The 144,179-nt window shown below is 40.1% G+C and overlaps 4 protein-coding genes and 1 long non-coding RNA gene across 8 annotated transcripts; 2 read left to right on the top strand and 3 right to left on the bottom strand.

Moving 5' to 3' along the window:
• Nucleotides 1–3,425: 3,425 nt before the first annotated feature.
• ATP6V1E2 (ATPase H+ transporting V1 subunit E2) lies at nt 3,426–4,106 on the bottom strand. The gene is given in 1 exon segment (XM_036926065.2): nt 3,426–4,106. A coding segment is annotated over 1 exon segment (681 nt).
• Nucleotides 4,107–25,149: 21,043 nt separating this feature from the next.
• Nucleotides 25,150–61,129, top strand: RHOQ (ras homolog family member Q). The gene is made up of 5 exons (XM_036925856.2): nt 25,150–25,813; nt 26,386–26,444; nt 54,085–54,249; nt 54,561–54,656; nt 57,944–61,129. Exons 1-5 carry the CDS (start codon nt 25,672–25,674, stop codon nt 58,097–58,099), a joined length of 618 nt encoding a protein of 205 aa, XP_036781751.2. The 5' UTR covers nt 25,150–25,671; the 3' UTR covers nt 58,100–61,129.
• Nucleotides 50,269–57,934, bottom strand: LOC118932427 (uncharacterized). Its single transcript, XR_005032774.2, has 3 exons — nt 55,759–57,934; nt 55,037–55,097; nt 50,269–50,801 (listed from the first exon to the last, which is right to left on the bottom strand). It is a non-coding gene; the product is annotated as an uncharacterized LOC118932427 (long non-coding RNA).
• On the bottom strand, nt 58,300–89,636 carry PIGF (phosphatidylinositol glycan anchor biosynthesis class F). Of its 3 annotated transcripts, none has more exons than XM_036925854.2 (6): nt 89,501–89,636; nt 86,972–87,220; nt 85,704–85,795; nt 84,352–84,468; nt 70,388–70,496; nt 58,300–58,609 (listed from the first exon to the last, which is right to left on the bottom strand). In XM_036925854.2, exons 2-6 carry the CDS (start codon nt 87,197–87,199, stop codon nt 58,496–58,498), a joined length of 660 nt encoding a protein of 219 aa, XP_036781749.2. In that variant the 5' UTR covers nt 87,200–87,220; nt 89,501–89,636; the 3' UTR covers nt 58,300–58,495. The 3 variants fall into 3 exon arrangements, with proteins under 3 accessions (XP_036781749.2, XP_036781747.2, XP_057353228.1); XM_036925852.2 differs by having other exon boundaries at nt 89,437–89,568; XM_057497245.1 differs by having other exon boundaries at nt 58,524–58,609; nt 70,384–70,496; nt 89,437–89,569.
• Nucleotides 89,637–89,640: 4 nt separating this feature from the next.
• Nucleotides 89,641–122,252, top strand: CRIPT (CXXC repeat containing interactor of PDZ3 domain). Of its 2 annotated transcripts, none has more exons than XM_057497246.1 (5): nt 89,641–89,790; nt 94,260–94,325; nt 96,113–96,167; nt 99,453–99,556; nt 121,972–122,252. In XM_057497246.1, the coding sequence occupies exons 1-5, from the start codon at nt 89,775–89,777 to the stop codon at nt 121,980–121,982; spliced, it is 252 nt and encodes an 83-aa protein (XP_057353229.1). In that variant the 5' UTR covers nt 89,641–89,774; the 3' UTR covers nt 121,983–122,252. The 2 variants fall into 2 exon arrangements, with proteins under 2 accessions (XP_057353229.1, XP_036781752.1); XM_036925857.2 differs by lacking the exon at nt 121,972–122,252 and adding an exon at nt 99,864–100,771 and having other exon boundaries at nt 89,642–89,790.
• The last annotated feature ends 21,927 nt before the right edge of the window (nt 122,253–144,179 follow it).

The raw sequence follows: 144,179 nt of genomic DNA, 5'->3' as shown, positions 1-144,179 counted from the left end.
ATGTCTGTGAAGAACTGTGTCTCAAAAGATGGGTGAGTAGGAAAAGCAGCTAAGAGTAAATATAGGTGATGCATGAAAAGTCCTCAAGGAGCTATAGTCCTTTGCAGCCAGTGACTGCACAAGACCAGGGCTTGGTTAGCCACCAGGTTTTGTTTTGCTGAAGGGACACTATGAGGGAGGAAACTGGAACCTGTGAGTTGAGAGGCTGAGGAGGAGAAGGTTGGGGAGAAAGAGATAGTATCTGGCAGCTCTGGAGAGAGAAAAGTTTGGGGAAACAGGTGTTTAAACGGGACTTAGGGGAAAGTTTGCCCACAGGCACCATGTGCAGCACAACTTCCCACAAAACCTTTCACAAAATCTACCTGACTACCTTTTTGGAGATAAATTAATGCTGGGGGCCCCAGTAGTGGGCTGAGGCTGGCTCAGAAGGCCAGAGCTGGGCGAGGCCAAGGGGTTGCAGACACTGCTGGGCTCCAGCAGGAAGCAGGTCTGAGTTCCCAGCAGCAGAGGGGCCTGGGGGCTTAGTCAGCTGGGAGAGGAGTGCTTTGCTGGGCCTGGAGTGATGGCTCGGAGAGAAGAGGGAAGGCTCTGAGGGCAGGGGACTCAGGGAAAAACTGTAAGATGATGTGAAATGGAGAAGCCTCAAGTCTTGGACAAGTAAAAGGATTTACTGGGGAGAGGAAGGGGGTGGGATCAGATAGGACACAGCTCGCTGATTCTAATCTCTTCTGGACTATGTATCACTGAATTGACCTACTTCACAAAGGAATTGTGCGGATTACTTATCATCTCTCACTCAGGCTGACAAATAAACCCCAACTGAGCTCTTGCCTCCAATCTCTCCCTCTCTTTCATGTGTCTTCCACATACAGTGATGCTAGAGTCATCTTCCAAAAAAGTGGTTTCACTCTTATTTAAAGTCTTTCAATGACCCCTTCATCACTCACCCTCCAGAATTAGTCTAACTCCTGAGCAGGGCATGCAGCACCTCATAATCAGGCTACGTCCATCTTTCCAGCCTCATCCATGGTCACTTCCCCCTCCCCCTCATACACACCCAACTACACAGAGTTCCTTTAACACAACTTGCTTTTTCACACCTCAGAGCTTTGCATATGCTTCCCCCACTCTTTGCCTTAAGTGCTTTCTCCAGTTCAATTGCCAACACCCCAGAAGCCTTCTGTGACACTCTCTTTTGTTACTACTTTCCCACAGTACCTTGTATGCAGCACTAGCTGCCACTTCTACATTGTACCATTACCAGGATATCACCTGTTTATGTGTCTATGACCAGTTAAAGGACAGGAGCAGATTGTATTCTTTGTAGTCTAACACCTAGCATGGGGACTAACTCATATCTGGTATTCAAAAAATGTTCAGTAAGTGACTGAATTCACAACTCAAAAGGATCAACAAAGAAGACACCTTTTGGGGAGATGTCTAGCAGACAAAGACCCTCTTTTCTCTGAGAACTTTCCCCAGACTTCAACCATACCACAGTTGGACATCTGACCTGAGCGAGGCCACATGAATTCTCTCTCAGGAAAGGGGAATTGACTCCAAGAGAAGCAGGATTGTCTCTGGAACTACAGCAGGTAACCTTTGGAACATAAGTTTTGTGGGGCATGCATACTCCACTATTTAACTGGACAGTAGAAAGTCTCTCCTAAGAAAGAAAATGAAGTGGCCAGATAGAAGATTTCAGAGGGCTCCCTTCCCAACTCCAGCCCTCCCCTGAGACCATGGTAGATTTCTGTGGTCACCGTGTTCTGTGAGACAGCCCTGTTTACTGATAACTTGTCCCCTACTTTGTGTTTGAGCATCACGGGACTTCTGTTCTTGACCACACACACCCAACTTTGCCCTTGGCTGAGTTGCCTGCATTTGTTCTCTTCAAAAAGCTCTTATTCTAATACATAAATCACACTTGGACATAGATTAGACTTTAAATCGACATACACTTAACAGAACCGGCTACATAATTCATAGGGCCCAGTACAAAATGAAAATAAGGGATCCTTTGTTCAAAAAGTATATTTAAAGATTCTAGAATATGAAGTTTTTCCATGTTTTCTGCAGTCTCTCTTTTGACTTGTCATGATGTTTATTTGCTACTTAATGTCTAAGTAAATTAAAACAAAAATTTAAATCATTAGCATGAATTTTATTACTTAACATTATATTGTGCATTGTCTGTATGGAGGATCATTGAAATTACACAACTTGTATTTCTTTATTTCTCCCAAAAGATGCTGTAAGATGGCTGGAAGAGCTGAGCCCCAGCCCCCAAGGCACTGAGCTATCTGATTGAGGACTCCATCAGGCACCAGGGTACCTTACAGGATAAGTGCTGACCTACATAAGCTCCTGAAGTTCCCACCCTGAGATTCAGGCCCAGCAAGCTTGACACTGCTGGGTCCTCCTTCCCACCAGCCCCAGATCTATGTGTTATTCCCCCTAGCTGCGATCAAGGAAGTCCACTGAGGCATTTCCCATTCCAGTAGACTGGCTGACCCAACCCATAGCAGACAGGTGAACCCCAGAGTATTTCGATCTCCACATGGGGATGTGCTCAGTATCTAGTAGGCAAGAGCCTCATCCTCACCAAGTCACCACAGAGCTGCCAGCCCGAGGCAGATATGGCCACCATTATGCCCCTAAGCATGCACACTCCACCCTGATGCTCCCTGAATGCACACCAGGCCCTTGTCAGTGGCGGAAAGCACCAATGTTCCCTGGGTGAAGGAGGGGAAGGCTGGGTCTCAGGACACAAGGGCAGTAGGTGGCCAAGAACCTGGTCCAGGGAGATAGGTAGGCTTCAGAAGCTGGTACCATGCATGAGCCAAGGCTTCAAGGCCCTGGCACATGCTCTGAAGTTCTGCTCGGCTTCATTTATAAAACACACATTCAAAGATTAAATTAAGAATTTCAAGGCAGGCTTTAGAGCATTAACCCCTGAGTGCCAGGGTTTCTGAACACTGGTCATATGTCCAGAAGTTGGCTCTGTATACATGATGAAAATCTCTAAACCTCATTAAATAACATAAGTACAGGGAGCTGAAACAAAAGAAGGAAACCCTTCACATACATATTAAAGAAATTTACATCACTCAGACCCATAGGCCAAGAATATCATTCATATCTCACCTAGAGGATAAAGAGCAGACATCTTTACTCCTTTCAATCCAGACTACAGAACTGACCAGAAGCTGTGCTATATAGATGAACTGGAACTAAATTTCTAAGCATTAAATCAGACTTTATTCCAAAATATAATGTCTTTAGCTTTTTGAAAGGTATTTCACAAAAGGAGATGGAATAATATCAAAGCAAAAAAGAGGAGGAAACATTACTAGTTTCCTTTGCCCTAATAATTTATGCTTTTATGGCTTAACAGTTCAATATGAGCTTTGCTTCCCAGAGGCTTATATAAAAAACTTTCTGTTGGCATTGGCTCCAAACAAGGCTTTTCATATTTCTGGCATCTTTTGCTGCGCTAAGAGATCCAGTCGACTTTCTAAGGTATTAGAAACCTTTATTCTCTGATCACCACTGTAGACCTCCACACCTCCAGCTGCGTTTGTAGCCAGGTGCACCTCTTGATCAACTTGAACTTCCACACATTTTTGGGAGACTGTTACATATTCAGGGATGGCTTTTTGCACTGCAGCCTCTACCAGGAGGAGGTCCTGTGGCCTGCAGCATACAATCGCCATGGGCTCCAGCAATCAGAGCAGACCTTGGAGCACGAGTTTATCCAGCAGCCCCCAGTAGACTGTTGGGTCCACCACAGTCCTGCTGAGTCTCAGTTTTAGATCGTTCAGTAACTCTGAGATGAGGTCATCTCGGGCTCTCAGAACTTTCAGCCTTGCCTGATTCCTCATGGTAGACATATGAATTTCCTTCTGCTGCTCTATTTGTTTCTCCTTCTTCTCATAATATTCCATAATCTTTAGTTGTTGCATTTTCACAAGGCATCCTTTCTCAATGTTGAACTCTTCCTCAGCTTTGGCATCTATTTCTTCTGCCTTCTCATTGGCTTCCTGCTCAATGAAAGCCATCATGTGCTTAACCTGCTTCGGCACATCAACATCATTCAAGGCCATGGCTGCTCCTGGAACGGGAGGTGGAGAGAGAACTGGCAGACCTCTGGTTCCTTTGATTTAGGGCAGAGTTTCCAGAGTGTCTTGAGTCCCACTTCCTTAGCTGCGGAATATACATGGGAGGAAGGAAAGAGTCAGAGTCCAGAGGACAGGATCATGGAGGCCATCAACCCACTGCTCATCTAATGGATGAGGAAACTGAGACCCAGAAGGAAAGCAACCTGTTTGAAGTCATACCCTTGAAGAACAGAGATTTGAACCTGGGTTCCCGGAATTCTACCTCTACTACACTCACTACCTGTTTATCATCAAATAATAATGGGTCAATTAGGGCAGTCCTAGTCCAGAAGTTTTCTAGTCCATGATGGCTTAAGACTCAGACAGCAAGTTAGCAAAATGCAAATGCCAAATTAATACAGAAATGGAAAATGCAAACACATTTTGGGCTGGAGAGGGCTGTGGAGACCCTATGAAACTCATGGTCAGACAGTATTCAATCCAGGAAGGCTTCCTGGAGGCAGAAGGGTTTCAAGAGCCTCAAATGATACAAAGAGACAATACTGGTAGGCAGATGGTAGCATCTTGGAGAAAACTGGGAAGTGGGAGGGGTTTAAAGTAGTCTTTTCATTGGAAGTGGTTTCCAAACCTACATGTGCATCTGAATCACCTAGGGGGGTCTTTCAGAAATACAGTTTTGAAATTTTCAGAAATTTCCATTTTTGTTTGTCTCAGGATATTTCTATGTCCCTTTTGATTTGTTCTTTGACCCACTGATTTTTCAAGAGTGTGCTGTTTAATTTCCAGATATTTATGAATTTTCCAGTTTTCCTTCTGCTATTATTTCTAGTTTCATTCCATCATGGTCAGAAAAGACACTTGGTATGATTTCAATCAATTGAAACTATTTGAATTAGAATCTTCATCAGTGGGATCTGAGAATCTATATCTCAAAAAACCTTAACAAGCTTGGGAAAATGATACTGAATAAAATAAGACTTACAGCAAAGAGAAAAGGTTAAAAAGAACCAAATGGAAATTTTAGAGCTAAAGAATACAATCACTAAATTGAAAATTTCACTAAAGGGGTTCAACAGCAGATTTGATTGTGGAGAATAAATCAGCAAATTCAAAGACAGGTCATTTGAAATTATCTGGTCAGATACAACAACAATAAAAGAGTGAATAAAGCCTAAAGAACATAAAGGGCATCATTAAGTGGACTAATATACACATTATAGGAGTCTCGGAAGGTGAAGAGACAGAGAAAGGGGAAGAAAGTTTATCTGAAAAAATAGTGCCCCAAAAGTCCCCAAATATGAGGAAGGAAATAGACATCCAGATTCACACTGAAAATGAGAAAGGAATCAAATCATGTCATTAAAACAAATCAATGAAACATAAAAGAAGACAGCAAGAGAGGAAAAGGGGGCAAAAAAAAAAAAGCAAGACAGACAAAAACAATGAACAAAATGGCAATAACATGTCCTTCCCTGTCAGTAATTACCTTAAATATAAATGGATTGCCCCCTAAGCAAAAAACATAGAGTGGCTGAATGGATGAAATTTTTAAAAACCCAATATATATTATCTTCAAGAGGTACACTTTAGATTTAAGGAAACACATAGGATATAAGTGAAAGGATGAAAAAAGATATTCTGTGCAAACAGTAACCGAAAGAGAGCAGAAGTGGCCATATTTGCATACTTACACAAAATAGACTTTCGGTCAAAAACTGTCACTATCTTTATCATTTATCATATATATTATATAGTGATAAAAAATTCACCAGGAAGATATAATAATTATAAATATATATGTACCCAATAACAGAGAACCCAAATATATGAGGAAAACATTGACAGAAGTGAAGGGAGTAATAGCCAGCTACACAATAATGTGAGGAGATTTCAATATCCCATTTTCAAAACTGGATAGAATATCCAGACAGAATATGAATAAAGAAACAGAGGACTTGAATAATATAGACTAAATGGACCTAAAGGCCATATAGAACATTCTACCCAACATCAGCAGAATACACATTCTTCTCAAGCACACATAGAATATTGTTCAGCATAAATCACATTAGGTCACAAAACAAGTTATAACAAATTTGAGAAGATTGAAATCATACCAAGTGTCTTTTCTGACCATGATGGAATGAAACTAGAAATTAATAGCAGAAGGAAAACTGGAAAATTCATAAATATCTGGAAATTAAACAGCACAGTCTTGAAAAATCAGTGGGTCAAAAAAGAAATCAAAAGGGACATAGAAATATCCTGAGACAAACAAAAATGGAAATGCAACATATCAAAACTTATGGGATGCAGCAAAAGCAGTACTAAAAGGAAAGTTTATAGCAGCAAATGCCTACATTACAAAAGAAAGATTTCAAGCAAACTAACTTTACATCTCCACGATCTAGAAAAAGAAGAACAAACTAAGCCCAGAATTAGCAGAAGGAAGGAAATAATAAAGATCAAAGCAGAAACACATGAAACAGAAAAATAGGGAAAAATCAATGAAACTGAGTTGGTTTTTGAAAAGATAAAACTGACAAACTTTTAAACTAGACTAAGAAAAAAAGAGAAGACTCAAATAAATAAAATCAGAAATGAAAGAGGAGGCATTATTACTGATGCTACAGAAATAAAAAGGATTATAAGAGTCTACTACAGAAAATGATACACAATAAATAGGAAAACCTAGAAGAAATAGATAAATTCCTGAAAATACACAACCCACCAAAACTGAATCATGAATAAATAGAAAATCTGAATATATCTATAACTAGTAATGAGATTGAATCATAATCAAAATCTTCCCCCAAAACCCAAACCCAGGACCAAATGGTTTCACCAGAAAATTCTACCAACAATTTAAACATTAATACCAATCTCTCTTAAAATCTTACAAAAAATTGAAGAGGAGGGAATTTCCAAAGTCATTTTATAAGGCCAGCATTACCCTGACACCAAAGCCAGACAAAGACACTACAAGAAAAGAAAACTACAGGCCAAATTCCTTCATGGACATAGATGTAAAAATCCTCAACAAAACACTAGTAAATGAAATTCAAAGCACATAAAATGGATCACACAGCATGACCAACTGGGATTTATCCCTGGGATGTAAGTATTGCTCAACGTACAAAAATCAATCAGTGTGAAACACCACATTAACAGAGTGAAGAATAAAATCACATGATCATTTCAATCAATTCAGAAAAAGAATTTGACAAAATTCAACAACCCTTCATGGTGAAAACACTGAACAAACAAGGAATAGAAGGAAAGTAACTCTATATAATAAAGGCCATATATGAAAACGGCACAGCTAACATCATACTCAACAGTGAAAAACTGAAAGCTTTTCCTGTAAGATCAGTAACAAGGCAATGGTGCCCACTTCTCCCACTTTTATTCAACATAGTATTGGAAGTCCTGGCTATAGCAAATGGGTAAGAGAAAGAAATAGAAGTTATCCAAATTGGAAAGAGAGGAGTAATAGTATCTCTATTTCCAGATGACATGATCTTATACCTAGAAAACACTAACAATTCCATAAAAAACCTGTTAAAATGAATAAATGACTTCATCAAGATTGCAGGATACAAAATCAATATACAAAATCAGTTATTGTTCCTAAACCCTAACAGTGGAAAGTCTGAGAAAGAGATTAGGAAAACAATCCCATTTACAGTACCATCAAAATAAACAAAATACTAGGAATGAACTTAATCAAGGATGCTAAATACTTGTGCACTAAAACTAAAAAATACTGCTGAAAAAAAATTAAAGAACAAATAATGGAAAGACATTCCATGTTCATAGATTAAAACTTAATACTGTTAAGATGTTCATACTACCCCAAAAGATCTGCAAATTTAATAAAATCCCTATCAAAGTCCCAATGGCATGTTTTTGAAGATACAGAAAATTTGTATGGAACTACAAAGGACCCTGAATAGCCAAAACAATCTTGAAAGAGAACAAAGTTTGAGGACTCACACTCCTGACTGTAAAACATTTACAAACCTGCAGTAATTAAAAGAGTATGGTACTGGCATAAAGACATACAAAGAGAGCAATGGAAAAGAATAGAGAGCCTACAAATAAATCCACTCATGTACAGTAAAATGATCTTCAACTTCAAGACTACACAATGGGAAAAGGATAGTGTCTTTAATAAATGGTGTTGGGAAAACTGAATATCCACATGTAAAGGAAAGATGTTGGACTCTCATCTTACAAGAATCAACTCAAAATGTATTAAAGACTTCAACATAAGACTTAAAAATAAAAAACTCCTAGAAGAAGACATAGGGGAAAGGCTTCATGATATTGGTCTTGGCAATGATTTCCTGACATGACACCAAAGGCACAGGCAACAAAAGCAAAACAGGCAAATGGGACTACGTCAAACTCAAACTCTGCACAGCAGAGGGAACAACAATATAATGATAAGGCAACCTATGGAATGGGGCAAAATTTTTGCAAACCATATGTCTGATAAGGGGTTAATGTCTGATATTATAAGGAACTCCTACAACTCAAAAGCAAAGAAAAAAACACATTTTTTAAATGGGCAAAAGATTTGAATAGATATTTCTCCATAGAAAACACACAAATGCCCTGAAGGTTCATGACAAAATGCTCAACATCACTAATCATCAGGGAACTACAAAGAAGAACCACAGTAAGATACCATCTTGCACCCATTAAGACAGTTCATTATATGTATTTTTAAAAAGGCAAAAAATAACAAGTGTTGATGACGATGTGGAGAAAGTGGAACCCTTGTGCACTATTGGTGGGAATGTAAAATGGTGTAGCAGCTATGGAAACAGCATGGAGGTTTCTCAAAAAATTAAAAATAGAACTTCCATATGATCCAATAATCCCACTTCTTGGTATTTATGCAAGGAATTGAAATCAGGATCTTGAATTAGCACTCCCATGTTTGTTGCAGCACTATTCACAATAGCCAGGATATGGAAACAACCTGAAGGCACTTCTACCAGTGAATGGATAAAGAAAATGTGGTATATACACATAAAACAGAATATTATTCAACCTTAAAAAAGAAAAAAGCCTATGATATCTTGCAACATGAATGAACCTAAGGGTGATATAAGACAGTGATATAAGACAGTCACAGAAGGACAAATACTGCACGATTCCATTTATGTGAGAGAGCTAAAGTAGTCAGACTTTCAGAAGCAGAAAGTACAATGGTGGTTGTCAGGGGTTGGGGTGGGGATAATAGAGAATTGCTGTTTAACAGATTGGAGTTTCAGTCATGCAAGTTCTAGCGATCTGCTGTATAATAATGTGCATACATTAACAATACTGTACTGTACTACTGTATACTCAAACAGTTAAGAGAGTAGATTTCATGTTATGTTTTTTTACCACAATTAAAACAAACAGAGATAGACTGCTGTCCCAGAAAAATGCACCATTCACAACCCAGTGTTTGTGACAAAGACCCAGACTTTGGAGTCAAAGTTATTGACATGACACCAAAAGTTATTGGAAGTAAAAAAGAAAATGATTTAGCCCATTCATTCTTCATTATTTTAGGATGTAATTTTTTAAACTGCATTTTTGTAAATAGAACAAATATTTTCCACTCCTAAATAAGACAAGTCAGTTAGTTAAGCGTTTTTTTTTAAAAGGCTCCCTGGGTAACCCTGCTGGTCACTAGCTTTTATTGCCGCTGGGAATCACAACAGAGAGCATGGGAGATCCAAGAACCCCAGGTTATGTGTGTAGAGAAAAAAAAGTACCAGCTGAACCCTTACCAGACTCAGCCAAGGACTGGCCTTTGCTCTGGCGCCGGGAGTCTGCAAGCAGAATGTGGAACTTGGAATGCACCCTGGAACCTGGCACTGTTGCTTCCTTCTTTCTGCAGATGACCCTCACCTTCAAGCTGACAGGCAGCTTGAATCTAAAGAGCCAGACTGTCACTGGGGAAGGCTGGCCAAGCCTGCCAAGTGGAAGCCAAGAGGGATTTCCTTGGCACACAGGCCATTGCTGGGGGCTACCCTTTCCTGCTTGGAATATCAATTAAGTTGGCACATGATGGGCATCAGCTCTGGGGTGGGCTCTCTGTAACCAAGCCCTGAGAAACAGATATGTGTGTGAAACCAGGCAGCCAGTTTATTAATTTGCTAATGAAAAATACAGCTGTCATGTTGGCAGATCATGGCCTTCTTTCTCTGTGTGTGGGTTGCATGGACAGCCCAATCCAAAGGTGGTTTAATGAGAAGCCCGAGAGAGCAAAATTTGCCAGATGGTCTTTAAGAGTGTCACAGCCACCACAGGGCCTGGTGTGCTCTGGTCTGCGAGGGAGGACATCCTTTCCAAGCCCAGATAGGTCTAAAGAGGGCACTGCCGGCCTCCATGGTGGGGCTTTGGAGTCCAGCTGCCAGCATTCAGATCCTAGTTCTTCATTTACCATTTGTATGACTCTGGGAAAGCAGCTCACCGCTTGAAGCCTTGGTTTCTTATCTGTATAATGGAAATAATGATAGCATCCACATCCTAGGAGTACCGTGAGGATTAGATGAAAGAAGTGAGGTTTAGAATTACACTGGACAGGTAATCCATCTTCATGCTGGGTAGTTATTGCCATCATCGTTACTACTGCTACTGTTATTAGCTCTTCTCTGCTTCAGGTCTCATTCCTCATCCCAGGCACTCTGTGTGTGTACAGAGTACTTAGGACTGATCTGATATTCACTCCCTAAAGTAAGTGGGAACACCTCCAAGGCTTGCCTCCTCGCATAAACTGGAGTTTGGGGACCTCCCCACACTTTGTGACACCTTTACCCACAGCTTCAGGCAGCCAGCTACATCCTTGGTGACTGTGGGCAGAGTCCCTGAATCCCAGGGCTCTTGGGCAGGGGTGGGGCAGAGTAATCTCATAGCCTGTCACACATCACTGCCCCGGGATCTGCAGTCCTCAGGCCTCCTCCCTGCGCTGCTGCTTCTCAACAGTGCAGGGACTGGAAGGCAGCTGCAGGAATCGAGCAAGTGTCTCTGCAGGGATGTGGGTGCCTGCCTAATGTGTCTGGCAGATGTTAACTTCCAGTCTGTCTGGGATGGGAATTATGAGCCCATGTGGGCCTGTGGCTTGAGCAAAACACAAAGCAAACTGAGAGATGTGAAATGCACACATCTGCTCTTGCACGAGGACACAGAAGGCTCCGTTCCACTGAGGCAGACTTGAGCTGTGACTGGAATCCTCCTTGCCTATGTGTCAGGCTGGGGGCAGCGTCTGGGCTCTCCAAACCAGTCTTACTCCCACACACTGGTCGGCACCAGGGTCTCCTCACTGCCCTGAAACACATCAGGCTCAGTCCCCCCTAAGAACTTTTGATGATACCACTCTCTCAGCTAAAATGCCTTCCTCGGCTTCTCTCCACTTACCTAAATCCCATCTCAATCTTTAGGCCCAGTTTGAGCCCCCCCACTTCCTTGACCTCTGGACTCCTCCTCAAAATAGTGACAGCATGGCCTATTTTCCAGATATAATTCTGAGCTAGATTCAGTGTCTTGCTGTTTCATTTCCTTCGCTTCCTCCAGGAAATTCCTTGAGGACAAGAATCTTCTTCTCTAGCAGAGGCTGGAGGCAGCTAGGCACTTGTCAAACAGGGATGGATGGATTCAGGGCATTGGAGTGGGGTGGGCAGGGAGGACTCTCTTTTTTGTCTTTTTTATTGTGAAATATGACACACATTTGGAAAGGTGTATAGAACATAAGTGTATGGCTTACTGAATTATTATGAGATGAATACCCTGTGATTACCACTCAAGCCATGCAATAGAACATTGCCAGCACCCAGAAGCCACTCCTTGTGTCCCAGGGGAAGGAGACATTTCAAAACTGATGATTTTGTACTCATGGGCATAGGAGGGGTCCTTAGAGGAAGTGTGAGCTTAGAGACCGCTCCAGCCCTTGCCTATGCCAGCCTCTGTGCAATCCGTGGATGTGGGGGATCCACGGCACCATGAGTGGGAGGAGGGGGAGGCAGGAGTGCTTGGTGGGAAAAATGTGTCTGACAGCCTGGAGCCCTGCCCAGACCCAGAAGCAACTATTCTTCATTCCAAGTGGAGTTTCTAAGCAAGTCTGAGGGCAGACATGTCTGGGTGTGGGCTCACTACCCCTAGCAAAAAAGAGAAGCACCGAACTTGGGCCTCCAGAAACTTAGAGACTGCAGAGCAAGGAAGCAAAGGGGCTTTCCAGAGCTTTGAGCCTGGGCAACGTGCAGGGCCCAGGAAATGGGTGAGGAAATTTAGAAGAAGAATGATTCCTTAGGGGGATTTGAAATATTAAACATGTGAAAAGGAGGCATCCCCTTATGTCTCTCAGTAAGTATTTGTTGAAAACCTCTTACATGCCAGGCACTGTGTGGGTACCGGAGATGGAGTAGAGAACAAGGCAGGCACCAGCCCTGCCTCCCAAGCCCATAGTGGGAGTGGGGAAGGGAGCGGCACAGCAGCATATCACATTCCAGTGGGGAGTGCTGCAAATCAGCAAATTCAAGGAAGTTAAGAGAATGAAAGCATTTAATCCCTAAGCCCTGTTCCAAGTACATCATGGGCTCTTGCATAATGTATTGCCCTACAGTGGGTGAACCTGCAGTCGGAAGTTTGAGACATACCATCAGTAACGATGGATGCCTTATCTTGGAAGCAGAGCCCCTGGAAAAGGCAGAAAGTTGGTAGTGTTCCTTAAGGAGAACTTAGCCAAATAAAAAATAATTGATCAAGATTTTATGGACACCTGACTCTAAGCAATGCCTTGGGATTTCCAGAGAGTTCTGTGGTTCAGAAATGTGGAAAGGTACCAGACACCCAAAATGGGATGGAATAAGAGCCAGAAAAGGACACAGGCTGAGTGACTACAGGCTTCGTCCGACAGAGTGATCCTGTGGTCAAAGGGTGAATCAGCAGGGAGGACTAAAGATAGTCATTGGAGGAAGGACAGTTTCAATAAGCAGAAAGAGAGAGTGACACAGCCTAGGTGGGGAGAATGCTGTGGGCGAAGGCACAGTGGTAGAGTGTGTAGGAGGTCTGGGTGCAGAGAACAGATTGGCTTGGCAGCAGCAGACAGGCCTGCGGTGGGAGTGGGAGTGATCAATGTCTAGAAAGATGGTTGGAGTTTAACTGGGGAAGGTTTGAAGCGTCAGCCTGAGAACTGGGGCATTAGGCTAATGACACCCTTGAGAACTCAAAAGGCTTGGGCAGGGCTGTAACCAGAGGTGGCAGAGGCTGGAGAGTCCAGCTGTAAGCCAAATGCCAAGTTGAGGTTGCATGGATGAGGCTTTAGAGGAGAACACAAAAGAGAAGTTTGGGATGGAAGGAGATACGGTGCAAGAGGCGGCAGGTTTGATGACTCGGGGTCTGACCCTGGCCACACCTGCTGCAGCTCCACTCACCACCAAGCTGAGTAGCTCAGCTCAGGGCAAAGATGCGGGCGAGCAGGTATTTTGCACCCTAGTCCCTCCAGAGCAAACTGGGAAGAGAGAAAGCAACAGTCAGAGAGTTCATTTTATCTGGAAGTAAAAAGAGACATCCAGAAAAAAAATCGGAAGGGTCGGTAAAGTTTTATCACTGATGACTAATGGGCTACATACAATTTATTCCATGAACTCCATCCCAGTGGCAAAGCAGATTTTGGTTGGGGCTGGAGAAAACTAGTGCCAACAGAAGCCAGGCAGGTAATATAAGCGAGAGAACCAGGCAGGATAAGAAACATTTTTCCCAAAATTATTTACATTAAGGATTCACAATTTAATTTCTCCTTTTCAAATGTCTGCAGGAAGGTTCAAAGCAGTCAGGTTCTCCCCCAAAACAATTTGCTTTGAACTTGTATAGCTAAAAGGTTTTCAATGGTTGTTTCCCCAAAAGAAAAGCTCTTCAGTTCCACCCTGTCCCAGGGGCTCAGGCCTCTGTTGCCTTAGGAAATGTGGGCTTGGGGGCATAGGACCTGATATTTTAGAGAAGCTGGAAATCCTGTTTTAAAAGTAAGATCCACCTATCTTTCTTCTTTATTTTATTGTGCTAAAATACACATAACTTTTTACCATTTTTACCACTAAGTAACATTCTGTGATGTTCAGTATATTCACACTGTTGTGCAACCATCACTGCCCTCCATCTTTAGAACTTTTTCACCTTCCCCTACTGATCTCTGTACCCATCAGACTCTAACCCCCGTGCCTCACTTACGCTAGCCCCTGGCAACCACCATTCTATTTTGCATGGTCAGGAATTTGTACATCATGTAAGCGAAATGACTTCATTTTTATTCTTTGTGACTGGCTTATTTCACTTACTGCCATGTCTTTAAGGTTAGTTCATGTTGTGGCATGTGTCAGGATTCCCTTCTCTATAAGGCTGACTAGCATTCCATTGTATGTCTGTATACATTCTGTTCATCCATAGATGGACACCTGGGTTGCTTCCACCTTTGAGCTATTGTGAATAACGCTGCTATGGACATGGGTGTACAAATATCTGTTCAAGTCCTTGCTTTCAGTTCTGTATAGACCTAGAAGTGGAATTGCCAGATCACATGGTAATTCCGTTCAGTTTTTTTGAAGAATTTTGAATTCCATATTTTGCAGCAGCTGCACAATTTTACAATCCCACCAGCAACACACAGCGTTCCAATTTCTCCACATCTTCACCAGTATTTGCTATTTTCTGGGTACTTTTTTATAACAGTCATCCTAATGGGTGAGAGGTGGTCTCTCATGTGGTATTGATTTGAATTTCCCTAATGATTAGTGATGTTGAATATCTTCCATTTGCTTATTGGCCATTTGCATATATTCTATGGAGAAATGTCTTTTCGGGCCCTTTGCCTATTTTTAAAATTTAAAAATTTTCAATTTGTTTTTGTTTAGTTGTAGTTCTTTATATTCTGTGGTCCTGAGTGCTCAACTCCAGCTGCAAGTCAGGTATCTATCCAGCAAAGAGCCCTACAGTAGGGCTTTCAAAAAGTGGGCCGTGGAACTAAATGGAATGGAATATCCAGAGTTCATTATGGGTTAGGTATTATTTTGTCAAATTTTATTTGCTTTATGTATGTACATACAATAGGTATATATGTGTATATTCTGGTTCATGATTGAAATGTATTTGTTATTCTGATCTGCAGTACAAAATGTTTGAAAAATACCATCCTCAAGTTAACTAAATTGACCCTTCTGAGAAAACAGGGTTACTCCAGTGACCCTTGGAAGTTCTCCCTCAATCCATTTATTGAAGTGTTGATACCCAAAACAGGCCTCTTCTGAGGTGAGGTGGGGGTTGGTGGGAGTGGTCTGAGATTCTGGCTATATAATGTATAAACAGTTTATGCAGTTAATATTTACTGAGCATGGCTCACATCTGGGTGGTCATAGAACATCACAGATCAGTAACTACTCCAAGGCAGGACCCAGTTCTCCCCCCTCATACCAGGGACCCCTGAGGTAGGAATCAGGCTGCCCCTGAAATTGGAAGTCACTCTCTCCACAGCTTGGTGTTGCGAGAAGTGTACTGGACTTGGCACCAGAAGTCCAGGCTTTGGACCTGATTGTCACACACTAGCTAGGCAATCTGGATAAAGGCTCAAACTGCCTGAACTCCATCTGAATAAATATATAAAGCTTTATCTGTTAAAAAAAAAAAAAGAAAAGAAAGAAAAAAAAGGATATTAATAAGGAATTCTACTGCCCTTGCAATCCGAATGATGTCAGGAATGAATAAACTTTGTAAAGTGCTAGGTGAACGTCAGATGTCATGATTCACAAAACACCATGTCAGTCACCCTTCCTTTCCTAGAACCACACTCCTCAAGCTGTCTGCGGGGAGGTAGGTGCAGGCCAGTGTCAGAGCCCCAAAAAACCCTGCAGAGGGGCTGAGGGTAGATATGAGGTCAGTGAGGAGCCCAGGACACAAGCCCTTCAGAGGGAGCTGGCTGGCCAAGCCTCCAGCCTGTGCACTATGGTCAGGGACAGCCCCAAGAGAGGTCAGATGCTCTGTTAGGAATACACAGGAGCAATGTTGGCCCCCAGTCCTCAGCTCAGAGGATACAGTCAGATGCTGAATACTGCTTTAATATGGACTTAACTCTCACTGCGATAGGTCCTGACTGGTTCATCTCTGCTGATAGACATAACCCAACACCTGACACTAGGAATGTTCTGGTTTGCAATCAAGAAAATCTGCCTTTCCAATTCTGTCCCTCACCATGTGTAGGGACTTCCACAAGGACCTTGTTGGAGAAAGTACTATGTCTGACTCCCTCTGTATCCAATTTAACACTTCCCACAGAGTCCAGGACATAGCAGTAGCTTAATAATACTTACTTGTTGGACCCATAGATGAATGGATGGGTGGTAAGGAAATAGTCTTCTTCAGAGACTGTCACAACCATAGGGATTTGTAGCCCTCTTTCAGACCAAAAAGAGAGGAATGGGAAAATGGGAGAGGTGACGCAGTAGTTTTCCCCAAAGGGACCCCCTTCTTCTGTCCTGCCCATCTTCCTTACATGCTCAGTAAGAAGGTATATAAATGAATTTGCTGAAGGTCCCTTGCTGAGTCTAGTCTACTCAGAGAGGTGACTTGAAAGCCCAGGCAGGCTCCCACAATCCTAACCTATCCCTAACCAGGGATGACACTCAACATAATTAATGACTAACCAATGAGAGTAGTCCTACCTCAGTTAGAATAGGGTCTTGAAGACCCCCTGCTCTGCCAGCATCAACCCTTTAGATATTGAATCAAGAGGTTAGAGGGAACCAGGGAAAGGCCTGTGGCGACTGGGGTACCTGGAAAACAGGGGTGAGAGTGGGGAGCAGCATTCAGGGCAGGGCGCATTTACCAACAAACACTAAATTATTTCATTATTTTTACACCCTGTTTGGCCACATTGTTGCAAAGGAGCTGAAGGTTAGCCCAGCCCCTGTGGCATCTGCAGGAAATTCACACCTTTAATTGAATGTATGGTTCAGGAGTGCATGGCTTAGGACACAGGTACTGTTTCTTGTTTTGTTTTATTTCATTAGTCTTTTGTTATGCTTTAGTTTGGATAGTTTCTATTGCTATGTCTTCAATTTACAGATTTTTTTTCTACATCAACTAATCTGCTGTTCAGACTAGCCAGTGAATTTTTAAATACAGGTATTGTATTCTTCAACTCTAGCAGTTTGATTTGGCCTCCCCAGGTTCACATTTTCTTTTAAATCCATGTATATATTTATAATTCCTTCTTAAGTCCTCATCTGTGAATTCCACTATCTCTGCTATTTCTGGGTTAGTTTCTATCGATAGATTTTTCTCCTGAATACATTTCCCTATTCTTTTTGCATGTCTAGTAATTCTTGACATTCTGAATTTTATGTTGTTCAACGTCTGTGTTTTCTTGTTGTCCTTTATTGAATGATGAAATTTGTCTTGGCTGGCAGTATTGGTATTAGTGGATGAACTTGTTCTTTAAGAGGCTTGTTGATAAACTTTGTTGGGGGACATCTAGAGTTACTTTCACTCTAGGGCTAATATAGTCTTTCCTTATAACCCTCCTGGAGTTTCTGCTGAATTATCTGGACATTTAACAATTCTCTGGATATCTTCACATTGGCTGCTAGAAACTCAAAACATCTTTTGCCTTGTGTGAGCCCTGGCAACCCACCAGCTCAGACTCCCTGGCGGATGTTTGCCTAGCATTGTGGAATTTCACTCGACGCATGTGTAACTTAGCATCAGGCACAAACTCAAGAGGATGCTGGAGGAGCCTTTTTACTGCTATACTCCCTCCTCCCTGGTACTCTGCCTTAGAAAGTCTCCTCAACTACCCCCTCAGCTCTCTCTTCAGCTCAGCAAGGCCGCTGTGCTCTGCTTAGGCTCCCCCTCACTGGGCTGCAATTCAGAAAGGACTTCCAGCAGAAAGTGCAGGTGACACTAAAGCTTGCTTCACCTGTTCCTTTCTTTCAGGAATCAGTCCTGTGCTTGGTGCTGTCTAATATCTGAAAACAGTGCTTTCATGTATTTTGTGCAATTTTCGAGTTGCCCACATTAGGAAGGTGTTATAGGCTGAACGTGTCCCCCAGTATTCCTGTGTTGAAACCTAATGCCCAGTGTGATGGTCTTAGTTGTGGGGAGAAGAATGGGGGGAAGTTGGGAGGTGATTAGGGCACAAGGGAAGAGCCCTCATGAGTGGAATTAATGCCCTTATAAAAGAGGCCTGACAGAGCTCTCTCACCCCTTCCACTGTGTGAGGACACAGCAAGAAGTCTACAGCTCAGAAGAGGGCCCTCACCCAACCATGCTGGTACCCTGATCCCAGGCTTCCATTCTCCAGAACTATGAGAAATAAATTTATGTTATTTATAAGCTTCCCAGTCTATGATATTTTGTTACAACAGCCTCTACAGACTAAGACAGAGTGTGGGTCTGGTACCAGTTACTTGGATGTAGTAAAAATGAGAATCTCTACTTCCTCTGCATGAAGCACACTGTAGTGATCTGCTCCTCCAACTCCTCAGGAGGCTGGATTGCAAGCAACAGAAGCTGTCTGTGGCTGGTTGAAAAGAAGAGGAACTTCAAAGGGTCACACATAGCTCTCAGGATAGTAGAAGGGCTAGAGAACCTGACCCAAACAGTCTTTATAGGAACAATGCCCAGCACATGCTGCAGGAACTGCTCTGATAAGAAAACCACTTCTGGCACCACTGCTGCCACCAAAGACTGTAGACAGTCTGTATAGCTGCTACTTCTGCACCAGGAACTTAAATTATACCACAACCACCTACCCTTATGTGCCACTTCCTGTGTCAGGAACTTCCCTGTATACCCACTGCTAAAGCAGCAACCTCCAGAGAGAGTGTGCCCTGTATTTAACTCTAGTTGCACTTTCTCTTGAGTCTGACAAGGAAAGCAAGAGTCTTTAATTTTCAGCTTCTGTAAGGGATGATTTTTTTTCTTCCCACCAAGGCTTACAAACTAGAAGATTCCCTAATGAAAAATGTGATCAAGATGCTCAGTGGCCAAAATAGCCTCTATAGAAGAATAACCATGAGTCTTGGATGGTTCTCTGCCCCTCTTAGTACTAAAGCATGGGATAAAATCACTACCTTCATTTCTGGAAGAAGGATCTGTGAACTGGCTTCCTTTGGAGCCTATGAGAGGGGACCACTCCCAGATCATATGAGTATTCCATATCAGCAACCTCTAACAAAGTGTCTTTTTCTATAGTTCAGCAATGGGTGGCAATTCCATCAGTTATAATGACTGATCTCCTGATCAGATTGCAGCAGAAGACACAAATGAAGATGACAAAACATTAGTAAGGGTACTGGAGCCAAAATTCTCAGAGGCTGGGCCATATTTTTGAGCTTCTGGTATGTAATGAACTGGAAAAAGGCATCTAGATGCATTCTAGAAACATAACTAGAAATGACATCCAATTGAGCCAATCTTCTTAGATTTATTTATCATTCTGATCATTTGGGACCACTGACCTTTAAGAAATTGCTGCAGTGTTTAAGCCATGTACAGCTTAGCTAAAAAAAATTGTGCAATGTACATTACATCTGAGCCCTAAAAGAAAAGGGTGCAGTTGGGAGGTGTTAGTGGTAGGAAGGAAAAGAGGAATGGGTATGGCATATGGCATGATGCTATGAAGGTGCATCAGGTGGAGTCTTGGAAGCAGGCGAGCCCTGGGGAGTGAGGAGGCTGCAGTCTGAAGATACTGGGCATGTGTGGAAGAAAGAAGTATAACAGAAGAGCAGGTAGACCAGATAAAAGGATGGTAACCATTTCACCTCTTAACCAATAATTCTAAGAAAGAGATTCAGTGGGTGAGAAAAGTACTGACTACAGCCCTTGGATGAGCATGGATTCACATGTTGACAAACCAACTGACTAAAATTTGGAACAAATCATTGATTTGACCTGGATCCTTCTTACCTCCCTCTTCCCCTGAAATCTGCTTCTCCTAAAGTTCCTTATTTCTAACGTAGCTTGGTAGGCCTAGGAAGTCTGGTGAGCAATAACTCAGATGTAATGGATATTGCTAGGTGCCTCCCCAGCATACATCCCCCCATACCTGCCACCCACTGTACAGGAACCACAGAATCTGAGTGGGAGTAAAGCTCAGAGTAGTCCGGACCCCTTGTCACAGTGATGGTTTCAGAGATGAGCAGTAGACCAGGCCTAAGGCAATAACTGTCCACTGTTCTCCTGGCCACCATGACTGGTCCAAGGATGAACTAAGTTCATCTGATCAGAGGAAGCCCAAGACTTTGATGCAATGAGTGAGTCAAGAGAAACTCTCTCGCCTCTTGGGCAATGCGGTGCATGGGTGGAAATGGCTAGTTTTGGTACCATCATTTTAGCATCAGGTGAGAAGGCAAGCTAAATAGGAAGTTGATCCAAAAAGAAGAGGAAAAGCTGAGAGAAGTGCAGGAAAAATAGAGCAAGAGTTTTTATGAAGACTAAACTATGAGTTTTATTAAGGTAAGCTTTATTAAGCCCTGCCTGAAGCTCACGCTACTTCTGGATGTTTCACTTAGAGAAGTCCGTGCACTTCCTTTGCTGTTGAGGCCAGTTTGAGCTCTATTATTTGCAGCCCAAAGCATCCTAGCCAGGATGCCAAATGATTTCTTGGAATCCATTTTTTCCATTTCTGAGGTAGGTGTGAGGTGGAGCAAACAAAATGACAAAAAGTGACTAAATTTTAGAACCTTATTGTTCTTCCAGAGTTCTACTCTCAGCTAGATTACTCAGTTGGCCCATGGTTAGGAACCAGTGAGAAAGGTGTAAAAAATGAGAAGGAAGCCCCCCAAAATAGCAGGGAACGTGAAAACAGAGGAGATTAAATAATCAAAGAGAGGGAGAAGGCCAGTGGAATCATAATGGAGATGCCTCAGAGTTATCTTAGCCCTTCCCCATGCTGTGGTACCAAGCCCTGGGGATTCTGTCTCAGTATCCCTGATTCTCATGGCTTACTCTTCATTTTCACTGTTATGTTTAGTTTTGACCTTCATGACCTCTGTATTTATCACTCTCTCTGCCTTCGCTCTCATCCCTCCAAGTCCATTTTCCACACCCCTCCTGGAGTGATCTTTTCAAAAGACAGCTCTGAAGTTGTCATTTCCTCCTGAAAAACTTTTGATGCCTCCTTCATGTGGAGGATGGGAAACAGCATGAATTTTGAAGACAGATCATTTTGAAACCTAGCTCTGACACTGAGCAGCTGTGTGACTCTGAATAATTTTTAAAATTTCTCTGCATATCACCTATCTCAACTATAGCAGTAACACTGTAATAGTCAGGATTTCTCTGGTTATTAGGGACAGAAAACTAACCCATACTCACTAGGCAAAAAGGGAGGGACTTACTAACTCAAGTGACCAATTATAGAACAGTATGTTGCATGACTGTTGGGGCTTGGGGATAATTAGAAATAGGAACTCACAAATAGCCTGTGTTATCTCTGCCTTTATTCAGGGAAAAGGGCTAGAAAGAGGAGGTTTATCTCTCCATTTTTGCTTCTCTCAGCATTTAGCTTCATTTTCTTGGATTGGCTGTTTTGTGAATGGCTGAAACATCAATGACCAACAGCTTTGGCTTACCATTTACAGTTTGGTTAGTAAAAGAGGGGAGACTCCTGTTTGGAACCCCAAATTCAAACCTTTCAGGAAGGGCCCTGACTGCCCTATCTTAGATCAGGTGCCCACCCAGGGCGAATCAACAGGAGTTGGGGCAGGATGTGTAAGAAGATGGCAGCTTCTATTTAAACTATGTGATCACAGAGATTAAATTAAAAGGAACATGTAGCAGAAGCAAATGGTGCTGTTCTGGATAGACAAACCAGTATATATTCTCTATGAAGTTTATCTTGCATGGTTGTTTTGGGGAATAAGATGACCTACATAAATGGGCACCAGGTACCCAGGACAGTGTCTGAGCACAGTATACAGTGAGAGTACACAGCCAACAGACGCTCTGCAAATTCCTTCTCCATCCTCACATCCTCACTCCCAGGGCTAATGTTTGCCTAGATGGTGCCTTTGTCTTTTGGTAATTTCAAAAAGGTTCCCTTCTCTGAGTGGATGCATCTCTATGGGCACAGGTCTGACAAACCAAAGTCACATCTGTGATAAGAAAAAAGTGCCCTTAATTCCGATGAACATAACCTTGAGCCAGCTTTCTCCCTTGGCGTTTGTACAGTGCGCAGACTGCCCAGCCTGGGTGTGGCCCTGGATGCTTCCTAACGTGGCTCCCAGAGGCCCAGGGACTGGCTGCATTATACAGTTCCTGTATACAAACCTGCTCCTCCACACCACTAACCCTGCACTCTGTTCATTCTAGATGGCCCACATTCCCCAGAAACTGTGTGCACTCCTTTTTGCCCTGGTGCACAGTGTCTTTACCAGTCATACTTATCTTACTCCTACTGTCCTCGAAAAGCCCAGGCCAATGACAGCCTTCTGCAAATCCTTCCTTAGCACACCCAGAAGTAGGTACTAAGAGCCTCCTCTGTGCTTCCAGCCTGTTATTTTTCCTCTACCCCAGCACTGATCACTTTATGTAGTAATTATTCGTTTGCTCATCAGTTCCTTTCTGTCTTCCTCTCTAGTGACTATGGCTTTCCAGCTCTTTGTCACCCATCTAGAAATAAAGCCTGGCATCTGACGGACCTCAATAAATGCTTGTTAAATGAAATACTTGATGAATCAATGAAGAGTAGGAAGTAGAGGAAAAGAGAAGGCTAGATAGAGATTTCACTGTTCTCACACAGACCTGTGTTTTGACATTTGCAGCTGACAGAAAAGGAGAAAAGCAAGCACAGAGCCTAGGAGATGCTTAGAAAACAAAGTTGCTTCCTGTCCCTTCAATCCCTGAAATTTGAGAACTGTTTCTGTTTTTTTTTAACCACTTGAGGCATCTTCTTTGACTATAGGAAAGTGAGATTTCTGTTGAGATCTGTTTGGTCCTTCCAGCTAATCCATCTGTTGGCTGACCTCAAGCATCCAGGATAATTCCCCCTCCCACTCCACATACACACTGGTGGAATCAGTCCAGAGCTCTAAGATTCCTGGCAGTCAGTTTTGGCTTTTCTATGGGCCAAAGGGATGAAATCACCATCCCCAATGAAGTCACCGCTGCATGATTCACCCGACATCAGTTTCCCACTTGCAGGACTCTGACATTGCCAGAGCTTCTCCCAGAGCACCCAGAACCCGGGGACCTTGCCATTTTTCAAGGTTCTGGAGCTGATCCTCTAGTTTTCTGGATTCTTAGTAAATGTCTGTCTCTCTGAGAAGTAGTGTAAGAGTTCAGGAGGTTGGAGTCCTCAATGGTGGAAACCTCAGAGAAGGCTCCATCCGCCAGTCCTGGGGTAGACCTTGTCATCCCTCATAAAGGCCTTCCCCATGTCTCCAGCAACTGCTTCTCCCCTTTGTCCCAAAGGTTTTACCAGGATCTCTCAGGATACATTGTGAAGGGTCCTAGAGTTCTCAAGGGTGAGAACTGATCTCAGCCTTACAGATGAGCTCCTACTTATAGATAAGAAAGCTGAGGTCCAGGGAAGAGAAGCAGCATGCTCAAGGTAACACTGCCAGCTAGGGCCAAAGCTGGGACCAGAGGCACTCTCCTGGCTGTGTGCATAACCTTCTTTTGATAGACTCTCCTTTCAGAATACCAGTCCCAGCAAGTGCTTCCCGAAGAAATGTTCCTATAGGCAAAGGGGGCAAGTCCTCCTTTCTTCCCCTCTAGGAGAGACTGGCCTTGACTCAAGATCTTACTTCAAGGCACTGTCATTCAGTACATACAAAGTATCTTACAGATTCGTTGACTGATCTAAAACAGTGAGCAACACAAGTACCCACACTCAGACCCAAAAGGAAGGGTCTGGTGAGATGTTCCATGTGATTCTACAGGGAACTTCCAATAATCCAGAAAGTCATTTTAGGACAATGGAAATCAGATTTGGGGTTTGAGAGTTGAGCGTGGGAAGTGAGGACTGCGGAGCATTTCCGAAAGTGTGTTCCAGGCCCTTGAATGCTGGAATTAGCCAGAAGCCCTGGGGTAACCCCTTCACCTCTAGGTCTCAGTGTGCCCACCGGGAACCTAAGGGAGATGGTAGACCTCTGCAGTGCCTCTTGGCAAGGCACTTCCTAATCCTGAGGATGGATGAAAGGAAGTGACTTCTCTGCTGTCAGCCAGGGCTGGGGAGTTGCCAGTCAGCCCTCTCCCCCAGTGCCTACTGTTCAAATGTTTCCAAGCTGTGCCCAGGCAGGGGACAGGAGCTACCACCTGGATCACAGGCCAAGTCTTAGAGCGGGAGCGTGTTTCCCTCCTCAATGATCACAGCGTAACACCTTCGAGGGACATTCCGGACCGCAGCGGGCCTCAGAGAATGTCGCCTCCAGGGGGAGCACAGGTACACCTGCCGCATCCAGAGCCGGCTGGGTCTCCTTTTTCCGGCTGATTGTCTGATTGTGGGGGTGCTTCAGTGGCTCATGATGCTGTAACTCCCTTAGTCACCAATTTCACTGTAAATGATTCAAGCTCGTTCTATGAACGAGCTAGAAGGTGGCGGTGGTGGTGGGAGGAGGGCACCAAGCAATAAGCCGGGAGTCCCTGTTTTCCGACACAAGGACCACCACCACTCCTCCCCCACCACCCCGCGTACCGTAAAAAAATTTTTTTTATTCTCTTGGCCTTTCTTCTTTCACGATTTCTGGTTCTCTTTTGCGCGTAGAGGCCGATAGGACAGATCCTGCCTTCCGGGTGGAGTTTAAATGTATATGTATAATTTTGCAGGACTATTGCGTCATCGTGGGGGTCGTCGTGGTTCCCCCGTCTGCTCTCAGTACAGTGGCCTTTGGACGCTTCTGGGCGCTGCGGGCACTTTCGCGATGAGCCCTCGGCCCCCTCCCCCAGCCCCACCTACCTCCCGCTCCCTCCCCCTCGACTCCTCCTCCCCGCCCCTGCCCGGGCAGGGAGTCAAGCTAGGGTGCGCAGGCAGGGCCGCGAGGCGGCTGCGGGCGGGGCATCGGCGCGGGGCGCCGGGGCCGGCGGGCGGGGGCGCGCGGCGGGCGGCCGGCACCGGGGGTGGTGCCTCAGCCAGCCCTCCTCCCGGGCTCAGCCGGGAGGAGGCCTGGGCCGACGCGGGGCGGAGAGAGCCGCCTGGCCCCTCCCCTCCGTTTCCCTCCCCAAAGTTGCTGTCTCCCCCGGGGCCGGACAGTCTTATGATCCAGCGGGTCCTCCTGGGGAGTCCGGGCCGGGGAGAGGGCGCAGGCACGGAGAGGCGGGAGCAGCAGGCGGGCAAGGCGACCGGGGTCCGGGCGGGGATCCAGGCAGCGACCAAGGCGCAGGCAGCGCCCCAGGCCCGCCACCCCCTCCTCTCGGGCCGGGGGAGCCGCTGCATGGGGCCAGGGGGACGGCCGTGCTGCGCGGAGCGGCGGCGGCGGACCCCCCAGGAGGGCTGGGGTTGAGCCCGGATCCGGAGCGGGGGCTCCGGGAGGACCATGCCCGGAGGCCGGCGGGCCGCAGCATGGCTCACGGGCCCGGCGCGCTAATGCTCAAGTGCGTGGTGGTCGGCGACGGGGCGGTGGGCAAGACGTGCCTACTCATGAGCTATGCCAACGACGCCTTTCCGGAGGAGTACGTGCCCACCGTCTTCGACCACTACGCAGGTAAGACTCAGAACTGCTGACTAAGGGGCCGGTCCCCGGGCCGGGAACTTTGGAGCAACTTTGGCGGAGCCCCCTCGCTGCCTCCCCTGAGCGCTCTTCCCACCCCTCCCCCGCCGCGCCCTCGGACGGGCGACCGTCCCCACCCCCAGGTCTCGCCTCTGGCCGGCTCCTTTGCCTCCAATTCCAACCCCTCTTCCTACCCCCATCCCCGCGCCCAGTCGGGGCTCCCTGCGCTTCCCAACTGCCCTGGCACCCTGAGCCGACCTCCTTGACCTTCCCACAGCCACCTCCCCTACTGCTTCTAGCCACAGGGAGAAACATGTGAGGGAACCGGGCGAGATGTGCCTATGGCACTTGGGAAAAGAGAGCGGGGAGCTGGGGGCTACATCGCACTCTGGCCTCACGCCCTTTCACAGAGGGATGGGTACAAGGGAAAGGGGGTGGTATCTCCCGGAGAGCGCCCGCAGGCCTCCAGCTGGGTTGGGAGAGGGAGGGTCCTGGTGGGGAGCGAATTGCCCCAAAGGCTAGATAACTGTGAGCTTCTCTCCCCTTCCCCCCTTGTGCCGTTGCAGTCAGCGTCACCGTGGGGGGCAAGCAGTACCTCCTGGGACTCTACGACACGGCCGGACAGGTGAGTGTCCTGGCTCCTGGCCGACACCCCTTTCCTTTCCCCAGTTCAGGGTGGCTGCGAAGGGCCTTTGAAGCCGAGGTGTCTAGGAGGGAGGGTGTGTCTGCCGAAAGGCCCCTTGGATCAAGTCTACTTCTTTTTTCAAGTCAGCAAATTAGGAAAAGGAAACAACAAACGCAGACCAGCCCCCCTCAAGCGAACCCCTGGGCTATGAAAGTTTTCGCCTGTGTGTGCCTTCTGCATGGTGCCTGGTGTGTGGGTCCCAACTCCTGTTCCAAAGTGGCTGTGGCCAATGGTGAAGCGCCCTTATTTTTAGTTGCAGATGACCAGGTCTCCCCTCACAGCCTCTGTCTGCTCCCTCATTGGTGAGTGGTCTGCCTGCCCGAGAAGCCTGATTGGTGGGAAATGGCATCATCTAATATGATGGGAAGGCATTTGGTCCTGGTTATGTTTATTACAACATCATTGCACTCTGGGACTCGAGTCCCTGAAAACGTAATTTGTGGTGTTACCAGAGGACCACAGGGAAAAAAGAAAAGAAACAACAACCATCCAGCCACTCCCTGAGGCTGGGAGGTGGAGGAAGGGTTAAGAGTTCAGTGTGAATCTTGGAGGAAGAGCTTTCCCCGCCCACAGGAAGGCTAGGTGACTTTGTCTGGGTTTTCTTTGGGGGAGGTTACTGTGCAGAAAGAAAACGCACACTCCTCCCAGCAGTCTCTGGCATTATTTGCCAATTAGAGGTGGCTCCTAGAGGAGTAAGTTCTCTGTCTCTGCCCCTGCTCTACCCTCTTCCCAGGCCCACTTTGGCTATGGGGCTCAGATGATTGTGTGATGAAGTTCTGCAGCATCCAGCCCTGTGATTAGACCTGAAGACTCCGGCAGAAGTGTCCACATATTACGCAGCTTTGAGTCCTTAAGGGGCTTAGAGAGTGCCTTTGGGGATGTCCAGTAGTAGTTTCATTATCTAAAATGAGGTTTAAAAAATTGAGATCATTCCCCTGTACATGTATATTATATGCCTCATGCTTAGCACTGAGTCTGGCACACCTAGGTAGGTGCTCACTTTTCTCGATTTGGATTTCAGAAATGTGGTTCCAGGTTAGATTCTGGAAAGTGTCTTGTTTGGGGGTGCCTTGATGTGGCCTCTGGTTTCTAACTTGTTAAGCTAGAGGAGCATCTGAGAACGGAGAAACTGTTGGCAGTGCAAGGTGCCAGAGGCTGCACCTTTTCACCAGACTGGCCCAAGTCAGTACAAACAGTTCTTAGTTTTCCAGGGCCCTTTTTGGGTCCCTGCCTTGTAGTTGTTACTCCTTATACCTTTATCAGAATATATGGAGAGCAACAGGCAGAACTCATTCAATCAAATTCGACCAACTTTTAAGCAGTGTAGTTGATAAACAACAGGTTGAAGATACTGGTTGAAAGGAGAGAGATTTTTTTAGAATTGTCTCTAATTTTAACTTCTTTCAACTACTGCCTCTTCCCTTTTCCCCTTTATCTGTCACTATGATGATGTTTTGACCTTGAGCCTTATTCAACAGGATTTGTGTATGTCAGAGCTGTTCTATGGTATACAGTCAAATCTGACTCATATTTTCTGAGTTCCTTCTAAATATCAGCCATGGCGCAGTCATGTGCAAATATCATTTTATGGTCTCCTCAGAGCAACCCCGTAAGATACGTGATACTCCATCTTTGCAGATGAGGAAACTGGGGCTCAGAGAAGCTAGGTTGCTGGCCTACAGTCACACAGCTACCAAGGGTATTGTTGGGATTAGGACATGGGTCTGAATTTGCCCCAGTTTGAGGTGGTGATGTACACAGGGAGCCATGGGAGGTACTGAGATGCCACCTGGGTTGACTGGATTGCTTGTGTGTCTGTGGACATGATACTTGAAATCTTCACAGCCATTCTTTGATTGTCTGCGACCCCATGCAAAGGAGAGAACCCAGATCCAAAGGGTCACCCAAAGTCGGCAATCACAAATCCAGGGCTTCCCATATGTCATCATAATTGCTATTTCCAGTGAAGATGGTAAGATATATACCAACTGGGATCAACCTGTTAGTAAGGTTCAAATATTACTGTCTTTACCCGATGGTTGGACACCTACTTTGTTGGCTAAGATGTGTGTTAGGCCCCCAGTGTCTAAGGTTTTTCTTTTTGGATCAAAGTTAGTGATAATTCATCTTTCAGCATTTAAGGGTTTATTATTAATAAACAATCCTAGCAAGGTAATCATCCATGAGATTGAATGAGGAGTGTACACGGTGTACACTAGCACTGTGCCAAGCTCCTGGGGGGTACAAAATAATGAATTTAAGATAGGGGTCTGCCACACTATACTGACAGTAAAGGTGGAAGTGTCTGAATCAGATGCTTGTTCATGTGTGTTATGTAGGAGATTCCTGCGTTGTATTTGGTTACTTGAGACTTAATGCCTCTATGAATCAGTATCAGATTTATCTTAGAATAACAATAATGATAAATAATAAATGCATATGCATGCATATACATACACAGATACAGAGAGTTTTTAAGCCTTAAGGGCTGCAGAGGGAAGCCCATGGGCTGTGGAACCAAACAAGCTTGGGCTCAGAGCTTTACCTTTCTGTTTTAATCATGTGATTCTAGCTAAGTTATTTACCTTCTTTGCGATCTAGTAAAATTATGGGTGATTAGAATTAATCCTGCAGTGTTGTAGGCTGGCTTAACTTGTTTAGTGTATGTAAAGGTAACTAAAGCTGGTCTTCATTCACAGTGGGTGTGTAGTAAGTATTACAAGAAGTTGTTGTATTCCAGTGTGAGCAGTTTTGTGGGGGGAAGGGGTCGCAAGTGGAAGAAGATAGTGTATTATTCCTGGAGTTGATAGAAATTCCATTAGATGCCAGATCGTAGAGCCTTTTCTGCAGAGGTGTGGAGCCAGCTTTGCACTTCTGAATTCCTGCAGTCCTTATCACTGAACTCATGGGCATAGCTGAGTGCCCCCTGCTTACCTGTTGTGTCAGCTGTTCACCTTTCTTAATAGAGCCTGCATGCCCAGCAATGTCAGAAAAACTAAGAGTTCAGTATAGAATTTGAGAAGCAAGTGGGGTGTGCAGGTTTCTGCTGGTTCTGCTTCGGGAGGTCGGATGGGATGAGGAGGAAGCTCACAGCGTGGGAAAGCAGTTGCTTTGCTCAGGCACACCGGCTTAGTGCCCTTGAGTAACAGCAAGAGTGTCCCCCTCAGGTTGGAACTTCTAATCTATATGATTACTTTTGGTCTTTTCTTTGATCCCAGTCAATTCAAAGCCATAGATAATATTTGCCCAGTTTCTGTATTAGGGAACATATCAGGGAACTCAAGAGATGACTCTAGTCAATGACCCATTGCCTTCTGGAACAGGCTGCTTCCCTCTTGACCTCTGGTGGTATTGGTAGAGAGAGAATGAATATGACTGTGTGTTGGGCAGTGTTTGTCCCCGTCATGTGCTCTGCCTGGGCACATCCCTCAACATCCCCAACATACTCACCAGCCAAAGGGAAGTCCCCTTTCTTGGCCAAGCCCTGGGTGGCCCAGGAGCAGTCCTGACATCCTGCCAGGAATTTGGGAGTGGAAGTTGAAGACAGTGCCTTCCTCCTTCCTGGGGCCGGGTGTTGGGGTCTGGCTTCCGCCCTGGTTCTCTGGAGCTTCTCCTTTCTTGCCTGGACTTTCAGGTCCTCCGTGTAAGCGCTGCAGCAGCCCCATGATCTGTTCAGGGAAGGACTGGAGAGGAGAGATTTTCCCTCCTGCTTCTGTACTGTTTGGATCTCAGGGGAAGTGGGAAGAGCTCTTGCTCTCTGTGCAGAGGAGCCAGTGGGAGCTGCCTGGCAAGCTGCTCTTGAGCTGCGGGCTCCAGGCTGACTCCAGGCTGATCTCTTAATCCTTGGCAGGAAGGCAGAACTTGATATCCTGAAGAGGGAAGGACTGACGCCCAGTTTATCCCAGGTCCCAGAATACCCACGTCAGCAGGGTGTGTGTCAGGGGTGAGTGGGTTGCCTGGAGTTCTAGAGTTAGCCACTGCCTCCATATGTGGAACCGTATGTATGCTTTTGGGAGTGCTCTTGCTACGCTGGTAACCTAAAAGCATACAAGTTCAAGAATGTATACATGACAGCTATAAATATCCTTAACTCAGGTGTCCCTGCTGTTGGTTTTTCAGTGACAAGTGAGGTCTGTGACACTTGATGTTGCCCAGCAGCTGTGGCTGCTAAGCCCTTGGGTGCCCCGGGGGAAGTTCTTTCCCTCCATTCAGGAGTCTCCGTGAGACCACCCCAGAATGCCCCTCCTGCTGCTGTGCCCTGCCCTCTGCTTTTCATGGGGCAGCACCCAAGGCCCAGGATGACAGGAAGGGGAATGAGAAGGGTCAGGTTTTGCCACTCCTTGAGCTCCTCCCACCTTCAGGCAGGCATCCTCCCAATACCTTCCCAGGTAGACTTTTCCCAGATGAGGAAATTGAGAGTGATGGGTTTATGGAAACCAGGCAGAGATGTAATGAAGAAGGTTTTCCCTCATTTGGAGGGGGCCTGGCATGGAACATCAGTAGGGCTTAAGAAGTGTCTACTCATGTCACCCAGGCTCCAGGTCCCTGCAGCCCCACATTGCCTCCTTGAGGGGCCCAGGAAACAAGTTTATGAGGAGCCATAGCATCCCTTCCAGACATCAGCTGCAACAGGTGAGATGCTGGCACTGAGCCTCCTGGTCTCCCTTAGTAACAACCTACTGTAGATTTGTCATCTGTGCGGTTTGCTAACCTTTTTAGGAGCTATTTATATCCTCAGCCTGTACCGCATCGCACAGCACTGATTTCCTTCTCTGCGTTGGGAAGGTGGATGGCCTTTGCAGGCTGCAAAGCCTTTGCAGTGACTGAATGCCCTGTTCCCCATCTTGGCACTCTGATGTGGGTTTGGGATGTACTAGCTCAGACTGTGGTCTGGCAAGCAGAGACCTCAGGGTGGGGGGGGGCAGTCCCTACCAGCTTTGTTTGACTTCTGTGTGTACCTCAGATGGGCCCCATCCCCTTCCTCGCCCTCTGATCCAGCTGTCTTCTCCATTTCTGTCTTGGTTTTTCTTGAGGTTTACTGACATTTATACTCTGGGAATCAAAGCTTCCCCAGCAGGTGTATCAGAAACAGGGGATACAGGTGCACTCAGATACCATCCCCCTAGCTCTGGGGGATGGGCCAGGGGGAAGCCTCAAGGGGGGCTGAGCAGATGTCACTTCTGTGTGTGCCGGATATGAAGGAGGTGGGATGCATTGCTTTAAAGCTCGTGGGTCAGACACGTTATGGAGAACTGGTTTTGATGTGGAATTTGTGGTTTCAAGAGATGAGATTAAATGGTAATAAAACAAAGCAGCTCTCTACGGGGGTGTCAGTCTCTAGCAGTGACATGTATTGGCAGCAGTGGGTACTACCAAGAGGTCTTGGACACAGAATAGCACTACTGTGCTATTAGTTAGGAGGAAAGACAAGCAGTTACAAAGAAACAAAGCCAAAGACGACACGTGTCTTTAAAAACTAAAATACGTGAGCCTCAGCTGAATTTCCTTTCTCTTGGAGGGGCTTCGTTTTGCCCTAATTCGGCATGCTTGGATCAAGGAGCAGCTTTCCTTGCCCTCAGCAGTTTGCTGTTCCTCTTTTAGTTTCTGGCAGGCAGCTGCTTTGCATGAGGAAGCCAGGGGACACCCAGCCAGGGAGGCTTCGCAGGCGGCAGGGTGGCGTTGCCCAGTCGTGGGAGCTCTCCTGGGCCTCCTGGCTCCCTGAGGAGAGTTCTCCCAGACCCGCTGCCTGCCAGGGCCACCTGCTCTCTCTAAGCTCCATGAGGACAGCGACGGCGTCTATCTTTTTTTGCCCACCATATAACCTGGTGCCTGAAGCATGGAAAGCACGCAACAAATATTTCTTAGATGGAATTGATTCTTATTTGGCTATCAACTCATTTCTGCCAAAAGATTAACCAATGACTAAGGTTAGAGCTTTTAAATAGCTTCAGGCACAACCCCTTTCTTAGAAAAAGGCTGTGTTACTACAGCAGAAGTCTCCAGGGTTCAAGGAGTGACAGGCATGTAGGTATGGAGCAGGCCATCGATTTTATCCCCACCCAGAGCCTAGAGGCTTAGTGGTCACCAGGGGGCCCTTCCCACGTGCTGTCTCAGGTTTAGGTTTTGCATCTTCCCTGGTCAGAGGAGGCAGCATGGCAGCAGAAGTGTGGGGTTTGGATTTTCCAGATCATATCTGAATCCCAGCCCCTCCTCTTTGTAGCTGTGAGACCATGAGCCCGCCAGCTTCTTCTTTTCATGTGAAGTGAGGCTTGTTGTAAGAAGTAGAAGTGGTGTATGTAGTTACCCCATTCCTGTGCTCAGCTGGTGGTAACTACGAGTGACAGCCCTGGCCAGACTTGGGGACTCCACACCAGGTCAGTTCAGTTGGTGTTAATTCAGTGGCTGCACTGGGTTCCAACCTTCTGCGGAGAAAAAGAGGGAGGGGTCCGATTACAGATCAACCTGTGCAATGGGGAAAGAGCTTCATGTGAAACTGAGTGCTGTATAGTCCCAACTGAGAAGATGTGGCAGGAATGAGCTTTTTAGAAGATCTAGGCTTGCAGGAAGAGATGGGAGACAGTAGAGTATTCTGGTTACCACTATGGTCCCCCACATTTGACTGCCAGGGTCCAATTGCCATTAAGGGGCTTAGCCTCTTGAAACCTCAGCTTCCTTATCTATAAAATGGGGATCATAGTATTACCTCTTTGTTGAATCATTGGATTAAATCAGAGCTTCCCAGCTCCTAGATAGTGGATTTTCCTAGGCTCAGGGAGGCTAGGTGGGGCTGGGACAGACGGCCCTGGCTCAGGTTGTCCCTTCCTGCTTGAGCAGTCCAATCTCAGTCCTTACCCCAAGGCCCCTCCACTCTCTCCCTCGTGCATGGAACACACAGTCTCTACCTTTACCATGAAGTGAAAGTTTGTGTAGCCTTGGATTAAATGAGGTCGTGCAGGTATAGTGGCATGAGGAGCTCATATTCTGGGTGGGAGGAACAGTGTGGGGAGCGCAGGCTTACAGGGTGTCCCAAATGTGTCTTTTTATGGACCTTAGTTCCCTGCTATCAGTGTCAACATGTGGAGTTGGGTTGATAACTAAATTATGGAGTTTTTCACCCTGTAACTGACAACTTAGTAATTAGAGAGAGATTAATCTGATGCTGTGTTGCTTGTTGATTTTAATAAAAAGAACTGAAAGAGGGGGGAAAGGGCCTTTAGTGTTGTCACTGTTTCTTTTCATGTGACTGGTAGGAGTAATGAACCAGCCGCCTCTCTCCTGATCCCCAGACTTGCCATCTCTACCCAGGCTCAGGGTGGAATTTGGGGTTTAATGACTTGCTCGTCATTGAGTGGCATTTTTGCAGACTACATAGCATGTTTTATTTGGCACCTTCTTGAGGCCTCTCACCTGCTCCATGCAAAGGAAGCAAGTGTTGTTTGCCTCATTTTACAGGTTCAGCTACTGGGCTGCCTACCTAGCTCACCCCATGGAGGTGGGGCCAAGGCGGTACTGGGAGAAAAGGGAAGCAGAACTCCCTAAGCTTTGCTTGGCTCCATTGGTATGCTGTGTGGTCCAGCACTGTGCATGTCGTAGGCTCTGGAGCTATTCCTTGATGAGGCCTAAGTGCCCAGGCACTTTCTCTCCCATACATTAAGCAGTCTGGTTGGGCCTGGGCCCTGGCCTGTGCACTGTAGCTAAGGTTAGTGCACCACTCTGGGTGGTGACAGGTCTGCCCCTGAAGATGATGCCAGTTTGGTTTGTGCTAAATTAGTTCCAAAGCAACAGGTGGGCAATGATGTCCTCTTGTATTAAAACTCCCCAGGCAGGTCACTGAGTGGTTGGAGGAAGGCCTGTCACTCCAGTACCCATGCCGGCAGTAACTACTTCCTTGGCTGACCAAAGCTGTCCGTGTAAGGGTCCTTCTCGTCTGTGCTCCTGCCTTCCCCTCCACGTTTAAATTCTTCCTGCTCCCTCCCTCTCACCCTCTCTCTTTTTTTCTTTTTTTCAAAACTTGTTCCAGTGTAGAAAAACCATTCTCTTTAAAATGGCATGATGGTTGGGATTATAAATGAGTTGGCTCAAATGCTGCTTCCTCTAAGAGCTGCCACCAAGAGAGAACATTTAATTCTGATTGTCCAGTGCAATTAAGATTCCATTTACCCCTGCTTAATTTCCAAAGGGCTGTCCTCCCCAGCGAGCTGGTTCGGCACACATTTATTACCTTACGGTGTTTCTACTGGGCTGTTTGGCTCAGGAGGGATGAGAGGGGAACAGAGGAGAGAAGGCAGTGGGGTCCTTGCTTTCTTCAGACAAGAGCTTTGTCCAGCAGCAGGGTGCTTCAGGGCTTCGTCTAGCCTGCAGAACCTGAGAGGTCCTGAGGCTGAGGCAGCCCTTGACCGTCTCTGCTGTGGCTCCAGCCCTCTTGAGGTTGAGCCCCTTCTTTGAATTTCAACTGAGCACATTATCTATAGGCCACAATCTAGCATTTGGTTTTATTCATGTGTAAATCTTTACTCAGCACCCTCTAGGGGACTGCATGTGGCACATAGAATTTAGCACAAGGTTTGGGGGTTGCAGTAGCAGCTTAGGTGTATGTTGGATTGAAGGGAATCCGTCGGAAAGATTATTATGGAAAACCTTTCCCATAACTTTACAATACCTCCATTGGCTTTCTTATGAGCTCCTCTTAATGGGGATTCTGATCTCTCTGGACACTATTAAAGGTTTTTCAAATCAGGTTATAGGTGGTGGCCATTTTAATGCATTGCCTGCTTAAGCACACTAGAACTCATTCCTTAACTTGCGGAGCCCACTAGCAGAAAGGCTGCCAGGTCCCTTTGGATAAAATATTGACCAGGATGTACACTGTTCTTCAGCAAGTCTGGAGCTGTAGGAATCCTTCAGTGTGTTTTATGTCAAGTGTCCCTCCAGAGTGTTCTGTGGCCCTCTGTTAAAGCTGGGGGCAGGGAGAGGACAATGAATGGGCTGATTTGCTCGGCTCTGCCTTGATAGGAAGGGAGACCCAAATGCTGCCGTCTGACCTACCAGAGCAATGTGGAAACATCAGCGTCTAGGCAAGCTGGTGTTACGCAGTCATTACTCAGAAATTCCTGGTGAACCAAATTGCTTGATGTGTAAGTTTACTCCTATCCTTTTTAAAAGTTGAGATAAAATTCTCATAAGATAGCCTTTGTATACTCACAGAGTTGTGTAATCATCACCATTATTTAATTCCAGAGCATTCTTATCATCCCAGAAAGAAATCCTGACCCATTAGCAGTCACTTTCCATTCTCCCCCTTCCCCCAGCTCCTAGCAACCACTAATCTACTTCCTGTCTCTATGGGTTTGCCTAGTCTGAACACTTCATATAAATGAAATCATGCAACATGTGGCCCTTTGTGTCTGGCTTCTTTCACGTTGCATACGGTTTTCAAGGTTCATCTCTGTTCGAGAATGTATCAGTGTTTCATTCCTTTTTTTGACTGGCTATTACTTGTCTTTCCTTTTTATTCCTTTTTGTCAATCTTATTACGTGGACATTCTGCCTCAGGTTCTGGGAACCAGTTTTTGGGTGCCAGACAGAAGGTGACTCTGTGCTTGATCATGCACCCCTGGTACTGTCTGCCCCTGCCTCAGATAGCAGAGGTCCTGCTGTACCCTTCCAGGATTCTGGATCTCTCTGTGCCTGTGTTCATTGTCACTAGTATACCTTTATTCAGCAAGAGTAAGAGTATCTGTTAAACACAAGCAAGGTGAGGTATAAAGGTCCATCAGGTAGGGTTCTTCCCCCGTAAGAGGCAGAGTCCAGTGGGAGGAGTGGGAGTATACAGAGGACCAAAATGCAAGTAGAAAATGGGGTGTGCTGTGAGGATAAAAGTGGCAAAGTGCAAGGTGTGTCCAAAGGTGCCCAGTTGTCTGGCTATTTGCTCAGAGCCCCACAGCTAGGTAAAGCCTCAGTGGGGCCATTGAGATTCAGAAACCTGAATGAGACCCTCTATGATCATCAAGTCCATGGGTCTTCTTTGTGTTAACTCATAGGAGATCCAGACATAAGTGATGTTGCCAAAGGATTACTTTACTCTGTGGCCTCGGTGGCAAAATGAACACAAGAGAAACCAGTAGCTCACAAAAGAAGAAAAGCAAATAGCCAATGAACACCCAACATGCAGAGATACACAAATAAAAATTGGTAAGCAATGATAGGCAAATTTTTCTCCCCACTTATCAAATTGGGCAAGATGGGAAAAATTGATACTCAGGAATCAGAGAAATGGATGCTCCATTATTGGGAATGGAAACTGACACAAACCATTTGGAAGTTAATTTGGCAACCCTTAAATTTTCAGTGATCCATTTCTATGAATTTATGGCAAGGAAACATTCAGGATAAACAAAGATTTACATAAAACTATATTCTTCACAGCAATGTTTGTAATAGTGATAAATAATAAACACATTAATGCATGGTAAAAAGGAATTTGTTAAATGCATGATGTGTGTTGGAATAATCACAGCCTTTAAAACTGCTTTCAACAAATATTTAAAGATACGTGAAAAGGCTAATGATGTGTTAAGTGTGAAAAAAGCAGTAAACCAAAACTATATATAGTATGATTACAACTTTGAAAAATATGCGTATGTATAACGTGCAAGGAAAAAATTGGAACAAAACTGTCAAGATGTTAAAGTGGTTGGCTCTAGGTGGTGATATTGAATATTTTTAGAAATTTCTTTATGCTTCATTTTCTTTTCCTCCAATTTTTAAAAAGCCATTTTATTTTTATGAAAGTTACATACACAGATAGTTTGAAGAGTCAGTAATTCTTGGTAAGGTCCTATTAAGGGGAAACAAAAGATCCCTTTCTACTTCCCCTGTAAAAAAGCCATTTCCCACTTACCCACCCAGTTTAAACTGTTAGGTGTTTATTTTCTTGACTTTATGCCATGTATGATGAGGCTTCAGCTCTCTTTCAGCCACACCTTCCACTGCCCATCCACCCTTTCCCAGTAGCTATGTTGTGGTTTCCATTTGATCCCTGATCAGTGTTTACATTTTCATTATGGTGGTGCACAGCTCGGTCACGTAGTGCTCTGTCATTGCTTTTCCTTTCTTGTACCATGTTTTGTTTCCCTGGAATTACTAATTATCTTGTTTCTTCCCATGCTTAGTTTTCACTGTTTCTTCCCAACCTTACCTTTCAGTATAACATGTCGGGTATTCAGTCAGCTGCTGCTGCTTGGAGGCAGCTCCCTCACCAGCCCTCTGACCTGCGCCCGTCTGGGCTGGTTGCCTCTGGCCTGCTGCACAGCTCTTCTCTTGGGATTTCCCATCATAATTGGGACTCCTTTTGGCCCCATCTCTTGTATCATATTCTTATTTTTATTTTGCCTGTCTTGGCTTATTCACTCATTGTGGTAAAATAAATTTTATTTTATTTTAATATAGCTTATTACTTTCCTCAGAAAAGGTGCATTGGCAAAACTCTTCACATCTGGTATGTTTGAAAATGTTTTTATTTCCTTCATCCCTGATGGACAGTTTGAGAATGGATTGGAAATCATTATTTTTTCTTCAGAACTTGGAAGGCACTGCCCCACTGGTCTTCTTGCTTCAGTTCACACTGTGAGAAAGTCCGATGCCCATTTGATCCTTGATTCACTGTCAGGAACCTGGTTTTCCTCACTGGAAGCTTTGGCTCCACCATTTCCCCCTCTTGAAATTTCGCATCCATGGGCTGCAGAGCAGGGGCCAGCGGGCCATCGCGGGCCCTTTCAACCTCAGACTCAGGTCCTTTGGTTCTGAGAAATTTTCCTGGTGTAGTTCTTTGATTTCTTCACTTCCAGTTAACCTCTCCTGTTACACTAGAACTCCCAGGATTTAGATGTGGGAGTTCTTGGGCTGGTCCTGTGATTTTCTTTTTTATGTTTGCCCCCCTGTGTCTTTTGTCTCTATTTTTGCGGAGACTCCTCAATATTATCACCCAACCCTTCTTTGTTTTCTAAAATGTGATTCTATTTTTAATTTTCAAGAGCCTTTCTCTGTCCTCTGGATATTCCTTTTTTTCCTTTGCATCAGCTGAGTGTGGTTTAGCTTGCTTTTTGACTGAATGTCCTCTCTAATTCTTCTGAGGCTAGGAAGGATAGTTTTTTGAAGCTTTTGTCTCCCTGCGCAGTCTCTGATTTTGATCTCTGTCCTTCGTGGTGGTTCCTCATATACCTACTCATATTTATGAGAGCGACACTGGGGCATGTGGGAAGCTCTGTGTTCATGAGTGGTGCTGGCTGACTCTGATCTTTACTAAAGGTCAGGGTTTCCCAACCTCAGCACTATCAATATTTTGGGCTGGAAAATTCTCTGTTATGGGGGCTATCCTGGGCGATTTTAATATAGCTTATTACTTTCCTCAGAAAAGGTGCATTGTAGGGTGTTTAGCAGCATTTTTTCCCCACCAGATGTCTGTAGCCCTTCTACCCCAGTCATGACAATCAAAAATGCTTCCAGACATTGCTAGATGTTCCCTGGGGCAACATCGCCCCTAAGTACTGCCCCCCTCACTGCCCCCCAAACTCTTGGTTAGGAACCACTGCTGAGTCTCTCTGGGCCTGTTCACTGGGGAACCTGTAATGTCAGATTTTGGTCTTTCCTCTTGGGCTGAACATTATTTCCTAGAACAGAATCTCCTGCCCTCCCGCCTGAGGGGTTTCTGCAGGGTTGCCACTACTCTGGGAGGTGGGTGGAAGAGGCAGAATAGGGATCAGTTTTCAGCATGTACCCTGGTGTGGTGTGGCCAGTATGTTCACACCTGGGCCTTGTGTCCTCCCATCCAGGGAATGCTCTGTTCTATTTATTTATACGATAAATATCCTCTGCCTTTTGTCAGAGTTGAGGAGAGTGTTTGCCAGGAAAGAGAATGGGATCTGAGATTTAACTGCTTCATAAGCAGATTCAACCCACCTTCTGGTTTGTGGCTCCACCTTCAATCCGCTTGCGGAAGAACACACTGCTCCAGTTCCCATACCTTCAGGGGTTCCATTGTGCAGGACAAGGTGCTTCTGAACTCATCCCTCGTTGCTGGCCCAGGATTTGGCTCCCTGGGTCTGCTTAATTAATTTCTCCTTGTTTGTTGCCTTCTAGCTTTTAACATTGTGTTGCTTGGGCTCCTTTCCTGTTTGCTTTGTCTTTGTGACCTTATGCCTTTTTTTTTTTAATTACTGTACATGCTAGAGGGTTTTGGTGTGTTCCATGGCTGGGACTTAACTCAAGTCATCCCTATTTTTTTTTTTTATGACTAGAAAACATAAATATGTTTTCTGGAACAAAGTTACAGTGCCTGGAACAAAGATAATGTCTCAGTGCCTGCTGTCCAGTGAGCCTTTCCTTAGCATCAAGGTACCTGGGAAAATGAATTCATAAGAAGTTTGCTTGGGATTGAGGCTTTGGAGAAAAAGGAGTTAGAGGTCTTAGAGGAGATTTATATTTCATCTGGCACCTGGAAGCACATGATGAATTTTTCCCTCCACATGAGTGCATGGCTCTCTAGTGACTAAAATCTGTGTGTCCACCAGGCCCAGCATCTTCCCATTGGGCAGAGCTGGATGGACGTTAATATTCTAATTATGCCATTTCTTCTTTGCCAGACTCTGTGTAGCATCTGCATAGACCATGAGTTTTCAGTTAACGTATTTTTCAGACAGGCTAAAACATGCTCCATTAGTTGCATTTTAGTCACCTTGATTAGAGTTGGGTGTTTTCTAGAATCTCAGGCATCTCTTACTGTGACCTATGCTGCAGATGACTAATAGTCATGAGTTTAATTCTCGGAATAAGCTGTATGTCAGATTGTTAGGGTGTCCTACTATAGTTCCCCTCTATTTATTAACCATGCCAACAGGTATTAATGACACTGGGAGGTGGGAAGGAGCACGTCAGCTCTAGAGTTGGTTGGTGATGTGGGGGGTCTGGAGAGTTTTCCTAGGCGAGGAGGTGGCATGTGTGTGTGGATTTGGGGTGGGGAGGGCCACAGGTTGCACGAGGTATTGCAGGCTGACAGAAGGGCACAGAGGGAAGCACACAGGTGCACTGGGATGGACAGGAGGAAGGGCTGTGGGAGCAGGCTGCCTCCATCTTGCCTACAGAACAGGTGGTCCCCAGGGAAGCCATTAAAGCTAGTCTAGAAAAGGAGCTTGGTGCCAGCTGTGGCTAGCCTTGAACATCAGGCTAATGAATTTGGACTTTCTAAAGGGTGCAGTGGGGAGCCAGTGAAATCTTCTGGAGATGTGTGTCATGTGTCATGATGGGGAGATTAATAGACATTAGGTAATGTCGGTTTTCCTGTGTAGCTTTATCTAGTCCTCAAGAGCAGACTTGCAGAAGAACACACTGCTCCAGTTCCCACACCATCTTCTCTCTGAATTCTTGTGGCTCTTAGCATATGTGTCGCTTGTCCCTAACCTGGTGTCTACATTTGAGTGCTTCTTTGGACTTGTTTATTCCATTTAATCAAAACAATGACCTTACATGGTAGGTGATACTATCTACCCTTCTCTCGTCTTCTCTTTTAGTGAATGAGAGAACAGACTCAGAGACAGTGAAATGACTTGTACAGGTTATACACATGGCACCTGAGAGGCAGCTCTGGATCTCAGACCAGACCCTCCGGCTCCAGATCTGTAATTCATTATTCTGGTAACACTCCCCTGCTGCTAGGGTCTTACTAGAATGCTTAGCTCAGCTAGTGGCGCTCTGAAGGGGCATGTATGCTGTTTGATTTTCCAGGCATCTCAGAACACACTCAGTAAAGAAGCTGACGTGATGGACGGCAGACTCCGAGGGCAGGACTCACCTTAGTGGGAAACACAAGGCAGGGCTAAGAGCTGGGAGCTCACGGGTTCCTATGCAACTTGAAGGGGCCATAGGCCCACACCTCTGAGTTGGAAAACCTCTCCCTCCTCCTGCTGACTGGCCTGACTGCTTCAGCCATAGTTCTACCACCACTTTACCACGTGCTTTGGGCTCAGCTGGTGCCCCCACCGGCCTGGAGGGCAATGACAGCACCTGAGCTGTGCTGCTACCCAGGGCTTGCTGGGGGTGCACCAAAGAGAACAGCCTCCTGGAGTGACCACTTCTGGGTGCTGCCCTTATAGTTAGGTTGTTGACGTTTTCCTTGTCTGCCTGTGGTGTTGCTTCTCTTTGATTTTTCTTTCACTGGTTCTCAGTTTGCTTTGGTAAATATCATATCTCCCTGAACCAATTCTTTACAGTGGGAAGTCCTGCTCCTGGATTGGCTGAGCTTCTCAGAACACAAAGGATGCTGGTGCAGACGAGTGTTAACCAACATTGTCCAGCCAGCCACTGCACACTGCCTGCACCTGGAGGGCTCTGTGGTCACATCAAAGGCCATGTGCACCTTGACTTTTTTACTTTTCAGGTGTCATAGCCATTATTTTAGAAAAACATATTTGAGGTGTATTGGTTTAGCTGTTTTGGGCTATTTGAATGAAATACTCAACTTCAGTCCTTTGCCTGTCATGTAAACATACACATTTATTAAACCAGCAAAGCTTTTCAATGTGTTTTTCACAATGTTGGTTTTACCTTCAATCCTCATATTCCACCTATTACTCCTCTGCCTCAAATTGGCTGAAACTGAATGGAGAAGAAGCATTGCTGGGCATGGGTGTGAGTGAGCAGCCACCAGGTATGCGAAGTACCTTTCATACCCTAGCTCATTTAATCTTCCCAACAGTATACTCTGTTTCATAGATAAAGGAAACGAAAAGTTAGTAACTTGCCCAAGGCCACACAGCTAATAAGCCTGTGAGTCAAAGATTCAAAAGATCTGCATCCAGAACCCATGGTCCACTACCTGGTTAAACCAAAAGGGCGTGGAGGGTCCTAAACTAGTTGTTAGGAGAACTACATTCCTACCCCATTGCTGCCTGTCAATCCCATGACTTTGGACAAGTGCTGAGCTTCTTGGCGCTTCTGTGTTCTCTTCAGTAAAGTGGGAGTGGCCCTCTCTCCTAGGCTAATGGTGAAGGTTCAGTGCAATTGTTGGGGTCAGTGCGAGAGGAGGAACGAAGTGCTTGCTTGGGGCTGCAGGGTGAAACGCACTAATGTGATGTGGTGTTGTGTAATTGTCCTGAGAGAGCTCTGCTGGGAATGTCCAGTAGTATAGGAAGGCCACAGCTGGAGGGGAGAAGATAAAGGAAGACACACAGAAGAGACAGATCTCTTGGGGGTATAAAACATGCACAAAGGAGGAGAAACTGAGCTTAACGACATGGAAGTGTGGAGTGAGCTTAACGACGTGGAAGTGTGGAGTGGTGTTTGACGCAGGTCCCGAGGAGTTGATGTGTGGAGTATTTCTGCCTGGCGCTTCCTGAAGGGTCTTTCTGCCATGTGTAGCAAAGAAGTCCCTGTGAGTGTGCATATACATGCATGAGACCACAAGGTCCCAGCTTTGCACACTGTGGGCCTTCATATTTTTCTTAAATTAAGGTGAAATTCACACAACATAAAATTAATCATTTTAAAGTGTATAATTAAGTGGCATTTAGTATCTTTACAATGTTATACAACCACCATGTTCATCTAGTGCTGAAACATCTTCGTCTTTCCCTGCAGAAATGGTGTGTATTTGACTGTCCAGGAAAGTGTATTTGTGAGCTGTGTTAGGTTGTCCTGATTCAGCCTATGTGCCCAGGTATGAGGACCTGTGTCAGTGGGAGCCTTCCTGGGCCTCAGATGACAGACTGCAGTGTGTGTCCAAGGAGCATGGGTCAAGTACCCAGATTGCAAATGGGTTTGTTTGTCATGGTTTAACTCTTACACATATTTTGGCTGCCTCTTCTGGGCACGGAGAAAACTGGCATTTCTGGTTTCATTAGTATGTAGTTCCCGGGTCGTCTCTCGCTGCTTGGCTGCTTGTCTTCCGAATACCTTAAAAGGCCAGCTGTGAGGTTATATGTCTGTGAGACACTTCAGTCTTCCTAAGCCTCCTTCCTGACCTTAAAGGCAGAGAGGGGCAGGTGTTAGTCCGCAGCTGAGGAAGATGGTATTTCCTCTGGATTTGGCGTATCCAGGCCTCCCAGGACTGTGTTGGCTGCACCCCACCCCGGCCCCCACCACAGGAAGCCTGGGTGGCCCGCATCCACAGGGCCCAAAGGTCCTCTGTAGCTCAAGTGTTGAAAGGGTGAGAGGGCTGCTCCATGGAACTGTCTGGCTTGGTACTTACACATGCTTCCCTGTAAATAGCTAGTCCTGGGGTAGCAACTGTTGCAGTGTGACACAGCGACCACAGCACTGGCCAGTGGAGAGGGGGCTCCTGAGCAGCCTCCGTGAGCGACAGAGGTGGGGCCAATGAGTGGCAGATACCTACTTGCGGAGGGGGTCGGGGCAGACAGAGAAGAGCCAGAGCAGCTTTAGGAGAAGGAGGGGAAAGGAGGAGTCTTTTGGCTAATCCAAGGACTGCATCATTCTGATTGGACCACTTAGGTCATGTGCCTGCCCGGGAACCAATGGCTTTGGCCAGAGCCTGGGGAATGAAACTCCATGACTGGCTTAATCCAAGCAAGAATCCTTTTAGTTTGATGTTTATAGGGTCAGGGTCCCCAGGGGCATGTGGAAGAGAGATAGGTCCTAAATTACAGCAATTTTGGAAAGGAGGAAGTAGAAGGACTCTGGATAGACAGTCAACAATACCCTCCATGCCTGGGTAAAATAAACATCAAAACAATGAAAAAACAGCAGTGCTGAAAAACATTAGCAGGACGCAAAATGCTGGAAGTATGGCCCAGTCTGGGGCTCTCCTTTTCAGAGCTCAGGTTGTTCAGGCAGGTGGGTTGGACCCATTGGTGCAACACAGAAAAATAGTCTTGATCATGGAGGCAGCCTGATCCTTGGCTGAAAGTGGTGACAGCAACTTGACAGCTACCTGAGAAATTAGCCTTGTCCTGGAGAATTCAGACATTTGATCTAACTTCTCCAGCTTTGTAGCTGGTGAAGGAGGTACAAGCCAGCACAGGGCCAGCCACCCACGATCTCGCCACCTTTCTGACGTCACCTTCCCGCACATACCTCCATTCAGTTGGCAAGAATTTCTTAAGCAGCTACTGTAAGGCAAGTGTTAAAGACTTGTCCCCTGCGTTTAGGGAGTCCTATGGAGTATATAGAGAAGAAAAGAGGCAATCTTATTACAGTGTAAGAGGTGAGATAACAGGAGAGGCCCAGGTGCTGTGAAGAATTTACTTAATCTGAATTGTGGGTGGAGGCAAGATTTGTTAGATGAGATTTGTAGACCAAAGACTGGAAGATGAGTACAAGCACCCACAGTAAGTGTGAGAGGGAGAGGGAGAGGACAGTGGGATGGCTGGGAAGTGACTGATTTGCTGTGCATTGGGGCTGATAATGAGGACTTGAAGGGGACTGGCTTGGGCCTGACTGGGTGGCGTTATCTGCCGCTGAGGTGGTGGACACGGTTTGAGGGGAAGGAAATGAGTTTAGTTCAGAAGTGTCAAATTTGAGATAATTCTGATTAGCCAAAAGGAGATGTCCAGAGCTGGATGTGGAACTCAAAGGCAGAGAGCTCCTCCAGATATACTCTTCTGGCCGTGTACTTGGCATCTCAAGCTTAACATGTCCAAAATAGGCCTCTTGAGTTTTCTCCACATGCTTCCCCACCTTCAGTCTTTCTCATTCCTGTAAAACATTATCTGTCCAGCTGCACAAGCTGAACCCTGGATTATTCCAGTTATCTCTCTGACCTTTAGGCCCCCATCCAGCCCACCACCCAAGCCTGAGTCTACTTCCAGAATATAGCTAGAAGCCACCATTTCTCTAGCTGTCAGCTGCTGCCACTTCATCCAAGCCAACAATCTCCTCTCACCTGAATTACTGCCATGATCTTTCTCCTGTACTCCTGCATGCCTTTAATTCATTCTTCACAAAGCTGCCTGAATTGTTTTTAATAAAACAAATTATGTGACTTCCTTCTCTCAGCCCTTTGATGACTTCCCATTGCAGTAGACTCTGATGATCCTGGATGGCTACCTTTCCAGCCCCACCTTGTCCCTCTGGCCTTCTGCCAGGGCCTTCAGTGTCAGTCCTGGCTTTTCTGCCTTGGGGCTTTTGAGCGCACCATCCTGGATTTGGCTCCATCGGTCGTCCCTGAGATCTCAGGTCAGATGTTCTCCCTCCCAAAGGTCTTCCCTGACCCCCTACACTGAAGGTGGCCATCCTGGTTATTCTCTCCCAGTACCAGGCTCTTTCCCTTCATTGCACCTATGCCAGTTTGCATTTATAGTCATTTTTGTCCAAATTTGTTAAATGTCTGACTCAGTGACTCAAGTATATCAGACCCATCCCCCTTTTAATAATGAATATTTCTCTTTTACTTTTCCTCAAATGAAACCTAGAGGTAATATAACCTCTCTATATGCATAATTTTAAATCAGTAGTAATATTTATAGCAGTAATATGAAGGAGAAATAAAAATAAAGTAACTTATAATAAAAATATTTATGTCAGTATTAAATTCCTAACTTACAAGTCATAAAGAAATAGTCCAGTGCCTACACCTGTGGGTGGAATTACTGTGAAGGCAACAGTGGCAAATGTTGGCTGGTACAGTTGTGTTTTATTGGCAGTTCAGATTCTAGTTCTAGAGGCAGTGTTGCCAGTGGTGTACGATTTTCTACAACAGGAGCAACTCCTGTAATGTTTTGAATAAAATAAAATGCAGTCTACCTTTTCCCTTCAGTTTGTGCTGAAATTACCTTTCTAGAAAATTCATTAAAGCTGTGCAAAAAAGGCACTTTGTGCCTTTATAGTAACAGAGTCAGGTCCTAGGTTCAGGTAACTATAAAAGGGTTTTTCATATTTATCAACACCTAGCAGTACACCCACAAATCAGGAGGGACCTGCCTGGGACTGTTTTGCATTACACAGTTTACATAGTACCCTGGCTCCCACCCCTAAAGGTCAGTAGAGTTCCCCATTCATGTTCACAATCAGAACTACCCCCAACATTTCCAAAATGTCCCTCTACATGTAGAGTAGTACTTCCCTTGTTGACAGGCGCTTGCCTGTCCTCTTTCATGCTGCGCACTCCCCGAGAGCACGGTCTGTACACAGTTCTTGGCACCTAGCTGGCAGGTTTTATTGGAATAAATGAATGAGTGAATATTCCATCAACATGAGATTTGTGCCAAAAAAGTCAGAAAAGGAGTATCTTGCACGGCAGTGTGACCTGACATTTATCTTCGTCTGCATGCCTTAGGACAGCTGACCTGTTTTAGTGAAAGAGACTTGTAATTATAGCTCCAGACAACGTAGAATTGCAGCTCTGAATTCTTCACAATGAAAGAAGTCATCTCACTGTGCAAAAAAGAAAGTGCACTGGCTCTGAAGTTGTGGTTTGTCTGTTTTTGGAAAGTCAGGCTTGTCTGTTGAAGAGCTCAAAACACTTGACCAGCTCTCTCATTTATCTTAACATGTGTATGCTATATTTATTCTCCCTTCACAGATGGAGAAATGCAGCTAGCCGAAAGGCCATATTTAGCTAAGTCTTGATCCTCTGTCTTGTGGGGTCAGCTTAAATAAAACAGAATCCTAAAACTTGATTTTTATCCAGTAGTTTGAACCTCCTCCCACATTAAATCTGTTACTAGGGCTGCTCACAAGGGTAAAAAGTGTTAGCTGGTGCATTTTTAACCATGTGACGTGGTGATCTAGTTCAGTCCTCCTTTTAGAGATGAGGAAGTGCTGGTTCACAATAGCACGGTTAGATCACGGCAGAATGAGTTCTCTAGCTGGTTGTCGTTCTGCTGCACCACATTTAAATGTTCTCTCCTTTTTCTCCAGCCAGTCTAAACATGACTTTGATCAGTGAGGTAGTCAAAAGTAAGATAGTGATGGAAAAGAAGCCAAAGATCTGGTCCACTAGCTCTCAAATAATTGTAAATTGGGGGACTGACTGACTATATGAAGATGACAGTTGCTGAAAATTTGAAGCTAAACCTTCAATTTCAAGAATTATTTTTAATAAGACCTAATAAAGCCAGTGGTTTATAAATAACCATTTCACAACCAAAAATTTTTTTAAAAGGAGAAGAAAAGGGGAATAAAAGCCAAGTATTTGAAGTTTTAGAGAAGCAATTACCTCTTAATGTCAGTAAAAAAAAAAAAAACAGCAAGTGTCAGTTTAAAAAAATCTTTCTCCTCAATTTTCTTTAACATTAATAGGAGGTGTTAGACAAATTCAGTAAACTCATCTCTGGCACACTTTGAACCAAGCTTACCAAAATGCTCCCCAAAGGGACCCAATCCAGCCTCCTTGAAAAACAGAGTTATTTTTAAGGCAGTGAAATATGATTTTCACTTCACAGAGTTAAATACAAAATGAATTCAAAAGTGACAAAAAAGACAACACAAAGACAATGAAGCTTCATAGACTATTACCAAGAATTACTGTAGAAATGTTTCTAATATATAAGTTTGATTTATGACAGAACACCTTCATCGTCTGAAGCGAGCTGCAGCCATGTGGCCTCTTGGCTTCTGCATAGCACCCTGTGGGGGCCAGAGTGTTTCAAGAGCCATGCCCAATACTTATTTGGGGTTTCTTACTAGAAGCAGATGTTTCAGATGGATATCCCCACTGTGTGCTCTGCAGGTGACAGACTTGCTCCTTCATGTGCCACAAGCCACCAGTTGTCAGGGGCATTCTCACTTAGTTGTCTTATGTTTTATATTCTCTTACAGTGGTCAGAAGCTGTTTCAGATTTGGAAGTCTGGGGCTTGTCTGTAAAAGAATTACTGTATTATTTCTCCTCCTGTGTTGTTTCAGAGGAAAACATGTAGGTTTTGCTAAATAACTATTTCCTAAGTCAAAGTAACATCTTGGATTATTTGGCAGTATAATACCTTCCTATAGCTCTTCAAAGCAACTGCTACTGACATTCTCCAGTTAGCTTATAGGGAAACTAAGCCTTTAAGAAATAAGTGACTTGACCAAGGCCCATTGCAAGTAGGTCATCTCTGTGCGGATCCTTCCTCTGTAAGGCACAATGCCAGTGCTGCCTCCTCTAAGGCTTTTCTTAGCGTCCCCTAATTACCGTAATTCTCGGTATTTGCCATATTCTGACTCATAATACAGTGTTCACATGTATTTGTCTTTACTGTGAGCTCCCTAAGAGCTGAGACTGTTACAGATGTTTGTGTCTTTCCCTGCCTATCAGATGCTCCCCCTTGGGGCTAACCTTGTGTGTGTGCCCACATCAGACTGAAGGCTCTTCTCTAGCCTCTGGCTTTGAGGTCTGTGAGGCACTGGTTAGGTGCACAGGCCCTTTGTGGCAGCCACTGATCATTTGAACTCGTTGCCTTATTTTTGACATAAAGACATCTTATAGGAGAGCTTTGCAAATGTTTGTAAGTGGTTTTATAAGCCAAATATCATCTGAACCTTGTCCTACCTTCACATCCCTGATGGTTGCACTTGGCACCATTCTGGGCACACAGGAGGTGCTTATTAATATTTCTTGGATTGAGCATTAATATATTCATCCACTCTAGTTTAATCTTTTCTTTCTCCCATATACATGACTCTCTTTTTTTAAAAAATTTTTTATTAAGGTATGATTGATATACACTCTTATGAAGGTTTCACATGAAAAAACAATGTGGTTACTACATTCACCCACATTATCAAGTCCCTACCTATACCCCAATGCAGTCACTGTCCATCAGTGCAGCAAGTTGCCAGAGATCTGCTGTGTCCCTTCTCTATGATACACTGTTCTCCCCGTGATCCCCCACACCATGTGTGCTAAACATAATACCCCTCAGTCCCCTTCTCTCTCCCTCCCCACCCACCTTCCCACACCCCTCCCCTTTGGTAACCACGAGTTCATTCTTGGAGTCTCTGAGTCTGCTGCCATTTTGTTCCTTCAGTTTTGCTTCATTGTTATACTCCATGAATGAGGGAAATCATTTGGCATTTGTCTTTCCCCACCTGGCTTATTTCACTGAACATAATGTCCTCTAGCTCCATCCATGTTGTTGCAAATGGTAGGATTTGTTTCTTTCTTATGGCTGAATAGTATTCCATTGTATATATGTACCACATCTTCTTTATCCATTCATCTACAGATGGACACTTAGGTTGCTTCCATATCTTGGCTATTGTAAGAAGTGCTGCGATGAACATAGGGGTGCATATGTCTTTTTGAATCTGAGAAGTTGTATTCTTTGGGTATATTCCAAGAAGTGGGATTCCAGGGTCAAATGGTATTTCTATTTTTAGTTTTTTGAGGAACCTCCGTATTGCCTTCCACAATGGTTGAACAAGCTTACATTCCAACCAGCAGTGTAGGAGGGTTCCCCTTTCTCCACATCCTCGCCAACATTTGTTCTTCTTAGTCTTTTCGATGCTGGCCATCCTTACTGGTGTAAGGTGATATCTCATTGTGGTTTTAATTTGCATTTCCCTGATGATTCGTGATGTGGAGCATCTTTTCATGTGTCTGTTGGCTATCTGAATTTCTTCTTTGGAGAACCGTCTCTTCATATCCTCTGCCCATTTGTTAATCGGGTTATTTGCTTTTTGGGTGTTGAGGTGTGTAAGTTCTTTATATATTTTGGATGTTAACCCCTTGTCGGATATGTCATTTACAAATATATTCTCCCATACTGTAGGATGCCTTTTTGTTTTGTTGATGATGTATATGACTATCTTTTTATAAATGTATGCCTTGAATTCCCAACTAAAGTAAACTCCATAGGGAACAGTTATTTCTTTTCTTTGTGTGTATATATCCGTAATACATACAGCACTATCTTCCATGCAACCTGATGTCAGTAGATCTTTCCTTATTGACTTAAATGACCAGCGCCGGATAGCATTCCAGGTAACAAAGTATGGCAAGGCCTACACCATCCTGAGTGGTTTTGCTTAAAGTATATGTTTGAAAAACATATTTTAACTAGGCATATACATCCTAAAAACATGCATTTTGAATAGAATTCACAAATGCAGGAGGGAGCCCAGGTCTACACAAAGGAGACAGGGTAGTGCAGATATAGGGGTGCTCAGGGGCACCGCTGGCTGAGCTGTACGTAAAAAAAGCAATCTCCCGACTGACTGGCACTGGCTACAGCTCTCTGCTGCACGCGCAGGCCTTTAGTTTCCTCACAGAGCACATTTCTTTGTTCTCTTATCATCTGCGGATTCTTGACAAGTTGTAAGTGCTGTGTTTTTCAGGGGTTAAGGTTGTCATCATCACAGATCAAGGACTCCTGACAAGAATGGAGAGTTAATCACTAAGCAACCAGAACACACTTTAAAAAACTTTATATTTTATATCTCTGGTTCTTAGCCAGTCAGTAAGAAGCTAACATTTTACTAAGCAGTCCAACCATTCCATTGACCGAACTCACCATTGTTTTTCATGGTTTTGAGGTAAGGCATGTTTCTCTGTTCCTGAGAGCGTTCCAGTTACCATGCTGAAATATTTAAATATCTACTCTTTTTTTAAACTAAAATATAATTGACTTGCTAATTAAGAGGACACAAGAGAATTGGCTTTAAAAAGTTCTGATTTCGGTGAGTGGCTATTTAAAAGTAAGGGCAGTTGCTCCACATTTTGTCATCAAATTGAAAATACACAGCTGGAGATGAAAGTGTCAGCATGCTTGGCTTATTTATCCTCAAATCCAAATCTTCCTTTCACATTGAGTTCATTCAAGATACTTCACAGGGGTTATAAACAATTTCATATGACACAGGGTACAGTATGCACAGGGGATAATTTTTTCTTTTAATTTGCTGTCTGTTATTAGGCTTCTAATTACTCAGGCTGGATGAAAGCAGAAAGGTCTCATATTAACTGCAGTTATTTAGCTGGAGACTATAGGCAGGAGGAGTTCATTTTAGATAGTTCAGACTTAGAAACACTTCTTTCCAAGGAGTTCTAAACACACTTGTCTTTGTTTTGATAATTTATGACCCAAGTCCATCACATTTTAATTATTCCAACAAAATCTATAATTTAACAAATGTCTAGAAATGATTAATTTCCTTCCTTTGTGCCCACATATCTCTCACTGAGGAAGTCAATATTCACTTTGGTTATGAAAGGAATCCATACAACAAACTTATGTTCTGTAGAATATTTGGATTTAATATTATTAAGCACTTCTAGAGAACTTTGCATTCACTTACTTTTTATTTCTTGTAATACCTTTCTAGAGCAAAAGTACACATTCTGTTTTCCTGATGAGACAAATTTGCTTGAGAAGTAAAATTTTCATTAAAAAATATAACTTGATTTTTTTCTGGGGGGGTGTTACATTTTACATAATCTTTAGGGTCTTGAGTTCCAGAATGACTAATTGGTATAATAATAATAATATAGCATATTCTCTTTTATTACCCTGAAAATTATACTGTCCTCAAGAGATGCCAGTTTGATTTGTAAGTTTTAATGCCAGTGTAGAAATTTTTTTTTCTCACTAAAGGAGTTTCTTCTCTGTGGTTGGAGAAAGATGCAAAGTTAGGACAGATGTAGGACTGATGGGAAGCCTGCTTGGATTTGCAGAGGATTAGGAGAATCTTTCCTGTGGGATGAGGAATTTATGTGAAAGCAGTGGAAGAGTTCTTTTATGTGCCTGGCAATATGCCGAGAGCTTTAGTTGCATTATTTCATGAATTCCTCATAAACCTATGAGATAGTATCCTCAAGTCTAATTCTGTGAAAATTGGATGTCTACATATGGATGAGGAGGTATTTTTAAGAAGAGCATCCCATTCTCTGACCATGCTAAGGTGTAAGTTTGCTCAGGAAATTTGAGTTGCTAGTAGAATGCCGAGACTAAATGCTGTCCCTTTATTTCCCCTTATGGACATGCAGTTTTTGAAACAGGTAGTAGAGTACAGAAAGTGTATTGAAGGCACCCAGTCATACTAGTAAACATTCAAACTCATTTTTTAAAACATTATATTTTTTATAGTAATTGTCTTATTAGAGTCACTGGCTGGGATGCAACCTTTTTCATTTTCACCCTATGTGATTTCTTCATTAATACTTTCTTAGCACCAGAGCAATGCTTTATTCAAAATCAATTAGAGGCCTCCTCTTTTAAAAATAAAGGGTAAAGAGGGTTGAGGGTTGCATTTCCCCCTCTTCCTGTAACAGCCAGCACCTGAGAATTCTTTCAGTTCCCCCAGCTCCAGACTGTAGGTGAGCCTTTTGAAAGCATCACAGAAAAAGAGAAGAGTTAATTCCAAAGTCATGAATTTGAAACATTTTTTTAATAGGCTTGAATTGAATGTTACATTAAGAAAAATGTCAGAAGACATGAAAGGAATTCACGTTCCATGAGGGACAACTCTACTGTTGAAACTGAGTGGAGGACGTTTTAATACTCCTTTAGTTCCACATTCAGGTAGTTCTGGCAGTGACATGGGTCATTTAAGAGGAGTGGTGGCCTAGGCCATAAAGAAAGTTTCCTTGAAATCAGATGAGAATCTAGCCACAACAAAAATGAAATTCTGACTCTGTTCACTCACTAGAATATAAATAAACAGAATTTTGTGTCATAGGAAATAGTCTAAGCCAAACAGGATTTTCACTGCCTTGTGTGATAAATACTGAAACAGCCATCAATAAATGGAACTCAAAGTAGCAGTTTAAGATTATATGGCAATCTAATGTATCCTGGTCTGGAAAGATCTCCAGGACATACTGAAGGGTGCAGATAACATAGATTACCCAATCTCCACTATGTACAGATGTTTGAATATGTACAGTTATAGGCAATACATACATAGAAAAAGGACTGGAAGATACAAATGAAAACATCTACATTTTAGGAAGGGAATAAAAATTGGGGAAGAAAGGGATTTTTGAGGATTTACTCTATATGTTTTTAGCTTTATATTTTCACACATACATATAATTAAGAAAACTATATAAACAGGGAAAGCAAAGATTCAAGGTCTCAGTGAAGATATACAGTGGTTAAGGCATAAGTTCGGGAATAAAACTGTCAGGGTTTGAATCCCACCTCCTTTACTTACTGGCTATACATCCTTATACAAGTTATTTTAATTTCTGGGCCTCACTTTACTCAAATGCAAAACAGTGATAATGGTATTTAGTTGTTACAAGGATTAAATAAGTAATACATGGGAGAGAATAATGGATTAGTACCTGACACAGAGTAAACATTCAGAATATGTTATTACAAATTATAATACTTAGACAGCATCCAACTATAATTAATTCTTTGCTTAAACTTTTCAGTTAAAAATGTTTCTGGTGATAGCTTTAGTAATCACAATGTATTTCCTGAAGTTTTATCATAGTTGTTAGTGATATTGTCATTTTTTACCCCACTAGTAACTTTAAAAGGAAGAATAACAAAGAACAGTGAAATTACCTTGTTTTATGTAGAGTACCATACACATTCCATTTGTGGACTATGGGCTGACTTTGCATCTTTGGCCATGTAATCTAATGTACATATTATTACTAAAGAACTGTAAATGGAAATAACGAGAATTTTCTTTCTTCCTTAGGAAGACTATGATCGTCTGAGGCCTTTATCTTATCCAATGACTGATGTCTTCCTTATATGCTTCTCTGTGGTAAATCCAGCCTCATTTCAAAATGTGAAAGAGGAGTGGGTACCAGAACTTAAGGAATATGCACCAAATGTACCCTTTTTATTAATAGGAACTCAGGTATGGCTGCTTTGATTTTATCCATTTAAGAATCATCTTTCTGGCTTATCTTGTGGTGTTGGGCTAAGACAAACGGTACTGAAGTTTAACAAATGATGTATGTGTTTAATCTTGGTTACAAGTTACAATCAGTTCTATTACATTTTTGGAAAAAGTAGTGCCAAAAATAAGCAGTTATATTTGTTGGTTTTTAAAATTAAGTTCTTTGGTTTAATCTTTTTTTTGGTATTTGGGATTAAATGGGACTATATGCTTTGATTTATCTTTAAAGACGTAATATCATGGGACATTACTGACCTTCTTTTGATTAGATTGATCTCCGAGATGACCCCAAAACTTTAGCAAGACTGAATGATATGAAAGAAAAACCTGTATGTGTGGAACAAGGACAGAAACTAGCAAAAGAGGTAATGGAACTGATACAGAATTTAAAAATAAGTGTGAAAGAAGCATTTATTTGTGTGTATTTACTGTACACCAGGCCCTGTGTTGAGTGCTTCCCATGCAGTATTGCATTGAATCCTTACACTGACTCAGAGGCCGGGCTGACTAGTTCCTTATTTTACGGAAGAGAAACAGAGGCTTGGTGATGTCAGGTAACTTGTGCGATCCCTCAGGTAATAAAATGGCAGAGCTGGGTTTTGGTCAGGGCCTGGCTGCAGAGCCCAGGCTCTTAAGTGCTGTGCTGGCGGCAGTATCTTCCTAATTAGTCACAGGTAGAATGAGGCATTAGAAAAAGGTGCTGATCTTTAAGCCCTTTTTAATCATGTAAAGATTTTTACTGTACCAAATCAGGCTGTCTTTGGTTACGAGTAGGTCGGGATGTGGCCAAAGAGGACAGTTTAAATCTGCAGTGAAAAACAAAAAATTACGGCATGGTATGAAAAGGATTGAATTTTCTTCCAGTCTTTTTATTAAAAGATGGAAAATATTAGCATTCTAAAAAGTGTGTAAGTAGGATGTGCATAATACCTGTTAACTGGTAACTCTTCCTTGCCCCAAAGCTAGGCTTCCCTTTTTCTCCATTTGGCCCTAACATTATTGGATTCTATTTTTCAGATGTTGTGACTTTAATAGGGCTTTTGTGGGCACAGAATCTAATAAGGTCTTTTAAAATGTGCCATCAGGAAGTAGAAGAAAGCAAGAAGACTTTTTGGAGGACAGTTTTTCCTAAAGCAAAAGATAAACTAGCTTCACTAATAAATTGCTCTAGAAATTCTCTGTATTCAATTTTGTAATCTTGGGAGAGAGAAGGAATTTTTAAGTGTCATAAAGGTAAAAGTAATAAATGAAAATACTGATGACTAACTGCATAAAAATTTAATAAATTAAATACCAGAAATAGAATTAAAAGTCATATAACAAAGTTGACATGTATGGCAGGAAAACGGTTTCATATCCTTAGGATATAGGAACCCCTTGCATATGAATTAGTAGGAAAAATATATACCCCAGTAGAAAAATGGACTAAGAACATCAATGGAAAATTCACCAAAAAATGCAGATTACCATTTAAGATAAGAATATGTTCAAACTTAGTAGTCAAATATAAGTTCAGTTTCCACCTATAAAATTGGCAAAAAAAAAAATTAGTTACATAGCCACTATTTCAGCAAAGAAGTGGGCACTCTATTGTACTGTTGGTTGCTGAGTAAAAGCAATTTGGTAACATACAAAAGCCCTAAAGTCATGCATACTTTTGATCAAGCAATTCCATGGGTAGGAATTAATCCTAAGAAAATTGTTAGGGATGTGCTTAAAGAGATGGCTACACGGTTGCTGCGCTGCTTATAATGGCAAATAAAAACCCAACCATGTATCTATTAAAATTTTATACTAATATATCTATTAAGATGTTCATATTTATATGTAGCATAAGAAAAAAAGTGGCTACAAAACAATACAATCCCATTTCTAGGCACGTCAGCAATACTGGGCACAGTTGGTTCCTTCTTGACACACTCTTTTGGCTTCCTGAAACACCCTGTCTTGGTTTTTCTCCCCTCATTGGCCTCTCCCCCACTTCATCTCCCTGCCTCTGAATGCTGGAGGGCCCACGGACCAGCATCCAGCTTCTTGGACATCTTTTCTATCCACACTCAGAGCTCTCTAGGTGAGCTTGTCAGTTTGTGGTTTGAACGATCTATTACTGGATTCCCAAATTTCTATCTCCAGGCCGGCCTCTTCCCTAAATTCTTAACTTGGTTATTCAGCCAGTCACTCAACAAGTCCATCTGTGTTGGGCTAAGCATCTCAAAATTAACACTCCAAAACAGGATTCCTAATTTTACCCTCCAAGCCTGTCCTCCCAGTTACTCAGGCCAAAAGTCACACTTGACCTTGCTCTTTCTCTACAGCCCACCGTACACCAAAACACTTTTACCTTCAGAATACACCCAGAATCCAAACACTCCTTACCCTCCATCCTCTGTCAGTTGGGTTCAGGCCTCCTCTGTCTCTGGCCTGGATGACTAGAACAGCTTCTAACTCACCTTTCTGCTTCTGTGCCCCATGTCAGTCTGTTCTCAACACAGCAGCCTGAGTCTTTTAAAATATAAGCTTGATCAGGTCACTGCTCTGTTCAGAATCTTCCAGTGGTTCCCCAGCTCACTCAGAATACCGGCCAGAGTCCTTACCATGGCTGTAGAGGCCCCTGCTGCCTCTGCAACTCATTGTACTCCAGGCACATTGGCCTCCTTGCCATTCCTCCAGATTTTTCTACCTCTGGACCAGTGTACTCTGGTCCAGTGCCTGGACTCTTCTTCCCTGTGGAACATTATTCATTTTTTCACTCCTTTCAGGTCCCTGCTCAAATATCACTTTCTCAATGAGACCTGAACTTGTCCCCACTATGTCCCTCCCCTAATTTTCTCCAGACCACATACTACCATCTGACCTTCTGCCTTTGCATTTGCTAGTTCATGGTCTTTTCCCTCTAAAATGCAAGCTTCATAAGAGTACAGATTTGTGTTCCTTGGTGCATTCTCTCATTTGCTAAATGAGAATGCTCAGTAAATTTTCAATGAATGAATAGGTCCTCTCAGAGCAGAAGCCAAAGTCCTTATAGTGTGGCCTCAAGGCTACCTCACTGACTCATCTCTTGCCACTCCTTCCTGCTTTCTGGTCACTTGGGCTTCTTTACCATTCCCTGAACACTCCAGGCCTGCCAGGGCTTTGCCCCTGTGGCTCCGTCTGCCTGGAAACTCCCCCTAGGTTTCCCTCACTGCTCACACACACTTCACCTGGTTGAGTTTTCCACCACCACTGCCCCCTGCACTCTCCATCTCCCTCCTTCTGCCTGCTTTTTCTCCAGAGCCTGTACCACCATCAGCTTTATTATTATTCCTTCTTTTGTGTGCCTCTCCCAGTAGAACTTAAGCAAATGAGAGCGGCACGCAGCAGTGACTTTGCTCTTCTGTTCATTTCATTGACATCCGCCAGCACCAAAAACAGTGCTTGGCCTATAGTAGGTACCTAGTAAATATTTCAGGGATGAAATTTCTCAAAGAAAAAGTCTGGAAGGATATATACTAGTATTTTAACAGTTAGCTATCTCTGGGTATTATAAATGTGGATGATGATTTCATGCTTTTTGCAGTTGTATTTTATAATTTTCCTTATAATGGTATTTTGTGTTATACCAATTGTATAAAAAAAAGATTTTATATATTTGTAATTTTTTTCTCCCTCTCAGATAGGAGCATGCTGCTATGTGGAATGTTCAGCTTTAACCCAGAAGGGATTGAAGACTGTTTTTGATGAGGCTATCATAGCCATTTTAACTCCAAAGAAACACACAGTAAAAAAAAGAATAGGATCAAGATGTATAAACTGTTGTTTGATTACGTGAAACATCTTCCATGGCCAAGGAACTGTCCATTTCTCTCAGAAAGCATATGAAATGCCACAGCTACACCCAGACCTCTGAGAATGAAGCAGTTTAAAATTTGAAAGAAAAAAATTCCACGACCCTGTCCTCAGAATTCTGTCAAGTTCACTAAGAATGTTTCTTAAAGGTACAAGAGCAGCAAACAGCATCTGAAGCCACAATCTATTATAAATACTTTATTTCAACTAGAAGGTACAATCTCTCAGGGGTTTCATAGTTTAAAAAGCTACAATCACATCATGTTGTAACTACATAAAAAACAGTGCTGTGAATGGAATTGCCTGGCTTAGACCGTATGCATTTCTGCACAGTCTTTATGGAATCTGCACAAAGAAATATCTTCTCCCTTTGCTTCAATTAATTGTTCTTGTATGTAAGTTGCTTTCTATTCCAGTATATCCAGAGTGGCGAAATAATAAGGCCAGCCATGTAGCCAAAGGTCGCTCCAAGTGTACAGGAGATGGGCCATACCTGAGGAGAGAATGTATGAGATCAGAAAGAACAGATGTTTTATTACCACCTGAGCACAAGTTAAGTGTAACCTAAACATTTCTATATTAAAGCTTAATGTGCTTTCTTAAAGAATGCCAAAAGTGTAATAAGGTCTTAACTGCATTTATCATGAACACTAAAAATGTACACATTTTAGTTAATGTGCATTTAACTGTAACAACGCTTCTGGCGATTGTAGATTTAGTTTGATGCTCCCCAAACTGCATGAGATACATGCTAAAATTACAAATTAAAATTTTGGGTCAGACTTTGCCACAATCCTGGACTCAATTTAGCTCTCTGAACTAGTTGGTAATTTTGTTTCTTCATTTCCACATTGGCTTGTATATCAAATGAAATGATAAATGTGTATGCTGACCAAATCACAAGAAACTAAATCGTGTTAAAGAGACAGACCTAGAATTCAAGTGTTTTACATGGAATTTATAACAAAGCAACTGCTTCCATAATAAAACTGATGTTACCTTTCAGATGTAGATTTTGGAACCACTGAAGTTATAGAACTACAACTTATATATATATACCAGGAGTGTAAGTTAAATGAAATACTGGCTTCTAAAAACCTATTTTCTCCAGCCATGTTACATTTCACAATATTATATCAAGCCAGAAGTAATGTTGATTTATTTCATCCACAAGCAGTGCACATTGGTCCCTAGGTAAAAGGCTCTGCTTTAAAAACTGTTTTGTTCATCTGTGAAGTTTATTTGGTGTACTGGAGCCATTTCTAATCTTTCTCTGGGGAAACAGGCCATAGAACTGTGTTAGAGGTGAACCATTTTAATTTCTAGTTCTGTTACCTAATGAAGCTTCTTTGTTTGGTCTGCTGTGTATCTGCCTTATTCCAAATGCCGTGCAACAGACAATAGTGTTGGAAAAGTTTCAGTGTGAACAAACTAATGCAATTCAAAGAAGCATAATCTAACCCATAATTCTTTTTCCCAGACTTTCCTGTATTTAAACTTGCTGTTGCCTAAATTATGATTTCTTTATGTCCTTGGTAAATTTCTGTTAATTTCCTTGGCCTGAGCTTACCACTATCTTATTGCACAGATTGGGAAATGGAACACTAAACTTTTATACTTGAAAATGACCGCCTTAATTGCTCATATCAGTCACAAATCTAGGATGTACTGTCTTGTGTGTGAGCTTTGTAGAGATTTTTAAAAATACAAGCATCATCTTCCCCATTAAAGAGTGGAGAGTCTACTGGATAACTAGTCAGGAACTTTCTCTCTGAACTGGATAGCGGATGTCTTCCTTCTCCCAAGAAGTGATGGTTCACATTAAGTACCATGGCCTTATGTATGCTCAAATGGAATCTTATGTAACTTTCTCATTTAACTTTTGGTCTACTTTTAGATAGACTTGAAAGGAATTGTATAAATCAATTAATATATTAGCTAAATTGTTCAACACATGATACAAAGGAATTAAGACAGTAAAGTGTATACATTTCCACCTTGCCTTTGGGGAGTTTTCCCTCAAATTCACATCTCTGAAATTCTTCACACTTGGTTTACTAGTCGATGAAAGTTAAAATCTAGAATTTGTCCTAAAAGAAATGGACTAAGAATCTGGAAACAAACTCTGGTGTCACATACCTCTGTTTCTTGACAGGGCCTCAGTTTCCTTATCTATAAATATGGGAAGTAGAACAGATGATCTCCAACATCTCTCCCATTTATTAACTTATGATTCTCTTCTTTCTTACTCATAGTAATCATTGTTGAACATTACCTTTTCAGCTTCGCATTCTTCAGATAGTAAAAATCCTGTATATATATTATTATGAACTCTAAGCAAAGATGATTGTATTGCCTGAACCTGAGGTGCCTTAGGTACTCTATTGACCTTGATGGGGTTTGGAGTTTCCCATTGCTTAGTAAGAGCCTTTTCAGTGCTTTGATTATTTAGTATTTCTTTTTGCACTCAATCCTTCCTGCCACTTTAAAAACCAAAGATTTCTTATTCATAAGCAGACTGTAGAAAACTGCCTTATTTGTAGCGTGTCTTCATTAAAGACCTAAGTTTCAAGAGAAATTCAGACTAATCACTGGAACAACTAGTTCAAAGTAGTAAAATATCTGGGAAATAAAGTACTTCAAAAACATCAACATGAATTTTCATAGTGAATGCAAATACATTGCTTCAAATAAAGTCATGAATGAATGAACCTAAAAGAAAACTTACAGCTAGTATTTTTTGCATATAGAAGTTCTTAAAAATAATTTTAGGGGCTCCCTGAAAGCTTATTTAATACTTTGCTAACTCACACTGTCTCTAAAGGCACATTTTAGGTTAGCCCTTGTTGAATTATCTTAGTTACTTTAGGCATTGCTTCCATTTGATTTTTAATTATTAAGTACCAAATCAAGTACTGGTTTGCTGGCTATTGTTTTTTAAGTCATTGTTACTCTAACAGCATTCCATCTTAACACATGGGGTTACAAATAAAATAATATGCATAGTTTACTATTTATGTAAAGCACTGAACTTCTTACCTTAGTAGTTTTTATTTAAAACCCAGTGTAAACATTTGGGATAATACTCATTCCTCTGTTTGTAATACTGTGAGTCTATCCATCACTGGCCAAGTGCGAGTGCCTGCACTTCATTCAAGTGTGCATTGTCAAAGTGTAAGGAGAAAAATAATCCCAGACAAATTCCAATTTGGTTACTAAATTTTTCTCAGATCACTTTGTAATTTCAGTATGACTCTTTGTTTCCAAATACATACATACATATACATCACACACATTCTTTAACCAGCTACCATACTTCACCTCCAATGGAATGCCAAAAATGAAATAAATATTGGCAAATGTTTTGTCTAATGAGGGGTTAAGGCTTGGAACACTTGCTGTTATTCAATGTCTCGAGAAATCCATGCTATCAGCAAATTAAAATGTTGAACTGGCTTTGAAGACTGTTTGCTAGTGATGGGTCAGACTTTCCAGCTTGGTCTTCCTGAAATAAGTAGTCCTTAATCATGACAGTCATTTTTGAAAAAGAGGGTTTCTTCATATGAGGGCAACTCTCCCGATCTCTGTAGACCAAGATGGGGATGGCAAAAGCAGCAGCTGAAAGGAGCTGAGGGAGGTTGCCCACTAATAACCTTTCCTCCAGCAGTTTCCTACTAACCTTCTTATAATTCCATGAACAAATTAAAACTACACCATGGCAACAGAATTTATAACGACTTGTCAAATAGTCCTGGCTTAATCACGTATTTTCATAATTAGATCTTGAAGTTTTCCACTTAAAATGATTTCCTTGTCTCACATAGAGATGCCCCTATTAACATTCTTCATGCCACAAGCAGCATTAAAAACAACATGGTGTCATCTATTGAACAGACAACTCACTGCATTGCTGCAAACACTTCTCCAAATTATTGTAATCTGAGACAGCTGTATATAATTATCTTGTTTTTAAGGAAAATAGAAAATTCAAAACAAATACATTCCTGTAAAGAAAGTCATCCACAAACATTTGCCACCAAAGTGACCATCTTCTTTTTATCCAGTTTTTTATGAATTAAAAAAACATTTTTAAAGCACTAAATAAAAGTGAAAAACCCTGTTGGGTAATGAAAGATAGTAAAATCCAACTGGGTAAAATTATTAAGATTACTGTTACAAAGAAAAACCTATTTTAAAAAATGAGTAGCTATACCATGTGAACAAAGTATCTTGCTTAGAGTACTACTATTATCCTTTCTCTAAATCAAATGACTCCTTATTATAATGTATTTCTCATTATTTAAAAAAGGTCAATGTTCTCTTAAAATAATCAGCATTAAGCAAGGCTTAGAATTATAGGGCCTGGGTACACAGTACCAGCAATTAAGTTATTTTTCCTTCAGAAATAAAACAATTGCACCCTAATAAGCTAAAAAACAACTTCTTAATAAGAAATAATACAGATATAACTTTATATGTTTTCTGTTAAAGAAATCAATGTAATTGCTGGTTGAAAGACATTTCAATATTATACAAACTAATTTCTACCTGAAGACTACCTGCTCTCTTCTGACCAGGCATTACTATAGTCTGCTTACGTTTTAGGTAAGAAAATGTTCTGGTACAGTTATGTAGTGTTTGAGTATTTTTCAAAGTATGTTGAAAGTATTACAGAATAGTGATTAACAACACTGATTTTTGTATTAGATTGGACTTGAGTCTTGACTGCCATTACTTAAATTTGTGAGCTTGGGCAAGTCACCTAACTTTTTGTGTCTTGGCTTCTCATCTGCAAAATGATTATAAAACTCACCTCACAGGGTTGCTGCAATGATTAAATGAGGTAAGGCACTATGCAGTATGTGTAACTATACCTATAACAGTATCTGACACATAGTACAAGTGACCAAAGCATGCCGGCTATAATTGATACTAATCTTTTAGTCCATATTCCAAATGGATACATATGGAATAAGTTGTTGTAATCTAGAACACCCATCATTCCCCAAATACACCATCTCTAATGCTGATTCTATTTAAAAAAAAATTCTGCCAGAATTTTAAGTACTTACAAAATATTTTTTAAAACCTACATCTAACAGAATTCATGGTTCCTTCTTGTCAAACATGACCCATATATTTTATATGTGTAAAAAATATATATATATGTGTGATATATCTATAATCTAATTGCCAGGCATTCACAAACCTCAAGCCCATCTATGGACTTCTGATTAAGAATCCCCATTCTTCATTACTCTAGCCTAACAAATATATTAACTGTTCTAGTTGGCCAAACAAATATGGTGACCCTTTATATATTTTGGCTTCAGAATCTTAAGGACCAATTTTAATGATGGCATTTATCTGTAGTTATGTGACTTGAGAGTAAACAACTTAAATATATTTGCTTAATTATAATATGCACAATATTTGTTTCTTTAATACATATTAAGTACAAATAGATTTTTAACATTGATGTGTCACTAAAATGATACCCACAAGTTTTTGATACTCCATATAATGGCTAGTTTGGTATGTCACTGACTATGGCAGTTTATAATCTCCTGCAGGTTTCCTAAAATGATCAGGTATTTGAAATTAGATGATTTTTAAGAAAAAATTAGTTTAAAATATCAGCAAAATGTTTTAAAATTATACAAAAACATTAGACTGCCTTTTAAAGTACTTCATATATTGCTTGGGAGCTTTATTTTGCTTTTCTGGGAAGCAGCCTGGACAGTGGAGTGAGAATTATCTGAATTGCAGGACCAGGTCAGCCACTTACTGGCCAGGTCTTTTAACATCTGAGCTTCAGTTTACCAATGTGCAAAATTTAATATTATCTCTTGTCTAAAAACATGGGCCTATTATTGTATTTTAAAATTTGTCATGAAAGCTGTAAAGTACCATGCATCAGTATCATTTTCTCTATTGTGTGTTTTAACTTGAAAAAATTATATGGCCACTAATATAAGTATTTCTTAGGTAGGTGACACTGCTAGGTAATAATTAGAACCAGCAGTTTAGAACAAATAAAATAGTTAATGAGCAATGTTATACTGTTCTGAAGGAACTATTCCCTTGCACTTGTAATATAATCATCTTTCATACAAGCTGTTCTTCACATGAAATGTCTGGAAAGTATAAAGCTTACAAGAAAACTCCCAAGAGCCATCTAACACACTGCATTATATTAACCATACGTAGCCTCAATTTAGAAACAGAAGAGTGATTCCTGCTCCTAGCTGTTGTGTTTCATAAATTTTGAGAAGCATTAAGTACAGTGGTTTTAGACATCTGTGTCATTTTTAAGAGTCTCATATGAATGATTCCACTGATTCAAAACTATTTATTGAGCCCCTAATATAAAACAAGCAATAATGTGCAAACTAAGATTATTTAATTTTGGATAAATTTTAATAACAAATTCTTAGAAATATGTGTTGCAATGTAATTATAATTTTTGGAAAGGTATGTGCCATCACAGATACCTTGAGGCAACTGACCTGTCTGCCAATCAGAACATGTAGAAACACTTAGAACAACTCACAACCATTAGGATTACTGGCTTTCAGATCAAAAAGGAAGATTAAAAAAACCCAGGCAATTAGTTCTAGATTTCTCACAAGCTACTTTTTAATATGTTCGTTTTGTTTATTATGCTTATCACAAATTTGCATTCGCATGACAAACTGAACTCATCTTTCAAAGCCTGCTGACACTTTACTAGTTTTAAATGATAATTTATATTTATCTTTGAATTTGGTTGCAAGAGATATGATTTCCAGATATTCTTAAAGCAAATGCTATTGTCTGATATAGGAATACATGTACAGATGAATCTACTCATCTGGAAACATTTATCTAGTTGTAAATCTGCACTAATTGTGTATACTCTATCACTTTCCTATGACTAAGAGTACACATTTAGGAAGAGCTATCTATTTGTGGTGTGTAATCTCCTGTCTGGAACTTCTTGTCAAAGTGACACTAAATGTTCCTTGCCAAGATCATTTGCATTTAACCTGGCCAGCACTGTTCTCTCTCACATGAAAGTTCCACTAGCAGAGCATTGTCACCTGACTACCCTACAATAAACCCACCTTTTACATCCAAAATAATTTTCTGTCAGTTAAGTATTGTGGAGTTTTTTTTCCATACTCGAAACATATAAATCATTTATATAAATTGGTATTTTACTGTGGACTGTCTAAAACACTGTAATACCTTTGGTAAAAAATACCAATTAACCTAAAAACATGCAACTTTTCTAGTAAATCCATAACCTTAGTTTTATCCCTCATTCTAGCATTATTTGCAGTAATTCATTTGGTTATAATCCCTATGATCTCCAGCTTCAATGAATGAATTATCTGTGGCATCTGTGACTTTAGAAAATGAATATATGTTCACAGACAATGAATTTTTTAACCTGCTAAAACCAGAGGAAAAAAAAAAGGATTTTAAAATATAACAATGTCTCATTTTTTCTGGTATCTGATGGAAAAAGGTACAAATATTTTTAAGCAACTTTAAATTGTTTTAAAGACAATTTGAATCAACTTTGGGTTTTAACTTTATAAGAAACATGCTCAGAAGAGATTTTATTATTTAGTTTAATTCCATTTTTGGAAACAGTAACATTGAAGTCCAGAATTCAAAGGCATTTGTGGGCTTTCTAGGCACAAAAGTCTTGGAATTAGCTTCATATACTCTCGTACAAATATATTAAATTTCATGGTCTAAAGTATGTACAAGCAGCAGAGTGGCCAGGGCATTTAAATGAAATTCTTATGTGGGAAAAGAAATGCAATATAGTATCTACTCAAGCTTTTCCAAAGAGATCTAAATAATGGCCATTAAAAAAAAACAGCTGTTTCAGAGTCTCTAGCAATGAACAAAATAAAGTTCAGATCCTGTCTTCCTCTTATAAGCCAAGTAATGTTCAGCAAGATGTGTACTCCTCTCCCCACACTTGGATTTTCTTATGTGTAAAAAACACTGACCTGGCACTTCGATTGTCAGGATAAAGGTACTTGTGTGACAGTGGCACGCCCCATGCCTGGTACACACAAAGATCTACAAATGTTACATTTTCTTTCTACTGCTATCTCAAATGTCAGACAGGACTGGAAGTTATGTGAAATTCAAATTCCCTACATACCTAAATACCAGAGAAAAATGAATAAACAGTTCATTCTACCAGATGACAGGCTGCGGGCAGAATGAATAAAATAACAAACTGAGACACTTAACACTCCGTAACACTTTGAGAACTCATAATGGAATTTGCATTTTTTGGGAATGCTAAACTGCTTTTGTAAGTCATAAAGGCCTGTAACATTAAGCAGTAACTATGTGTCAGGTTCTGAACTAAATATTTTATGAGGATTATATTATTTTATCCTCACTAGCAAGTGGCAGAGCCAAGATTTGAACCCAGTAATCTGATCTAGAACGTTTAATTATGTTACCTGTTACCTACTAATAAAACGTGGGTTTAAAAACTTCACAGCAAATATCCTTTGCTCAGAATAACCAACATTTTTTTAACTTCCCATTAATTTCTTTTATAACATGAAATACTAGCTCATTTTTTAAAAAGATTAAAACATTTTCCAGATGAAAGCTCTTGATTATCTATTCTACAAAATATTTACATTCTATTAAATCTGAATCTATATCTAAATTATTGTTATAAATTCCAGTCCTATGTAGTATTTAAGTATACTTACATAAAATATGTGCTTTGTACACACTAAGAACTCAACAAATATGTACTGAATAGTTACTTAATGACACAGATAAAGCATCAAATTATAATATATAAAAGTTTTCCACAAAGTATTTTGTCAGTAACTATAACTATAAACTTTCTCTGGGAGTGAAGAAGACTGTCTACGTTCTGGGTAATTTAAATGTTTACTTCCTTGCTATATTGAAAGGCAAATAATTAAGGCAGGGGAGAGAGGCAAAATCACTTTAAAAAATATTTTTTTAAAAAAACAAAGATGACCAACAATGTAGTGGATGGCAACCTTACCATATTCTTTTAAATCGAATCCTCTTGTTGCCTCTTACAAAGGGGAAGCTTCCTCCAACTATAAAGATGCCTAGTATCTTCTGTCACTTGTCATTACTTCAAACTATTTAAAATTCACATCAGTATGTAAAAAAGCTTTTTCACTGAGTACATATTTTCAATGGGTCTTTCTGGTCATTTGGTGATGAAAGTTTTTAAAAAATATAAATGTGCTTGAAATTGCTCAATACAGACCCCACATTATTATAATCTTATGTTTGGCCTCTGAAACTGTATACAAAAAACTATATACAAAGTTAGATTAGAGTTCAAAGTAAAGAAAATCGAACTAAAACATGTAAAAGTTTTTGTGGGGTTGTGTGTATGGTTTTAAAGAAGGTATACTTGCTTAACCAGACATTCTTCTTTCTCTGACTAGGAAATAAATAAAACCAGATAACAATCCAGAAAAGCTTGCTTTACCACAAATGTATCAAATCTATATTGGGCTACATGGAGCAAAGAAGTAAAATCTCCTAATACATGTTATATTTTAGATAATAAAGTGTATACAAAATTTCTCACGAAATTCTGCTCAGGAAAAATCTCCATTTTTGAGGTAATGCCATATTCCTTTTTCTAGCTTATTATTTCTCGGGCAGATTCTGTCAGCACCAAGAGCCACACTGGGTACTTATTTTGTGTGGTTATAGACTTAAGAATAACAAAATAAAACACTTTGCTGAAAATAAAAAAGTAAAAAAAAAGAAAAGAAACTCATAATTTCTCTAGTTTATCAGTCAATAACTGCTAGAAGGGAGAGGAGCAGGCGATTATTACATGAACATAAGATAATTATACCTCAATTCTATCATTCCACTAACATATACGTATCATAATTTTAAAAGATTATAGTGAATAAGTGGGTCATTAACTTGCAACACTCTAAAACAATCCAACAGTAAAGGTAAGTAAACAACCAGTAATATTTCAGTTGAATGAAACATTCTTAATGAAGCCAACAATGGTTACAGATTCAAATTAGCTAGCTAGAAAATCTTTTTTAAAAGTCATTAATTCAAATAGAAACTTTATATTAATTTTAAAAGCCTGATACCATGCATTTGGATCCAGCTTACCTCTTATAAAACAACCACTGAGGTACAAAAATGAGAGTCAGTAGCCCAAAGGCTGAACAATCCAAAATGGATAACTGGACTGTGAATAACATACATATTTTCTATGCAAACCTACATCAAGATTTTACAAAAACATCATCTACTACTCATAATTCAGTTTCTATTTATGCATAGTCTTACGAACAGAAGATTTAAATGTGCAAGATACCAAATTTTCACATCCTTCAGTATTCCATCTACATGCAAACTGACATGCTACTTGCACATTACCATGCCAACTCATTAATGCTGATGGCCCATGGTGCTTTATATATTCTATATATTCTATATTATTATATGTCATATACATCAATACTTTGTATTTAGATTTAATTGTATGAATCTAAAAGTAATTATTCTACTACAGATTAAAACAATTTTCTATTTATACTTTTTAATGATTTTGATTGCCCTTCTCCAATTTAGAAATCACTGACACTTGAATGAAATTAAGTTCCATAATAAGATTGTAACTTGAGTGCAAATGAGTCCCCATTTCCCAGTGATCACTGAAATGGTCAAGGAAGTATAAAGAAAACCTTTATTAATGAAGTACTAAAACCTTGGAAAAGATATCAGTGACACTACACACCCCAAACCTCCAGGGATTTCTATAACACAAAGAACCAATATAGGGAAGGCCAAACCCACCAGATTTACTGAATATCTAAGAACAACTTGTCTGGGAGAGAATATAGAAAGCATAAAGAATGGATTTATGTAGGCAGTTAAGTGTAAGACATATAATCCAGACCCCTCAAGGGCCTTTGGAAAGTGAAATACAAGCTAAGCTTTAATCTGTCATTCAATACCTAGGAATTACAACTAAAGGAAAAAATGAATGAATATGCAAAAGTATGTTTTAGTATAGTAATACCATAGTAATAACAATAAATAATTGTGAAACTGTAAACAATCTCAATGTCCATTCATAAAAACTGATATATGCTTTTACCCAACTAATGGAATATTACATATATGTAAGTTTTCACTGAATGAGCACAATATATGGCTAAAGGGAGGAAATAAGCAGATTAAAATTAACATATATAAATAGTTACACACATGGACAGAGAGCTGCAAAAATTATCACCAAAATACAAATAGGGGTTGCCTCTGGTGGTTGGAGATTTGGTAATTTTTACTTTTTTCTTTATAATTATTAATATTGTTTGAATTTTCTAAAATGTATACTGTCTTTGCAATCAGAAAAAAAAACTATCTTCATGTGGGAAAATAGTGTATTTTTTTAATACCACAATTCTATTTGGGAGAAATTAAGGAAATAATAGGAAAAATCCATGGAGATAAAGATTCAAAGAAATTTATCATAGTACTATTTATAATAGTAAAATATTGGTAATAACCTAAATGATCAATAGTAAATTTGTTAAATTTTGGATAATTATATAATGGCATACTACAAAGCCATTAAAAATTAAGGCAAAGATATATCCATTGGTAGCTCAGTGACCCTGGAAATATTAAATGTCCTCTAGGTATCAGTTTATCTGTAAAAAGGGGATAAAAACCCTTACCTCTTAGTGCTCTACCTAGCTTATTAGCTGTATCCTATTGTGTAAGGAAACAAAACCCTGGTACTGATGAGCTTCCTCCATTATCACGTATCTCTGTTTCAAAACTTAATTTGGTATATGCTTTTAAAAAATACTTCAAGATCAACATTCAACTTGGCCATAAATCAAGTTAAGAAAATATGAACCTAAGACCACAAAGGCAATGAATATCAAAGTTGAAAATAAGGAATTCTTGCAACTTCTAGCCTATCTTTAAAAAAATTCCTATACAGATTCACAATTAAGCCTGTTCATTCACCTATACATGTAAAAAAAAGAGTTCTGGAAGGTAGAACCAGGCTGATCTGGGTGCCTGTGGCACTGAGACAGGCCTCAATAAGAAGCTGCCTAGATTACAGTGATAGAGAAAATTGGCATCCTTACTTAACTGATGCTAGGCTAGTATTTACATATACACACTAGTTAGCTTCATTGGTTTTACTATCATTGTACAAATATTTATTTTGCTGCTTTAAGTAGCAGAAACCAACCTGCCATGGTCTTTCCCAATCAAGTGGAATAGGGAAGGCTCCAAGCCATGATCCTACAAAACTAGAAATTGTAGTGATCTGGAGACTGTTCTCCCAAACAGATGTGACTCTGTAAAACACAAATATGTAAGTCATTGGTAGTATATATATCTTAGCTGCTGGAGATTCAAAATTAGCTGGGATAGCACAAATTAACAGTACACATATATTCTATTCACTTAAAAAAAGCATCTCAAATTGACATAAATATTTACTACGAACTATTAACAATTGGTAGGAAGATACGTTTTTTAGCTGGAAAGGTATAAGTGCATGTTAAAGTCAAACAATATGAAAGAGCATCTGCAATGAAATCTAAGTCTTCCTCCCACCCTTATCATCAACTCTGTCTCCTTTCTCCAGAAGCAACTGCTATTACCAAATTATTACATATCCTTCTAGGATATTTTATGCATGCACAAACACACACAATTTTTTAGAATGTGTATTTGTATAGATGCACATGCATACACATACCTTTAGAAAAAAACTCAAATGCATCATTATAGACCCAGTTCTGTTTTGTTTTCCCTTGTAAACAGCTATACCAGTATTCAACTGAATGTATGGTTTCCAGTGTTAACAGCTATAGTAGTATTCTATTGTGCTATTCCATAGTATTCCATTGCATGAAAGGAATGTCATTTATTCGACTAGTCTTTTTTATGGCACATTTCATTTAAACAAACTAGCTCTATTTACTTGGTAAGGAAGGAATAGAGAAAGAGAACAAAATATTTCAAATAAGCTAATGATTTTGCCTACCATTCTTATTTATTAAGTGCATATTTTAAAATTTAATGGTGGGAAGACATAATTCTGCCATTCTCTTAGTAGGTCTTGGTTTCAGCTTCCCCTCATAGTGTGACCACTTAGCTGCGTGGGATGTGAGTCTGATTACATTAGACACATGCATTAATTAACTTATCACAATGCATTAAGTGGGGTACAAATACTCAATTGTTTAAAATGCAGGGCTGAGTTATTATCGAGTTTATGAAAAGCAGTTTCCTTTAGCTGGTGTGGAAAAAAGGGAAAACATTTGTTTTGTTAGGTGATTTCTTTCATTAAAACAGACCAATTATTACACTCAAATTAAAATAGTCCTCAATGACAAGTCAGTTCGTAAACCAATCCCTCTATCACCTGTCCATCTCATTAAGTCCCTACCCCACCTATACAAGATAAGAACTTTAGCTTGTTTCTACTGAAAATTGGTGATGGAAGAAGGTGGGAGGCAATCACAGTATAGCCAAATTTGTGACTTGCTAGGTTTTACTGTTCTTTTTTATTTTATATAACACCTAAAAAGCAAGTCAATTTCTTCAAATAGCATTCAACAGAACAGAGATCTGTTCCAATCTTGGAGGGGGAAAAAAACTGATGAATTGAGCATAAATAGAGAACTGTACTGTTCAGGGAATTTAAAGGATTAGTTTTTGACTGCATTTGGTTGAAAAATGTTGACTAGCTTTCACTTAACATGCAACTCATCAATGTTGCAATACATAAAGTGATGAGCCTAGAGACATAAAGTTTGGTAGAGGTTGAGAATAGAGTTTACTTTCTGCTGGTAAGAGTTTACTTCTTCCATTTTTAGGAGAGGAGAAGGTTCATTCAGTAGGATTTGCTAGGATGCATAGCATTTGTTCTTGAAGAACAGGAAAAAGAGCTGCACTGCAGGTGCAAAGAACATACGTAAAACTGGTTGAGACTGAGTTGGAAGGATGGAAAATGAGGCTAGAAAAGTAGGTTAGAGTTACAGGATTTAAAAAATAGCAGCTTATTGAGTACTTTAGAAAACCCTTTTCTAGCCATACAATTCATTCATTTACAGTGTACAATTCAATGTTTTTTAGTATATTTACAGAGTTGTGCAACCATCACCCCAAAATGAAGCCCTTTATCCATTAGCAGCGACTCCCTATGACATGACCCCTTCCCTCTTGCCCTGGGCAACCACTAATCCACTTTCTGTCTCTGTGAATTTGCCTATTCTGAATATTTCATATAAATAGAATCATACAATGCATGATCTTTTGCAACTAGTTTCTTTCACTTAGCACAGTGTTTTCAAGATTCATCTATTTTTTAGCATGTAAAAATACTTCATTCTTTTTATTTCAAAATATTTTGTTGTAATGGATATACCCCATTTTATTTTTCCCATAAACCCACAGTGGATGGATATTTTGAGTTGTCTCAAATTTTTGGCTACTGTGCACAGTGCTACTCTAAACATTCATGTACAAGCTTTCTGAGGATGTATATTCTCATTTTTTCTTGGGAATATGCTAAGAAATAGAATGGCTGGTATGGCAACTATGTTTAACCTTTTAAGGAACTGCCAGACTGTTTTCCAAAGCAGCTGAGCCATTTTATTTTCCCACCAACAGTATATGAGGGTTCCAATTTTTCCACATCCTTGCTAACACTTGTTATTTTGATTATAGTTATCTTAGGTAGGTGACAAGTGTAGTAGATGTAGGGTTGGAATTTTAGAAAAGCCTAAAAGTCAAACTAAAGAAGGCACTGAAGATTTGAAATCAAGGCAGCAGTATGATCACAGCTATAGTTTCAGTAAAATTTAGTACATGTCTGATCTAACTTATAAGTACCATGTTACTCAGGCTAAGGGGCAAGACCCATGTCTTCACATTTTTCATTCTTACAACACTGTGGCCATCTTGTATTTGTCAAAATAAAAAGTGCAAACATCCAAGAGGTCGTCCCCTATTTTGTTTCATGTATTCAAGAGTGTTTATGATCATGTATATAATAAATGTAAAAGAACAGAATCAAGACCTAGATTTAAAAAATGGAAAAATTGTTGCTCATCTTTTTAAAATTAAAATATATTTATCAAAATAATGTATAAAAACCTTTCAAGTCAAAGATCACAATTACACTAATAATGATAAAAATAATAATCCCTCCCTGCATCCCCTCCTCCCCACTTCTGATTTCTGCTCTTGAGGCAGACACTTTGAACTCTTCACTGTCTATTCTATACACCTCAAATTTTAAAGAACACGTACTATGTATAGATTTTTCAAGATTTAGTTACTGTCTGCTTTCTATGAGTTAGCACTTTTACCCATAAGCCTCCCATCCTCATACACATTTCTCTCCCATACACATTTCTCTTATCCCCGCTCAGCTCGATCAATAGCAAACACAGTATCTAAATGATGATCATGAAAGTATTTATCACAGCTGAACCACATGTAAACCACTATTACATTTCCTTTCTTATAGTAAATTTTTAATTTTCTTTTGGAAGAACTGCCTCTTTTTTACTCTCCATTTGCCTATGTGCCTATCACTAAATCATTCTCAAATATTCCAAAGAAACTAAACATCGCCTCTAAATGCTTGTTTGTGCTCTGTTCTCCCTTTTACTGAGACACCTCACCTGCTCCAAACTGCATGAGGTGCTCCCGAGGCCCGAGTGCAGCTGCTGTCCTGAGTCCCCTACAGCAGCAGCCTGGGAATCTCTTTTGCTTCTCTCCATACCTCTGGATCTTCTGTTTCCTAGATTCCAAGACTTCCTCCTTTTATTTTCCCTTTTTCTTTTTTTTAAAACACCTCCTTCAATAGATTTTCCTGATAAAAGCGTATGTGGAACATCGACTTTAGAGATGTTTAAAGTCTGAAAATTATTATAATTGTTGGAAATCATTTTGCTTCAGAATTTTGAAGGCACTGCTCCATTGTTTTCTGTTTCCCACCTGAGAAGTTCAGAGTCATTCTTGCTCCCAGTTTTCTGGGAGGACTGGTAACATGTTCCTGCCCACCAATGCTCTCTCTAGGAGATACTGCCCTCTCTGGGAGCCTTTAGAATCGTCTCTTTATTCCTGGTTATCTAAAATTTCAAAATGATGTGTTTGGGAGTGGGTGTCTTTCCATCCACTAGGCTGGAATTACACGGGCCTTCCTAACCTGGAATCTCTCAGGTCTTCTGGTTCTTGAAATTTTCTTTTATTCAAAAATTTGCTTTTTCTGCCCAGATCACTTAAATATTTTCTATTTTTCTTCTTACTGTTTTGCCAAGAATACTATTGTTTTGAATTAGTGCTGATTTCCTTACCTTTGAACTCATTTCCCATTTCTTTGCCTTTCTGCTTGACTAAGGGATCTTTTCAACTTTGTCTCTACTTCTGCTGAATTTTTTCCCATCATATTTTTAATTCCCAAGAGCCTTCTTATTCCCTGAATATTCCTTTTGATTGCCTCCTGTTCGTGTTTTATGGATGTAAAAAATATACATTTTTAAAAGTTATCTTCTGGGCTTTATGTTGCTTGTTTCCACTACTTCTTTTTTGTTGTTTTCATTTCCGCATTTCATTTTACAGGTTTTCCTCAAGTGTCTAGTGATGGTTCACTTCTCATTTTACTTAAAGTAAAACACTATATATGAAATGTCCAGAATAGGCAAATCTATGGAGACAGAAAAGTATTTTACTGGTTGCCTGGGATGGGGGGTGGGGATGTGGTGTGAGGTGGTAGGTGGGAAAGAAGGGTGAGAATCGAGGATGACTGCTAATAGCATAGTTTCATTTTGGGGTGATGACATTTCCTAAATTAGATTGTGGTGACGGTTACAAAGCTGTGTCTATATGAAATACCACTGAATTTTACACTTTAAATGGGTGAGTTTTATGGTATGAAGTTCTATCTCAATAAAGTTATGTTTTTTAAAAAAACAAAAAGCAAAATACAAACCAGTTGATTGTAAAAAATACAAACACAAATCATGTTCACTGTGCATGACTAGCAAGATTCAACTGGTGGGCTTCACTGTTGCCAAGGGTCGAGTTGGAACCCTGCCTTCCAGAAAACCCCTAAATGTCAGTATTTGTAGGTTGTTCTTTTGTACTATTATTCCCAGAAACTAATATTTCACTCTTCTGCTTAGATGGTATAAGCCTAGCTGCCAGTATTCTGGACCAAGCAGGTGAAAAGGACTAGGCATAGGTGAGGACTCACTCACTGTTTAATATTTTGAAGAATTTCATTTAGTCCTTATTCTTTAAGAGGTTGTACCAAATAGGCTCAGGATCTGGGGATAGCCACAGTAGTTGGGGGTACAGTTATATTTTCCCCATCTTCCCTTCCCCCACTTCTATTGTATAAGTTGTATTGCTTATATTATTTTTGTGGCATTTATATTGTTTTGTAACCCTAATTCATTCATTCAGTTATTTTCTTGCTATAAGGGAACCCCCTGAATATGCAAACTGAATCATTCCTTCATTTGGGAAGACTGTTTTCTATCTTACCTTTGGATTATTTTTTGATTTGTATTTTAGGGGCTAGTCTTAAAATGATTTCCTTTGTCTATTCTCTATCATTCTTCTCTGATTGCTTTATTCTTCCCAACTCCTTCCCTACCCATCATTCGATTAGCTCAAACCTTTCTTCCACAGTAGAACTTGATTTTCTAATTTGTCTATGTTTCTAATTTATGATCTGTAATGGTGTGGTTTAGATTTTCAATATATTTTGTTAATTCTGCAATCTTATCCACTGCATTTGGTTTCATTATCTCACCTTTGAGTTCTTATTTTATTGAATTCATATCCTTAATAACATTTTCTATGCTAAATTGTGTGGAGTTTTTTGTTTGCTTTTGGTCCTTGGGCAATATTTTCTTCCACACTGGATTGTCTTCTGTGTGCCTTTTTCTTCTTCTTCTGTAGTGTGCTTTTAGGACTGCCACGCCATTTCTTTTCATCTTGCTCTCATTTCACATGGGCGAATTGTCCAGATTACCTATTTGCTTAGATACAGTAAGTGAATTCTCTTTTAAGCCGTCTTCCCATCTTAACTGGCACCAGTTTTTTTTTTCCTGCCTTGAAGATGCATTTTCAGGACTAGATGCTATTTTATATCCAGTTTTCCATAACATGAGGCAGAAAAAGAGAATGGAGGCAGGGAGGCAGGGAGGCAGGGTAAGGGAAAGGCTATCCCTGAAATATTCAGCTGAAATTGGCAGAGCCCAGTAGGCAGCAGCCCTGGTAGAGCAATAAAAAGTAAACAGCCCTGACAGAGAATCAGGGAAACAAGCACTCTGTTCTGTTCATAGGTGTGTGTGTGTGTGTATGCATATATATATGTGTGTGTAATACATACATACTCTTCAAATTAGAACTTTAGTTTGGCATTGTCTAGCAACTTCTTTTGATCTAGTAATTCTACTCCAGAAATCTACTCTATTGAAACCCTTGCACAAGTACACAAAATTATATGGTACAAAGGTGTTCATAACAACATTATTTATAACCATGAAATAGGAAATTAGTTAAATAAATCATGATACATGGAATACTTGCAATGATGATTAACTGCCCAACATTCATCTTATCCCTGATGATTAGCCTAATTAAATCACAGTGATCCCCTGCTCTTTCCCAGTGATTAGGAAGACTCAAGGAAGGGATGCTGCTGCCCATCTCACTACTAGCCATAGGACAAGAACCAGGAAAGTCACTGAGAAGTATAGCCACACTTCGACAACCTCTCCTATGGAGATAATCAGTTATCTTATTGTTCAAACTAATGTAAACTGATATTTTCCATTACTTTAGATGAAGATACACTATCTAAGGAAACTATGCAAGAAGAGGTAGATTATACACACATACTGTTCAAGACATTTCTAATAAGTGGAGAAAAAAAGCAAGTTACAGAACAGTGACTAGGATAACTATTTTTGTTTTTAAATTATATATGTTACATGCACAGATAAAATTAGAATATATAAAATCTGTTAGTAATGGCTGCTTCTTTGATAGCATTACTAGGATCTTTAACTTCCCATGTTTTTATTTATTTGAATTTTTACTATATATGTACACAAATATATATTTGTAATAAACAAGATAAAAAGAATGTAAATTCCTTTTTATTAACTAATTTATAGCAGTGCTGACACTGGTTTATAAGTTTCCATAATAAAGTCATCAGAATTGTATGGTAATTGGCTAAGTTTTATAGTTAAGAGATGTATACACAGTCAGTAGGGCGGAGACTAGAATAAATGGCTCACTGTGAACAAACTTCAAAAGTTACTAAAGCAATATTACAGATCAGTCTTCATGACAGTAAGCTCCAAGTATCTGTCCACATTATTTGACCCCAGTGAAATTGAATACATCAAATATTAAGTGAAATAAATAGACCATTTTGAATGCCTCCTCTGTGCCAGATACTGTATCAGGTACCTGAGGTAGTTAACAGCAAACACTATGGCTTAGATAAACTGTCATCGAAACAGTGCTTGTTGGGATGGAGTTGACCTTTTCAACTGTTGCTCTCTTCATCTAAACAAGAGATACCACACAACTCCTCCTGGTTATAAAAGATGTTTAACAGAATTCTTAAATAAACTTCCCCCTTCCCCAGTGAATGAATACTAAAACCAACGCCTCTTTGCCCCTAACTTCTGTTTCTACATTAAGTCTAAATTACCCATTTTTTGTATGTATAAATTTTTGGTCCTACACTATCTTTTCACTCTTAATGTGCACAGTGTTTTTTCTATAAAACATCATTTCAATACAAAGAGGTCTCTTGTGTTTGTCTACACAAATAGGTCTTACTGACTGTCTTTACCTTGGCAAGATAATTACAAATTCAAGGACCTATTTAGAAACTCAAATTTTTCAATTCACCAAAAATGATCAGATTGTGACTTTCTTTTAAAGGGAACATTCCACCCTAGATCTGTATTTTTTATTGAGGTTTGCCTTTTTGATTTTTATGTTCTTTTATACTGTTGTTTGAATGTTTAAGTAACAATCTGATCATTTTTGGTGAATTAAGAAAAAAAATCCCACAATTATAATACCAAAGCAACAAACTGAATTAAACTAGTACAAATTGCATATGTTCAGCAAGCAATAAAGTATACCAAAAGAAACCGGCAGAATTTTTTAAGGAACCAAATATTTTCAGGTTTCTTTAAAATAGTATCCTTTTGTTTTTTACTTTAATCTGTAGTCATTTTTTATTTACTTTAAGGAATAATCTTGTTAAAATAATGTGACTTAATTATGTATTAAATCCCAATAGTGTTAGAACTGGTCCTTTATTCTTGGGATGTAATTCCTATATGGTTCTCACAACCAAAGCTTTTGTCTTTCTTAGTCTTCATCTAATTGTCATTTACTCAATATTAAATATGCAAATGAATACAGAAAAATTAGGATGTAATACTTATTCCACTTAAAAATAGTATAACATGTTATATTGATTCAATACTGAGTAAGATATCAGCCCAATTCAAAACTGGCCTATTCACACTGAACATGTGAATTAGCCATATTTCAATTACTACTAAAAGGACAATCTTTAAATAAACAAAACAAAACACTCCACTGTTTTATACACTGAAAAGCAGGATGGATGATAAAAATATTTAAAGCTCTAAAATCTTCTATCAATACTCTAAGGTATTTTAAATACTTTTAATGAAATACTGCAGCAATAAGAACTTCAAATACAAGTAAGAACTTCAAATCAGAACTTTAATTTCTATTGCAAATAGCTGTTGGGTAGGAAGAAAATGCATTATTCAAAGGTTTTATATAACCTCCTTATAACAGAATTCTTTGAAATTAAAGTTGTGACTCAATATAAATAATGCTAGTATTGGGACATTTTCAAAATAACACAAGTACTTGTTTTTTGTGGGCATTTCATATTATCATTGCAGAACCAACAGATCTTTGAATTTTTAAAATATTTTTGTATAAGAGTGAACATTTAAGAAGGTCAAATCTACCATTAAACAAGTTAATCTATCAAATCAATTATTTCTTAACTTATTTAAAATTTGACATACTTTTGTATACTAAATTCTTGAAGGGAAGAAATTGAACCAACACATGTATGGTGGAGACATGAAGACTTAAGTTCCCTTCTCATGATAAAGTTCCAATAAATTTTAGATTAAATGAACTGAGAAACCTGTTCCTCCTTCTCTGTGGTTGTCTATGTCCTGCACTCCTTAGTCTGTTACCTACACCAGGAAGAGGTACAAGACAAATAGCAGTCAGGATCAGGAGTATGAAACCCAAAAATGCTCCCTGACATTTGCTAATCCACCTGGCAAACATTTCTTGAGCACTTACTATTTGACTTTACTCAACATCTCACTCAGTTCTAACAATAACCCTGCAGAGTACATAGTAGTCTTATTCTAACAATGTTAGCTCTGAGGATCTGTGAAGTTAAATAGCTCATCTAAGATCACTTGGCCACTAAGTAGAAGGCAGAGCAGGAACTTGTTTTCTGCCCCTCAATTAGTGGAGTCTTCTAAAAGTTTCTCTATCATCAGATGATCTGGATCCAAGTCCCAGCTCTACCTCTTACTGGCTTGGGCAATAATGTAACCTGTCAGCTTTTCAGTATCTTCATCTACAAAATGGTGACAATAGGAGTATCTAACCAGATTGCTCTGAGAATTAAATGTTGTAACAGTATGAAAATGCTTTAAAAGCTGAAAAGTGCTTTTTTGCCTGTTACTATTTCATGCTATGCTTAGTATGATATTAAATAAATGTTTTATATTACAAATTGATTATTTTTAGCCATAATCCTCTAGCAACTGAGCTGTTACTTGGCTGCATGTTACAAATTCTAGGATATTTCTGTAGTCTACTGAAGTTTAGGTGGTATCAGAGAAATCTAACAGCTTCTTGATATAGGCCTAACTTTCAATAACCAGAAAATAAGTTAAGTACTGGCAAAATCTAACTCATTTTATAATTTTCATTTTGACTAGGTAGTACATTAATATGGTTCAAATTTAAAAAGATAACAAAGGGTAGTCAGTGGAAAATCTCCTTACCTTATCTTCTAGCTTCTCAGGTTCCCTCCCCAAAGACAACATTTTATCAGTTCCTTATGAATGAATCCTCCCAAAGATATACAGGTATATCTCCTTTCCTACCAACTTCTTACATAAATAGTAGCATCCTACACACATTTCTTCACCCTGCTTTTTTCTACATAACAGCATATCAGTAAATAGAGAGTTGGTTGTTTTTTAACAGCTGCATAATATTTCACAGTGTGGCCTCAATTTAACCTAATCCATCCCTTATTAAAGGACACTTAGGCTATTTTCAAAGCTGCAATGAGAAATCTTATATATTCAACATTTGTGTGCAAATGTATCTACTGGATGAAATACTAGAACTGCTGGGTCAACAATGTAATTTTTACAGTTATTTCCAAACTGCCCTTCACAGAGTTTGAACCAATTTATATTCCCACTGGTGCTTACTTTCCCAAACCCTTAACACTATGTATTATCAAACATATGGATTGTTGTCAGTCTGCTAGCTAGAAAATGGTATTCCCCTTCCCATAATTTTTCATTTTACTTTTGTTATTGATCCTTCTGAGAAAGGATAAAGTGCTGATAGGTATGAAAACAAGATGACTACACATGTTTCCCATAAATCTGAGAAGATTCACAAGGTAAATTTTATAATAAATGAAAAAACCTTTTCTTAACCCAGTGGAAAATAATAGGCATTACTGCAAGATACGATTCAGGCTAAAAGGAATAGAGTCAAGAGAAGCTCAGAAAATGTATACATGTTAAATTCACGGTGAGTTACTAAGAGAAACCAAGAATAGTTTTATAGATATTAGAGATACAATCAGTTCCACTATAATGCTTCTTCTGAACATTCAAATTTGCTCCAATTTGGCTGATATATTAAGGAACAATATGAGTGATTTCATCTGTGAGAAACACTAAGAAAAAACACACACACAAATAATATGCACCCTTGTGTGTCAACTACCCTTCAATAAAAAATAATTATTAAAAAAAATAATAATAATAATAATATGCACCCAACTGCACCTCCCTCAGACATCCACCAGCTGGTCAAGACAGTGTGGTACTGGCACGAGGACAGACATACATACAGGTCAATGGAAAAAGAACTGAGAGTACAGAAATAAACTCTTGTGTTTATCATCAGTTGATTTTTGACAAGAGGGTCAAGATCACTCCAAGGGGGAAAATGGTCTTTTCAACAAACGGTGTTGGGACAACTGGAGAGCCACATACAGAAGAATGCAGTTGGACCTTACCCCATAACATATAAAAGAACTAACACAAAATAGATCAAAGACCCAAATGTAAAAGCTAAAATTATAAAATTCTTAGAAGAAAACATAGGAGTAAATCTTCCAGCAACAGATTTGACAATGGATTCTTAGATATGACCCTAAAGAACAAGCAACAAAAACAAAAACAGATAAATTAGATTTCATCAAAATTAAAGCCCTTTATGCTTCACAGGACACCATTAAGAAGGTAAAAAGACAACCTACAGAAAGGGAGAAAATATTTACAAATCATTTATCTGATAAGGGACTTGAATCTAGAATATATAATTCCTACAACTTAATAATAAAGAGACAACCCAATTAAAAAATGAGCAAAGGATCTGAAAAGCTATTTCTTCAAGGAACATATACAATGGCCAAAAGGCACATGAAAAGATGCCTGACATCTTTAGTCAGTAGGGAAATGCAAATAAAAAACACAAGGAAGTAACACTTCATACCCACTAGGATGGTGATAATCAAAAAGCCAAATAATAACAAGTCTTGGCAAGGATGTAGAACAGGAGCCCTCATACACTCTGCTATGCGAACATAAAACGGTGCAACCACTTTGGAGAACAGTCTGGCCATTCCTCAAATGATTAAACATGGAGTTACCATATGACCCAGAAATTCCACTAAGCATACACTCAAGAGAAATAATAACATACATCCCCACAAATATCTGTACACAAACATTTATAGCAACTTAGTCATAACAGCACAAAGTGGAAGCAATCATCCCATCCATCAGTTGATGAAAGGATAAATAAACAAAATATGGTATATATCCATATAACAGAATGTTATTCAGCCATAAAAAGGAATGAAATACTGAAATATGCTACAGCATGGACGAGCCTTGAAAACATGTTATGTAAAAGAAGCCAATCACCAAAGATCACATTTTATATGATAACAGTTTATGAAATGTCCAGAATAGGCAAATCCGTAGAAACAGTAAGTACACTAGTGGTTGCTCAGAGCTAGGGGAGAGGGAATAAGGAGTGACAGCTACAGGGAATGGGTATCTATGTTCTAAAATTGACTGGCGATGGTTGTACATACCTGTGGAAATACTAAAAACCATTGAATTGTACACTTTAAATAGGTGAAGTGGATGATATCTGCATTACATTTCAATACTGTTTTAAAAACCCATCTCCAAGCTACCTCAGTTCCCCTAGTGTATATGAACCATATTCTCCATATCTGGGCTTACTTCCCATCAGAATTTCAACAACTCCCTTCCCCACTTCGTAATAACTTACAAGATAACCCTACCCACACCCACTTCCAAAAGCAAATCTGTAGTTTTTTTCCAAGGAAAAGTGCCATACTTATTATAATATTTCTTTTATTTCTTAACCATTTAACTGTATAGAACTGTCCTACCCTTAAGTTCCTCTTTTTTATGTGTTACTGGTGAAGTTTTTGAGTGTTATGCCCCAACCTTGTCCTTCCCATAAGCTGTGTTTTTTATTGCCCAATTTTGCATAGTTCAGGGATTTTTAGGAATGCATATGCCATATTATAGCAGCACTAACTGTAGAATCAGATGACAATGCCTCCCTCAAATACATCATTATCAGAAAACAGAATTCAAAGCTAAAATGCTAAAAGAAAGTAATGTTATTTGGGATACTGTGGTAACAATAGTGTTCCTAAATGGACACGAGATGGTTCAGAAGAGGAACCAAAAGTACTCATTTCAAAAGGAAGAAGTCAGTAGTTTATGCAGCCTAGCTACCCAGCATGCATCCTTTGTGCTACCTGGGCTGCTCCCTTCCAAAGCACACAAAAATACCATGTTCCATTTCAGTTTCTATGGTTTCACTCATTCCCCTGGCATGGTGTGTCCTTCCTTTTCCCCTTGGTCTCACCAAATCTCATGCTACTGATCCAAGTCCTTCATAGACCATCCCCCTTCCAGCTCATTCTTCAGTGTCTTTCACCCCTCTGAGTTCCTACAGCACTTCCTGTCTGATTTACAATCTTAGTCTCATATTGTTTGCTCACTTCACTCTTGCAACTCAAACATACAAGCTCCTCAGGGAGAGGATCATGACTAATATTTCAGAATCCACAGAGAGTGCAACACAGAGCACAGAGTAAGAAACTCAAGAGGTTCTTGCTGCTGGGTGATAAACAGGACAAAATCATGGGCACCGAATAAACTTCCAGTTTCTTCAGTTACAACTCAACCATTTCTGATACAAATCACTTCAATGCCTTTCAAGAAGCTAAAATTTTAACTTAGCTATGCTGAAAATATATATGGCTGCTAAGGAAATAAAATCCTTTAGAACTTACACTCAGACATCTTATCACAAGAGGCTAAGTAAGATATTATAGTTGTTACACTAAACATCTTTAGATTGTGGGCCCCAATTTTATGTTATAAGATGGATGGAAGCAATTTTATCTGTAGCAATTTTATCACAGTGACAAATTATCCCTAAGGAGTAGTTATTAAAGCTTTCTCTTGGTAGCTGAAACCTTTTTTCAATAAAAAGTTAAGTGGAATTCTACTATACAGAAAAAAAAGCACAGCTGACTTTGCTAAAATGGAGGGAAGGGGACTGTAGCTCTGCCTGCTTGGGGTCACTCTCAAGCACATTCCACCCCTTCCCTGTCCCCAGTCTGCAACAGGTCCTTAAGGCATCTAGGAGAACTACTCAATGCTGAGAAACCCTCAGGGAACAAGCAGCAAACTGGCATGGATAGAAAAATACTACATTAATTTTTCTAAATTTCAAACATCACTAAAATATAAAATTAAAACTTACCCATGCCTACTGAAAACTCTTAGCCATGCTTTGATGTTTGGTCCTAACAAACACAAACAAGGTACAGTAGTAAAAGTGGACAAAATAACTGCAAACAAAAATGTTTCCAACACCAACCTAGAAAAAAACAGTTTAATTTTTTAGAAGTGTTAAAGGTGCACATACATATACACATAATCTTCCTTACCTTAATAGATTTAATATGAAAATATTTTCTTATACTTTACTTTGAAAGGTAACCTGAGTCCTACCAAAATGGTAACTATAAAAAATTTTACTACCAAAATGCAAGTTATAAAAAACAATCTAGCAAATATCTGGCTTTAAAGATAAAGTTCAGAAGTGTTAAATACCCTATGATCCATACTGACACTGTCCATTTCAAGAAACCCCATTTCTATAAAATTAACTTTCTTCCTCAATAGTCTCTAGAACTTTCTCTGCAATCAGTGGTTCAACTTTAAGTTGTATCAGAACTACCTGGAAAGCTAGATAAACTAAAGATTGGGAGGCCCACCTCTAGTTTCTGACTAAGGCCTGAGAACTTGCATTTTTATTAAATGATGATACTGCTGGTTTTAGAACCACACTTTGAGAATCACTGCTCCAGACATTCATTCTGCTCTGAAATGGATGAGACAGAAACTACCATTTCCCATTACAAACATCTAGTCTTCCCCTCTCTAGAAAAGAATTACCTGATAATTAAGTGCATATATAACTACATACAAATATATACAAGACTACATACATAGCTATACATGTGTCACAACACTCATTTCACCACGACCATTAATCACTGCTAAACTCAAGTTTCACAGTCTAAGGTACATTGCATAAGAAACATTCATGAGTTTAGTTTTCACTAATTTAAAACTGGTCAGTTTTGGAAAAGTGCTGAGTTAAATTTTACTTCTAAATCATAAATATTTGTTTATTAAGTAATTAAATACAGGAATCTAATGGTTCTTTTTTAAGAAAAACTCTCTTCAAGCACTTCAGAATCATGTTTACTAAGAACTGATAGGCTAATTATAACTTACACGTATCATTATAAGTCAGAGGTTTTGAGGGCCACACATTTATTCATACAGTGTAGTTCTCGTCTACCTCCCCACCACATGCAACTGGTTAATAACAGGCTAGGTAATAGAAGCATTTAATGAATTAAGTTACTCCACTGTTTTTCTAAAATATTACACTGCTAAGGAAGGGCAATGATGTCAGTATCCTCTGATCCAATAATTAAATACACCATGTTTTTTTCTCTAATCATCAAAAGAATTAGCACTTTGTTTAGTAAATGAGTGTTTTAAAATATAATTGCCTTAAGGTAAAAATTTCAGACTTACTCTATTAGTGGTGCTCCATATAGAACAAAAATTATATGAAAGAAGAAACAAGACATAAGAAAGTAGATACAGCATTTCAAAAATCTGGTTACCTAAAAAAGAAACGAATAATTTAAAGACTCAGGAGAATGCCTAAAGGACAGTGAATGCTTCCATTTTATCTGTGAATACCATGTATTCCCATGTGGGAGAGCTGAACATTCTTTGCGTTTGGCCATGCTGAAGTCATACCACATGCCCTGTGCACAGTCAGGTGCTCGGGCCTCAACACAGTCCTGACAAAAAGCCTGCAAGGCAAGTATCACCCCCTTACCCACCCACCCAACCACCACTGGAGTTTCTATAGCATATATTCAGCTATGTTATTAATCAGTATTTACAAAATATTTACCAGTAATGCTAGGATACCAAAAAAAAAAGCTAGATTACAGTTATTATGTCATGATACATGAAATACTTACAGAAAGTAATGACAATAATTTTATTTCATTTAAACACATAATTTCTAGGAAAACTGCACCAAATAAGCACAATACTAAATAGTGCCTAAGATCATATTCATGTTACTGTATGATTCAAATAAAAAAAGACTTGCATGTCTGTTTATCAGAGTGTGAGACCTACTGGGTTTGATGCTTACGAAGATCTCATAAAACACACATTCAGCTTTTTAAATCATAGGGCAGTAAATGTATTTTAAACTACCTAACAGAGAGCTTACATATAATATTGAATAATGTTAAGTGAGGACTTTGTAATAGTTAAGGGTTATACTACAGCAAATATTTCAGAAAATAGATTCTGATATCTGAAAATTTTAACATTATTTTGTTAAGGAAGGCCATATTTGAAACAAGAGCTACCACAGAGGCTTATTTTGTAATTTCTGAAAAACCACTAAGTGTCTTTCAGAAATGCAAAGAAGAAATGAAAATAAACTGAAATGTCTTACATAATATGGTTTAAAGATACAACTATTATATATATCTACCTTCAATGGTGACATAAAACATGACTAATAGGTTCACAATGCTGTAACACCCTCTAAAAATGTCTTATTTCCACAATAAATACATAGCAAGAAGCTATCCAATATTGTAGTCGGCCTTCCAGAAAGTAAAAAGCTACTGGTTTGAAAAAAAAAAAAGATAAGGTTCTCCTTACTCACTGTAAATAGCCCAACCCAATGAGTACTTAATACTTTATTCTTCCCTTAAAAGAAACACCAGCTTCAATCTAAAAATCAGCTATCAAGAAATAAGCCTTACCTTGTATGTTAATGAACTTCTTTTAGAGGATGCACTTCGTTTCACTACTAAATATACTACTAGATTGATGGTAGTTACAAAAACAGAACAGATGCACAACCATGTCAAGTGTGTTTCCAATACTGAGAAGTTCTCCAAGAAGAATGATGGAATGAAGATGCTTAGGATAATTGAAAATATGCATAAAAGATGGGTATACAGTAGTCTCTTGATATCAGTATCTTTCATGGTGTTTCCTTGAGTGGCTCTCTAATAAAAAACAAATTAAGAAAAGAGCATATGCAATAATGACTTTTCCATTGTCCTAAATGCTCCAATGTCTTAAAGTAAGCCACGAACCAGTCAGTTATCTATGGACAGTAACATACAGCTGACCCTTAATCAACACAGGTTTGAACTGCACAGGCCCACTTACATGTGGATTTTTTTCAGTACATACATTGGAAAGATTTTTGGAGATTGGTAACAAGTTTTAAAAAACATCTTTGTTTCTCTGGATTACTTTATTGTACTAACACATATTCTATACAAAATATGTGTTAACTGAGTGTTGTTACTGGTAAGAATTCCAGTCAACAGTAGGCTACTAGAAGGTAAGTTTTGGGAGTCAAAAGTTATACATGGGTTTTCAACTGAGGCCCTAACCCCTGAATTGTTCAAGAGTCAACTGTTTAAGTTTCAGAATATAGGAAGATGAGTACGTGCAAATGCACATGTAGACTAGTGTGGTACAAACAGCTCTCAGAATCTAAAAAGGACAAATTTACTAATTTCTTAAATATTTGTGACTAGTTTCTGCAAAAGGGTTATATACTAGGATGAATTTAGCAATTCACTTTCCTTATTTTGCCAAAATCACAGAGATGAAAACTGCATGAATTAACTATCTGCCCTTATAGTTATATAACTATAACTGGAAATATAACCTACACATTCTAGAAACCTCATGAATACACCATGGCTAAATTGTTGGCATTTTTACCAATGCAGACCATTCTCTTACATCATAGTAGTTCAAATCTTCTGGCAAATGCCAAGTGACACCAAGTGCACACTCAAATACTCAAACAGTGGCCAATGTAACCAAGAAAATTCAAAGAACACTGTGCATTGTGCTTAACCAAAGTTCCCCAGTGCTTCAGAAATACCAAAATGACAATGTCTGTTACTAAGTGCTAGATTCCAATCCAAAGTAGAACATAATAGGAGGAAAAAAACTTTTATATATATATAAAGCATAAGTTTTATATATATATTTATAAATTACCTAATAGAGAACTTATACATAGTATTGACTGTTCAGGATCCAAAAGAAGGCAGGTCCATTAGGGCAGCCCCTGGGCCATGCTGGAATGGCACTTGAGCAGGCTGGCCAGGGGCACGGAGGCTCGCAGTCATTTAGACAGTTAGCAGGGAATGCTCATTACATAAATGTAAAGTAATGGTCCACGTTACATTGTGAATATTCAAGGGAAAAAAGTATACAGTATATATATTTTATACACACACCCAGAGGGCGCCCACTAATGCAAAAGGGCGAGTCCAGGCCTTACCCTAACAGCTCTTTTTAATTCACACTGTATATTTCAAAGGCAAATATTTTACTGATAAGGAAACAGGCTAAGACAGGTTAGGAGTCACGTGGAAGGTCCCAAGCTCCCAAGTGCTAAAGCCATTTCAAAGTCTAGCTTTTATACCTTTAATATAAAAATAAACACTAGGGGTCGAGAGGAGAATGAATACCAAGAAGGGAGAAAGGACACGTGTTTCACAGGTGTCATCCTCAACTGACTGTGGGGCGGGGAGGGAGTTCGGAATACATTGTCTCAACAGATACCTAGTCGTACATTTTTCTGGACCACTCTCAGAATCCCAACCGATACACGCAGATTCGGATCTAATCCAACGAGCAGCACCCAAATTCAAATGCTTGCATAAAGAATAACGAACGAACGAAAGTGGGCCAGGTGTTTGCCTTTCCTGTGAAACCAGCCTTGTGTTAGGCCCTAGCGAGCACATAAGGACACCCAGCAGGTGTTCCGCTGGGCGGCCACTGGCCGGGTCCGCAAGCACTGCGGATGCGGAGGCCATTCAGAACGGATCCCAGAGGAGCCTTAGCTGGAACTGCAGGACCTTTTTGCAGACCCACCCTAAACTGGGTCCCTCGAGACTCTGCCCAAGCATCAGCCAACGTGAATGTGGGCAGAAGGGGACGAGCTAAGAGGCATAATCAAAGAGCACAGGGTGGAGACCAGGAGAAACCAAGAAAGACACAAGACAGTCGGATCCGAAAGAGGGTGGGACCTTAAGGGCAGCCCCTGGGTCACGCCGGAATGGAGACGCTGGAGAGACCCGAGGGCACGAGCTGGCCAGGGGCACACAGGCTGATGGCCATTTGGGCGATTGGCTGGGGTTGCCTGCACCCGCGGGAGGCTCGCATACCGGAAGCGTTCAGCTGGGCTTACCTAACTCTCCCGCCCGCGGAGGAGAACGCGCGACTACTCCCTCCCACCATCAGGTGCTACTCGCCGCCCCAACTCTCACGCAGGCGCAGGCCTGTGGGGGCGGAAACCCAAAGTCTCACAGCCAATCACAGAGGTGGAAGGGCGGGCTATGGAAGCAGCCCCGCCTTCCCGCCTGCGTTTATTTCTCCCGTGGCTTTCCAGGTGTAGGATCAGCGCGGCAGAGGACGGAGGGGCCGGAAGTGGATAGTCGTAAGCCGGAAGGGGAGTCCTCCGCTGACTGTGGTGTTGATGTTTTCGGGTTACTGCTACGTCTCTGATTAAGGGAACCCCCGGGAAGGATGGTGTGCGAAAAATGTGAGTTAAGGGACAGCTTCTGCGGGAGGAGACTAAGAGAACCTAACTGGAGTTCTCCGGGAACTTTGCCCTTTCTTTGTTTTTTCTTCGGCCATAGGTCTCTGATTCCAGCCTCTGCTATCGTGCCCTTTGAAGGCTCCTGTGCCTCCCCGATGACTATATAGTCGTTAAGCTTTCAGGGTGGTGTCTGTTCTCTACACTCTTTGTCTATTTCCATTGCCTACCCCCGACCCCGGATCTCATCCCCTACAGCTTCTTGACTGGCTTCACCTCGCAGACCTTCGTGGTTAGAAGTCATTTCTGCAGCATTTAGAGTTACCAGGCTTAGCAGATAAATATACCTGATGCTCAGTTAAATTTGAATTTCAAGTGAACGAAGAATAATTTTTTAGTATAATCATATACCATGCAATATTTGAGGCTTTCCTCTGCCTTCTGCTCCTTCCTACTGTAAGTATTTTGCACTTTTAGGATATATTTTACTAAAAAATTATTCAGTGTTTATCTAAAACTTAAATTTAACTGGGGATCCTGTAGTTTATCTAGCAACCTTAAGTTAACATGCTTTCCGATGGCTTAACTGCTGTTTGCAAGAATACCTACAGAACTGAGGGGGGCGGGCAGAGACTTTCACCACTTTCAAAGCAGGCTGTGTAGATTTCACTGGCTTCTACAAAAGTCTTTCCCCCTATAGATGCTATCCAGTGATTCTAATGCTAACCTTTGAGGTTTTTAGAAAATATTTTATCATGTTTTTACCTGTGTTTAAAAATGGCCGTCATCATTTCTAAGTCTCTTTTTCTTAAGGCTAGACATTTCCGGCTCTTCTGTGACAAAATTTCAAGTCCTCTTATCCTGATCACTGCCTAATTAACATGACCTATTTTGTTTATATCCCCCCAGCAGATAAAACTTTGAACACAGATTCCTGTGAGTTTGAATTGCAGTTGTTTGTTGTATTAGGTAAAAGAATGATCATGGACAAGTTAGTTACCTAGTATTTCTTGGCCTCGGTTTTCTCATCTGAAAAGTGAGAGTAATACATAATTCAAGGAGTTCGTGAGAATTAAATGAGATGATGTGGGTAAAGCCTTTTATAGTAGTGCCCTAGTATATACTAAAAAGCTGGTCATTTCTATCATAACCACCTAATATGTGGCACTTAGAATTAAATTCTGCTCTATTTTGTGGGAGGGCACAAGTGAAACTAATACTTCCCTTTATGTGTACTTGATACCACTGTTGTCTCACAGTATGCTTTAAAAAATAATATTGAGATGTAATTGACTCATATAGTTCACCCATGTAAAATCTACAATTCAGTTGTTTTCAGTATATTCAGAGTTGTGCAACCAACACCACAATTTTAGAACATCATTACTCCAAAAAGAACATAAGGCTTTTTTTAACATTAACATCCTTTAATTCTCCTCCATCCTGTACTTAAGCTGTTTTTTGGTCTTGCTTATTTGAGTGAATATGACTTAAATATTTTAGATTATGCACCTGCCCTGATGTCTTTTCTCTTAAGTAGCGTAGTCCTTAAATGTGTAAATCTGACCTTCTATGTAATTTGTGTTAATTCTGTACATTTATTTTCTGAGGATGGGAATTCTGCCTGGTTTCACTTGTTTTGTGTGATGTTTTTCACACTGTAAGTGCTTTGTCCCTGGGAAATTGAGGATACTGGGAAAATTGTGACAGTTAATTTCCCAAGGTACATAAAAATTTAGAGAACCCAATATCTAAGGTGGTATTAAAGTAAATACACATACTTGATTCTGGACCACCGTGTGTCAAGAAAGGTCATTTACTTCTTACTTCTCTGCTCTTCTGAAAGTCTGTATTATTTTTTTGGTCTAATACCTTTCTACCTTTTGTAGTGTCATATTCCACAAAAAAATATATATTCTATTACATGTCTCATTTCTCTCTATCTATCAAGTCATTCCACTCACCCAGGAAATAAGCTCAGACCTCTCCTATATGTAAAGCTGCTCTCTTAAATAACTATTTTAGCACTCTTTCTGCCTTTTCATAAATTTTTTGAAAGACTTTTGTTTATTACCTTCAGATTTTCAGTTACTTCTTAGTGTTTTATAAACTGACTGTTACATTGCCACACTACTGAAAGAACTTTAAGAAGTTCACCAGTGATCTCCTAATCACCAAATTCAAAGACCTTTCGTTCAGTCTTATTCTGTTCCTCTGTAGCTTTAGTACTTTTTCTAGGTTCTCTTTGAATTTACTTCTTCCCATGCTTCCTTACCATTATAATATTCAAGTTTTCTTATTTCTCCTTTTTTCCTTTAAATGTTTCCCATTGATATGTCTTTGACTTTCTTTGACTCTGAGTTTTTGAAAAAACTTTTGACTCTTGCTTTTGGAAATACATGGCTTCGAGTAGCCCATCAAGCCAATGAATGTCTAATCCATATCTCCAAACCTGACTTCTCTCTTACCTAAGCACCAATTGAAAGTTTTTTTCCTAAACAATCCTGGGAACCTCCACTTGGTTGTTATCTAGTAGTTTAAATACTTCCAAGACTGAATTCATCATCATACTCCACAAATCTGTACATTTTTTCCCATGATTTAATGGCATAACAGTCTTCCCAGTTACCTATTTACAAAGCCTCAATCATCTCTCATTCATTCCCTTATCCTCTGTAAACCTACATCCCAACAGTTGCCTGTCCTGCTTATCTTACTTCCATAGGATAGTTCAGATTTTCCCTAGCCTCTCATTTACCCCTCAGCTACCCTAGTTGAGATCCCCATCACTCTGAGTTAGATTAATGGTCCCCTATCAGCCCCCTTCCCCTTAAACTTCTCTCCCTGCTTTTGGCTCTCCTCAGTAAACCATCCTACATGCATGTGAAGGCCACCAGGGAAAATTGCCCAAATGAATGGATTGTTAACACTAAAATTTGCAGTTCCTAATCTCTAGATCTCTAATACTATTTATCAGTCTTTTTTATTTATCTTTAGTCAGGTCTCTTGCCCTTTGTCATTAGAGACTGTACCAAGCCCTCTGATTACTTAAACTTCCTCCTACCCTCATCTATCTCATCTAATGCTGACAAATAGCTTCTTACATGTATAAGAAAAGCAAGGTACTCAAATGGGAACATTCTCAACTTCTCACTTTTACTATACCCATAAACATATCTACATCCATACCCACTTTACCTCTTTCTGTGAAAATGCTGCTCATGTGTCTTTGTTGCCATCCCTTCTTACCTCTTCTAGGTCCTTCGCCCCTATATCCTCTGGAATCTTTAATCAGCTCCCCTTCCATATCAACAGGCTCCGTTAAACCCTGACCCCACCTTCCTTCTTGCATTTTCTTATCTTTCCTTTTCATTCATGAAACAAGTAACCCATTCATACCAAGTGTTAGACAGTAGGACCAAAGGGTGAGGACCTTGTCTTACTATTCTTCATCATTATGCTGGGACATTGTTCAGAGTAGTCATAGGCAGATACCTGAATAGAACCTAAATATTAGTGCACTCTATCATATCTCTAATTTAAAACCTTGAATGAATTCTCAGTGTGAGGAAAATAATTTGGGGTTTCTGTATTTGGAGCCTGGCATTCAGGATGACCATCCACAATAGTGTTCCAGTTTATCTTTCCAACTTCATTTTCACTTACTCCTACTTTCCTCACTCTTTAGTCAAACCAAAGTACTTTACATGCCCATGTGTACCCTGAGCTTTCTGTGCCTTTCTTGAGGATATGTCCTTTGTCTAGTTTGCATTTATCCTCCTTCCTCCTCGTTCTTCACAGTTTAATTACCAATACCCAAACCTCTTTTGCCTTCTCCACACAGTTTTCCTGAATTTTCCTAGCCACGGTTATTTCTTTCTCCATGGAATTTCTCCTAGTAATTTAACTCTCAATTATTATAATTTTTATTTTCTAGTTTATGTTTTGATTGAATTGTTCTTAATATTTTGGGGGGTCTTTGATTCCTTTGAGAATCTGATGGAAGTTGTAGACTCTTACAAGAAAAAAAGTGGATATACAAAAGGTTTATAAAATTTCATCTTGTCACATGTGGAACCTAGAGAAAATAGTGTATTGTAAGCTCCTTAAAACCTAGAGCTTTATCTAATTAATCATTTTATTTTTCTTTGAACTTTGTAAAGTGGTTTATACATCATAAGTGCTTAGTATTTATGGAATGAAGAGATTTATGAGTTTTTTAAGATTTATCAGACATTTGTAAAGTATGCAAGCACAGTGAAAGCCTATTTTAAGCCATCTTATTGTGCAAGTATTACTGAGAGTCAGTTATCCATAACCCATAGTTAAAGTCTCAGTTCACTGACCCCATACCTCAGCTTTAACAGGCTCCTACTATAATATGACTGTTGATACCATTGTGAACTTTAAGTACAATGTACTGTATTTGATAGTAAATTCTAATTCCCTTTACTTTTACTGTTTTGTTATAACAGGTGAAAAGAAACTTGGTACTGTTATCACTCCAGATACATGGAAAGATGGTGCAAGGAATACCACAGGTATTTTTCCTTTTAGATAATGGAAGTTGAATCAAATTCTTCCTGTGACCAATGTTTTACTTTCTACATTATTTGTAAAATAAAATGTTGTTTTATATACTCTGTATATTAATTAATACGAGATTCCCTAATGATTTGTGTCTTCTACTTAGTTCTCTCATTTTCAGGTAGGAGTTCCTAATCTAGTAGGCAGGAAGTAGCAAAATAATTAGATGATTTTCACTCAATGAGCATATCTAATAATTGATTTGATTCAGCTTATTAAATTAAACACAGTATCTGTGTTTAATTCCCCCTCACTGACTTTTATATTCTTGAACAAGTCATTTAAAGTGTTATAGCCTTTGTACTCATCAAATACAGTTAAGATTTCTAAAAAGGGAAGGAAAAGAAACACTGTATTCAAGGTCTATAGTACCAAAGTAGTGGCTTCTAGATTTTATTAGTAAATAAATGATAGACCCTGTCCTAATGTCTTACTTTGAGCCTGAAAAATGATTACATTTTATCCAAATGTTTATTGTTTTCCTAATAAATATTTCTTTTTAAGCAGTATCTTAAGAATCTGGCTATTAAATACAGATTTTTGAAAATTTTGATATAGGCTAGCCTATTGGTAGGTCATAGAATGAACTTTTTAACTAATTGTAAAATGTTAAGTATATATGTAAAAATGAAGAAGTGGGACATCAAACTAAAAGCTTCTGTACAGCAAAGGAAGCCATCAACAAAACAAAAATGCAGCCTATAGTATAGGAGAATATATTTGTAAATGGTCTATCCGACAAGGGGTTAACATCCAAAAATATATAAAAACTCATATAACTTAACACCAAAAAAATAGCCCAATTAAAAAATGGGCAGAGGACATGAATAGATATTTTTCCAAAGAAGACATACAGATGGTCAACAGGCCCATGAAAAGATGTTCCGTGTTGCTTATCATCAGGGAAATGCAGATCAAAACCACAAGGAGATATCGCCTCACACCAGTCAGAATGGGCTGCTATCCAAAAGGCAAGAATTAACAAGTATTGGCAAAGATGTGGACAAAAGGGAACCCTCCTACACTGTTGGTAGGAATGCAAGTTGGTGTAGCCACTTTGGAAAGCAGTATGGAGGTTCCTCAAAAAACTAGAAATAGACATACCATATGACCCAGTAATTCCATTTCCAGGAATTTACCCAAAGAAAACAAAATCACTAAATCAAAAAGGTATATGCACCTCTATTGCTACATTATTTACAATAGCCAAGATAATAGAAGCAACCAAAGTGTCCATCAGTAGGTGAATGGATGAAGAACATGTAGCACATAAATACCCTAGAATATTATTCAGCTATAAAAAAAGAAAGAAGTCGCCATTTGTAACAACTTGGATGGACCTAGAGGGTTTTATGCTAAGTGAGATAAACCAGGCAGAGAAAGACAAATACCATATGATTTCACTTACATGTGGAATCCTAAAACAAAACAAAACAAAGTGAACAAAATAGCAATAGACTTATAGACTCTGAGAAGTGACTGGTGGTTTCCATGGGGGAGGGTGTGGTGGATGAGTGAAATAGGTGAAGGTGATAAAGAGGCACCAAATTTAACAAAAGAAAACTTCACATTAATGTGACTATTGCAATAAAGATAATTGAGCTTCATCAAAAATTTTTTAATACAAAATAAATGATACTGATATTGACTTATGGTACCAAATAAATAAACAAATCCAGTATATGTTATATGTGAAATGTGTAGAAATAACCCACTAATATATATGTATATTTTGCTATAGAAAGTGGTGGAAGAAAGCTGAATGAAAATAAAGCTTTGACTTCAAAAAAAGCAAGGTAGGTATGGAAACAGTCACAAATTTCCACTCTTATTCTTTAGCATACTGGAGTGAACCTGGTATGCATCATTCTATTGTGATAAAATAGCTTGGTAGTTTCTAGCAGGCAAAACCAAGCTATCTGTTAAAACCTGCTGGTTTCACCTTGTTCCTCTTCACTGTATCAATATATGAAGATATTAGTACTACTTAGTTTTTAATTATAGCAGAAAACATGACTTGTATTTTATCTAATTCTTTTTTATCCCACAAATTAGAGGCAACAGAGAAATGTGACATCATAAATTCTGGAGTCAGTCCTAAATTTGAATGTATGTCTGTCACTGTCCAGCTCTCTGACCTTAAGCAAATTAAGCCAGTTTCTTAACTTTTGAACTTTGCTTTTTAATATGAGAATGGGGATAAAAGTGTCTCCCACTTTAAAAATAGTTTTTTGACACCATGCTTTTACTATTTCTAGTCTTAAAAAGTCCATGAACCATTCCAGCTGCCACTCTGTTTCCTCACTTCCCTTTATAGCAAAAGTTTTCAAAAGCCTTATCTAGATACCTTCTCAGTGTCCTTAAGTTCCATTCTGTCCTTCAGCCTCTCCAGTCAGACCTTCATCCCTACCACACCCTTGAAACTGCCCTTGTCAAGATTCTTGTCTTGCCCATGACCTCTTAAAATGATGACCACTTCTCTATTCTTACCTTATTTAACCTTTTAACAACTGTTATTTTTGCAACCCTATATTCTCTTGGCTTTGGGATAACACACTCTCCTTTCCTTCCAACTCAGTGGCTGTTCCTTCTTAAGTGCCTCTGGACTCAATCCTAGACCTTTCTTTTTCTTTTTTTTTTTCTTTTCCCTATTTATAAATTTATAATCTCTCAAGTGACTTTAGTCCAATGGCTTTAAATTCGAACTATATGTTAATAACTCCCAGATTTATCTCTAGTCCTGACTTCTCTGAGCTCAAACATGTGTCTAACTGCCTGCTTGACTTAGCCAATTTGATATCTAACAAGCAACCTCTTTTTCCTTTAGTCTTCCAATCTTAGTCTTCTCATCACTGCACCACTGTCCAGCCCAGCTGTGTAAGCCTAGAAGCCAGAATCTCTCACTGATTTCCTCCTTTTCCCTCACGTCCCGTATCCATCAGTAAGTTGTTTGACTCTGCCACCAAAATACAGCCTGAATCCATCTATTTCTGCCCATCTCACTGCTATCACCCTGTTCGTAATCACTGTTATTTCTTACTTGGATGCTGTCGTAACTTTCTGTCTCTCTGCTTCCTCTCTAATTCCCTGTAGTTCAGTCTCATAGTAACCAGAGTGGTCCTTTAAAGGGCATATAACTCGCTGCTCAAAAGTGTACAGTGGTTTTCTTTTTCACATTGAATATAATCCAAACCCCTTACCATGTTCGTACAAGGTTCTCCACGATCAGGCCCCTCCCATCTCTCTAACTTGCTGTTGTATCAGCTCCTGCATCAGAAATCCCAAGTCCACTCACATTAGAAGAGGTTTATGCTTGCTGCTCCCTTCTTGAACTGATCCCTCAGAGCTTAGATAGTTGGCTTCTTTTTACTTGGGTCTCAGCTGGAATGTCACCTCAGAGAGGGTCTAACAGCATCTAAACTAATGTCTTCCTTTCTTCCCTTCATGTCTGCCACAGTATCCTATTTGAATTTGCTCTGCAACATTGTCAGTATTGGAAAAGCATGTTTGTTTCCTTAATATGTTTCTCCTCTCACTAGAATATCAGCTTCGTAAGGTCAATGTTCATTGTTGGTATATAAAACAGTAATAGGCACATAATAGGCACTCAATATTTATTTGCGAAATGAATAAATACTTGTTTCATGGCATTGTCCCAAGGATGAGAAATAATAATAAAGCTTGTACAACATACAGTGCTAGGCATGTAAAGATGCTTATTAAATAATGGGTATAAAACACGATACTATAATTTTCAGTGCAGCATCACACTATGTATTGTTGACTGATTTATTGCTGTCTTCTAAGACCACTCAGTTCTTATTGACCACGTTGTTGTTTTAGAAACTTCTGGTTCTTTTATGTTCCCAAACTTACTCTGATATCATTAATAAGTAGCTATTACTTTGGATACTTTATCTCATTTTGGAAAGTATACTACTGTACTGCATGGAATCTTGAGATAACAATATTTATAAGATGCATTGTCTCTTAAAAAAGGGAAGAGCTCTGCCAATTATAAGATTTCAGAGATAATAAAATGTGCATCTTAGAATAAAGTAAGGTTTTCAGAAAAACTAATCTCTAGACACACTGGTACAAACAAATTTAGCTTATTAAAAGGAAGAATAGTGTCTACTCTGTCTTCTCTTGTTAAGAGTAAAGTGGCATTCTTCTGGGTTTGGAAAAATTAACCTTTGAAAATGAGCCATTATGTTGTATCCTAAGAGAAGAAACCAGGTCTAGAACAGTGTTGGTGTTTGGTATATGAGTAGCATTATAAAAAGTTACTGATAATTTAGGGGGAAGAATTTCCTCTAAAATTATTTTGTACTCCAGTCAGTCTAAGGTGGCATTTTATGTAATAGAAACCTTTTTATCTAAAGGGATTGGATTGGTTAATTGAAAACATCAGTTAAAGCCAGCAATCATTAAAAGATATACATACTTTTAAGTTACAACACATAACTATATATGCATTCACCAGTCATTTGGGATGGAGACAAGGTCTTTTGAATATGAGTCAATGGTGATAAGACTTCTATATCATTTTCCTCACATCAATCATGACCAGAGTATATATAAATATATCCAGTATCTTTAAAGTGGAGCAAGAACTGACACTTGCAAAGTTCCAAGACCTTCCACTTATGATTTTTCCACAATTTTTAAGTTGTCTTACTCATGCTTAACTCAGTAGCAATTTTAATGATTCTTACTTATCTAGTCATCCTGAAGCATTCTCTAAGTTTTTAATAGAATCAATCACACTTTTTGCATTTAATAAGTTTCCATAATATTTAATTATATCACACAAATAGATTGACAGATGTAACTGATATAAACAGGTTTGGGATTAAGTACAACTTACTCTTTATAAGCATACAACTTGCCTGGAAGGGGCAGAGGTGTGCAGGCATGTTAGGAGAGAGGCCAGCTAGAAGAGTGCTGTGCCTGTCAATTGTAGAGTTTAGTAGAGGGAATAGAGAGCATGGATTTAATCTCATTTGTTGCTTACATAAAGCTATTTAAGAGTATTTCTATTGTGTTACATATTTTTCTTCTTTTAAAAACATCTCTAGATTTGATCCATATGGAAAGAATAAGTTCTCCACTTGCAGAATTTGTAAAAGTTCCGTGCACCAACCAGGTTCTCATTACTGCCAGGGCTGTGCATACAAAAAGGGTAAGTTTATTTTAATATTGTATTTCACTTCATATCAAACCTACTTCATTTGGTACTGATCAGATAAGTATGGAAAAGTATTAGCCTTTCAGAAGTCCTGTTAGTCCTGTTAGTCAGGTGTTCTTTTTTCTAAGCAAAATAAAGTTTAGAACTTGTTCACAGTTAAAGGTATATATTTTCTTTTTCTCTAAATTATTTTTTAAGCTTCAGGAGTGACTTAAGTAAACCAGACCAGTACTATTTGATATTTGATTGTTATTATTAGTTGATATTATGATTTGATTGCCTACATATTTTTTTGTTTTAGGCATCTGTGCGATGTGTGGAAAAAAGGTTTTGGATATCAAAAACTACAAGCAAACATCTGTCTAAATGTATTGGTGAAGTTTCTGGCTTTCTATTTGATTTTACTTTCTGCTTTGAATTTGCAAGGCATAACATAGATGTTCAAGTTACAAAATAACATGTCTTATTATGACATGAATTTTAAACCAGGCAAGTTCATTGGTACTCATTCTTTTGCTCTCAAGAAGTGCTGAATAGCAACACTGTAACTAGTTTTCTGCCTTGTTATTTTCATGACAAGCATCTTACTGAACTAGAATAAGTGGCAAATTTAACAAAAAGTACTTTCCCAGTTCTGTATGCACTTTTTATTTATAATTATTCATGTAATTCTTATTATCCTCTCCCTTTACCTTATTATAGATATTGAAAAAGTGAGATCATTGGTATTTTTTTCTGAACTTGGCATCCAGATTTATTCTTCCCTCATTCCCTTGTTGGCTGCATAGTTCATAGAATCAGCAGTCCTTTCATTCATTGCAGTTTCACAGGGCATTTAAATATCAGACCATTGGTGCTGAAGAGTTCCTTAGTAATTAGCTCAGACTCAAATCGAACACAAGTTGTGTTTATGATATTTTTTATTTGTCCTTGAAGCCAAAGTGCCAATACCTTTCATGTGAAACTGGGAATGCAAGAGACACTCTGTATGTATCCAAACGAATACACTGGGTTTCAGAAAAACACATAACACATATTACTTTGAATTCAAACTGTCAGGAAGGCCAGGAGAACAATGTTCAACCATGATGATGTGTAATGTTTTAATTGCCACTCTTTGGAAACTCTCTTTGAAGCAGAAACCAAACTTTTTTTAACCTCCTTCTCTGCCTCCCATCCCTGTACGCCCAATAAATAGAACAAAATAAGCATTTTGACTCTTTATATGTACATATAAATATGTATATGTAATAGACTGCTGAAAGACTACTTTGAGGTTTCACAAACATTTTTCTTATGCTGCCTCCAGAGGTTCAGGACTTCTGCTTTTGAAACCTGCAGCCTACTATGGGAGACCAAGAAAATATTCCATTGCCAAGGGCACTATGTATAAATACATGTCACTGTAAGATATGTAGAATAGATAACGTAACATATGGGGTATAGATAATTACATTTTTATTTGTTTAAACATTATTATAGAAAGTATTTAAAATTTTAACTTTCATTTATCTATAAGGTTTTTTAAACTTTTTCTAGAATACATTGTTATTCTTATCCAGAAAGATCACAAGGATGGTGCAAAAATACAATTTGCCACAGTAGCTCTGAAGGCAGGAAGTATCTTCTCATGCTGTAATCAATTTGGAATTTTTAATTAAAGTCAACACAAGGGATCCATAATAGTACCCCGGTAGAGAGTGGCAAAGGTTCATGAAAAGTTGGGTTGGTCAACTTTGGGAAGAATACATCTCTCAGGTATCGACTGGGATCTCGACTTCCACAACTCACATTTCATATTCATGCCTTGTGTACCCTGCTTCCATAAATGATCCAATGGCCTAGCTTAGGTTCTATGAGGATTTTTGCTAGTATTACACCTCAGAACAGAATACAAATATTGTAAATCTCCTTGTGATGAGAACTCTTAGGGTTTACCATCTTAACAACGTTCTTATATACCACACAGCAGTGTTAGCTGTAGTCATACTGTACATTACATCCCTAGTACTTATTTATCTTATAACCAGAGGTTTGTACCTTTTGATTACCTTCCTCCACTCTCCCTCCCCCCAACCCTCTGGCTCTAGTAACCTGATCTCTTTGTCTGTGAATTTGGGTTTTTTTTTGTCTTTTTTAATTTTTTAGATTCCACTTGTAAGATCATATAGTATTTGGTTTTTTCTGTCTGATTTATTTCACTTAGCATAATGCCTTCAAAGTCCACCCATGTTGTTGCAAATGGTAGGATTTCCTCATTTATTTATGGCTGAGTATATTTCATTGATTGTGTATGTGTGTGTGACACACACATGCACACACACACATCAACACTTGTTTATCCATTCATCCATCAATGGGAACTTAGGTTTTTCCATGTCTTGACTATTATAAATAATGCTGCTGTGAACATGGAGATGCAGGTATCTTTTTGAGTTAGTTTTCATTATCTTTAAATATATTTCTAGAAATAGAATTGCTGGATCATATGGTAGTTCTTTTTTAATTTGTTGAGGGTCCTCTTTACTGTTTTCCATACTGGCTACACCAGTTTACAATCCCACCAGCAGTGCACAGGGTTCCCTTTTCCCCACATCCTTGTTATCCATTTGTTATCTCTTGTCTTTTTGATGTTGGCCATTCTAAAGATCTGAGGTGATTTATCACTGTGGTTTTAATTCACATTTTCCTAACAACTAGTGATGTTGAGCATCTTTTCATATACTTGTTGGTATTTGTGTGTCTTTGGAGAAAAGTTTATTCAGATCCTTTTAATTGCCCATTTTTTAACTTGATTCTTTGGCTTTTTGTTATTGAGTTGTATGAGTTCTTTATATGTTTTGGACATTAAACCCCTTACCAGCTATATGGTTTGAAATATTTTTTCCCACTCCATAGGTTGTCTTTTCACTTGGTTGATCATTTCTGTTGGTTGTGATCCTTTACCCTTTAATACCATGAATATACTTAATAAGAACAAACATCAAAGTACAGTTATCAAATTCATGAATTTAGCATGGATACAATACTTTAATCTACAGTCCCTATTCCAATTTCATTTGTGATTGCATTGGTAATTCTTTTTCAGATACAGGATCTGGTCCAGGCTCAGATGTTAGATCATCATGATTCTGCTGGGACAGTTCAGCCTTCTTTGTCTTTTGTAGTATTGATATATTTGTAGAATGCAGGACAGTTAACACGTAGAATATCCTTTAGCTTGGGTTTTTTTGGTGTTTCCTTATGGTTAGATTTGGTTATACAGTGTGGGCTGACATACTATGACTGATGTGTCCTCCAAATGTCACATCTAGACTCACATAATGTCCCTTTGCCCCCTATTGATAATGTTCATTTTGTTCTCTTGGATAAGAAGTTGTCCAGTTTGTCCATTGAATAGTTACTATTTTTTTCCTTTTGTAGTTAGTAGGTAATTTGTGATGTTGATATTCTATCATGTTGATATTCTAATCCTTCGTCAAACCTGCTCCTTCTAGATTTAGCATCCTTTGATGACTCTTACCTGAAAAATTTTTACTGTGATGTTTACAAAATTGTGATTTTCTCATTACGTCATCCTTTCTGTATTAATTAAGAAAAGGTTTCTACTCTAAGGAAAAGGTTTCCCTTAACCAGGGTGGAAAGCAGTACAGAATAAATGTTTTTTTTCTGACCATTTGAGTGTTAGTTACAGATGTGATGCCTCTTTACTTCAAATACTTACGTATATATTTTCTAAGAACAAGAATATTTTCTTATATAACCATAGCACAATTATCAAAACCAGGAAAGTAACTTTAATATAATACTGTTATCTAATCTTTTCCATATTTCACTATTTCCAGTAATGGCCTTTGTTTAAAACACTGATCCGGGATCCAATCCAGGATAACACATCACATTTAGTTGTCATGTCTTTCATCTCCTTTAATCTAGAACCATTCTAAAATCTGTCTCACAAAAGTATCAAGGTGGTAAAACACATAGATCAGTTATTTTATAGAATGTCACTTAATCTAAGTTTTTCTGCTGTTTCTTTACAATTAAATGGAACATACACATTTTGGCAGGAATATCAGAAGTGATGCCGTCTCCTTTTCAGTGCATCATACCATGGTATCAGTTGTCCCATTACAAGGTATTAACTTTGATCACTTGTTTTAGGTGATACCTGCTAGATTTCTCCACTGTAGAGTTTCTATTTTTTTTCTATTAAGTTAATAAGCATTTGGTAGGGAGATACTTTGAAACTGTAAATATTCTGTTTCTAAGCAAACTTTCACGCACTAACTTTAACATCCAGTGATGTTTCTTGGCTGGATTAATTGTTACTCTGGGGTTGCCAAATTGTTTTCTAATTCTGTCATTCCTTTTACATTTATTAGTTGGCATTCTGCATTTGCTGTAAGGAAAAGCTTTCTCTTTTTCCAACTTAATATTAACTCACAGATTCCTGTTTTATTCAGTCTGTTATTCTCATTTGTTTTGATGTCCCAGTAAGAGACCTTTCAATCTGTCTCCTAGGACTGTCTGACATATTCTTATCATTCTTTAAGTATTTCCTTACTTTCTAGCACAAGATGTTTCAAGTTTATCTTTTTTTCCCCCTACCCAGCCCTGGAAGCCATTTCTCCAAAGATCCCTAGTTTATTTTAGTGGAGAATAGTGTTCAGATACTAAGATCTAGGTCTGATGGGTTATAGTGCCTTTAGGCCCCTTCAACAGTGTGAGCTAGGATACATATATATTAGAATTCACAAGTTTTACTGATATCTCCGATTCCAACCCAAGCTCTCAGGATTTTTTCTTGCCTTTCCCTATTTCATATTTGTATCCTCTGCCACAGTGAGAACCCTAGCTCCCAGCATCATCAATGTACTTATTCACTTGCAGAACTGTGATTTTTATATCAGTGATGTATTTTTTTATTAAAAATAATTTTTAAGTTTTTAAAAAAATCTAGGTAAGCCACAGGAGAATTACATATGTGAATGTCATTCATCATTCTGTTATTACACAAAGAAAGAGGTTTGGAAACTTCTGTGTCTCCCAGATAAATTTGGCAAATGAGCAAATGGTACTAAATATTTTTTTTCAATACAGTTAATATTTATTGAACCTCTTCTTTGTTCTCATCCGTAGTCAGATTGCTGTTGTTGGTTTCAAAGTGTTTGTTCATAAGCAAGAACTTGATGAGCAACCCATCAGATTAATGTAAAGTTGTAAAAGTAAGGTATGACAATAGGGACAAGGAAAATATTGACAGAACAGTAACTAAAGGGAGAGGCTGATTCAAAAGCAACAATTCTAGCAAAAAAAAAAAAAAAAAACTAGGGAATAGACTAAGGTAGTGCTAGGAGAATGGAAATGAAGTATAAATTTGAAAGACCTGGTAAAAGAAGATTTGACAGGACTTACTGATTAAATGTTGGGGCAATAAGGAGTTGAATCCCAGTTGGTCTCATTTAGATGTCATAATAGTAGATTTCTCCACCAGATGGCAATAGTGTTCTTTCTTAGTGTATAATTTTTCATCAGGCTAGAAGATTTGCAGTTTTAGCAACTTAAAGATAAATAGATTGACTTAAGCTTCCAGCAACTTGTATGCAAGATAGAGAAACCATCCAATAAAAGTCCTAGAAAATATTTATTTTTTATGTATATACAGATATGTGCATATCAATATACAAAATTTATATATGGGTTTAACTTTAATATATGAATATGATTAAACTGACAAGAAAGTAGTGGCCCTCAATGACCAGAAACAAAGGGAAAGTATAAAGTCAAAGGGTAAACTAACACCAAAGCCATTGCTTGCCTTAAGGAGTATTCCTTAAAGTCTAATCCCTGAGGGTCTAAAGTCTATGTCTTTAAGGCTATCAAATGCATGGAAGACAGAGCCCCAAACTTGAGCAAAGTGGGGAGGTTAAATCAGAAATGTGTGCATAAAGCAGAGAGCTCTGCAAGGTAACAATTTCTGTTGGTTTTCTGATATATGCACACAAATATACAGAGAAGGGCTGGGGCAATACTTTGCTATTTGGGCCTTTGCCCTGGGAAGACCACAGAAAAAAAAATAAAATCTCTCCAGAGATTTCAGCACAAAGATCCGGGGTAAAAAATATGAAATAGAAATTGAGACATGAAAGGCAGAGGAAAAAAGTCTGATATACACCCAGTTTCAGAAGAGATATATTCATTTTTTTTTTCATATAGTTTTAAAAAAATGAAATAGATATTTTCAGGCAGTGAATGAGTTTACAACCAACAGATCATAACTAGAGGACATACCAAAAGACATACGTATACTTCAGGAAGAAGGAAATGAGCTCAAAAGGATGATACAAAGTACAAGAAAGAATGGTGAATTTCAGGAAATGATAAATATGTAGGTAAGTATAGGCAAACATTGATTATGTAAGATGATGATATATAATTTGTGGAGTTAATAAGAACTAAAATACTAGAAAATAGAACATAGTTTAGTTGATCAGATCAAGCATTAAAGAAGGAAAAGAGATTGACTAATTTTCAACATGGCCAAGTTAAAAGTACATGTTACAATTTCTTAACAACTAAACAATTAAAATAGAGTATGTAACTTCCAAACCAGAGGCATGTAGAAAGAGGGAAAAAATATCAGCCCAAAACAAGTCAAGAAGGGGGCAGAGGAGAAAAGAGGTATAAAGAAAAGAAGGAACAAAGTAAGACAGAGGAAATAAATCCAAATATATACCTAATCATAATCAATGTGAAGATACTAACTTTTCCAGTTAAGGAGATGAATACTGTCATGTTGATTTTTTTTTTTTTATGTTCTAGTAGTACGTTAAATGTGAGTTTATACGAAAAGGATGGAAAACTATCAGGCAAATAGTAACTAAAAGTTGGTGTGGCTATGTTGATATAGAGAAAGTAGTCTTAAGGTAAAAAGCATTACTAGAGGGGAAAAAAGATCATCACATACTGATAAAAGTTTCAAGTTTCCAAAATAAATAAAAACTGTTAATTTATATGCTTTTAATAATACATCTTCAAAATACATAAAGCAAAAATTGACAAAGCTATTATAGTGGAAAATTTTATATACTTCTTTCAGTAATTGATAAAATAAGCAGCCAAAAGATAAAAATTCAGTAAGATTTAAACAGTAAATTAACAAGCTTGCTCTAATGGACATGGACATATATAAAATATCACCGCAATAATTGAATAATATACATTCTTCTTAAGCATACAAGGAACATTTACAAAAAGTAATCATGTACTAACCCATAAGACAGGTCTCAACAATTTCAGAAGTTTGATATCAGAAAAACCAACCTCTAATCACAACACAGTAAGTTTAGAAATCAGAAAGATAATTTTTAAAAACTATATATTTTGAAATTTAAAACACTCATTTAAATAACCAATGAGTCAAAAAAATCATAGTGGAATGAGAAAATACTTAAGATAAAATAAAAATGAAAATATTTTATCAAACCTTGTGGAATATGGTGAATGTAGAATTTTAAGGAAAATGCATAGCTTTAAATGCTTACATAGGAAAAAAATGAGCTATGAATTGAACTTAAGTTAGAAAAACAAATCCAAAGAGTGTAAGAAGAAGAAATTAATAAAAATAAGATCATAAGTGAATCACATTTAAAACAAAATAGAAGAAACAGAGCTCAACAGAGCAAAAGTCAGTTCTTTGTAAAAAGTAATAAAATTCTAAAACTTCTAGTAAGACTTCTAGTAAGTCAAGAACAGTCCACTTTTAGGAATAAACAATGGAACATAATTGTACATACAATAGGTTAAGAATTATGAACAATCATGCCAAAATATTTGAAAAATATTAGATGAAATGGATAGTTTCCTATAAAAATAATGATTAATCAAAGCTGACTCAAAAATAAATAAAAAATCTGAAAGGACCTATAATCATTAGAGAAATTTATCAGGAGTTAAACACCAGAATAAGATGGTTTCATAGGCAAGTTATGGCAGAATTCTAGTAACAAGTGATTCCAAACTTACAAACAATAGACAAAAATTGGAATACTCCTCAACTCACTTACAAAGTTAGTATAACCTTGTTACCCAAACCAGGCATGTACTCTAGAGAAAGGAAAATTACAAGGCATTATCAAACATGAGCAAAGATGAAAAATATTAGAAAACTAATCCAGTAATGCATAACAATATTTTTATCCCAAGAATGCAAGATTGGCCAACATTAGAAAAATCTATTAATTTAATACCCACATTAATAAATTAATGAAAAAAAAAACTATGACTATTTTTGATAAAATTCACCCAATCATAGTGAAATCTCAGTAAACTGAAATAGAAATTCCTTAACCTAGTAAAGAATAGCATTAAAAGCCCACAGCAAATATCATATCAAGTTTTAGATACATTGTTTGCCTTTAAAGTCAGTAACAAGACAAGAATGTCTACTTTTAGAACTTCTGTTCAGTATTGTTCTGGAGATTTTAGCAAGTACAGTAAAACAAGACAGGGGGAAAGGTGTAGAGATCAGAAGAAAAAAATCAAAACTATCATTATTTGCAGTATTCCAGTATTTTGTGGATTCTAAAATAATCCACAGTAAATTATTAGGATTAATAAACAGTTTATCCAGTTTACTGTGAAGGAGATCAATATACAAAAATAAAGTGCATTGAGTATACCAGCAAAAACAAAATGTAATTTTAAAATATATATAATAGCAACTAGAAACATAACAGGTATCCAAGTCCTGTATGTAGAAAATGATATAATTTTATTGAACAAGATGGAACTCAACAAGCTGGTTGTAAAATTTATGGGAGGACAAAGAGCCAAAAGGCATTTTTAAAGAAAAACAAGTTGGAGGGATTAGCTGTACCAAGGATCAAAGTTGATTATAAAGCTGAAATATTAAGACAGTACGCTACCAGCACAAAGACAGAAACAGATTGGCAGGAGCAGATGAATACGTATATGGAAAGGTGGTGTATGACCCAGTTGGCATCATAAGTCAGTGAGGGAATTCTTCAGTAAATGCACACCTGGATCCCTATATGCAAAAGTCAAATCCATGACTTCGATGTGAAAGGAAGTCCTGAGCTGCCTGTTGTCAAGTATCAGGGAATTCTCTAAATTTTGTCCAGTTTTCTAGTTGTTTAGGCTTTTCTAGTTGTTTAGAGCAAGAAGGTAAATCTGGTCCCTGGGAGTCCATCATGTGGAAAGGAAGTGTAGGTTTTTAGAGTTTTTCTCTTCCTACAGAGTCTGTTTCCTCCAAGTTGCTTTTATCTGTTTATCTGTCTCTATCTTCCTTGTTAGATATGTTCCTCAAGTGTCTGGTCTGTTTTTGTTTTCTGCTCACTCTTAATAAGAGTGGGAGACTATTGGAAACTGTTGGTGGCCAAGTTGACCATGAATTTCATGTAAAGCAAGAGCTCATCAACAGTGACAATAGAATTTGGACTGGATAATTCTCTGTAGTGGGAGGCTTTTATTGTACATTATAGGATATTTAGCAACATCCCTGGCCTCTACCCACTAGGTGACAGTAGCAGCCCCCTCTCCCCAAGTTTCTGACAAAAATGTCTCCAGACATTGCCATATGCCTCTAGTTGAGAATCACAAGTGTAGGATGATCTCTCTGGGCTGTTTGTGAGGTCTCTTAAAGTCAGTATACTTAGATACTTCCTCCTGAGATGCTTATATCCTCCATTTTCTTTTGCCTGCAGGATAAAATGGAGACTTAAAATTCACTATGTATGCATTCACTTACTCTTCCTGTTTTAAGTTCTTTATACCCACCCTCAACTCTGCCTCGTGTTTCCCATGTCTGGAACCTAAGCCTTTAGACTTTGGCCAGAGTGTGGGAGGGGTAGTCAGCCAGTGGTGCAGAGTGACGGAGGGGAGAAATCCAAGAATCCAAACAGAGGTGCTATCAATCCTTGAATCTTTTGATGATTCTGGAGTGCATATTAAATTTGCTTTTATCTTTACTTAATATCAGTTCAGTCTGATCTTTCAAGTCTACCAAGTTTATTACTATTTGTCTTTCAGCTTTCTATCCTCCAAATTCTAGTTCCTTTGATATCTTCTTCACTCTCTTTATCCTTAGGATTTACACCAACCCTAAAAATACCTTTAATTGTAGTTCTGTGTGGGAGGTTGAGAAGGATAAAAATTAGATGTGTATTTTTTTCTGCTGTCCTTATCCAGAAGCTTCAATTACATGTACTTCTGTTAGATTTGTTGTTTCTAATGGTCACCAGACACTGACTATTACTTTGGATTATGGGCTGTCAGGTGGAAAGGGACAGATACAGCCTTCATTTTCTTCCCATCCTTTCTCTTTTTTATAGATAATACTAGATTTCTATTTCTTATAAATAATATAATTAGATTCTAATACAGGGAGGAGATATTCTGATTAATAAGGAAAGTGGTGGGAACAAAAACATGCAAAGATATGGAAGTGGGAATGAAGAGTGAAATGTTAACAGAGAATATGGGGATTCACCTGGTTAAAATTGAAGTTCTTGTTGAAATGTCATGTGAGATATGCATGCTTTAAATAGACACGGTAGGACCAGATGATGAAGCCTAAAATACTCAGATCATATTGGATCCAAGAGGCAATAGAAAAGCATTATGGGCTTTTTGTCTGAGAAATGATTTAATGAAAGTAGATTTTATAAAAATTAATCTAACAGCTCTGACAATAGACAGACAAGAATAGGGAAGAGTAGTAGAGGCAAAGGGGCTTTCTAGAAGACTGGCTGAAATCCAGATAGGAGTGATAAAATACAAGGCCGTAGTGGGAGGGGTAGGAATGGAAAGGACAGATTGAAAAGTCATTGACAAGGAAAATTTGATTGTATTTGTTACCTCCAGCAGGTATAAAAGTTAAATAAATCACAGTTGAAGCTATGGAATCTTATATTCCTGGATGGCAGCTCTAAAACACATTAAGTAAAATGTTGGTTATGGCAAGAAATGTGCCTAGTAGAGCACCACGAAATGTAGTTACTGAGAAAAGACCCAATCAAGACAACTCAAGAAAACGGAAAGGGAGGCTATTAGAGATCCACAGAGCAGTCTCACTGGAATATAAAGAAATAACCAGCCTCCTTGGATCATGGAACTGGAAAGAAACTGAAACGCTTTCTCTGTTTTGCTTATGCTTTGTCCAAGAACACATCCTGTACAAGGCCCAAGAGGGCCTATTCCAACCACTAAGGCCTCATGACCTTTCTGGCTACATCTCTGCCATCATCTGTATCTTCCCTCTGGTCTTTCAGTTCAAATTTTCTGAAAGAGGATTAGGATGCAGTTCCATCTTTCGATTCACGGTACAAGTTACACATACCTGAGTGGCCATCTGTGGCAGAGGTTGGGTGGGGAGGGAGTAGTTACACAGCACTATTCATTCAGTAGTAACCATGGATATGGCAGGAAAACTGACCTGCCCAAACAAAACAATTGTTTTAATGGATCTGAATTAGAAAGGAAGCTGGAACTTTTTGGTGTACAACTTACCTTTTGAAGTTGGTGTAAGATTCAGAATTCCCATGCTACCTCACAGGGCCACGGTGAGAAGTAAAAGTGGGAAGACTATGGGACTGGATTAGTGTGCTCATTCCATCAACATACGGAGTTTGTACCTCAAACTCATAACTCTTCTGAAACCAGGCACCAGGTCTGCTGTCTGTGAGTCATCTGGCCTTTGGCAACACCAGACAGTCCTGGTCCAGGCCTCCTTTTGTAATGTTTATAGATCAAGTGTACAGTTTGCTAGCCAGTGAACCATTATACCCTCAGCACACAGCCCCACAGAAATTGGTCTGCTCTGGAGCTCCAAGGAGCTCATAATTTTTCCAAAAGAACATACAGTTTTTCTACATCTATGCAATTAAGATAAAAGGTCAGCAAACTATGGCCCACCGACCAGTTACTTATTTTTGTATATGAAGTTTTATTGGAACATAGCCATAGCCATTCATTAACAGATTGTCTGTGGTTGCAAAGCCTTAAGTATTTACTACCTGGCCTTTAAGAAAAAGTTTGCTGATGCCTGTTCTAGATAGCTCTAGAAATTATCATTTTTGGGAAAACCTTGGTTTGATATAAAAGATTAGTGGCTGCACAGTAGTTGTACATTGTTTTGCCAGGCCGGCCTTATTGTTTCCTAATTCCTTAATCACTTTATGGACTCAATTTTGGGCCAGAAGTCACACAGACATCTCTAAAGACTGCCTTGTTGGCGTAAGCTAAAACACATATTATTCTACATTCATGGACTAAACTATTAAGTAATTTTTATCTAGATGACTGTTTATAGTTTAACGCACGTCTTTAGTCTGTTCTGGTTATTTACTCAAGGATTATATTTTCCTGCTACATTCGCTCAAGAATAATAGTATGTAATTACTTCCTGTGTGATCTGGAATGTTGGGGCCTTTCTCCAAATACAGTCCTTTGATTTGTTTCCATGACATGGAGTTGGCCTTTAGGTGACGTGATTGAGGTTCCCCAAACAGGATATTAATTTTCACTCTTCACAGCTGGAGAAACATAATCCTATTTCATGATTTAGTGGACCAGTGAGCCCCCTGCCTTCTCACACTATTCTTTTTTTATAAAATAAATGTTAACTTGGTATCTTTGTGGATCATAGACAACAAACCTGTATTTTCAAATTGTTCACCCCATACTCAGTTGAGCATGCTCAGCTAAGGCAATCCATTTGGAACAAACGAGCTTTAGTCAAGTGTTCAACAATGAAAGTACGTTGCTGCAAAAACTAATTTCTCATGCTGGTGCCTCCTACATAGTTTGCCAACAAATTCTTCTTTGCCTAAAATAGAGAATTCTTAAAGTCAGCTGCCGCTGTCTCTCCAACAGAGGAGGAAAGAGTTTGTCCTTTTGCATTGTGAAGGACCCTCCATCCCCATGTTCCTCCTCTAGACTCCCGATTCAAAAATTACAAGTTGGGAAACAGGGAAATAGAACCTTCTTCCCAGTCATGTAGCACTTAGCTATTTGAATGAGAAAAATGTGTGTTCATAATTGCTGGATTTGAAATGTATAGCTATCACTGCTTCTGGAACTTTGGGGCTGTTTTAGTGCAGTTGCCCACATAAGCAGCATCTAGCCTGTGGCCTGGCCTGTCGGAGCTTGCTGTGTCCCTAAAGCTGTGGTGCTCCTTCTCTCAAGTTCTACTTCTTCCTTCTTGTCTGACCCAAGAAGCCTTCTTTGACACCTCAGTGCTTGGCCAGTTGTCCTGCTGCTGTTTGCCTCTGCCACCTGCATTTTCTCCATTGTAACGCTGAGATCACTCCCTCACCTGTTTTTTCCTTAGGTTCCTCCCTTCCCCAACTAACACTAAGATCCTTAAATCCAGAACTTGTCTTTTTTGTTCAACAAGACTCTTAGGTAAGTTCACCAAGACCAAAATAGGATTACTTTTTCCTCTGTATATAGCCCAGCATAGGAATTCAATAGTTCTGAATGAATGAAGGGACTTCAGATCTTCCTGGGGTAGAAAGAGAAGGCAGCTAGCTGCCTTTCCAGCAGCCCCAGGGGCAAGGAAGTTCCAGAGAGGGCCTGAGGGAGAGGAGAGCCTCAGGGTGGTGCTGCGCTGTATGCAGCTGCCTCACCTTCCGATCTCATCCTTCCTCTCCCAAAACCCCAGTCTGACTTGCTGAAGAGTTTCTATATTCCATTGATGAAGCTTTCCTTGTTCACTCTGTCCTTACAAAACATCCCTTTATTTCAGTGTTGTTTCTGAAAGCCCCTTAGCTCAAAATGCCACAATACAGAAAATGGGAAGAGCCTGTAGAGACATTGCATCAGTTTTAATTGTTCTATAAAAGTTTATTTTTTGCTCAGTGTCTGATTTCATTTGGAGTTGACTTCTCTTGCAGGCCGTGGACCCATGGAATATATGTTCATTTATATATGTAGCCGAGTAACATCAGCAGATCGCTTCCTGCTACCTTTCCCCCTCATTCAGGCAGTTAGCCTAGTTTGTGCTTCTTATCTCAGAGGAGGGATGTGATAGCAAGAGGCAGGGAAATAAGACTGTCTTCTGGCTTTTAGTTTCAGAAATTGCCTTTAGGGAAAAGGTGGAGAAGAAGAAGGGGAAAAAAAGCTGGCAGCATAGACAAAATACTTGGATGAAAGGATAATGAGGTTAGAAAAGAGTTCCCTATTCCTGGGGGAATGAAGTAAATTCACAGGAGAATCCCAAAGGCAGAGATGGTGTTAATTCTTGTGCACTGCTCCATGGGCTCACCCTGGAAGGTGGCACAATCCCAAATACTTCTGTGGGTCTGGCAGTAGGAAAGACATGATCCTTGTATCCTCAGCAGAGCCCCAGGAAGGTTGCAAGACCTCAGAAAAAATGAATATGTGGTGGGTTGCCACCACAAGTGCCTTAGCAGGCATGCAAAGTTTTCTCTGCCCCAGTGAGACATGGAAACATGTTTCCTTATGCCCAAGAGAGCACTGGAGAAATGGAGAGGACTCCTGGAGTCTTGCAAACAGGATGGAGGATGGTTCAGTAGACATCAGTGTGGATCATATTCCTCACTCCCTCCCCTCCCCCACCCCTACTGCATACCTTGGCACATCATAAACCACCCCCAGAAACTTGACACAATCCCAGGAAAAGGGGAGGTTGAAATCTACACATTTACTGAGATTGTTTCTGATAATGCAAAGAAATGAAAGCTTCAAATAAAAATTTATATTTCTTATATAAATTTGTGGACTAAAAAATGTTTCCACTGCTTATAGCTTGAATTCTGGATGACATTTCTCGTAGGGGAGCTGTGCTCACATTAAGGGTCTTTCTAACAGGTTTTAAGGTTCTAGTATTTTTAAGTATATTATTTAACATATGTCATGAAAAGTGAAGCCAGTGACTGGGAGAAGGGGTCTCTCCTAATGGCAAGGTACCCATACTCTCTGATGTAAGCATCAAGTCAAATGGTCTGACAAGAGTGAAAGCTGCATTTCAACATAAAAAAAAAAAAGTTTTTTCTTAAACTCAAGCATGTTATTAACTCTACTTTTAGTATCAATTGATTAAGAAAACACATAACAAAAAGCTAAGCTACATTCAGTAACATTGTAAGGTGTCACTCTTTACATTCATCACAACATTTATGCATATTTGAGAAGTAATCCATATGGATGAGCATATTTTTCATTCAGTCTACAGAAGGAATATACACATGGGTTTATAAATCCCTTAAGGTAGGTAATTTTACAGCTCCCAGGGATCTGAAGCCCACATGTTGGGACCTACTGGGCCAATTAATTTGAAATTGGTCTTATTTTGAAAATCCAATATGTATGGTGGCAATGTCTTGCAGAAATATCTTTTTTGGTATTCCAGTCTGTGGGCTCTGGCAGAAATAATAGTTTGCTGCAAAACAGATCACTCTTTTTTGTTTGCAAAGTCTACATACCAGCTGAATCACAGCTTGCCTTTCACTTCTCGTAACACCTTGCAACATCACAAAATATTTGCTAGAGTTTGTGAAGGGCGACTGCAGAATTAGTAAACTGAAAGGAGGCCTGCCTTCACTCCCACCCCTGTCAGCACCTTCTGTTCTAGCAGACCGAAAGGCAGCTTGAGAATTCTGATCACTTCTCCAGATTAGGACAGCTCTTGGCACCATAGCCTCCAGTAAGAATGGAAGCAAAAGAAGGATTGAGGAACTTTGCAGGTTTTCAGTATAAAAGATTGTCACTTTACAGAACTGAATTTATAAATGACTCCATGAAGGTGAGTTGCTGTGGTAACCAGCCTAATCAACTTTTATATCTGTAAGTAAGGACAATGTGGCCATTTCTATTTGGGAGTGTATAATCTGGGTTATGAGTAACTATCCATGCTCTTAACTCCTAGTTAATCAGACTCATATAATGCTAAATCAGGAAGGGACCTTAGCAATTACCGACTTCTACCTCCCAGGTTTATAGATGGGGAATTGGGAGTAGAGACGTGGCACTACAGAGCTAACATGTCAGACCTGAGCCCATGTTTCATCACTTAGTTTTCTAGTGCTCTTTATCTACGCAGCTTCTTCAAGAGGATAAGTGAAATGGGACCACAATAAAACTTAGGGCCACAATCACTTCTTATTGACATGTTCAGTCAAGTATTATTGATATGCTGGTGTCTAAATGTGTAACTTTCTCCATCACAGTTATCACAGATTCCACATTCCAACAGCTTTCATTTACCCAGAATGACAAATGGAAGGACAGTGTGGGGAGGTAGGGAGTGACCTGGGAAGATGTGGTCCAGTTTTATGATTCCATCATATACCATACATAGGTTAACAATTTGTAAAGAATTAGAATATACTGAAATTATATTGAATATAAGGTAAACTTCCTTCTAAATCCAAAAAATATTTTAAGATTTTTCAAGGCCTAGTTTCTTAAACAACAAATCTCATTGCATAAATACATGCAAAGGTGCTGTGAATAAGAGCTTTCTTCCCAGTTAATAAATCAACAGGCCACAGAACATTTAGCTATTAGGAATCTGCATAGGTTCTTGTAGAGCAGACTGGCAGAAGTTTCAAGACTTAGTGCCATTCTTTTAAAAGCAAATTAAAATCCAAAATTAAAAGTACACAGTGAAATCAAGAGTGTTTTAGTTAAAGTATTAGAGACATATGAATACAGATACTTAATCCCCAAGTCTTAAACGTGTAGGAATTATCTGGAGATCTTTGTTACAGTGCAGCTGTTGGTTCAGGAGACTGGAGAGTCTGCATTTCTAAAAAGTTCTCAGGTGGTGTCAAAGGTGCTGGTCCACACCTTTAGTGGAAAGGGACTAGTTTACCTACGACCCATCTCTCTAAATGTATTTTCTGTGAAGGTCAACACTAACCTTCAGACCCATGACTGCCCCAGCCACAGGAATCGTTCTGGCCTTCAGAGGTGCATTCAGGTCTGCATTCCTGCTCCAAATGGTCCTCCAGTCCAATTTTGCAAAACACTAACACACTTTTTTTCCCTAGTGCTCTTATCATATATATATCATCCACTAGGCACTTAGATACTGCAGTGTATTATGTCCCGTATGTGAATGTCTTAGATACCCAATCAGATTGTAAACTTAAGCCTGTGTGCAAACACAGATACTGAATGAAGAACTATTCATGACTGATAAATTGAAGATTTCCTCCTCCCTTAGAGTGCTACACCTAGCTCATAGATGAGCTCAAGAATTAAATCAAATGTCTGGTCTAAGAGACATTGAATCTATTCTGCCTCTCATTTCCCCTCTCTGTAAGTTGACTTTTTAAAAACCAGTGGCTGTGTGGAGAGTTCTGATTGGGTATATGATGAAACAACAACCAGCTTTGAGGGAAAAAAAATTGTGGCAGGAAGGCCTTGTCACAGAAGGAAGCATGTTCATTGGCTGCATCAGACACTAAAGTGGAAGCCTTGGATATATAAGAAAGAACACAGGTTTGGAGGCCAACAGACCTGGTATTCAGAGTCTTATTCTGTCACCTACAAATTATGTATCTTTAGAAAAGTTACTTAAAATTACTGGGAATTTATTCATTGGTAAAATGGGATGCTTTCTCTTGTGGTGGTTATGAGAACTATAGAAAATCATTGTAAATTGCCTACCATGGTGCTTAGTAAAAGATAGATGTTAAAATCTCTGCAGAATTGTTTCCAATGGAAAGTGGACATTGAGTCTGTCACCTGTACTCTGGCTTGAAAGCCTACTAAGTAGTTTACATGCAGTGTATTAGCTCCATCTAGTGGCTTACTACTGCCTGAGCTCCCTTACAGAATCAAGTCATCCCCTTAGTACCTTTGATGGTCATTTGATCAATTCATTTCATTCAACAAGCATTTGTAGAATGCCTACAATTTGCTAAGAATGATTATGCTGCTGAATCTACAACAGTGAACACGGTCTCTGCCTTTAGAGAGTTTGTCATTAGGTAGGGAAGACAATTTCCCAAGTACATTTTGAATTCAAATTGTGAAAAGCACTTAGGAGTACAGGATCCTGTGAGTTTGTAATCAGAATGTCCAAGGGAAATGACACTGAATGTGAGATGAGACTGGGTCAGAGATCACATCAGCCATGTATCAGCCTCCAGCAGCATCTCTTCAGATAACTCCAGGTAGGGTCAGGATCCTGCCCCTCCACGGGAGGGCCAGTCTGGAACTGTGGCCACCTTTATCAGTCATTTAGCACCTGTCATCACATGCTATATTTTATATATATATGTGTGTGTGTGTGTGTGTATTGCATTGAGACATTTTATCCAGATTATTATCTTCAGACATTGAATGTTCAGAGAGGTTAAATAGCTTGCACAAAGGCATAAAAGGACATGTCAAGAGACAAGATTCACACCCAGGTCTTTCTGCCTTCAAAGTCCATGTTCTTTCTTCCTCTCACACTGTACCTAATGCCAAGCCCTGATTTCTTTATCTTGCTGCCTGCCTTTGGCTGAAAGGAAACAGGAGAAGTGTTTGGGGAGAATAGAAATGTGAACAGAAAATAAAATAATAGCTTGGTGGGTCATGTGTGAAAAGCAGAGAGTAAAGTGTTGGCCTGACTTTATATTCCATCAGTGTCTTTTAGAAAAGCAAACGTGAGAGGTCTCCAGCAGGAAAGAAAGTCTCCCTAATAATGTTCCTTACTCTCTTTTGATTGAAAATGTGATGCAGCTGTTGCTGAATTAAAATGATTTGAGATACCATTTGGAGAGGAGGGTTATTCTCTGGAGGTCTATAGGAAGGTGCAAGGACTACCAAGCACCAACAGAAAACTTCCTCGAGTCACAGAATGGCTGCAGGCTTGTGCAGTGCGGAGGGTGACCGCCCATTCTGGTTTGCCCAGGACAGAGGTTTCCTGTAACATGGACTTTCGGCTTTAAGACTGGCAATTCCTGACCAGGATGGTTGGTCACCCTAGAACAGGCCAGACTTGGGGTGGGGGGGTCTGATATACCCATGGAAATTAGGCTGGGGCAGTTGCTGAAATGTGGATTCCAGTTGAAGGCTTGGTCATAGATCAAGGCAGAGAAGAGGTGCTGGTCCCTCAGATACCTTCATGCTGAGTCCCTAGATTACTGGCCCAGAGCTCCTGGTTTAGGACCTGAGGGCAGAACTGGCTGGCCTCAGACCTGAGGAAGGGCTTAGGTAGAAGACAGTATGATAGGAGGGCCCATCTGATCTGTGCCTTAGTTTCCTCATCTGTGAAATGGATGGATAATAGTACCTAACTCCTAAGGCTGTATGTGAACTCTGAGAGTTGGTATGTATGAAGTGTGCAGAGCAGTGTCTGGCCCATGAGAACACATGAACTGTAACCAGGGAATTCTCAGAAGAGAAGCTTATGTGGCCCCGGACTCATACTTCTATAAGCTCAGTTTCCCTATCTTTGTAAACTGGAAACCAAAGAGTTTTCTGAAGAAACAGCAGGCAACAATCGACAGGAGAGCGGTTAAGAATGTGTGCTCTGAAACAACAAATTTGACTGGATCTATACTGTTGGAACTCAACCAAGAATTTGGAGAAGTGCAAATTGTAGTGCTCCAAACTCTTACAACTACAGACTATTTACTGTTAAAAGAACATATGGCATGTGAACAGTCCCCAGGAATGGGTTGTTTTAATTTGTCTGATTTCTCTCAGACTGTTCAAGTTCAGTTGGACAATATCCACCATATCATAGATAAGTTTTCACAAATGCCTAAGGTGCCTTAATGGTTTTCTTGGTTTCACTGGAGATGGCTGGTAATTACAGATATGCTTTGGTTATGTAACTATACTCCTATTATGTTAATGTGTGTGCGCAATTTAAGTAGTAGCTTAAAACCTATATATGCTGAAGTTACTCTACAAGAAGATATGTCAAAGAAATAATCAATCTTCCCATGTTTTCTTCCGCCTGCTACTTCTATAGCTTTTCTTCTTCCTTCCTAATTACAACCCTTAAATAGAATTCATGCCTCATATCAAATTTACTGAGTATCATAACTCCTCCAAGTGGTAAAGATACCTCAAGACAAATGCTGGGCATAGAAGCCACAGGGCATAAATATGCAAAGAAGTAAAAAGCTAACCTTTTCAAACAATAAGGCTTCTCTCTCACTTACCAACTCTACATTTCCCTGTATGGCCCCGGAAGATGACTGGTTAGCCAGAGACGGGTAAGATTCCTCAAGGGAGGAACAACCTAAGACAGGCACAGTCGCAGGGGGGCCATCAGGTGAGAAATTGGGGATCAACAGAGGTGAGGCTTAGAACCTCACCCCCCCTGTTCTGAGAGAAATCTTCTGCATACGTGGATGTTTTATTGCCCTGGTCTAGCTTGGATTAACACATAGTCTACAGGCACACACCTGATCATCTACATTTGCTCTCTTACAACACTAAACTATGTTTTCTACCTTTATCTTGTATCTACCTACCACTTCAGCATTTTATTAAAAATAATAATAATAAAGAGAGAAATGTGGTATCCACATATAAATCAAGTATAAAAACCAAATGAGTATTCATATTTGAACTGACTGTTTATAGTTCATAATGCATGAGCAAAACCAAAAGTTTCTGTGATGACTGCCCTTGTACTGTTCACCATGTAACTTATTCATTATGTAAGAATTTGTTCTACATGTAAGAACTTGTTTGTTATGCCTCAGAAGATTGGAGACTGACGAAAATTAGGCTTGGGGTGGATTAATGATTGTGCATTGAGCATTGACTCCCCTATACAGAATTTTATTGTCGTTAACAACCATTTGATCAATAAATATGAGAGATGCCCTCACAAAAAAAAAAAAAAAAAAAAAAAAAAAAAGAATGTGTGCTCTGGAATCAAACCACCTGGGTTACAAATAGCTCTGCCATTTCTATGTTCATTTGTTATTTAATAAACATGTTTGGGCCAGGCACTGTTTTGAGCACTTTATACACATCAGCTCATTTAATTCTTATAAATGAATTATCATGTAGGTACTATTATTTATCCCATTTTACAAATGAGGAGACTGAGGCACAGAGAGGCTATGACTTGCTGCAGTCACACAGGAGCCAGAACATGGGCAAATTTATTGACATCTGTGTTCCCTTAGTTCCAACAGAAAAGTGGGGATGATAATTTATGGTATCTACCTCATAGGGTTATGCAGATTAGACAAGATTATCTGTATAAAACACTTAGCAAAGGGTCTAGAACATAGCAAGCGCCTGATACTTAAAAATAAAGCACCTTACTGCTTAATTGGAGTAACAATACATACATGCTCTACTTATCAAAAATATAACTGGCAGTTTAAGAAAATGGCCAAGTGGGTACAGTAGTAAAAGTTGGGTGGGGTAGGGCACATAAAATACCCTGAATTTAGGAACAGGAGGTCAGGCCTAAAGATCTAGTTTGTATGAGAGACCTTGTAGGCCATTAGGGAGAAATAGCAAAGAAGACTTTGAGAAGTGACAGTTAGTCCCAAAACTCCAAGCCTTACATTCCTGAAGTAAGAGGGACAATAAACAAGCCTTCACCTCTGGGAAGAAGTCGCTGAAAGCCCCATGTAGGAGAACTAAGGAACCTGGTGAGGCCCCGACCTAGTCCTTGGCCTGGGATGGCTTGGGAGGCCTATAAATGCAGCCTTTTCTTGCCTCGTATTGTAGAACGCCTGGGAAGGTCATGGCTCCATCCCATGTTGCAGATTTCTGCCATGACTGCCATCCTCGCCAACTTGAAACACTTGTCCTAGAATTATCTCCCTGGCTTCATCCATTTAGACTTTAATCTTCAGCTCACAGCCAGGGATGGGTGAAAGGAACATCTCTAGTAAGAGATGTGGCAATTCAGAAATAGCTTTAACTCCTGGCAAAGTCCTAGGAACTCACCCAAGTTCTTCATCAGAGGGAGTGTTAAACTTCATTTTGCAAACCTGCTAAGAGTTGTAATTAGCAACAGCGAGAGAACAGGAACCTTTCTCCAGGGTGAGTGACAAAGGCAATGAGCACTTGAATGGACACTGGTTGCCTAGCCAAGCCACCATCCCTTTCTTATCCCACCTCTCAGAAGTGGCAGGAGCTGTGCTCCCAGGCTCGGGGAATTCTTCCCAGCAGTGAAGCTTCATCACCAAATTGATTATCTTTCCTAAGCCTTTTCAGTAAAATGGCTAGATTGGATGGTACCTAGTTTGCATTTCCATTTCTCCCCTGGATGTTGCCCTCTTCAAATCATTGGCATCCAGGACGGGCAACTTCTTTTTCTCCCCTTTGTATGGATCCTACACGCTGCTACAGCTCGATGCCTCAGGACCCCTTGTCTGTGTGAAGGATTTGGATGATGGCTGTGGGGCTTGGCAGTTCAACCCTGGTTTCTGATGTTTTAGGTTTTGGGTAGGAGGCTGCACAGTGGAGCCACCAGGTGGCCGAGTGGAGCACAACAAAGGGGAGATTCCCCTACAGTGATTTCTGTGGTGGGAAATGAGCACCTGGAAACCCCGGAAGTCAAAGGTGATTGCACTGTTTTCCACAAACTGACATTGCCTGAGGAGATTCAGCTAAGTCATCATGTGTCTCTAGCATTCTGCCAGGAAAGCTTCCAAGAAGACACTGGACTTCACTTGGCCTTGAAGTTATTTTATCCACACTGTGCATTCAACTTTGCATTTCTGCTCCAAGTGATCCCCAAGTCCAATTTTGCATAACAGCAACACTTTTTTTCCATGAATGTTCTGCTTAGCTATAGATCCTACAGGAGATAGCATGATAATGAGATCTTTGTGCTTCCCGTAGCTGCTACAAAAAGACCAGATTAAATTTTTATGACACTTTTTGTTTTTCATGTATGCTATATGTGAAAATATCTATTACACAAATCAAGTCGTCTGCTTTCCATTACTAAGCATCTCTGACAGAGGAGCTGTAAGAGGCAGCACAGTGAGCATAAAACAGTCTTTAGAATCATTAATTTGGTGGCTGGTATATGAAGCTGGCAAACCCCTCTGTGCCCATGCCTCACCAAAGATGAACTGAATTAAGCAGGTCCTTCCTTAACTCATGATGCTGCAGAGGAGGGAGGTGTCTCTCCTTGGACTTCATCCCTAAACAGCCCCCACCTTTCTGATGTTCCCATTCCTACCCTGGGGGACTGATATTGAGTGTCCTGCTCGCTACCCTCCTGGGGTCCATGGGCTGCTCATCACTGGCCTCCACGCTTATCTGACCCCACAGATGGCATTCTGAGTACTCACAGGAGAGAGCATTGTTACTCTTCTCTTGCAGTCACTGTCACCTCCCTTCCCTCACTGAAGAGAAAGGCCGTTCCTCCTTTAGCACATTTCTCTAACTGGAAACAGTCTTTTCTGGCCTTCCATCTGAAGGCCTTTTTCTCTTAAATAAATCCACTCTCCCCTCCGCCTTTCCCCTCAGCCCTTGCTCCCAGTGTCCTTCCCGCAATACCTGTCACAATGCCATTGACTTATCTGGGACATTTCTATTTACATTTCATTACCATATAGATTTGAGGTAAGCCTGTCTATGAAATAAGTTGTGAACTTATTTTTGTTTATTGTGATTTTCACGGAGGAAAGGAATACTGAGGGAGGGAAAAAAGAACTGGCATTTATTGCTCCTTAGAGTGCTTGAGATAGATGCCTCACACACATTGACAGTGATCATGGGAGGTATTATTTATTCCATTTTACCGAGGAGGAAATGGAAGCTACATAACTTGCACAAAGTACCAAAGCTAATAAACAGAGAAGCCAGTTGCTAATTTGTTCTTTATTTAGTGTAAAAATTGATGAAATTTTTCTGAATGGTTCAGTCCTAAAAAGAAGCTTCATGAAGCATGCCATCAAGCCGTATGATCTGGGGCAACTCAGCAAACCCCTCTGGGCTATAGTTTGAAATCTATAAAATCAGGAGTCTATTCTAGAGGGATTTGCCATCTAAGAGCTTCTGACCTCTGTTCTCAAAGAAGAATCTCCTCCTACCCAGCCCAAATCCCTCAAGAACCTCAATCACACTAACAGGAAATGAATTATTAATACTCATGGAGTATTCATCGAGAGTACTTCAGGAATTTCTATCCTATTTCCTGCTTAGCAGCAGTTGCTTAGCCATGCTCCAGCTCTCCTAAACCAGGATCTGTGAGTGGGCAGGAGGAGGAGAAAATAGGGCTAAAGAATTTCATATCGCCACTCCCCCCACCTTCTGCCTCAGCCACTGTCGCCGCCGTGTGCCTTGGCCCTGCTGTCGTTCTCTGTGCATCCCATGCGCTCCCCAACAGCTGGCTGCCAGCACTGCAGTTGGGGCCAATGCCTGCCATTCTTTATCCCTGAGCAGGTCACCACCAGGACAAACAGACTGGACTTGCATGGCCTCCCTGCACCCTGGGGGAGCAGTGCCCATGTGAGAGAAGTAAGGTAATATTTATAAGAAACAAAATCGAGAGCAACATGTGCACCTTGAAATTCTAGGAGCCATGAACTGGAATGGGCACTTCCTGACTCCTTGTACTCGCCCGGCCTAGGTGGGGTGAAGGACTACCCACACACACTCACACACACATGTACGTGTACATAGACACGCACACACATATGCGTGTATGTATACTGCCTCCTTGGGATTTGCTGTGCTTCTCACAAGAAGCATCAACAGCCCTAGGAAACTACTCATGAGCTCTAATTCTGCTGGAGCTTGCCAGTATTCTAAGATCCAATCAAGACTTCCTATAGCTGTGGACTAGATTCTGACCTTGAAGCACAGACAGGACAAAGGGCCCAGAGATGCCAGAGAAGCTGAGCTTCAGAGGGAAGCTGAAGCCTGCCCCTCTCATCAGCCATGTGCTCCTCCCCTCCCCAGCCTCCCAAACCCACCCGCAACACACACACTATATACAAAAGCATTAAGTCCCAGGAAGAGCAACTGGCTATAAAACAGACAGACATTGATTGAAGCTTCATGTGTGTATAGCTGTGCCTAGTACTTGATCTGGGGATGACCACCAGGGGCAGTGTTATAATGTAAGTCAAGTTTTCTTTGGCACATGCCTGCATCTCACAGCTTATCCTCTTTGTTCCCATCCCAACCCTCCTTGGGCACCCATCCAAGCAGCTCTCTGCAGTTCAACTAAATTTATAGGACACTCCTCCACTCGGCACTGTACTGAGGAATACAAAGTCATTCTGGTACCAGGTCTGTTGCAAGCTTGGGTTTCTCAACTGACTGTGTTCTTGTTCCACCTTAGAGAAACTGAAACGATGCAAGAAAGATGATGAGGAACTCGTGCCAAATGAAAAGCCTTTTCATCAGAAGACTGGCAAATATACCCATATCTCTGTGTTTTAAGTTAAAATAAGATACTATAGGCCTGGTGTGTTTCATTGTCCTATCAGCTCTTGTCATTTTTTTTCAAGTAACTGATCAACAACAGTCCCAACTGAATTTGACAAGAGCTTCTGTGCTAAGATCTTGATACCTATTTTTATTAATGTTTATAATGTGTAAGGGACTAGGGAGACACTGTGCTGGAGCCAAAGGGAGGCAACCTTGGAGGGAAGGGGCTTCAGCCAGGCAGATTGACAAGAGGAAGGACCAGTCTGGAGAAGGACTCATGCATGGACCCATGTCTGGGTGCAGGGCCAGGGGCAGGGGTCAGGGAGGGACCTGGGTTGGTTGGAGCACAGGGATTTGTAAGGGAGTAAACAAGAAGACATAGAATTGGATTGGGAAGAGGAAAAATATTTATTATGCATCTGTTAGTACATGACTTCACATACTTTATATAATTTTATTTAATCCTAAAATCCCCAGGAGTAAGTGAGGTTAGGGACTGTGGTTCTTCAGCCTCTAACAGGATTCATCAAAAAAGCTAAGTTACTTGCTTAATTTCAAACAGCTAGTTAGTGGTAAGGCCTGGGTTCTCATCCTTTTCTCTCTGCAGGTCTAATGAGTGCTTCTTTTCATTTTACCCCACCTACCTAGTTACTACTACCATGGTAACTTTCTAAAAATATTATCTGAAATGGACTATTTATGCAAATTATATAGATAGAGATACAGAGAGTATCTAGGGTATATACCTGGGTGTATAATTGTTGGGTTATAGGGTGGGCCTATCTTGACCCTTACCAGGAAATGCCACGTTGTTTTCCTACACCTGTGCCAGTTTATACTCACACTGATAAGGTCTGAGAGTTCTGGCTGCTCCACATTCTCTCCAGCATTTGTTATTTTTAGACTTTTAAACATCTCTCTATCTGGTGGGTATGAAATAAGTATCTCATTGTAGATTTGCATTTTGCAAATCAAAGGTTGAGCATCTTTTCACTTTTCATTGGCCATATGTGTTTGCTTTTCTGTGAATGCCTGTTAATGTTTTTTGTCCCTTTTTCTATTGGGATGTTTCTCTTTCTTCTTGATTCATTTGTGTTCTTCATGTATTCTGGACACTAATCTTTTGCCAGTTACATATGTTAAAAATATTTTTTCTCAGACTGTGGCTCATCTTTTTACTCTTTTTAAAGTGAATTCTGGTGAATGAAAGTTTGAAGTTTTAATGTAAAAAAATACATTAATAATTCTCTTTATGGCTTCTGCCTTTTGTGACTTGAGATGCTCTTTCCTATCCTAAATTCATAGTTATCCTGTAGTTTCTTTGCAAATATTTTTAATTGTACCTTTAAAGTTTTTATTCTATCAGAAATTCATTTTTGTATATAGTATGGATCCATTTTCTTTTTTTCTTTATTAATGGAAACCGATTTTTCAGTACTACTTATTGACTAGGCCACCAACCATCTCCTTTGCCTATCCTTGGTGCCTTCTCTGTTACACATTTATATGTATGGGGGTCTGTTTCTGGATTCGTTTCTCTATTCCTTTGCTCTACTAACGTATCCATGCACCAATAATAAAATTCTAATTTCTGTAGCTTAATAATAAGTTGTGATACCTGGTAGAACAAGTCTCTTTTCTTTTTTAAAAGTGTCTTGTCTATTCTTTGCCCTTGGCTCTTCCCTATAAACATTTTTAATTGATTTGTCAAGTTCCAAAAAGAACCTACCAAGCAGAGCAACTGGTAAACAGCAGGATCAGGGAGGAGCACCTATGTGCAGAGCAGTAAGGGCCTCTTGGGGCAGAGTAGGGTCCACACCATGAAAGGTTGTGCCAGTGACCAGAGCATATCTGAAATCTAGTGGCCAAAGCCTTTGGCAGCCCAATCAAGACTACCCAGTATGGGGAAGCTCAGCCAATATAAAAAAGTGATATCAGGTTGTCTGTGTTGTTTTCATTACTGTGGCCCAGGGATATCATAACAGGTACTAAACCTCTCTCAAAAGTCTCCTTTGGAGAGGTTTATTAAGGAACTAGAATTACTTATCCTGAAAAAAAGAAAAACTAGGACTGACTTAATTGTTCAGTACTGTTCTAGGGTAAGGAGGTAAGTGAAAATGGGAAGAGAGGCCAGAGTTGGGGATTAAGACTCACAGGCATCCAAGTATCACAAGGAAGCAAACCTAGCTGAACCCATGGGGCAGCACGTTTTCTCCCAAAGAGGATGTTCATGGTTCCAGTACAAATCTGTGTGCATTACTGGGTTTGTTTGGTTTTTAAGTAACACTGAGCATTTACTATAGGCCTGACTCTCTTCTAGGCACTTAGCATGTACTAAATGATTTAAATCCCATTCCCCCCTTGCCAATCCAGTCAACTCAGAATATGTATCCAGCTGATTGATCAGTTGGCATGTTCCCATGAGGACTAGATTGCTGAGGGAAGCCGGATAATTCCCGTTTATTGATAGACCTTTGACAACCACTCTCAAACAGGTCTTTTTGAATATTTCCTAGTGAATCTTGTTTATTTGATCTGAATGGGAAAATACTATAAGGGAAAAAACCTGTAAGGTCAGGAGTCAGGTTATGCAGTTTAAAAACAAAAAGAAACAGGATCATGATGATCACATTTTCTCTGTGGAGGCAGGCAGAAGGAAGGGGATGAGCAGGAAGAAGGGTATTCTAGAACAACTACCCAGAGTTGCCATTATCCCCTCCACAGGTGCTGCATGAACAAAACTTATCCCCTTGTTCTGGGCCAGGAAGTCCATGGTATTAGATTTGAAGTATTGGCATCAAGTGTTTTCCAACAAGAAGGCAGTGCCTTAAATCCTTTGTGGAGCAAGACTGGTTATAAATAGATCTATAATTTTTTTTTAAACTAGAAGGCAACAGGCTTAGCACAGCTATTCCTCCCTTTTGGTTCTCCTCCCTGCACTGCTTTACCTATTAAATCCCTGCTACCAGGCAGATCTACCTGCCTCTCAGCAAATCCACTGCAGCAGCCTCAGGAGAGGCAGGATAGAAACTGGCTTCTATTATGACTTCAGGTTGCGACCTAGCTCATGGAAAAGAGTAAATCTTCCTATCTTATCTCTGGCTAATTGGGCAGGAGGCAGAGGAGACAAAAATTTATTGTACAATTTGCCACCCGCCAACTAGAACACTAATGCTCAGAGGCAGGCTCTGATTTTAGTGACAGGCAGAGGAGAAAGAGGATGTGGGCTGGGTTTCTGGGGCATGTAGTGAAGACTTGCTTATGGAGCTTTTAACTACAAAATCAGAAGACTGGTATTTTACTGGCTGAATTGTATGTAGCCGTGTGTGTGTGTGTGTGTGTGTGTGTGTGTGTGTGTGTGTGTGTGTGTGTGTGTGTGTGTGTGTGTGTGTGTGTGAGATAGAGAAACAGAGAAATTATTTCATCTCTCCTAACAGATCCAAAAGCATTTGAGCGCACAGGGACTAAGAAATTATTTAGCACAGTATGTCTCAAACTTTGCTGTACATCAGATTACCTGGAGGCTTATGAAAGCACAGATTGCTAGGCCTCACTCCCAGGGTTTCTGATTCAGTGGTTATAGGGTGAGACCTAAGAACTTGCATTTTTATAACCTCCCAGGTAACACTGATACGGCCAGCCTGAGGACCACACTTTGAGAACACTGACTTAGCCCAAATTCCTGATGTCACAGATGAGGAAACTGAAGCCTAACAGTTAATGAAAGTATGTGTCCAAGGGCCCACCCACCACTGGTAATTGCTTAAAGCCAGACTAGACAAGAGACTCCTAACTGCTAATCTGGTGCTTTCCCCACCACTTCAGGCTGGTGCATGGCCAGAGTGCCAGGCAGTGTTAGTCTAATAATAAACATGCTATCCTTAATGGCTGAAGATTACCAGTCTCCACATTGTTTCCTCTTCCTCTCTCTTCCCCACTCCAACCTCACTGGCCCTCCTGGCTGAGAACATCAATAGCTCAGCTTGGCCACTGACCCTGTCATCCAGTGAGACTTACAATCAAGTCCCGTTCCCACATCCAGGTGCCTAGTGCCTACGTTATTCCCCTTGTATCCTTGCTGGTAAATGAGCCAGAGATCTGAGGCTTCTCTGGTGACCACCAGTCATGCATATTGGCCCTGAATTAAATTCTACATCTGCCATGTTCACCAGAGCTTTGACCTTAGTGTCTGATATTTAATTCCTTTATCCTGCCTAGCACCTAAGGCCCCTTCTGAAACTGAAGCTTCACTCTAAATGACCATCCAATGGTGGGAGATTCTGTTGGCCCCATTTCTTGGCTGGAGTGTTGGCCTACACCCAAATCTGGTGCCTAGGTCCTGCAGCACATGAGCAAACCTCCTACATGATATCTGTCTACTGAGAGGTCTTCTGAGCACTGATGGCCTCTTGAATTCCCTGGGGCTGCACTCTGCCTGCCAGATTGGAACCCAGAGGGGTCCCAAGGTAGACCCCTAGAGAGCTCAGGGCAACTGTTCCAGGCTCACCTAATATGAAATCAAAGCTGAAATTTTGGCCTTGGGATGCTTGTCTACCTATCGTATCACTGGCACTTCCAGTACCAGCTTCTGCCTTGGCAGTTAGTTCCCCAAGCCCCTTTCACCCTAGCCACATTCCTTCAATTGCTCAGTGAGATCCAGCACAAAAATGTCCTGAAGAGAGCAAGGGCTCCAAATGGTTTGTCCCCAGCATGGGTATGAGATACAGTGACCCATCCACAATGGTACTTTAGAGGCCTTTTCTTTTTTTTTGGAAGTGATGTTCCAAAGGCATGGTCTGAAAGAAGACAAAGAGTTGGCTAAATTATTCTACACAAAGAATTGGTAGATAGAAGGTGAAGGAGAGAATACAAGAGAGGATCCCGGAGAAAGCTGGAGTAATTTGAGTGACATAGCAGGAAGCTAGAACTTAGGAGGAAAGTAGCCAATGAGAGATTTCCTATGTGGCATGACCAGAGGATGGATGTTGTTGAATTTTAATTTGTCTGCTGTGGGACAGTATGACCTCTTCCTTGTTTCCAGTCTTGATACACCTGTACAGCTTTTGTGGTGGTGCCATGAGGAGGGAGGAAACAGGACAACACACAGAAGTGTGGCCTGCTTCACTCCTTCCCCCCCACTGAGAATCATAGGTAGCTAGTGGTCCTGTATCTCAGTTGTAGGCTGTAATCTGCTAGTTACTGGTGGGCAACACCAAAGGGGTGAGCAGAGGCTAAAAGTGGGAGTGGGCAAAGCAGAAGGAATCCTTGACACAGAAACAACTGCCAGCTGGACAACTCATGCAGGGACATGAAACATCCCTCCAGGTACCAAACATCGTGGAGGCAACTCTTAGGTGATGGTGTTGGGTTATTCTGGGATTCATTGTCATTACACTCTAACCATTTGAGAGAACTAGCCTGATAGGAGGCCCACTAGATTCACTTAAATTTGGATCCAAGATAACTTGGAATCTGTGCTCTGGTAGTCAGGGATTTGGGTGAAATTATCCTTTTCTTATTTATGAAGAAACACATCAGAAGTAGGAACAACTGGTAGGAATGATGTTTAGCTTTTGTAAAGGCAACTTAGTAATTCTTGCATTCTAATAGAATTTTTATTGTCCTAGGAAAAAAAAACTTGCAATAAATTCATTTATAGCTTATGGGGGGTTATGGTTTTAGAGAATTTTTTTAAAACCCTCAATCCTTATTTTACAGTTTGGTTTGAGGATAGTTCCAAACCTCTTCCTAACCACTCCCTCCCCTGTAGAGTTTATCCTTTAATTTCTCCCAAGCAGACTTTGTATGGTGAGGAGGTGTTGTGAAAGACCAGGTTGCCATTCTTAAAGGCTCCCCAAAGTGTCCTGGAATGGGACACATTTTCTTTCTTCTCTCCAAATAAGTGTCAATCATCAGGGCTGGAGTGGATGATCAGGATATGGCAGTGGGAATAGAAAAAGAGGAGAAAAAAATGTTTTTGCTGAAACCATTCCCTTTCCTTTATTTGTTCCTAGTCCAAGAGCTGCTGGAAAGTGTCTCTCAGAGCACACCTTAGTTCTTTTCCTTAGTAAGCCAAATTTGGAAGCAACTAGCAGGTCTAATTGTGCCTCTGTGGAATCCAAATTCTGGAAGGAAAGACAAAGGTCTGACTAGAGAGCCTGATGGATTAAATCCAAGCCTCCAGCAGTCCCAAAAAGCTGTCAGGGTGCTTGGGCAATGTGGAGCCGATCTGGACAATGCATTCCAGATGGTTTGCCTTCCTTCCTTGGGTTTGAGGCCAGTTGGAGCTCCTGGGCGGTCTCCCAAGGTAGACACCTAGAGAGCTCAGGGCAACCGTCCAGATGGGAGGGCCTAGGCTCAGGATGACTGTGGCAGGCCCAGAATTACAGGGAAGGGCCCTCTCCTTTGTGTGAAGCATCTGGATATCATTTTTCAGGCTATTAAAAACACTAACTCTACTCTGCTAAATGCAGCCAATTCATTAAAAAAATAAAAATAAAAAAAACACTCAGGGGACAAGTCCAGGCCAAGCAGTTGCCCCAAAAGGGATCCAAATAATTTGGGGCTATACGATATGGTGAAGCTCAGAGAAGGGGTTCCAAAGCCCTTTAGCAGGCGTCCAGCTGCCACCACATCCCCACCTCCCAACTTCACCAGCTCATGAGCAATGATCCAGCCAGCTGCAAAGACTCAAGGGCAATGCCAGGACTTTGTCGTATATTTTATTTTTTGTTTTTGTTTTATTTTAGCTTAGGCAAAATGTACAGGCAGATGTAGAAGATTTTCTTCCACCAAACTAGGTTACAGAAAATAAGCTTAAGCTTGAAACAGAGAGGAGGGAAGGGTCACGGAGAGCACCTAAGGGGATGGAGAGAAGTAGACTCAACAAGCTACCTGAAAATTCCCAGTGGACTACATGGTCTGTGAAACAGCTCTGGCCACGATTGGGTTTTTTACTATGAAGAGGAGGCCTATTTGCCTGTGTTCCTGTTCAAACCATGTGGTTCAATGGCAACCTGAAGTCAGTCGGCTAAAAGCAGCCCCCTTCCCAAGGGGCCTAGGGAGGAGACAGGAGGAGAAGAGCATGCTTCTGTCCCATCAGTGTCCAAGGCTGGCTGGGAGAGAACCAACCCCTGCTCTGGGAAGTCCAGGCTAATGAGGCAGCAGGTCCCAGAGCTTGGGAGTTTCTGGCTCTCTAGAAAAGAATTCTCACAGAGCAGCATGCACTACACAATTCCAAGGGAAAAGAGTCCATAAATATTGAGAGGACACAGTGAAGGAATGAGCAGAACAAGTTGGGGTTGTTCAGAAGGAGAAGAATTGCTAAAAGAGAAAATCCTTTCCAACCCAACAGTCATACACAGAGGACAGATGCAGCTCCTGCCCAACCATTCCAGGGCCTGTCCTGGTGCTTTTGGAACTGTGCTTTAGTGAAGCTGTTGTGGACACATTTTCAGAAGGTAGGTATCAGAGAATTAAAATATTACACATCAAATGAATCCCCCAAAGTTGCCTTCTTTAAGGAGTGGAAACATCTATATATATCCCCAACTACTTATGATGGTAAAAATAGGTTTCCTAAAATGTTCAGCCTAGTCCCATTGGCAGCAAACAATGACATTCAGGGCATAAATGTCTACTGTAAATACATATCAGTGTATAAAAATAAGCTATGAATGATCAAACATATAAATCTATATGCTACAGAATTGTGTTGCCATACTGCTACACAGCACATCCACACGCTCCTAACTGCTCACCCTCATGATGTCCTCAGGAGTCAGGTGACAGTTATCCCTGTTACACGGAGACCTTACCTGACCCTGGTTCTCCTGGGTGCCTCAGCACGAAATCTACAAACTTGAGGCTCAGACCCTTGCCTGTCTTGATGGGACTTTTCTGAGCTACCAAACAGTGCTCTGCTGTATATCAGTGTGTTATGCATTAATGTTGATCTTTCTCATGGCAGCTCTGCTGTGAAATGCCAGCCCTGTTAGTAGCTCACCATTGGGCTCTGTGCTTGTCTTCTTTTATGATGTGACGCATTTGCCTTCCTGGACCAAATGAAGAGGAGAATGAGAGAGTGATGCCATGTTATTGTCTTTGAATCATCCATGCACTATTTCCATGAGCATTGACTAAGTATGCTCTGTCTGCCCACACTGGGCCAGATGATGGAGATACAGAAATAACACAAATTACTACCCTCATGGAATGCCAATCTAGAGACCATCTATGGTTACTGACAATTTTCTGAAACTCATCCACCTTGTGGTAGCTGAAACATGTCACAAGCACCAGCCAGTCTTTCTGAAATATTGATATAAATGATAGACACACAAGGGAAGGACAGGTATTTTTACCTCTAGATTTAAATGGGAATGTTTTGGTATTGTTTCCCAGGCCAGGAGACTTACATGGTGGAGAACTTCTCCGGCACAAATGTTTCTTGCTCACTTGAATGTTAAGAAAAACTCTCTCACTGGGTCCACACAAGTGTTTCTTTAATTCTTTACATGGGAAAATGTTAGTTGTTCTCATCTTGTCCACATCTGGTGGCATTTCTTCTTCTGCACTATTAGGTTCTTTCCCACCATATTTGAATCACCCCCTCTGTGACTCCTGCTTCTCTGTGATGTGGCCCAGGTAGAATGAGGGAGCCCAAGAATTTCCCAATCAGAGACACCTCATATACTGGTCCCAGATCAGCTTGCCTAGGGAACAGAAGCAATGGATGCAAGCATCTTCCCATTTCATGGCCACCCAGTCCTCATTTCTTTTCCTCAAACTGCCCATGAGCTCTACTGGAGATGGAGGCTCAGGGTTTGCTGGGGAAGAAGATGCCTGGGGAGCTACTCCATGATAAAAACTGGAGTCCCAGAGGCTCTGCTCCACAGGGGTTTGGTCTAGGTTTCCTAGGATACCTCACTGCACTGGGGAAAATGAGCTCATCTGGTCACTGACCTACAGATGGCAATGACTCTGGTTAGGAGTGCCAAGGAAAACTCCCCAGAAGATTGCTGTTCCTCTGCGGCTTTGGTGGCAGTGACACATGGATGAGTCTGTCGGCCAGGAGCCTTCTCATACCCACAGAGGGTAAACACAGAAAGAAGCCACATTCCCTGGGATCTGCATAGGGGATGTCTCCATGGGCATCTGACCTGATTTGAGTCAGCAGGGGAGAATCTGTCAAAACCAAATCTCATTTAGAAAATGTGTGGCTGTTCTCAGACTCTGACCTGGTAGAGTCCATCCTGGAACCTAAAAGCTGAGGAATGTTAGCTGAAAACAACAAAACTCATCCAAGAAGCTGTGATGGAGGCACACCCATCCTGCTCTGGTGGCTGGCTACCAAAGCAGACTGGCTCCAGGTAAGTCACTGGCAAAGAAGACTTCCTCCTGCTCTACATCATCAACCTGTGCACAGGTCATGCTCCACTGGAGCAAGGGCTTGGGGTAGAACTGGACACTGGGAGGCTTTGGCAATCTGATGGTATTTCTGCAGCCCAATGAATTCTTCCATCCGATCTCCTACCTCTAGGAGGCTTTTTCACCTGGCTTCTCTCCAGGTGGGCCTTTCTTTTGATATTGAGCAGCTATTCCCACACTGTCTTTGTTCATGCCTCCATCTAAAAGACTCTGTAGCATTTTTAGCTAATCCAGGTTATACATTCTAGGCTCCCTATGCCCCAATTTCTTTCACTTGTAACTGAAATGAGATGACCTGCAATAAGTATTCTAGGAAGAAGGTACATATATTTTTTTATTGTTGTCACCAGGAGCATTTAAATGTACTGTAATCCATAGCAATCCATGTTATGCTAAAAAGGCCCAGCAGTCTTCCTTTTCCAAGAGTTTTCCTTCTGATTGCTCATTTTGCCCTTGTAACTCCTAGGCCAAGTAGGGACCAGACCAATTGTCTCCATTTCACAAGCTGAAGGCAATGCAGCCGCATAATGACTTGTTAGACGGAGTCCAGAGGATTGTTGACAAGTTCCTACTACATACCATGGAAGAAACAGGTTTCTGCTCTTACCTCCTACAGCCTCCCACACAAACCATCTGTCCAGCCACACCGGAATAGCATAGTGTTTTCAGCCTCTGAACCTTTGCTCCTGCCATACCACTTGTTCGAACTGCCCTCCCCCAATTCTCTGTTTAACGAAACTTGATCATCCTTTAAGCTCAAATTCAACTTTCCTCTCCTGATTATTACAGCCGGAAGTAATACTGCTTGCTGGGATGCAGTTAATTTAAAAAAGGTGACTTTGATGCCATCATATATTGCTTTGGATAATTTTTTGCAGGTGAATTTTATCTTCCTAAGTAAAGTGTGAGCCCAAAGGAAGCAGAAAACATGTCTTACACACCTTAGTGTTCCCCATAGAGTCTTGTATATAATACTTAATTGAATGAGTAAATGAAACACAGGGAGAGTAAGTGGCTTCTCCAAAGTTTCACAGTACTGGGACTTGAATTCAGAACTCCAGAATCTGATCTCCATGTCTTCTCCAACAAGTCATGCTGGAAACAATGCAGCTTCCACTATGATTAGCCTTTTTGTAGCTCAAAAATGGTCGAAAATAGGCTATTTTATATGGCTCAGTCTAACATAATGAGTATTGAGCTGTTTAGGAAGAAGAGAATAGTTTAAATAGTTGGCCTTGAAAACCTGAATTTCCTGTGCTGTTGGCCAGCATGAAATGAGTAGCCTTCGGATGCCTCCTCCTCTTCATAAACTTGAGTTGATTCTCATTGTGAGTCAATGTAAGAATAAAGTCTGGTTGTCATTAAAGTGCCTTCCTGGACCAAATGAAGAGGAGAATGAGAGAGTGATGCTGTGTTACTGTCTTTGAATCATCCATGCACTATTTCCATGAGCATTCACTAAGTATGCTCTGTCTGCCCACAGTGGGCCAGATGATGGAGATACAGAAATAACACAAATTACTACCCTCATGGAATGCCAATCTAGAGACCATCTATGGTTACTGTAAATAATTTAAGTAAAAATCTTAAATGTACTAGATAATCTTTCTCACCCTTTCTTTTGCTTTATCTGAAGACTTGAATTAAGGATGGAATTCCAGGCATTATTCTGTAAATGAAATATAAACTCAGTCTGTACAGTGAATTGATCTCTATATTGAAATGCAATAAAATAGAGATAATTATACTTACTTGAAGCCTCTCAGGAAGCTGCTTGGAGTGGGAGGTTCTCAAAGGGCAGCTTAGACTCCCAAGGAGGCTGCTCAAGAAACAACAGTTCACTCACCTGCCATCAAAGAGGAGAGGGTGGGGCAAACAGCAGAGCTCTTCTGCTGCTGAGCAGAGAGTCAAGTTTGGGTCAGAACTAAGTTCGAGCCAATAGAGAAGAGCCTGATCCTATCCTTTTTCCCTTGTGGTTGTCAGGCTGTCTCCAAATCAATATTAAGCACATAGTTCAATAAAATGGGGTTGAAGCAATACCAAATTGGCCTATTAAGGCAGCTGTCTGCCTTGGTCTAGCCTCGTTTATCTGTGTCATTTTACTTATCAAGGGAGAATGGACCACTCCTGGGGAAGTAGGAGAAGCCACAATGGAACTCAGGAGTCTTAACCCAGCCTTATATCCTGTGTATTAACATCCCATTGTTAATAACAATTCATTCCATTTGTTTATTAATAATAATTATCTGTAAGTAACTTTCTCATCCAAATTAAATATTAGAATATTAGGTCAACATCAGTTTTCTGAAGACCGTACCTCTCTGAATCAAGCCAAGACCGATGACCCACTTCCCGCCACGTACTGTGCTAAGTATTGGTTGTCATAGCAGGAAGACCGAGTCTGGTTCATTTGGAAGACTACTCTGATAGACAAACCAAGAAGTTTTTTTGTGAAAAGATAAAAATAGTCTTCAGTACATGATATTTACAAAATTACAGATGTGACATAAACAGCACTAGCTCCCTTCAACAACTCATTATGAGTTCTTACCCACGCAGTTACCTAAATTCCTATAGCATTTGTTTTGTTTGTGTCTATGGTGCTTCTTGGTATGTTGAGTTTATAACTCAGACAGTAAACTAGAATTTATTCTTTCATGTTCTAAAGTTATGTATTTCAAAGTTCAAGGGCTCTGTCTGCAGATGTGTGGTGAAAGTTCAGTTTGCTCTATGAGTGTTTTTGATGGATGAAAGGAAATCATGCAGTGGGCTAATGAGGAATGGATGGTATATATGAGTTTTATGTTTTTAGGAGGTAGTATTTCCTTCTTAATAGACTGTAGGCTGTTATTCTGTAGAATCAATACAAATATGACAGCAACATACATTTAAATAAGTTAATTCGTTCTAGAAAGTGATGCTTTTAAATGTTTCACTAGTGTACCTTCAAAAAAGGCAGCATTGTACCCATTCACTCAGGAAAAGCTTTAAAAAAAAAAGGCAAATGAAAATTGGTAGTGTAGATACTCCAGGGTGTCTTCAGTCTTTCACTGAACTGTCCACTATGAGTACTCTTCATCTAGTCCAGAGAGTCATCGTTGGCCTCCAAACCCCCAGAGAAAGCTTCTACTGAGTTTTCATCCTGAGTTTTCCAGTGACAGGTTCAATGCTAGAAGGGCTGCATGAAGACATATGTGGAATCTTCACCTTTACATAATCAGACTACTGAGCAGGTGGAATCCTATTTCACTGAATGGGGAGTAAACACAAAATTCACAGGGACAAATGTTGATCCGAGCATAAGGAAGAAGATTTCTGAGTCTAATATTCTAAAATACATAATTAGTCAATGACCAGGAAACCCATCCACACATCAGTCTGGGAAAGTAAGTCGAATACAGAATGTTTTCTTTTTCTACCTTAAATGTCTGCACTAGTTAAGCAGACAATACTATGTTAGCTGCTACTTTTAGAGACCTTGCACTTGTTTTTACAGGTTAGACATAAACTAAATATGTGGTCTAAAAAAGCTAGGGTGTTTTTTTTTTGAGAATATAACTTAAATTCTCTGTCAGAAGCTGTCTGTTGTTAATGAGAAGCCTATTGAAATAGAAGAATATAATAAAAACCAACTGTCCTTCCCAACGATTTAATTTTTGAAGAGAACTGAAAAAACATAGACATGTGACTGGTGGTTTGAAAGATGACCAAATAAACTCCTCCAACATATTTATATTCAAACTTGACCCTGCAGAGATCTTCAGCTGCTGCTTCAAAGATGCTGTGGCTTATTGAGAAGTTCATATGTACCCTCCTCCTGATTGGGCTCTGAAAGGCAGTGTGCACCCCTGTCCTCCAGCTGTGTTAATCATCCCAGAGCAGCCCTAAACAATTCTGTAAATATTCTACAGAATGCAAGATCCTACAAGCTCTTACTTACAGAACTCTTTGATACCTATTCACAGACTTTTGGTTCAGAATGAAAATCCATAGGACACGTAGCCTTTCCTTGGAAGGTCCACTATTTTCCTTTTGTGTACATTTTGTTTTTGTATTTGTTTAAAGCTTAGTTTAATTTTTTTTTAATTTGTGGTCCTTTACACTCATCTCAAATAATGAATGATAGATCACAGAAAGTAAGACTTATTAAAGGAGAAAAGGCCACCTTCCCTTTATGAGAAAATGGAGTTACCCCTTCTTTTATTAGAAACTCTGAATTTTTAACAAAGTTAGTAACTGGGATTGCCTTTGGAACCTCCAAGTGCTAAAGTTCTCTTCTGTCCACAACTGGATACAAATGCAAGTATTTCTGATGCTCAGTTTCTAAAGGAATGTAGTCAAGTATTTGGCACATGATATCATAACAGATACACAATAAGTATAGTTGAAGCCATTGATTTAACAACTATTTATTGAATATCTACTATATGTTAACCTCTGTGATAGGTACTAAGGATACAACAGAGAACAAGACAGATAAAGTCCCTGCCCTCATAGAGCTTACATCCCAATGAAACATGTGAATGAATATTTCCTTCATTGATTTAAATAGTTGTCCTGGCTAGGATGATCTGGGCTATTCAGTGGCATATGAATGATAAAAGTAAATATATTTGCTACTGAATGAAAGAGACATGGAACATAACAGATTTCTGGAGCATTTTTCTCCAAAGAAAGTACTTTTGATCTTGAAGAAAGCAGTTTAACTACTTCTATGCTATAAAATTAAATGAAGAATAAAATAAGTTGGTATTGTAGGCAACCCTGAAGATGACTCCCAATGAACTGCTTCCTGGTATTCATACCCTTATGTAATTCCCCTCCTCAAGTGTGATCTGGTCTTAGTGATTGGATTTTAGTAAATAAAACACTGCAAATGTCAATTCTGTGATTAGGTTACAAAAGATGACTTCCATCTTCCTTGCACACTCTGTTGGTGTTCTCCACATTGGGAGATGTGGAAAAGTCCCCATGGCACACGGAATCGAACTGAGACATCTCTGGTCAACAACCAGTGAAGAACTGAGGTCCTCAGTCCAAAAGCCTGTAAGGGATTGAATCCTAACAGCAGAGTGAGCTGGGAGGTGGATCCTAGCACTCTGGCTGATACATTGATTGCAGTTTTGTAAGACCCTCCAGGAGCTAAGTCGCAGAAAGAAACTGAGAAATGTGTTGTTTTAAGCCCTAAGTTTTTGGATATTTGTTACACAGCAGTATGTAACTATTACAGTTGACTAAGCCCTGTCTCCCTTTGGAAGTAGACACATTAAGGCAAGACATTTGCCTTTGGGAGCGTTATCTGGCATGCAGGGTGGAGGAGGCAAATCCATGATGGTTTTTAGCAAATGTACTCTCATCTGTGCCACTTGGCTTTGTTTCAACTCTTTTTCAATGAGCTGACCTTATCTCTGAAGGCTGTTAGCTCAAAGGGGACTTTTTACAAATTAATTTTATCTATTCTAGAAATGAGATTTTCAATATCATATTTTATTTGAAAGCTACAATTTAAAAGTGTTTTAGTTAAGAATCATCCCAGACTCTTGATTTATTACTTTATATTCTTATTCATTATTTTCTGTACTCCTCTGCTTTTCTCCATTATCTGCATTCTTCTACCTTTCTTTAGAGCTTTTCTTAATTGTTTCAGGTTTTGGTTGGAACATAAGAATCTAATTGAGTTCTCATATTGTTTCCATATTTCAACATCTTTTTCTCTTTTTTTTTGGCTGCAGCTACTTTTTTTATATTTTAGTCAAATTCTCTGAAAGTTTGTGCACGATTTCCTTTTATTTTTCATTTGATTATAAAATAAATTCTACTTTAAGAGATCATATGACTACTTTTAGTAGTTTCTATTGGGAAAATATTTGCATTATTTTTTCAACAATTTTCAGAATAATTAGTTCTTTGGACAATAATAGGAAATCCAGATTTAGGCAGCCTTAAGTTAAAGGGAGACTTCCTTCCCACCTCCCCCACCTCAGAATGATAATTCCTTGGCTATATGGGAGAATTCAGTAAGATAAGAGGAAAGGAAAGTTTTGGGTATTATTTTACTTTGTTCTCCAAGTTCTAAGAAAGCCTATTTGGTATGAAATACAAATTACAAAGTGATCCAAAGATTATTTTGACTGAATCAAGAATATAGGCTCTCTAAATCACAAAATAAGTAAATAAATAACAAAAGAAACAAAAAATATATTACTTTTCCTCCCAAAATATTTAAAGAGAGAAGCAAGCCATACCAGGAAAATGGCCTTAGGAAGAACATGACAATTCATGTCTTCTACCAAGAAAAACACACATGAGATAAGTGCTTTCAGAATCAGAAAAGCTGGCAGCCTGTCCTGAAAGGTTTCCGCTTGCACTAAGTATTTTGCCCCTTTCCAACCACAGCACAACCCTGACAGAAATAAGATAAGCCTTCGCCGATCAAACAACAGCAACAGCAGCAACAAAAACAATCGCTTAAAATTTTTTTAAATTTAAATTTTGGTTTTTAGCTACTCCAGAATGGCACATGGACCCAGAAATGCTAAATCAAAGACTCAGTCGTCTAGTTTTCTGCTGTTATTATGAGCTGCTCCTCAGGGGAGCACAGACATCTGACACATGTGGGGAGATGAAAAATACTCTTCTCTACTTTGAAAAAAAATATTCAGGGATTTGGGAAAGGGTACATGATATTTTTCAAGGTGCCACCAGCCTTTCTCAATAAGACATCTTGAATGAGAAAACATGGAGGCCAGAAAGAACTGGAGCTGGAAAAGCATGACAAGGATGGCTGGAAAAGTAAACCATTGGTTTATCCAACCCCAAGAAGCAGATTTCCTACCTTGCAAAAGATTTGTTCAGGTTTAATTTTATTAAATAATAAAGAGACACAAATTAAACTGATGTTATCTTACCACCAATGATTCTTTTGAGTATGATCATTCAATTTTAGCTTGGAGCCTCTGTACTGTCGGTGGATGGGAAATTCAACTCGGGTCAGTCTGAAGTACCCTTCAGGAACTGACTGAGGGCTCTGGCAGGGATCAGGCATCTTAAGAAGCCCTATAACATCTGCAGGCCCTTCCCATTCTTACTCCACACAAGCAAGTCCCAATGTGTATTGTCCCTTCGAATTCACCCCAATGCTGTTGTCTAGAAAAGAGGGACTCTTTGGCAAGGATAGCAAGAATGCTGCCAAGAAGCATGATGACATCCTTTCTGCTTCTGGGAGAATATATCCTTTTAGTCTGGGAAAATAAGCTCTCCTCAAACCCTATTCTAGGTGAACTTGTTAGGGATTAAAGCTTGGAAGTCCAGTCACAAGGTAAAAACACATAGAGCCTGTTAGAATGGGAGAATGAATGGGGAAAGTACAGAGAAAAAACATAAATCGCTATTTCTCAGAAGTTTTTCTCACCGAATTCCTATCATTTTAGTGTGTGTTTTGGAGTTGAGGAAACTGAGACATGGGCATCCTGACCAAGAGCACACAACTAGTTACTGACGGAGCTGGCTCTTGCTATCGTTTCACAGGCCTCTTTGTTTTTCTAATTTCCAACCTGTTTTCTATTCTAAATTGCTCTTGTTAATTGGCACTTAAGTTTCTGCACCTAGAGTTTGAAACTTCTTTTAAACGTGTTGATCCACTCAGGACTGAATTATTTGTGACGGCAAGAATAACTCCACCCTGGGGCATGTCCAACAGGATGAGGAATTTAGGGATAAATCATGTTGTGTTCCATTCTTACTGGCTGTTGATATTTTCACACAGGAGAAACCAGGTTCCTGAAAGTGCACAGGCGCCAAAACATCATCCTTAGGGTGTCTGGGGAGGAAGAAAGTCAAAGTCCCTTGGGTCCAGCTGCCCTCCATAGACACCTATAGATGACCTTAGGGAGGGAACCTGATCCCTCTGTGGCAATGATGTATGTGGACTGAGTGGTTTGAGAGAGGTTAATGCACTTTTTTGTATGCTGTTAAATCTTTGGTCCATTTTAGCACCAGCTGGCAAGACCATGTGCTTCGCCCACTGCCTCTGAGAGTCACTGTTCAGTTACACCTAGGAAGGGAGGAGGAGAAGGAGCGATATTGCATTTAATTTTGAGAGTAATCATTACTGTATCAGTGTGCAAATGACACGTTCCATGGGCAGTGTAGGAGTGCACAGGGTCATCTAGCTGTTTTGTATATTGTAGGCATGGTCTAATATTTCCCCTTATTCTTCCTCTGACAATGAATTGCAAGAGAACAAGATGTCCTGTTGGGCTTTATAATTCAGGCAGACAATACAGGTATTGGCGAACATAGTTTGACATGATCTGCTGCTTTTTTTTTTTTTTGAGCAAATCAAGCAGTAAAGCATTGTATTGTTGTGGGAGTTGCATCAGCCCTTCCAACACTTTTCTGTCCAGTCCATTAATCAGCAGCAGAGCAGCCAAGGGACCGCGATGCTTCACTGTAGCACAAAGAGGTCTGTGATTGGGAGTGGGTTGACTGGGAGCAAAGTTATATCATTCCAGTTCTGATTGATTAATGCTGAAGTCATTGCTAAATAATGATTACCAATTGCAGTCTCCACAGATCCTTCAGTGGTGAATAATGACTAAGTTAAGCAAACTTGGGCCTGTGAACACAGATGTTTCTTGCAGTTTGGGGGTCAGGGATGCAGAGGTGTGGAGACGGTGGGGAAGGAGGAGAAAAACTAGATCTGACTGAGTAAATGAAAAGAAAACAACTCAGTTCAGGTTTGTGGACCCTTGGGCACTTCCCTTCCTAGCGCTGTTGTTGCCTTCTCCCCGTCTCTGCACCCTCCATCTCTCTGCGGTCAGATTAACTCTGAAAGCTAAAGCTGCCACCATGGGCACCCTCGTCTAGCACCCTTGACTCCCCTCTTCCAGATTCCCATGACTAGCCAGATGGAGTTACTGCCTTCTCGCATGATTTAAACCATCCCTGCCTCAAAACTTTCTTACCCAAATTCTTCAACCCCCTCGAGCCTCTCCCAATTACTTGTTTCTGACACTGTACATTCCATATCATTCCCCTTGTCTCTTTCTGTGTCTTTTTCATGGCTCCCATGTGCAAGTATGTTCATGCATGGGAAGATAACATTACTTAGATGACCTTTTCAAAAGTGTTTTGTGCATTTCCAATAATTCTGGACACAATGTAAGTAAGATATTACAGTCACAAGAATATTTTGGACAATATCAAATTCAAATTGCTTTTTGTTTGTGGTTCTTTGTGACATATCCAAACAACTAATAGGGAAACATTTTTTACATTTTCAGTATGCTCTGGTTACTGCATCCACATCCTCTAATGCTGCTTCCTGGAGCTCTCCACTTAGTAGGAGGTGCTTCCTGAAGATACACTTTTGGGAAGTCAGAACCAGCATAGACTGAGCCAAATCATAATCAAAATTCTTGCTGGCTGCTCCTTATGCCAGTATAGTCCTCTGTTTCCACTTGTTGGAACTATATCTGCCTGTCAGTGTTTTAAGAACACCAGTACATTTTTGATATTACAAATTCACAGTGTTCCTCTTCAAGAATACCAGCATTCATCATTGTTAAGCCTCAGACTTTCAAGAAATGGAAGCAATTGAATTTCTCTGCATTTTAAAGTACAAATGGTAATAGTATATGGATAGAATTTCTATAAAGTGCAGATTGGCAATGTTATTTATGCTTTCAAAAATGGGGTCCTTCTAAATTTATGCCCATGCATCACTCACAAGCTATGTTTCTAATACATTCTTTAATGTCAGACTACTGTTTTCCTTGTCCCAAAAATTCCAAATGATAGCTATACTGCAGAAATTTACAGAAGT

The sequence above is a fragment of the Manis pentadactyla genome, chromosome 2 (genome assembly GCF_030020395.1).
Source record: "Manis pentadactyla isolate mManPen7 chromosome 2, mManPen7.hap1, whole genome shotgun sequence".
Lineage (NCBI taxonomy): Eukaryota > Metazoa > Chordata > Mammalia > Pholidota > Manidae > Manis > Manis pentadactyla.
Note: the sequence above shows the minus strand (reverse complement) of the source record. Positions and strands in the feature narration are given on the sequence as shown.

Excerpts from the sequence above, each read along its gene's own strand:
- CRIPT (XM_036925857.2), top strand. Across the intron at positions 94,326-96,112 it reads TGGTGCAAGGAATACCACAG|AAAGTGGTGGAAGAAAGCTG; the intron begins GTATTTTTCCTT and ends ATTTTGCTATAG. Across the intron at positions 99,557-99,863 it reads GGGCTGTGCATACAAAAAGG|GCATCTGTGCGATGTGTGGA; the intron begins GTAAGTTTATTT and ends TTTTTGTTTTAG.
- PIGF (XM_036925854.2), bottom strand. The coding sequence starts at position 87,199 with ATGAAAGATACTGATATCAAGAGACTACTGTATACCCATCTTTTATGC. Across the intron at positions 70,497-84,351 it reads AGAGTTTTCAGTAGGCATGG|AGTCACATCTGTTTGGGAGA; the intron begins GTAAGTTTTAAT and ends TGTGTTTTACAG. Across the intron at positions 58,610-70,387 it reads ATTGGGAAAGACCATGGCAG|GTATGGCCCATCTCCTGTAC; the intron begins GTTGGTTTCTGC and ends TTCTCTCCTCAG.
- RHOQ (XM_036925856.2), top strand. The coding sequence starts at position 25,672 with ATGGCTCACGGGCCCGGCGCGCTAATGCTCAAGTGCGTGGTGGTCGGC. Across the intron at positions 54,250-54,560 it reads TTTTATTAATAGGAACTCAG|ATTGATCTCCGAGATGACCC; the intron begins GTATGGCTGCTT and ends TCTTTTGATTAG. Across the intron at positions 54,657-57,943 it reads GACAGAAACTAGCAAAAGAG|ATAGGAGCATGCTGCTATGT; the intron begins GTAATGGAACTG and ends TCTCCCTCTCAG.